This window comes from Motacilla alba, chromosome 15 (assembly GCF_015832195.1).
Source record: "Motacilla alba alba isolate MOTALB_02 chromosome 15, Motacilla_alba_V1.0_pri, whole genome shotgun sequence".
NCBI classification, from domain to species: domain Eukaryota; kingdom Metazoa; phylum Chordata; class Aves; order Passeriformes; family Motacillidae; genus Motacilla; species Motacilla alba.
In genome coordinates this window covers 2,311,886-2,445,748 of record NC_052030.1, presented here as the reverse complement: position 1 = coordinate 2,445,748, position 133,863 = coordinate 2,311,886, and the positions used below count along the sequence as shown (strand labels likewise).

Here is a 133,863-nt window from a genome sequence, read left to right as displayed (position 1 = left end):
CCATGCCTCCACCACAGGGACAATTCCTTTCTTTCAGCAGCTCTGCCCAGCATCTATCACCTCCTGGAAACCTCATCCTTCAAATTGGGCAGCCATCACCAAGGCCCAAAGAAACAATTCTTCCAGGCTCAACCCTCAGCAGGCCCTTTGCTCCTGCTAAAGGGTAACCAGCACTTCCTCCTCCCTTTGCCTGTTCCCATTTCCCTGCCTGGGACAAGTGAAACCCAGCTCCTGAATGTCAGTCTCTATTTCACGTCCCGTGCTAAAATGGTGCCACGTCTCAGTCTTGGAGCCAACTTGGACTTTCCCTCTTCTGCTTCCTCCCAAGGTCTGACACTTGCTGCAGAATCAAGGGCAGATCTGTGCTGGATTCCAGAAAGCTGCCAAGCCTGGACTCTCAGCAGACTGTACAGGTTTTATATTGCCTTGCCTGACAGGAAATTCAGTCAGTCTGAACAGAGTTGGACACACGCACAAACACACTCATCACACACACATTAGTGGCAAAGATTGCCCAACACCATATTTTGGAGACTTGTTTATTCGAGATTAACCAAATAGCTGTTTTGAAACATAAACACAGTAAAAACAAAAGTGTTTATATTGAAAAAATGTTTCTATTCTCCATACATTGTTTAGAAACAGGAAAAAAAATTCTAAAACCCCCTGAAACAGTTCAATGTTCAAGTGTAATATATGTCTATATAATGTCTGTGTGCATATATATATAAATAAAATGACTATATATGTATCTATATAATGTCTGTATATATATACATATATATATGTCTATATAATGTCTGTATATTTATAATATCTATACATACATGTGCCTGTTTGTATGTCTGTAATAATGCCTATACAGTACAAATCTGTCCTGGTTTCATGGTCACAGATATTGTTTCATCTACAGAAAATTTGTCTCGTTGGCTTACATTTCCATCCTTTCTAAACAATAGGCTTATATGTTGTCTATATAAATATTAGAACAAAAAACCAGGCAGGTGGGTGAAACTGAGAGCTCCACAGGTCCTGTCTCTGACAGCAGCCAGCACTGGATGCCCAGGGAAGACTACAGCAGGAAGAGTACAACCATAAATGTGTAGTGATTCTTCTCTAAATGATCTCTCAGCCTCCAAATACTTGGAATTCAGAAACTTCCTGAGCCACAAGCGCCTCTTTGTATCTGGTACCCCTTGATAATTTAGTTTAATGGATTTTTCCAATGTCATCCAGCTTCTGATTTATGGGATGATAAAAGTTTTCAGTGCAAAACACATACTCACTGTGCTGCTTCCCTTCAGGCTCATCACTCTTGATCCCCCAGACTGCTGTTACTCCAGCAATGCAGTAACAGTGCTGAGTCTCTGCTCTAGAAAAACAGGACTTGCCAGAGCAGCTCTGTCTGAGCCAAGGAAACACTGTCACTGCACCACTGGAGAGGGCTCAGTGCTGCCAGGCCTGTCACCTACTGCTGCCCCTCCACCGAGCCCAGAGCACTGAGGTGACCTGGAAAGAGCCACTCTCAAAGCAGCAGCTTCTGAAACCCAGTGCAAACTGTGTCCCCTTTGACACCCTCCTGACTGCAGCACCTCGAGCCACGAAGTTGCAGGGAGCAGCCCATGCTACAACCCAGAATAAAGGCTTTGGGAACGTTACCCTAAATGAGCAATCAGAGGGAAAGAAACCCACTGAGTGTGAGTGTGAGAGAGCTGCCTGTCCTCTGACCCTTTGGGCAACTGAGCCAACTTCTCAGGGCTTTTCTGAAAAACAGGCTGACGCACAGTCACAGCCCAGCAGGAGTCCTAGAATGTGAACTATAAAGGGATTTATAACAAGAAAGAAAAAGGGAGATTTAAGTAACTTCTTACCCTTTAAAAAAAACACAGGCTTTATCCATTCAGCCACAACCCTGCACCTACAGCCAATGTTTAGCTCATGCCTCATGGATGTGTTGGACAGTTAAATAGGATCTCGTGATGCAAATACGTTGTGACACTGTTCAAGATAAACCAAAAAACATCTCAAATTATAGCTTACAAATTATAAACTTCATTTCCCAAGACCCACTAGAAACCCAAAAGCAAGTTCCTATCTTGGTTGTATTTATGCTGACACATGAAGTCACCTGAGATTCAAGGTTTAACTGTCAAAGCAACAATCACAACACAGGCAGTAGCAGCTCACTGAGAACATGTGATAGACTGGAAATCATTTCCAACAGAGAACATGACAGAGAGTAATACATACATCAGACTACACTTCAGAGCTCTTCTCCATAATAGCCAGTTTCCACAAGAAATTAAAGATGGAACTTGCTTTTGGGTCCAAGCAGTTCCCCTGGTGGTTCCCCAGTAACTCAGCAAAGTGAGGATTAATTGTGACTACTTGCTGCAGAGGACAGGTGTCTACATTTCTGAAACTAATAGCACCCCACTGTCACTGTCACTGCCACTGCCACTGTCAATAAGAAGGCTGGATGTTGTAAGTAGCCCTCAGGCACCTCCTTGCTCCAAGCTGATGCCTGCTCCTTTGTGACAGCACAGCATGAATTCTCATCCTGCAAATATAGCTCATGTAAGAGAACCAAAGTTTTGTTCTTCTTGAGGTTGTGATTTGGCATTTCTGATCAGCCATAGAATGTCAGTAAAAATAAAATGATGTAAAAGTTGGTGTTTAGTCACTTCCTTTTACTAGAAGCAACAGGAATATCAAATCCAAACACTCAGAGAACAGCAAGAGACCAGCATGAAATGGTCAGCAATAGGCAAGGAGTTGCACAGCTGCAGCTCGATGGTAGTGGGGAAGCAATGTGAATGCCTAGAGGTTAAACTATCATGGACAGGAAGTAAGGAAGTATGGAGCTGGACTCTCTCAGCATGCTAGAAATATGAGATATGAATTCTAAGGGTCGAAAATCTGAACACATTTCTGGGAAATAGAGAAGAGTTTTAAAAAAAAAAAAAGACACAGGCTTGGAAACAAAGTTCATTAGTGAAACTTGGAACTCTGCCCCCTCCCCGGACCTCTGCACAATTCTAAACACAATTTGATAGTAGGTCCTCTAGAAGGATGCAATGAACTTAATCTCTATTTACATAAGAGAGTAGCTCTGTCCCAAGAAAAATAAGTGTGTGTTGAGGGTGATTGTGTTAACCCTGGCTGTGCTAAGGAAAAATTCATGGCATGGTCCTTTTCCTCTCTGGCAGTGGCAGCCCCAGTGCTTGCAGCATGGGTGGACGCCCTGCTGAGGGCTGCTGTGCAGAACCTCTGGTTCTGTTCCCTCCTGGTGACCTGCAGTGCCTGGATGGGGCTGCTGTGGGCAGCACCCACACTGAGCCCATCAAATACAGCTCAGAAGGAGGCCCAGGGGAACACAGCTCAGGCTGAGAAGGCAGTGCTGGGTTAATGGCTGGGCTTGATGATTATAAAAGCCTTTTCCAACTTACATGACTCTATGACCTCACTGTGTCTGCCTAAGAGCCACTAGACCCCATCCCTCACCTACTCCTAAGATGTCCCTCATCCATGGGGCACTCCAGTCCCCAGTCAAAGGATAAGTAAAAGCCCTCATTTTATTGTGGTATCACCTCTGAACTCCACTCCTGCCATATGGTTGAATTTCTCCTTGTCAGAGCCTTAACCTTGACTCTGAACCTTGACTGGGCTCTAAGCCAGGACAACAGCCACACTCCCAGGACACATGGTGAACGCCATCAACAGCCTTCCCACTGTTTTGACAACGCCTCTCGAGTGTCCCTGTCTCACTCCACGTCTAGATTTCTCTTTCTTTGGTTCCTAACTCTAACTCCATGTCTTGTACTGAGACTTACATGGTGGGATTCACTGCAAAACTTGGGAAAGTGTAGGTGGGAATAGACCCAACTGTGCCCAGTAGCAGAGCTACAGCTGTTCTCCAGTGATGTTTGATGACTACGCTGTCCTATCAGGTGGGCTGTGTTTTGAGGAACATCTGTGCCGAATCCATCAGTGCCTCAGGGCATTTAGAAACTAATACACAGTTTGGTGAATAGACTGGGAGATGAGGACACCTACAGGAAAAAGGATCTTCCCCAGGCTGTTCCTGAAGCATTGCTTCAATAACAGTCCTGACATGACATCATGTTTTGTGCTACACAAAACAGCTTATAGGGCTGGAGATGTTGACTGACAGGGCTCCAGATTCAGCAATAGCTCTGCTGGCATTGATAGTGGTGATTTTTTTAACCCCTGGAGCTGACCAACACTCAAAAATCTCTGGGTTTTTCTGCTTATGCATTTCAACAGCTTTCAGCTAACATCACCTTAGGTACCATAAGGTTGCCAATGTCTTTTTCTCCTCTGTTGTGGCTCGTTCAGCAACTCCTAAACTTCTGAACTTGAAGGATACAGGAACAGGACATGGAGGCATAAGGTACCTGCCACACAATCTGAACTCTGTCCTTGAATGACAGCCCAGTCCAGGCACATCTCCTACTCTCAGTCAGTCTCTGAGTTCCCTAGAACAGGAGCTCTTGATAGTTAAGCCATATACTTATGCAGCACAACAGAAATAACCCCACACATGCCACTTGTCTGAATCCCTTCCTCTTTATGCAATAAACTGTATTTCATTTTAACCAACAGCAATCCTACAAATCACATTCATTTCCCACCACAGCAGCAATAAAAATTTATATTTCCCCTCAGGCAATGTTTTACTTACTCTCCAAACTTGTGTGATTTACAGGCACCTATTGTGACATTTGCTATTCAATATTTCATATTTAGATGCAAGATTATGAAGTTTTAGTATTTTGGAGAATGGAACAATGTGATGTTCTGTTTTTTATGGTATTCCTGTAAGCCCTTATGTACTATCCAGCGCCAGATATGATCCCACCGTCCTCCCTACAGGCATTACAGGCTGACACACAATGAAGGACTGTAGGGTTCATTTTAAATCCAGTCTCATGATACAAAATAAACTTCAACCCAGGAAATCTGGCAACTGAGAATTTCACATGCATAGGATGAATTGTTGGTTGGTAATCTATCTGCTCTGGGTCCTGCTGTCACACACAGCAGGCGTGAGCCTGGGGCCCCTGCACACAGTTTGCTTTAGGTTGGCTCTAACACCCCGGGGAGAAGAGCAACAGGGCCTGTCCTAGTGGGTCCCAAATTTTAGTTCTGGGCCCATTTCTCAGTTCTGTTCAGTACTGCTGGAAATACACCAAGAAATCTTGTTCAGGATAAGAACAGGCTGTTCAAGACAGTTTCTCTCATTTCAACATTTCAAACACTCTCGAACGCTTGGCTTGGCATCCAAAGCAAAGACTCTTAATTCCACCCTTAATTCTGTCTCCTGTGTGACTGGGAGATTTATCCTGACAAGTCTGGTTACAGAATTGGGCACTTGGAATGAGAAATAAAATTAAAGAAGCAAATAATGGTTTATGATAAATCTGTTGCATTCCAAATGGTGTTACATTAGGAAAGCAACTTCAGGTCTTGTACTGCAAGAAAACAAATCCATTTTCCAACTTCAAGGAGCAGGAAAGTGTCAGCTTCTGAGAAGTTAAAAATTATATAAATCCAAACTATATTTAAAAATGTATTTGACTAAATTCAAATGTCAATACCATGTTTGTAAGCATCTTCATTAAAACCTGTGGCCTCCCACATTGTTGAGCCAAATTAAAAAAAGAAGGTGGACAATAAATGTGAGTAAATGATTTGAAAGGTGAATCTACACCAGAAGTTGTTCAGTATTCACAAAAGTTTCTTACATGAGTCTCTACTTTCTGCCTCAGGAGATCTTATGTATTTGTTCTTTTTTATAGTCTTTTCTGAGGTCCTGTGACTGATCCTCCTTCATGGCTCCGTGCAGTTCCCCATTCATGCACACTTCATTATGCTTGTCAGGCTGGAGCAGCCAATATTCAAGACTTTCAAGTTTCACCTCCTGGTCACTCACCCCAGCAATCTACATTGATTTCTCTCTTCTTGACTGCCAGGAGCTAAAAACAACATGCTCTGAGAGCAAATTACTCACATGGGTAGAAGGCTGCAGAATCAGAAAGGATAAAGATGAAAGCCAGTTGGCAGACAGCCATTAGTGGGAGAGACATTTCTGCTTCCAAAATACGGCTTTCAAAAGGAAAGCAAAGATTATTAAAGGTATCATTAAGTTGATCCTGTGCTCTTTAAGGATGGCAGTATCTGGTTTTAACCAGAAGGATAAAAATAACATGAAATACTGTATCAGTTACAAAACCAACCAGCTATGGCTTATTCCATTCCTGAACTACCTCCCTTCCTAAGGCTATTATTTCTTCTTTATTATATTTCATTTTATTAAGCAGCTTAGAGCTGTATTTACTCGTGATTTTTTGAGTACTGGGGTTGTAAAAGGACCTGGATGCCAAACTAAGGACAATCCAAGGACATCTTGCCATGGTGATAGGTCCTTGGGAATATTCACCCAACACAAATCTTGTAGCTAGAGAAGCTGCCTTTCAGGGACACAGAAAGAGTGAGCACACTCACAGGTACGCAGCACTGTGGAGCAAGGACTACCACTGTCCCTCTGCAGCAGGACAGATGCTTCCCCACCACACTGGTGGACATCCTGCAGTTGGGAAGACACTTGGAAATGTGTCAGAACACAAAGAGGTCTCTGCTTTAAGTGAGAGCAGTAATTACCTGACAAATAAAGATTCTCTCTGGAAGGCCTAGATTGCACAGCTGGAAATGCACAGGATTTAGAGGCTGATTCGGGGCTCTGTAGCAAATTCCACAGACAGAGGAGCATTTCACCAGGAGCCCACTCCTCCCCTCAGGCTGTGGAGCGCTGCGCACACCCAGGGCAGGAGGCAGGTGCAGCCAAAGGCAGCCCCCTCCTGCACAGTGCCCTGTTCTACAGCCCCACGGGCAGAACTGCAGCTCATCAGGAGAAGGTGACTTTGCTGTCAGGGGCACTCTGCAGAAACCTGGCGAACTGAGAAACAGGAACATTAATCTGGCAAAGTATAAATAGCAAGCAGAGCTCCTACTGCACGCTTCAAGTTAAAGCTGAGCAAATCATCCTTATCTTGCTGCAACAAGATCTTGTTTAAGAAACAGGAAAATTTCTGGAAATGAAAGCACAGTTATCAGCTTGAAGCACTATTTCCTTCAAAATCAACAGGAAAAGCTTCTCACATATAACACAAAGCGTTTTCTTGCCCAGGCTGATCTTACTTAAAATCAGATTATGGACCACCAGCAACTAGAATGGAAAATTGTACATTAAGTGTGGTTTGAATTTTCAAAGCCCAATCCCAGACCTCAACCACTATAATAAAAAAGTAAAACTCTGTAATGGTCACCATACGCAGCTTGCTCAGACTCTTGATCCAAGAGCTGCTTTATCCCCCTGCATAATGCATTCTGCTCACACACTCTGCCACCAGTACTCATATTTTATCCCGAGTGTTGAAATACTGAGATTACTTATGCCTCAAGCTCCTGGATTCATGTGATTATGCAAGAAATCTAATTTTAATTAAAACCAAATTTCTAGTGCTTCATATGGAGAAGAAAATCTTCAAAATGAGACTGCCAAAGTTGCAAAATTCCAAGTACCCATAAACATGCACAAAATACACTGCTTATTACATCAGACTATTCTTAAGGTACTCTCAAGCTGGAGCTGGAACTCCTGATACCATGCTGTCATGCAATATCTGAAGCAATCTCTGCCTGCAGAAACCAGGCAAAAATATAACAAATTTGTTGAAATCATTAGGAAAAATGACAATGGATACCCAAAGAGCTGCACACACTCAAACTGGGTAGAGATGGGGATGCCTCATGCTGCAATGGTTCAATGCAATGTTCACATTTCCTTCACTGGAGAAGCCATCACATGTACTGGGTGAGTTAATGTTTTCTCAGACTACACATGAAGTCTCATCTCCAGCCATGTGGAACTCTGACCGACAGCCTTAGCAGGCCTGTGCATGTCAGGAGCAGCATAAAGTTGGTGTCTGCATGAACTGAACAGCTTTGGAGACAGAAGTTACTTTGATTGGGCTAGAAACATGGTGACAGTTCTGAAAATTCCCCTTTTCTCCCCACCTGAATGAATCCAGGCCCCATTCCAGATGGTTTCTCATTAAGTGGTAGTCTGGTTTTGTTCCCATCACAGCTGAACCCACTGGATGTTTTCTAATCATTTCACCCATCCCTGACTTACCAACACCCAAACAATTCTCCAACCAAAAGAAAACATTTGACAGATCTCCACTATTAGAACACTCTAACCCATACTTACAGAGACAAAACCACTCCAGCAAAAGCAACAAGGTCTGACTATGTTATCAGATGCCTATGCTATTTCTGTAAATCAGATTATTTCTAATTTGTCTTTTCCTTTCATTAATCTACAAAATCTACAAAATCTACATTTCCTTTCATTAATCTACAATAAGGTTACAGTTACACTCACGTGTTCCCAGCTTGGACTTGTTTGCTGCATCTGAGTCAGACTTCAAGAGAAGCTGGAATGTCCCAAAGCTCCTGTTTCTCCCTCTGATGTCCACCAGCTCTATGAAAGATGGCATCTCTCACTAAAGGCATTTCATTTTAAAGGGGAAAAGCCACTTCCTAAAGCCTTGATACAACACTCCTGAGCCCAAACTTCCCATCAATGCCTGTGGATGGTGCAGTGGATGCCCCATATGAATTAATTAAAAGGTTTTTAGCACTGCTTTCAGGAAAAAAAAAAGGCTGTGTGAGCTCCAGAGCCAGCACTGTGAGCACCAGAACCACACAGTATGGTTCTTTACTTGTCCCAAATGTTTAACCTGAGCATCAGCAACAGTGCAAGCTGGCATTGCAGGATTTAGAGACTCTCTTTTCTTCATGGATTTTCTGGTAACTGAGTGTTGCATTAACTCAATATTCTATGCACAAATTGAGTTTTTCATCTTTATGACAATTACATTAACCTAATTACCTGTGTACAGTTTGATTGATGCTCTAGTGATTACACCAAGGTGACAAAATGTGATGCTACCCAGGAGAGCTCTTGGTATGGCTGGTTAGTCACTTCTTTGCCTGTCAGAAACCTCTGACACTGAATGATAAAAACATAAAACAAGCCCAAAACCACGGAATCCATACTTGCAGAAAACAGCTCAGCCTCCAACTCCCTCAGGAATACTTCTCTTAGGAAAAACACACCAATAACAGAAAAAAAGCCTTTCTTGTTGCTGCGGCTTCAAGGTAGCTAAAATTTGGGAGGAAGGGAAAAAGGAAACCTAGATAAGTGGCGTATCAGAGGAAACCTAGGTAAAGGGGCTTTTCTGGACTTTGGTCTTTGCGTCTTCAAAATGGGGAAAAAATACATCTACTGTCTTGATATATACATGTGAAAATGCTCTGTGTAAGGGAATAATGAACCCATACCATTGATTTCAGTAGGCTCCAGAGCACACCAAGCTGTCGTTCCACAGTTCTCCCCAGCAGTCCCATTAGTGCTTCAAGTGATTGGATACATTCCTTCCATGCAGCTGTCTGTTTGAACAGGCACCACTGACCCTTCCCCACTGAGCACCTCCAGCGCTGTGTTTCCACATTTTCACCCAACCCTTTATTTCCTCTTGCATTCCTTCTCCAGTCCTATCACCTGTGGCACTCACATTCTCTGAAATGAGAGAGATCTCTACCTGCTGCTCCTGTTGTTTTGCACATGCAGAATGTGTTCGGAAGATTGTTTACCTGAAGGGATTTGTCAATTAGATTCTGCTGAAGATTGTTTTGTTTCCTTAGCCAACTACTCAAAGCTGGGTCCTGGCTGTCTAGAGACAGTCACGAGCTTTCTTTAGTATCTTTTAGTATTCTTTAGCATTCTTTGTAGTATAACATCTCTTTAATATAGTATAGTATAATGTAATATAGTATAGTTTAATAAAGCAGTTGTTCAGCCTTCTGAATCAATAGAATCAATTGTTCAGCCTTCTGAATCAATAGAATGATACCAATCATTCCTCACATCGAAGATTCCCTATTTTACTACAATCACCCACTGAAAACGCACCAGCTCTACGTTTCCTTAATTCCTGACACTCACACATACAACTTTCACAGCCAAGTAAACACACTGCAGAATCCTCGCCATCAAGTCCCAGCAGCTTCTTCTGGAGCGAAAGCAGCTCGTTATCCCCACCTGGAGGAAAACAGACCAAGCCCTGGAGGAGCAGCGTTCACTCTGCAGCAGTCTCTGTCTACAAGGGCACGTGTAGGACACGGCAGGAATCCCACCCAGGACCCGCACACTTGTGTGCATCACACCCAGCCCAGGACACATGGGGAAAATGCATATTTCATGATTGGCTTTTCGCAAATATTAAAATGAATATTACATGTGCTATGTGTTAGAAAGTTATGCTGTATTAATTTTCTTAAGTAGTGTTTAAATATAGTTTTAGGTTATAACATAATGTTAAAATAGAAACTATGCTATGTGAGATACTTTTTTAAAGAGAGGACTCACACTGAGATAGCAGCCACAGGACACCTAAATCTTTCAGAGAAAAAGAATTTATTGCTCTCTTATCAAGCTCTTCCTGCCTCGCTCAGCCCTGAAGACGCCGTTAGGATTCAGAGGAAGAAGCTGACACTGCCCAGACAGAATCCTTTGTTTGAATGGAATTTATGCATCATGTATGAGGTGTATGAATATGCAACAGGCTATTGCTTTTAAGGGTTAATCCTCTGTTAACATGTTGTCCTTTTTTGGGCTTATTTTGCCCAGAAAGAGGTACCTGGGCCATCCATAACTCTTTGTTCTTATTGTCCTAAATCCTAATTGTCCAAATTTTTATTACTCTAATTATATTACTATTTTTATAACCATTTAATTACTATTAAACTTTTAAAATTCTAAAAACAAGTGATTGGCATTTTTCACACTATCTCACAACAAAAAGTAAGCACACTAGTAATTAACCAACACCAAACCCGCCACACTTGTTATTACATTAACCAAGAAATTTCAACATTAATAAGATCTCAAATTAACGAACCAAAACCGCTACACAAAATTAGTGTTTCTACCCAGTTTCAAAGCCACCACAGCCCTCACCGCTGTTAATTTGCTCACAGGACGCTGACCCCATGGCAGGATCAGCACACGGTGGCCTCGCCTGCCCCAGCAAGGAGCGGCTGCCTCGGGACACCGCGAGTGCTCAACACATCTCTGGGGAGAGAAACGGATCTCTGGCCGCGAAAGAAAGCCCCAGACACGGGCTGTGGGACACTCCCCGGAGGGCAGAGAGCCCTGCAGAGGGACCTCGGTAAATCGGAGGGCTGGGCAATCACCCACCCTGTGGAATTTAACAAGAGGGACGGATTCTGCACCTAGGACAGGGCAGTCCTGGCTGTGAGTATGGACTGGGGAATGAGAGGCTGGGGAGCGGCTGTGGGAAGTGTGATAGATGGATATGACTGATGCTAATTAAATTGTAACTGTATCAATATTTCAGAAAAAAACTGTTGTGAATTAAAAAGTGTATGTGATTAGTGTTACACAGCAGATGGGCCCCTTTGCAGATGTTATATGTGAAAAACAGGATACAGGATGTAGTATTGAGATAGGCAATGTTATAAATGAAATTGCCAATTAAGCCTGATCAATAATTTGCGAGAGCCAAATTATTATAATATTAAAAAGTATAAAATGTATTTTGTGTTCGAATTTACAATTTAAGCCAGCCACGGTTCAAACAGACAGAGCCAAGCCCAGGCCTTTGCCTCTGGGTGAAAACACACAGCTCTGACCTCCTTCCTTGCATCAGAGTGGTGAGTTCACGATTTGCTCGAGTTTGAGCCCAGTTCTTATACTCTTTTTCTTGCCCGGAGCTATGACTTTCTTTGTTCTTTTCTTGATCCCATGGTCTCTCCATGTTCCTCCGGTCCATGGATAATGCTATCAGATGTGTAAACAGTCCAGCCTCGTGCCTCCATCCATATTCATCTCCCCTTTCTGTTCCTCGCAGAACCTCGTCTCCCTTGGAAGAGTCTGGAACGCACACATGTTGAATAGTGGTTCCTGCATAGGCTTTCAAGTGTTCAGTAGGTTTCCCAGAACTGTCTATCCACGTTTAAGTTGGTTATCTTACGCTGTCTTTTAGACATCAGTGGCCAGGAGGGCAACTGATGTCCTGCACCCTGATCAAGATCTCCAGTTCCTGCAGCCTCTCCTTCTCCACATGTAAATTCTGCAAGACTACAGGTGGTACGTGTGAGACAACTGATTTCCCAATCCTGGCAGTTTCAGTGTAAGCCTCCCCTCTTGGCTTTGGCAGCTGGTCTGGGCGTGCTTCCTTTAGCAGTTTCTACCTTTGGTCAATGTAACTACATTTCCTTTATCAGTGAACTTTTAATATCCTTGTAATAAAACGACATTTAATATATTTATATCATAATAACGTTTATCCACCTATGAATTTTGATATACTTATAAAAGCAAGTTCCCAAAACAGAATGTGTGGTTGTGATATTTTGTGAAAATCCCTTTGCTAGGATTTTCTTCTCCTGAGAAGCTGAGAGGGCCTCAGCTTCCAGTGTAAACAATTTGTTATCTGCTGCTGTGGAATGCAGCAGGTGCTTCCTCCATTGCTCAGTGTGGGATGTTTCTACTTGGTGGCCAATCCAGGAGGCAGCAGCTCTCGGACTCTCTGGGAGTCACAGAACTTTGTTATTCATTCCTTTCTATTCCTGTCTCGCCTTGTGATGATTCTTTCTCTCTGTTCTTTGTAGTATAGTTATAGTGTAGTCTTTTAAATATAATATATATCATAATATAATAAACCAGCCTTCTGAAATAGAGTCAAGATCTCTCCTTCCCTTCACCAAGTCCTGACTGCCCTAAAGACCCACGGTAATAAGAATGGGCCTTGGGATGCACAAAGCTGGGAGGATTCCAGATATGGAGTCTAAAGTAGTGGTCTTATCTACGAAATAATAAGGGTTATTTGGAGCATAATGCTTACTTACATAACACAGAGCTTAATGCACATGTGCAACCTGTAAGGTTATTCGGGGGACAGTGAGGAAGACAGTGAGCCTTCCTCTGAAAAGACCACCAAAAAGCCAGGAGACCCCCTAGCAACAAATGGAGCATGCACTATGCAGTATAGTGACGTAGATTTCAAGAGTCAAAAATAGGAGGAGATTTATGGAAAAATACTGATGAATATGTATTAGTATACAGTATATAAGTGTAGCTTGGATTCCTTTGTTTGGTGTGTGAGGCAGGGTGAGGAGCCCTCTCCATACCCTGGTCGGTTCTGCTTATGCTTTATAAGAACCTTAATCATACTTAATTAATCACTGCCCAATCTTTGTATTGTATTCATTTATATAAAATTGCTGCTAAATTCAGTTTTGTTGTTTATTAATTAGACATGTAGAACTTCATTCATAACAGAAGGGACCTGGGGGTCCCGAGTCACCATTGCCCTGGCAGCCAGGATATTACTGTGGGTCTTCTGGGCAGTCAGGACTTGGTGAAGGGAAGGAGAGATCTTGACTCCATTTCAGAAGGCTGGTTTATTATATTATGATATATATTACATTAAAAAAGACCACACTATAACTATACTACAAAGAACAGAGAGAAAGATTCATCACAAGGTGAGACAGGAATAGAAAGGAATGAATAACAAAGTTCTGTGACTCCCAGAGAGTCCGAGAGCTGCTGCCTCCTGGATTGGCCACCAAGCAGAAACATCCCACACTGAGCAATGGAGGAAGCACCTGCTGCATCCCACAGCAGCAGATAACAAATTGTTTACACTGGAAGCTGAGGCCCTTCAGCTTCTCAGGAGAAGAAAATCCTAGCAAAGGGATTTTCATAAAATATCACAACGACACCAGGAGGGACCACGTGTCCTGGGGACATCAGAATTGCCAGCCGGGCAAGGGAGGGGATTGTCCCACTCTGCTCTGCACTGGGGTAGCCTCATCTTGAATGTTGTGTTCCATTTTGGGCAGCACAGTGTAAAAAAGACATGAAGCTATTAGAGAGCGTCCAAATGAGGGATCTGGAGGGGAAGCCCCACCAGGAGCAGCTGAGGGCCCTTTGCTCACCTTGGAGAACACTGAGGGGAAACCTCATTGTGGTCCTCAAAATCCGCACAGGAGACAGTGCTGGGGCAGGCACTGATCTCATCTCTGCTGCCCAGGAACAGAACTCGAGGAAATGGCACAAAACTGAGGCAGGGGAGGTTTAGGCTGGATATCGGGACAAGGCTCTTACCCAGAGGGTGGCTGAGCACTGGCAGAGGCTTCCCAGGGCAAGCCTGGCATGGTTCAAGGAGTGTTTGGGTAAGGCCCTCGGGAAGGCACGGGGCGGGATGGCTGGGTGGCCCGAGCGCTCCATGATCCATCCCCGCGGCTCGCTCCCAGCTCGGGACACTCCCGGCTCTGCCCCGAGCGCTCCATGATCCATCCCCGCGGGCCGCTCCCGGCTCCGGTCACTCCCGGCTCTGCCCCGAGCGCTCCATGATCCATCCCCGCGGGCCGCTCCCAGCTCGGGACACTCCCGGCTCTGCCCCGAGCGCTCCATGATCCATCCCCGCGGGCCGCTCCCAGCTCGGGACACTCCCGGCTCTGCCCCGAGCGCTCCATGATCCATCCCCGCGGGCCGCTCCCAGCTCGGGACACTCCCGGCTCTGCCCCGAGCGCTCCATGATCCATCCCCGCGGCTCGCTCCCAGCTCCGGTCACTCCCGGCTCTGCCCCGAGCGCTCCATGATCCATCCCCGCGGCTCGCTCCCAGCTCGGGACACTCCCGGCTCTGCCCCGAGCGCTCCATGATCCATCCCCGCGGGCCGCTCCCGGCTCGGGGCGCTCCCTCAGCAGCGTCTCCATGGCAACGCCGCGGTGACGTCATCCGCGCGGGCCGTGACGCTCAAAGGCCGCGCGGGCGCGGGGCGCGAGCGGGGCTGTGCCGAGGGCCCTGAGGGCCGGGCCGGGAGCGGCGGCATGGCCGCGCCGCACCTGCAGCAGCCCAGCTTCCTGCTGGTGGGTGCGGGGACACGGCCTCCTCCTGCCGCGGGAACGGGCCGGGCGGGCAGCGGAGCGGTGTCTCGGTACCCGGCGCTGTCGCGGCCCCTCAGGCTCGGGTGGGGCAGGAATGCTGCGCCCGGAGCGGCGCTAGGGGGGATTGTCGCGGTCGTGGCCGCGGTTAGTGCTGTCCTGCCCGGCAGGCGTGATCGGATTTCCCTTGTGGTTTGTCCCAGGCCACGCTGAAGGCGGATTGTGTCAACAAACCGTTTGCGCAGAGGTGCCGCGATCTGGAGACCCTCATCGAGGAGCTGCCTGCCAAGGTGAGCGGCCCCTGCTTCTCCAGAACCTCGCCGCTTGGCAAGCTGCGGGGGAATTGTTTTTTATATTCCTCTTTTCTTTGTTCCTCTCTGTCTTGTCCAGACAAGCTGTCTGGAACGGGCTGCCCGGGGAGGCGGTGGGGCACGGACGGGGCACTCCGTGCCGTGGTGTGCTTGATGCGGTGGTGTCTGGTCACAGCACGGACTCGATGGTCGCAGCTCTTTTCCAGCCTGATTCTGGGATTCTGGGTTTTGGGGGCCTCTAGTGAAACAATGGGAATGCAGTGTTGCCAAGAATTAAGCACCTTTTCTAGTCATTAAGGGATTGTTTCATTTCACTGCCCTTCGTTAATTCCTTTTAGCCTCTGTTTACAAAGAGAACTTGTTTTTAAAATACGGCAAATAACTGCAAGTGATCCTGATGAGCACTGTTGTAACTTCAATAGGATCAGAAATCGGGATAGGCCTCGCATGACTGCCCTGCTATAGTGCAATGTTTTGAGAGGATGATCTGCCCAGTGATAACACAGAAACAGTCATAAATAAATAGCTGACGTATCTTTGTGTGTTCTAGTACATGCAGTAGAGGTTGTCCAAGTGAGGAATTGTGCACACGAATTCTTTGTGTCTTTTTTTCCCTGAAGGAACTACATGGCATCTTCCCATGGCTGGTGGAGAGCATTTTTGGCAGCCTGGATGGCATCATCGTGGGCTGGAACCTTCGCTGCCTGCAAGGAAGAACAAACCCTAATGAATATTCTGTGGCTTTGGATTTCCTGGATCCCAGGTAAACTCATTCATTTCAGCACAGATTAAGAAATGGGTTGGTGAACAAATGACCAGTGTTTGGCCTTTTTCCCCTGTGCAAACCTGAGCTCACAGAAGTGAGGCAGCAGAGGCCATTCACCATGGCATTCACTTTCTGATGCTTGTTTGCAGTGGCCCAATGATGAAGCTGGTTTACAAACTCCAAGCAGAAGAGTACAGATATGATTTCCCAGTCTCTTATCTCCCGGTGAGTAACTGAATAGTGTGTAAGAAGGGAATGTAGTTGTCGTGGAAGCTGTTGGAACTTTGCATGCACTTTGTATCCACATTTCAGTGCAGGCCAAGGTGTAGCTCAGTGCTCCAGGTTTAGTGCAGACCCATTTCTTGAAGTGGCTCTTGAGTGGAGGAGAGTTCCCAGCCATAAAATCTCTCGGAGACTGTGGTTCTCAGCATCTGGATAAGTGTGCTCAGCCAAGAAAGCTGCACTGTGATTCTTGCTCTGTCCCCAGAGAGTTGTGTGGTTATTGGTAGTTGCAGGATTGAAAGTAGTTTTCTAAACTTACCCCAGTGCTTTCCCTGCCTGTGCTGTGTGCCTGTGTGTTTGAAGTCTGACTGCTCTCCTGGATGTGAAGTGTCACATTTCCATCAAAAGCGTTCATCTGCAGAGTTATTTTGCTGTGTTTCTTCTATTCACCTACGTGCTATCTAGAAATTGGTTCAGACTGTCCTACAGGCCTTGACAAAAGGAAATCTCATTTAAATAGATGGTAATTGCTGGTCCACAGCTCAGTTACCTGGACAAAACCAGCAGCCAAACACCAATACTCTGCTGCAACCCCACTCCAGTTGGGAAAGTTATTGTAAAGGCTTTTAAAAAAATGATACATTTAAATTTAAAAAATATCGAACATTAATTTTCAGAGAGCAAGTTGAGAGTTCTCTGAAGACCCTGCATTTGGACACAGAACTACTGCAATGCAATAAAATCACTGAGCTGAATGTAGAGATCACCCCGGCATGCTGGAATGCAGAATCTCACTATCTGAAAACATACTTTGCAGTATGCTGAGTGCCCAGTTTAATATTTCATTACTCTGTCTTTCAGGGCCCTGTGAAGGCTTCAATACAAGAGCAAGTTCTACCAGAATGCTCTTTATACCACAACAAAGTCCAGTTTCCTTCATCTGGTGGTTTAGGTTTGAATTTGGCTCTTAGTATCCTTTTAATTGTAGAGTATCTAATTTATTTTAAAATATCTAAAACTGAGAGGTCATGAGCATTTCTGTTAAATATTTCTTATCTATGTGGGGGAAATCCTGGTCATGCTAAAGAGTTTGGGCTGATCAGAAATGTTTAGATTACAATTTAAAATAAACGTGTCCCCCTGTAAACCCTTGTTGGAGGAATTTCTGGCCTTAATCAAGTCAACAACAAAATCCCCAATGTTTCTCGGCAGAGCCTGCGTTTCGCAATTGTTGTTTTTGTAACTGCTTTAGTTTATGCAGTATGGTAGGAAAAGGGCACGTTCACTTTGCAGCTAGAGTACTTTTGGAAGCAGTGTAGCTGTAGCTGTGCTGGTTTCAGTTTGAAATGGTCAGATGTGCCAAGAGTAGCAGGAACACGCTTTGTCACACAGAGAACAACTCAATACCAATGTTTCAGCCAGCTGGAGAGCGAGGAGCCAAGGCTGAATTTGCTCAAAAGCTCTAGCACGGTACATTAGCATTGACAGAGTACAAATGTAGTGTCTGTTCACATCTCCCAATATCTAACAGCTCTACCTGGTTTTTATTATGTGATCCTTAACTCTCTTCTTCCAGATCCATTTGAATATTACATGTTTTACTTTGCAATTAGTTTGATTACACAGAAGGTAAGTACCTTTCACATTTCTTCCCCTAAAATAGTGTTGGCCTTTCTCCATTATACTCTAAAGAGCCTGCTGGAGTGCTGTGTAGCTAAATTAACAACAATGTCATCTGTTCTGTTGGAATTTGTGTTTGCTTTGGTTCACTTGGTGATCCAAGACTGGATAATAAATGAAATGCCCACCTTGGATGTACCAGTGAGCAGTCCCATGCTTGCAGGGAGCAGGCAGTGGATTCCAAATGGTTTCTCTCCCCCTGTTCCCAGTAAGGGTTTCTCTACAGTCAGAAGCACAGCTTGGTGCTGTGGGCTGTGGTTATTTGGTTCCTCTGCCTGTTGTTGCCTCTCTTCTGCTTGGTACAGTCATTGCTGCAGCAGCCCTTCTCTCACAGCTCATTTTCCTTTGCTCCGAGGGGTCTTTGCTGCCAGTTTACCCTTTCTGACCACTGGGCTTCTGCTTTTTTATGCTGAGGGGGTCTGACATCACCCCCCAGACCCGGCTGAAAGCAGCAGTGTTTAACCCCAGGTACATCCTGTGTGTCTCTTGCAGAACTCACCTGTCACCCATCATGTCAGCCCTTCCAACAGTGCTTACTTCATCCTGGTGGACACGTACCTCAAGTGTTTCCTACCCACAGAAGGAAGTGTCCTTCCCCCACCTTCTTCAAATCCCGGGGGAGCCATCCCTTCCCCTACTCCCAGGTAATGGCTCCAGTGTCAGGGGCAAATTGTGGGAACAGTGCAGGCAAAATATGGCTTGTTGGAACAAAATCAAACAAGTAGAAAACACCTCTGCACTTCATCTGTATGTACTTACTGCATAGGAACAGTGGTGCAGTGTTTGGTTATAGTTAGAGTTGAAGTGATTAGTAATTACAGGAAGTTGCAGAAGTTTGAAATATGTAACCAATTGTGCACCTTGAAAGACTGTTTTAAAGTGTATAAAATACTGATTAAAAGTAATGATACATCCTTGCATCCCCTTGTACTGCACCAAGACCTCCTGACCTGTGTAATTCCATGCATTTGTCCTCCAAGGTCCCCAGCAGTGCCTTTCTCCTCCTATGGCATGCACCACACCAGCCTGCTGAAGAGGCACATTGCCCACCAGCCCTCTGTGAACGCTGACCCAGCCTCCCAGGAGATCTGGAGATCAGAAACACTGCTTCAGGTACCTGCCATTTAAGGAAGGAAACACCCTGCAGCGTTTTCTTCTGCTCACTGAGGGATCTCTTCTTTTTAAAGAGATTTGGCAGATAGGCCAGTTTGCTTTAGCTTGGTTTTGGAATTGAGCAGTGCAGCTGTTGCTTCCTGTTAATGCAACAAAGAACCACTGTGCAGCTGTTAAGTTGTAGCTTGGAAAGGCACTTAATATCTTTTCTTAGACTAAGGATCTAACAACTGATCTCAGGCATTTGAGTATTTTTTTTCTGGAAAAGTTTCTGCATCTGATTTCCTTTTTTAAATCTCACACCCATTCTATGCAGAGGCAAAGGTTAAATGGAGCCAAGGTGGTTTTGTTCATTGTCGAGGGAAGGAAAAGCTGGATTTAGCAGTTGTTCTGAAACAAGCTCCTATCATGTTGCTGAGCTGACTAATTGATGCCTGGCAGGTGCTAAGAGTTTGTCATCTCAGCATGATAACCTGAAACATCTTGAATAGGTGCTGTCTGTTTACCAGTGCAGCTTAGTTTTCGAGTTATATACTGTGGTCTTCCTTATAGTACCTTCTGACTGACAGTGTGGGATTACTTCTCTTTCCCTAGCTGAGAAAATATTTGTTTTGCAGATCTTTGTTGAAATGTGGCTTCATCATTATTCACTGGAAATGTATCAGAAAATGCAGTCCCCTCACGTCAAGGTAATAGTTTGTACTGCACTGTGAACATCACCTGCTGGTTGAGCTCTTACCTTGGGGTAAATCTCCTGTTCTGTGCAGAATCTATTTTTATTTTTGTGTATTGGTCCAAAGGAAAGAAATAACAGAGTGTCTACATAAGTGTGCCAGAGTTGATAATCCAGTTACAAAGAATGTTGTGAATAAGTGTGTCATCCAGATTTGCCTTCATTGCAGAAGTTGTGTTAGTTTTGTTCTGGTTTTTGTTTCTTTTTTTTTGTTCAAGATGAGTTTGTGGGATGGTCACAACAATCTGAACATCAATACACTAATCAAAGTGCTAATGATTGAGAAGATGCCACTATAAAACCATTGTGTCAAATCCCACCAGGGCAACATGACTGCTAAAAATAGCCAAAATTTATTTCCAGCAGAGATAGCAACTGTTACTGAAATACCAATTAGTAATTTCTAACATACATAACCATTTTTAGCCTAAATCCAAATTTTTAAAAATTTTTAAACTGCTATTTTTATTGTTTCGTGTTCCAAAATATGCTTTTCACCATAATGGTGTTCTGTAGCTACAGAATTTGTATTATCTGGTAAGCTCTTGCTCAGATAATACACTGTTGTAAGCAGCTTGTGGTGGCCTGTTCAGTAACAAACTACTGCATGTAAGAAGTAAGTAAGTGTTGGGGAGGCTAAGATTGAAGGCATTATAAATGTAAAGGGAATTTGAAGGAGAAAATATTGATCCTCTGAATTCCCTCTGGGTCACAGTGGGACTTTCATAGAAGGGCAGAGAAATAATAAAAGCTACTCAGGATTTATTCCTGTGTGGAAATGCAATATGGGAGTTGACTGAAAAATTCTAATCCTTCACTCCACAGGATATGAAATAAAACACATTTATATTTTGCTAGGGAAAAGCATTGGAGAGCTGAAATGTGATGGGTTTTGTCTTTTATTCTCAAAGTTGAGGTCAAAATGCAAACTCACTAATGTTGCAAAGTCTCCACTTGGGACTCCCAGCAGCATGGCTGTGCACCTGTGATGGAAAGGCTTTGCTTGAAGTACCTTTGGTCTGTCTGTCTGTCCAGTCTCTGTGCATCAAGCGCTGTGCTTAGGCCAGAAATGATGATTGCTTTAAACTTCTCTCCTCTGTTCACCCTCTGTATTTCAGATGCTTTCTTCTAGCACTAGGGAGCAGCAGTTGCAGACAATGACTCTGCACGTTATGGTGGAGTAGGGCCTAGGTAGAGCTTACAGTTCTCTGAAATCAGCACTTCAGGATCCTCCACAAGGTGTGTTGAGCCACAGCCTGAGGCCATAACTCCCTGATGGTATTTTAGTTTCATTTTTGATGGGAAGTAATCATGAACGTGTAAAATAGGAAGTCTTCCTCTTTGGGGGGTGGAACAGTGGTATGGGGGACTGGAATTCCCCATGAGATACATGAATGGATGAAGGATCTCTCCTGCAGGACTGAGGAAAGGTTCCAGATCAGTTGGGTCAGGACTGTTCATTAGTCTGTGATGCTTAAACTGAGCTTGGTAGCCTGGGTGGGCTGAGAGAGCAGTCTGCCTTTGTAGTTCCTCAGGTGAGGAAGTAGAACATCCAGAAGTGTAAGTTCTGTTTTAACACAAGCATTAAAGACCTTGACTGTAAACCCTAGATGGCCCTATACCTTATTCTTAAAATTATTGATAATTATGCAGGTTCACTTGATTGCATGTAGCCTTCTGTGTGCTTGGGAGGCAGGGTAATTAGTGACCATTCAGTGCTGGATCTAGAGCTGTTTGACCATCACCGATATGAAATGGCTGCAGATCTGGGATGAGGTTCTGTAGAATGTGCTCACTCTTTGTCCAGCAGCCAGATTTGTTTGCTTTCCTGGGCCAAGACAGATCTCAGATCAGTAACTTTCTTGAGAAGGAGAGTCATAGATTTTTCCTTAAGCCTTGGTAATGTCATCACAGACTTCCCTTTATAAGTAGAAGGCAGTGGAATGGGAATGAATAGTAAACAATTTCTTTTGAGAAGATACACGTTACAGCTTTGAATTCTTCTTGGGTGTGCTGTGAACCTGAGGTTGATGCTATTTGCTATGCTGTCATTGTTTTCCCTTTTAATTCAACTATTTTCCAATTCTTTTGTCTGTTTGTTTTTTCTCTCTCTGATGATCTAGAGTCCAAGTGTGCAGCAGCTTTTTTCCTATTCCCTTCTGCTGTTACCACCAGAAACACTTAAAAAGAAGTAGCTTGATAAAACTTTATGTAATGCTTCCTGACCTTCCAATGCCAGGTGTTCAGCCCCCAGCACTGCGTGTGGAACACCCATGAAAATCCAGGGGGTTGCAGGTTCCTGTGGCAGGGGAGTCATTTTGGAAGCAGACAATCTGCCCAAGCTCTTGGGGAGTCTGCAGTAGCAATCCTGCCACTCCAAGGGTGTGAAAGCAAAAGCTGCCAAACTGTCAGCAGAGGACATGGGGTAGAGGCTGTTTAAAGACAGCAGAGGTGTGATCTGGAGAGTTAGTTTAGATGCCTGACAACAGTCATTGGGGTCTGTGTAGTGTACATTTTTTGTTTTATGTTTTTTCATTAATTTCATACATGTGTGTCACTGTTGCTACAGTATCCTCTTCACTGTCATAGTCAGAAAACACTGCTCAGGTTGTTCCTTCCAGAAGGGATCTGGCTGAGGCTTGCAGAGTTTTATGGCAAGGCGCCTTTTGCATCAGCATATAGTACTGTGCTAGGTATGTCTTTGCTTTTTTAGATGTGTAATGTTTTCCTCACAGCAAAAGTAATTTTCCTCTTTTGAGGAAATTCACGAGACCTGCAGCCTTCCCAAATGGCCTTTAAGTAGAGAGAAGACACAGGATTTCTCTGGACAGGAAAGTCCAGTTTGAACTTCTTCCACATACAAACTGCTTCTGCAGCAGAACAGGAAGAAATTACAAACTTTTCAAAATAGATTTTAAAAAGCTTGCAGAATATTTCTCTCTTACTCCATTTTTAATGAACAGTGTGTAAATCCTTGTTGCTGCAGTTCAGTTCACTTCTGAAATGGGGAATTGATTTGGCAAAAGCTCCGTATCCCCCACCAGTCCTTGCTCTGAGCTCAGCAAAGAGAACAGTCAATTTTTGACACCTGCTTCCAGTTGTATTTCCAAATTGACAAAGGATAAGAAATACCATGGAATCAATCTACCGAGCGCCAGAAAAAAGAGGATACTGTGGCTGCAGTTGTTATTGTGATATGTTGTCCCTGACTGTATTTGTGATGTTCATTTTTCCCCCCACCCTTCTTCCTTGGGCTCATTCTCACTTTTTTTTTCTCTTGCTCTCTTCTCTCCTTTTTTCCCTCCCCCCTTCCTTTTTGTTTCTGTTGTCTCAGCTGGAGGTTCTCCACTACCGACTCAGTATCTCCAGTAAACACCACGGTAGTCCTGCCCAATCCAGCTACCAGGCCCTCCACGCATACCAAGTATTACCATCTTTTCATTTGGTTTCCTTTTTAAGAATCTTGTTCCATCATATAATCTGCGAAGTGTATTGGTGCTGGCTGTACATCAGCTCCTTCTGCCAAGGTGTGGTTTTGTCATTTGAGAACATTGCATTGAAATTCACCAAATTGTTCAGTGAAACAGATACTGAGAGATATTAGCAAAGGTCATGGAGAAAAGAGTTAAACTCTAGCGTGTTATAAGGACTGATTGGAAACTCTGTTTCTAGAGATGCATTCTTGCAATGTAAGACTTACCAGCTATGCTGTTTTTTGGCACCAAAGCTGTCTCCACCAATGGCAGTTTCTGCCTCTCACACAGTAGACATTTAAGCAAACCTTGCGTGGAAGAAAAGATCAGAATTTGCATGGCTGTCACCCAGATTAAGGTAGGTAACATCTGGGGGTTTTTAGCCCAGGAAATGTCATTGGAGAATACTAAATTTGTGGTGGCAATGTCAATTTGGCTGTCCACTTTTGCAAAAGCACAAGTGGTACATTTGCAGATTGTTCAGGAAATGTGCATGCAAAAACATTCCTGTTGGAACAGATTGCTGATTCCTCTTTTCCTACTTCAGCCCTTTATTCATTGGGTCTTCATTTTGGGAATGGGGAGGGCTGAGCTTATGTACTATAAAGCTCTTTAGCACTACATGGCATTTCCCTGCTCTTTAATCTTTTTTTTGTTTGGTTTTGTTTTGGTTTTGTTTTAATTAAGTGCTATGATATCTCAAGGTGCTGTTTAGAAAGGAACACAAAGTTCTACTTTAAATCTTTTTTACTGTTGTATTTATTTAATTACTGTATTAAGAATTAACAATGGCACACATCCTTCCTGTACAAAAAGGTTTGTCAGCAAAAACATTTGTGGGGAAAAGTAGTTTTTAAACCAGTGACATTCCTAATGGTGGTGATCCAGGCTAGGAGGAAATTGTAAGAACTGCTATATGGAGCAACTACTAACATCACCCAAAATGATGTATTGGAATAGGGTGGTTTTGTAAATTCCAAAGGTACCTTCAGAGGGGGCTTGGGATTTTTAAAATTACACCCTTTCAAGGCCTGTGGCAGAGTACTCAGCCTCTCTAATTGCTGTGGAGATCCTGGTCCAAACTCCAAGGACCACACAACTTCTTGGAGTTCTACCTTCTTGCATAAACTCATCAGGACTGTAGAAAATGTGCTGATACAAGTTGGAGCTGTCAAAAACAAGCCCAGCCTTCATTAGAGCTGGTAAAGGTTTAACCCTCTCTTAGAAGAGTCCCAGGCCTGGCTGCACTGCAGGACTGTGTCTGTCACGGAGCCTGGAGTGAATGTCACAGTGTACTCAGAATCTTAAAGAGTGTAAAAAGGCATCTGCTTTGCCTCAGGCATGGCTGAGAAAGGACATCAACACAGATGTAGACACACACTCCCTCCCTGCCTCAAGCTCTGGAAACTTCTTGCAGCTAATCCAATACACCTTTCCAGCACTTTCCATTATATTTGCAGCTGTAACTTACATTTCATGTACATTATTCTTCTCAACTTCTGTGAAACAGAATACAAACCTCAAAATCTGCCTTCAGTGGTGGATTGGTATTGGTTCACTACTCTTAGAGCAGATGACAGTAGCAGAGGAGTTTGTGCTTTGAACCAGCCCTTCTTTGCCTCGTTCACCTCTCTGCTGTGTCACACACTCACTTCTCATGAGTAACATCAGTGGGCTCACCATCTCACTCCCTGTGCTGCTCCCACCCAGGCTGTTCTCCCCCCAAGGGCGTTGGAACCAACAGGATCTCAAGGACTCAAAGCAGTTCCTGTTCTTACTGTAACTGTCTAGGATTGTTCTCTCCTGTAAGGCCGATGAGTACCAGCATAGGAAGGAGAGCTCAGTACAGCCAGCCATGAGTATAAGCAAAGGACCTGCTGTGCTTCTGCAGCAAGGAACTTATAGCCATAATGAAAGGCTGAATATTCTTTTTTCAGAAAAGGGTAAGTGAAAATCTACAAGTTATTCTGTTCCTTAAAGCTAGCCCAAATTTTTGTGCATTAGAGTACTGTAGATGGCTTTTCTTACAATCCAAATATGTTTCTTAGTGAACTGATGGCAGAAGATTGATGCAGCTTGTCCTGGGGAGCAAACCTGTCCAAAATCAGGTGGCACCAAACTATGGTGAAGAACCTAGAAGGAAAAGAACATTTCCTGTATTTTGATCTGAGCATATAATTTTCCTGAATTCCCTGGACATTTAGCAAATGACACTCATTGGGTGCCTCTCTTTTGCTTTGAATCTAGGAGTCGTTCAAGCCCACTGAAGAGCACGTGCTGGTGGTAAGACTGCTTGTGAAACATCTGCATGCTTTCAGCAACAGCCTGAAACCAGAGCCTCTCTCCCCTTCAGCCCACTCCCACACAGCCAGCCCACTGGAGGAGTTTAAAAGGTTGGTACATGAGCATGTCTCTGAAATGCACAGAGCTGAAAAGCTGAGCTTTCTCCATGAAAACCTCAGCTTTCTTTGAAAGGTTGAATTAGGCTGTTTTGATGAAATACAGAAGTACATTATTAAAACTACATGAGAGCTAATGGATTATGTTTCTCATATCCTCTGAGGGAGGGCAGCTTCAGCAGCAGCTATTGCACTAGTCTATAGAGAAAAGAATATGCTACCAGAGGATTCTGGCCAAAGTTAGCTTAGTATTTGGTGTTTACTACTAATTTGAGTTGAAATTCAATGGCTTGAAGTAGTTTCAGTTTAAAAAGAACAAATTTTGCTCAGTTCTTTCTCTGTTTGCATTTTTGCATTTGTGGAAGTGTGTTGGGTTGTTGGTCGGTAGGGTCGGGTGTTTTGTTTTTGAAATTTGCTGCCAGTTTATACACATGACCGTCTTTGGATCTTTTTGCAGGGTTGTGATTCCTCGGTTTGTCCAGGAGAAGCTTTATATCTTTTTGCAACACTGTTTTGGCCACTGGCCTCTGGATGCCTCTTTCAGAGCAGTATGTACCTGCTTTTCCACCTCAGTCTGCCCTCAACAGAACTGTTATCAGCTACAGGAACACGTTATTAGTTATTGCTGTTCAGCAGCTGTTTCTTGGTGTTTACATCTCTCTTTTCTAGACCAGTAGAATTTTTTATATAACAAGTAGAAAAATTAACAAAAAACCCTTCCTGCCTTCCTTTCCAAAAAAGTATTGGCACTCATGTGGGTTTATTGTGATTGTGCCTAGGTTCTTGAGATGTGGTTGAGTTACCTGCAGCCCTGGAGGTACGCGCCCGAAAAGCCCCCACAAAGCACAGAGCCTTTGCCTCGCAGCGTCTCGGACAAGTGGTGAGGAGGGGAGCAGCTGAGCCAACCCTCAGGGAGATCCTGAGTAAAACAGCAGGCTTTCAGGAGCTAGGCACCAACCTGACTTCAATTCCTGTATAAGACTGGAGAATGATGTCTTGGAACATTAGTTTTTGTTTTGAGAATATTCTTTTGTCTCAGTGTAAATTGACCATCTTTCCAGGGACAGTATAAAACATTCTCTAAGTGGCTTATTTGGTAAAAGACAAAATGACAGTTCTTTAAATAGCTGTACTCACAAATCCTGTTCTCACTTTGACAGGGCTGCCTTCATTCAAGAAAACCTGCTCATGTACACCAAGCTGTTTGTGGGATTTCTGAACAGAGCTCTTCGGACAGACTTGGTCAGTCCAAAAAATGCCCTCATGGTGTTCCGAGTAGCTAAGGTCTTTGCTCAGCCCAATCTAGCTGAAATGATCCTGAAAGGTAAAAGGATATTTTGACATCTTGTGTTGTCCTGTCTCAGTCTTTCTTTTCAGTAGTTACATCTCATCTCGGAAGCACTGAGGTGCTTCTCTCTCATTTTTCATGCTATTTTGCCATTCAAAAGTCTGTCTTCACTAATGTTTGTCAGTTGGTCTCTTCTACTCACCATAGGTTGCATATCACAATTTTTCTTTAAAGAATAAAGAACCCAATTGCAATTGTCAGTTTTTAATTGCAATTGTCAGTTTTTCTTACGCTTGTATTACTTCATTATATACTTCAGGATTTAAACTTCATATATCTCTGGAAGTCTCTGTACTTAGTAAAAGAGCATTTCAGGATAATTAGGATGTAGTGAATATTGGAGTGGTGAGATTTGACAAGTATCAATGTCTGAAGTATGTTTCTCCACTGCCTTTTGTTGAAAAATGTTACAAACTTAAAATGCTGCTTTGTGTGGTCTGCATTGGCACGTTGACATTTTTTGTCTGGACAGAGAGAAGTAAATAATGAACACTAATTAAGACCTCCTTCCCCTTTGAACTCTCTCTCTAAATAAAGTTGCCCAGCAGCCTTAAGGCAGCTGGACCTTCCCCAGCAAGACCAGTATTATGCAACCATCTTCAGTTCTTTTTTCAAATTCCAGGAGAGCAGTTATTCCTGGAGCCAGAACTTGTGATTCCCCACCGTCAACACCGGCTTTTTATGAGCCCCACTCTTGGTGGGAGTTTTTTGTCATCACGGTCTCCAGCTGTTACAGATGCCTCATTTAAGGTGAAGAGTCATGTTTACAGCCTGGAAGGACAGGATTTCCAGTATAAACAGATGTTTGGCACAGAAGTCAGGAATTTGGTAAGCAACAAACTCCTTTGCACCTGCCTTTTACTGTGACAGATGTCTCTCAGTGCTGAGCATCCATATCAGAAGTTAAAAGTGGAAAACTTCACACCCTGCACTACTGAATAATTGAGTTTGCTGACAACGACTTCTGGACTCTGAGGGGTCTCAGTCCAGCACAGCTGTAAACATCTGCTTCTCCTTGATAAATAATAAGTTAATGTAACAGCTTGCTGCCTTGGAGCAGTATATGGTGTTTCCTCTCAAACATGCTTACTGTGATCTTCTGGTTGATCAGTACCTACCAGCAACTCAGACAAAAGCAGCAGAAAAAAGAAAAAAAGCAGCTGAAGAAGCTAAGCAGCTCTGATGTTTCTTAAATGCTTCGACAGAGCTGCCTCTACTCTATTGGAAAGCCAGCTAACAGTCAGCACAAATCCATATGCACTAAGGGAGTGAGTTTGCTGGGATTGCTCTCACTTTCAGTTTTATTCATGTATTGATGCTTGGAAGTCCTTTATCTTTGTCCCACACAATTTTTGTTTTTTGTTTTAGGTGTTAAAACTGGCCCAGTTAATTTGTCAGGCACAGCAGACAGCAAAGTCCATATCAGACCATTCTGCAGAGACAATGGCCAGCCAGTCCTTCTTCTCGTGGTTTAGATTCACACCGTCTGAGGTGAATGGTTCCTACACAGGCAACGACCTTGATGAAATTGGGCAGGACAGCATCAAAAAAACAGATGAATATTTAGAGAAGGCACTGGAATATTTGTGCCAGATCTTTAAGGTAAGTAACATCTTTCTAAGAACTTGGCAGCAAGCACGTGAGTCAGGATTCAGTCAGCTGTACGTCTGTGTCTAGTGTAGTGTGTGGGATTACAAAGCTGTCCAGAAATCTTGCTAGTAAATTCTAACATCTTCTCAACTTTGCCTGCTTCAAAACCCATTTTCAATGTAGATGGAATTAGGTGTTATGAATTTTTAAGTATCAAACCCACTTAGTTTAAGTGACAACTCTTTTGGACTGTGTAATTTATACCAAACCTTGTTTATACCAAGCTGGTCCTCTGTTTCCAAACAGGCAGTTTTAAAAACTCTCCTGTATCTTCTAAATGTAGATCTGTAAAAATACAACTGCAGCTATGGACAAACTATTAAACCTGAAAATAACAGATTAATTTCTCTGCAGCCACACTCCCTTGTAGAGAATTGCCCTAGGAGACAGCTCTTTGATACTCCTTGGGAGCTAAGGGAGATACAAGCCAGAGCACTAATCTAGAATTAGACAAGCACAAACAAATCTGGAGAGGTTTATCTCTTTTTAATGTCTAACTGAGGTGCTGTTAAGCAGTTCTTGGTATCTGAGCTGGCTGTCAAAGACTTCCAAGGCTATTGAGTTTGTGAAGTGAGAAATAAATGAAAAAGGGGGTGGATCAACCACCTGCTTTAGAACTGTGTTATTCTTGCACAGCTGAGTGAAGCCCAGCTGACCCAGATGATGATGAAGTGTGGGACAGCTCAAGATGAGAATGGAAAAAAACAGCTTCCAGACTGCATTGCAAGTGAGAATGGCCTCATCCTTACACCCCTGGGCAGGTACCAGGTGAGAGAAAAACGATTCCATATCACTGCCTGGGCTGTTCTTGAAAAAACACCTTCTCCTTCTATGACAAAGAGAAATGCAGCTTACCTGGGGCTAAGAGGAGTGCCAGTAAAAAGGTCTTTCAGGTGGGAGCTGCAAGATCAGGTGTTTCTTTTCCCATTTCTAGATCATAAATGGCTTACGCAGGTTTGAGCTGCAGTACCAGGGGGACACTGAGCTCCAGCCCATCCGGAGCTACGAGAACGCGGCTCTGGTGCGGCTCCTGTTCCGCCTGTCCTCAGCGCTCAACGAGAGGGTGAGCACAGCACTGCCCCTCCTCCTGCCCTGCACCTTCCTGTTCCACCCACCTGTGCCTGTGGGACTGCCTCCTCCTCCTCCTGGGCTTCCCCCTGCCCATTCCTGTTCCACCCACCTGTGCCTGTGGAACTGCCTCCTGGGCTTCCCCCTGCACGTTCCTGTTCCACCCACCTGTACCTGTGGAACTGCCTCCTGGGCTTCCCCCTGCCCATTCCTGTTCCACCCACCTGTACCTGTGTGCTGCCTCCTCCTGGGCTTCCCCCTGCCCATTCCTGTTCCACCCACCTGTACCTGTGTGCTGCCTCCTCCTCCTCCTCCTGGGCTTCCCCCTGCCCATTCCTGTTCCACCCACCTGTACCTGTGGGACACTCGGTTTGTTCTTGCTCCATCTTCTTCATTGTGGTCTAGATGGGTATTTTCTAGTATGAGGCCTGCTTCTCTATCTGCAATTCTGCTTTTCCCACACAAAACATTGCAAATGTGATTTATTAATGGACTCATGGTTGATGAACAGGGGACTGACATTCAGAGTAAATGCTTCTAAACAGGAAAAGCAAATTCTTTTTTTAGGTATGAAAACACAAGGCAAGTCTGCATTAAAACAGTTCTGCTGTTTAAAAGTGCAGTTTGATCCATATAATCCTTATTCTCTATATTAAGAAAATCATAAAATAAGTTACTTTATGGCAGCATTTGTAGGACAACACTAACTTTTAAATGCATCTTCCCTCAGTTTGCTGATCAGATGGAAGTGCTCTGCTCCAGGGATGATTTTGTGGGCAGACTCTGTCGCTATCACCTGACCAACCCCCAGCTCATACAGAAAATCAGGTACAGCCCCGTGGTGAGGGACAGAACGAGCCACAACTGGGGACCCAGGATCAGTCTGAGGTTTCTGGCCAGCTACAGGACTCTGATCTCTCTGCTGATGATCTACTTCCTTGCATCCTGGTTTTATGTCGGGCCAGTTGGCTGCACATTCATTATCCTAATTGGGTATTTTCTTTATGCTGTAATAATGACTTTTTTCTTCGAAGGATGGAAACCACATGAACACTAGTATCCTCTTCCTGGCTTGTAGAAATAAATGTTTTAAGGATGAGCCTGAGATTCCATGACTAAAATGTTTTAATTATATCAGCTCTTCCTAAAATATTTTTAATACTAAAGTTAATGGAGTTTTATAAACATGGATGTGGCCTTGTAGAGATAATCAATGTAAATTTTATTTTTATAAAAGTCTTCCTGTAGACTTGAGTGAATATGGTGTTTGTTTTGTTTTGTTTTGTTTTTTGAGGGGGGAAGAATGAGCCATGAGTATTTATAAACTGCATCATGCCCCAGGTGCATCCCCTCACTAACCTCTTGACAGTTCTTCCAGGTCACTGAGGACAGGAAGGATGTGGTGCATGAGACACAGAGCCATTTATGATTTTGTCCCCTAACCTTCAAAGCCTGTGAGTTTTCTCTTACCACAGAACACAGTACCCCTCATCCCATGGTATCCTAACAGGGGAAGAGCAGTACACTGTTAGCATCCAACACAGGAATAATAATAAATTTATTACAGTAGAAACAAACAGGTAATGCATTAGCTCATGTACAAAATACTGACAGCGTTCTGCTGCCTCAGTCAGTGCTTACTGAGTACCCACATTTAAAAACATCCTAAAACTGATGACACCACATGGATTTACAGAGGTCACAGCAATTTCTTGACACTACTGTAAGAGAGCCCAGCTCCTCAGCACAGAGGGATGGGGCAGGATATAACTGGAACATCTGATATTTGAAATTCTCCTGCACCTCACAAACTCAAGAAGGAGCAACTTTGACACATGGGGAAGTATGAAAAATGCATTAAATTAGAGTGACTGTGTAAATGTTTTCATTCACAGTGCCAACACTAAGGCAGCTGCTGACTGATCGGAGTGCCCGTCACTGTTGAAGGCACGATGGATTAGCTGTCAGTTCTACTCCTGAGCTGGTGTTTTTTGCCTTTTTTGTTTAAACAAACTGATGTAGTATAGAAACATTTTCAGTGCACTGCATTAACTCCCACTGGAAGCCAGGTGCCTTGGAAAGACTCTGAAAAGAAGAAATATAGCTACAAACCTGCTGGACTGATTTGTGTTACTTGGCCTTAATACTGTTGGTTTCCCCATCTTTATGTACACATTTACTGAATTTATAGAGGAAGTCAGTTTGCACATCAGGATCTCTTCTTTCTCATCAACCCTACTCAGCTGGAGTGAGAAACGTGGTCCATGCTAACCAAAAACCATTTATACAAAGTTGCATTTAAAATAAGCTATAAAAGGTTTTATAAAATGAAACCTCTCTTGCTCTGTTTGGTTCCACATTCCCACCCCTAAGTATAATCAAGCAGATTTATCTCACATATTTGAGGGATGCCTTCCTTAAAAGGATGTAATTTAGTCAAAAAATAGTCAAAAAGATTTCCTGCACCCACTGGCAAGGTTGCAAGCACATTTGAGTTGCAGCTCATTTATTTCTGGGACAGTATCAGGTCACAAAACATACAGTGTGGAAGAAATACTGGCACTGAGCAAATTTTGAAGCAAATTAGGACATTTTTTCCCTACCCCCTCTTATACCAGACTCCCTGATGGAAGTCCACAAATAATTTCTTCTCTAAGAAGACAATAAAAACTCATCCTAAATACAGTCTTGAGAACCATATATACACATTTTGTATATCTGAGAACGCTGGCAAAAGTCCACAGAGGCAGAAGACCGAAAGCATGAGAGCTAAGTCTAACATCAGGTTCTCTACTGAACCCGACAACCTAGAAACAAAACAACGTAAGGCTTCTTTCTTCTGAAGTAACTCCCCCCACTGTGGTTTTCCAGTGGCATGAGGAAGAGGCCAGCTGTTGAGAGTTTCTGCCTGGCTCCGTGCTGCAGGAGGCGAGCTGTTATGCAGCAGAGAGACAGGCCTGGCGGATGCTTTGTGCCCAGGTGTTCAGGAGAGCTGTGACTGAATGCTTGTCTGGCAGCTGCAATAGTTTTGAAGTCATGTATCTATACACCGACTGCAAAAAGGGATTGGCTGCTGGAGAAAAAAGAGGTAACAGATAAAGGAAGCTGTAATAAAAATCATATTAAAACACTCAAATAAAAGAAGTGTTCACACTTCCCCACTTGTGCCACATACACACGCCCAACAAATGTCATACCATACTGTCTGGGGTTCTTTATCCACAGAGGGCTCTGATCTGGATAGTCTGCTGGAACACTGAGCTGGAGTGGTGGGACATTGGGAAGATTCTTGTCATCTGAAAGGCAAACACACTTCCATCAGAGCAGAGCGTTTCTTGCCAGACAGGAGGCTTTGAGTGCATAACTGAGCTTGATTTGCAGCCTGTGAACCCCAAGGAGGAACCAGGCTGCACATCTCCCTCCTTTCTTACCTAGCTTGCATATGAGATGAACTGTGCCGTTATTACTGCAGTGTGAAGGGTCCAGGTTCACCAGGAATTTGGGATTTAATCTTGCAACTTCTCCTTGTAGGACATTCGGGATGGTCTGTCTTTCATCCTCTTCGTATTTCCGCTTCCGAGGGGAAGCAATGGGGGCCCTGTGTACAACACAGCCCACGAAAGGACACGTTAAACACGCCACACGTGGAAAAGAAAAGGTGCAGGTCACCCCCACCCATAAAGCCATCAGTTCTTGGAATGATTGCTGCAGAGGGGCTCCTCCTCCCGCAGGAGCAGCCCGCGGTACGTACGCGATGGGCTGCCCGTGGATCGCCGTCATGGCCGGCATGAAGGTGCGGTACAGGGAATGGTTGAAGACTGGGGAGCGGATGTTGGCCAGAACAGCGTCCAGGAGGGGCTGGCACAAGTACTGCTGCTTGGTGGGGGGCACCGGGGGAGGTGGCGGAGTAGGCTGAAACACAACAGAAGCCCCTTGTCCTTTAATCGTCACCAGAAATAGAAATATTTATTGTCGAGTCTGAAAAATTTTATAGCAGTAAACTTCCAATGCAAATGATTCTCAAAACTGTACATAGTAACATTAAGGGAGGAAGTAAAGCCAAGAAAAAAAAAAAAACAAAAACACAAGCAGTTTTGGTTTAGGAAGGCTGTCCTGAAATTAGCCCCAGTCGAAAGAAAGAATTATTCAAGTCTTGGCACAGAGCACAAGAAATGGGAAGTTCGGTTAAAAGATACATACACGTGACTTACATAAAGTAAATGCTTGCCCATTTTTTCCTGTTTTCTTATTTTGTCCAACTTTACTTGAAGTTTTAAAACTATGGGTAATAAGAACTGTAAAAATGATCCTGCCAGGTCTTAAGGCCTTTTGGAACGAGTTGCTTATCTCTGCTGGCACAAAGCATTACATACCACAGCCATGTCATTTTTCAGCTTCTCCAGAGCAATTTCACATTTCTGCAGCGTCTTCAGGGGGCACCTGTGGAAGAGGAGAAATTGCATCCACATCATCCACCAAACGGGCACCTCAGCTGGAGCGTCCCTGCTGTCTGAGCCCAGAGACAGCTCAGTGGCAACAGGGCTGGGGGCTAACAACAGATCTCTGGAATAGCTGGGAAAACGGACAGGAGAAGTTACCGTTTGGAAGGGTCAGTCAGGATATCCAAGAGACTCTTCATTTTACTCAGGTCCTTCTTCCGGTCTGAAACAGTGTGAGAAACAAACACTGACTACAAGAAAAGCTTCCCTTCTTGCAGACAGAGATACAGCCAAAAATGAAAGCACGAGCCAATACTGAAGAAAGTAGTGAGGATTAAAGACCTTTCATCTAATCCTAAGTATATCCAAAGCATGAGCCCTACATGTTTCAAAACCATCAGAAGTAAAAAAAAAACCTGATGAGAATTGAAGGATAAGGGTTTTGCCTATTCCTCACACCAAAGCCTTCAGTTAAAAGCAAGAAAAAATAGCTCTGACATTTTTAATCCCTGGAAAAGAAGTCACCACAGAAGGCAAAGTATTGCTTCTTCCAGCAGCTAAGAGCTGACACGGGTAAATGCATGGCCAAATACAGGAAACCTCACCTTCATTTTTATCTATTTTATTGATCATCCTCCGGAGTGGCTCAATGTATTTTGATAGTTGTTTGAGCTTTTCCAGATACTGTTGCTCCTCTGACTGACCAGAACTGGCTGGACTCATGACAGAATTTGGATTTCCTGGCAAAAAGGAAGACTGCAAGTCACAGGGTGATAAAAGATACTGCAGAACATTATTCTTAATTAATCTTGATCTGAAATGTGGCACTCTCAAAGTGTAGCTCGTGTCAAATATCCAAATCCACAACTGGATACCCTCCAGAGTTAAAGAGCTTGCTCAACCATCTAGTCTTTGTGTGGAAGTAACATGTTCCCACTTAATATACAAGTTTTTCTGCAAAGTTCCAAAGTCACACATACCCATTTTCTAGGTCTTTATTTTGCCTTCATTCTGATGCTTTAAACACAAAATAAACAAAATGAATTCACGGCAGTTTTTGTTAAGTGGGTCCTTTCCCATCTGCAAAGCACACAACAGTGGCAGGAGGAGGAGCCAGTATGTCACCTCCATTCACAGTATCACAAACTGCTCATTCTGCCTGGGAGGGAAGTGCAAAGTGCCAGAGTACTCCTGGGAAGGTGTTCTGGAGCACAGCAGCCTGCAGCTTGGGGTGAAGTGCTATGCCCTTTACAACTGCACAGTGTCACTAAGGGTTCCCTCCTGTTGGAACTAAGGAATCATTATGCCTTTATAAACTTGCTCCATTAAATTAAGTATCATTCTTTTTTTCAAAGACTGGGGAAGTTAGAAAAACCCATGAGATAGTTCAGTGATGACAAAAGAGGCTTCAGTTGGTTTTGATTTGGGAATCCTAGCAGTTGTGTTATGAGGTGTATGTGACCTGTTCACACCTGCAATGGCAGCTGCTACGCAGAGCTCTTGGAAACTTGGAAACACCGTGCCAAAAATAACAGGTTTCCCAGGAATTATCACAGTTATCAAAACACAGCCCAAGCCCTGGTGTGCAGTATAGCTCTCAGATCACTTACCTGGAGTGTTGAGAGGACCTGGGGATGGGACACTGAAGTTCTGAGGTGTTCGTGCAGCCGCTGGGCTCTGCGATGGCTGGGGAGATGGACTGGGGAGAAAGCTGCTGGGTGATGGAGCAGGGCCAGAGCTGAAAAATAAACATAAAATTAAACCTGCCAGAGCCTGACAAGGAAGGATCATCAGCCTGTAAGCACATATGATTTTAGTAAGCATCATTATGGCAGTCTGTAGTTCTGCCCTGGTGAGATTTCACACACGGATTCTTGATGTAAAATGTCAGTTTTCAGAGTGAATTCAGCACAGTCTCACCTGTGCTCCCAGTGGAGCTGGTATTAACATTCCTTCACTTCAGTGGAAACAGAGTAAGGTTACTGGATGTTTCTGAAAACCTCACACCTGTGGCGTTACCAGAAGCTCTCAGAAGTTGCAGTGGGGCTCACCTGACATTTGAGTTTGGCTGAGAAGTTGGCTGGCCTGGCTGAGGAGATGGCTGGGGCTGTGGTGGTGGAGGCATGGACTGGGGAGTCTGAGCCTGCTGGACAGGAGATGGGGATGACATCATGGTGATATTGTTCTGGCTGACCTGGAATGGGGGAAAAGACACCATCAATAACCACAAAAGGGAGCAGAGCATGGGAACCTAACTAAAAGGCTTTACCTGTGGAGAGAAGTGCATCCTCAGGCCTACAAGAAATGAAAGCATTAGTTTCCTTTCTCCCCCATAAGGACACTCCCACCTGTATCACTCTTGAAGCTCTCAGGGCAGTAAATCTTATCAAATTCAGTAGAAATGACCACTAAAGCTGCATGTAACTTGAATTAACTGCATAATTATTTTTCACTGCCCAAACCATCATTTTGCAATTAAAATGTCGGAAGTGCCATGTGAAAAACCTGTACTTTATTAGAACGAAAGAAGAGTAGGAAGAAAAGACATTTCCCACTTGATAATTAAGAGTTATAAACCCCTCCTTATTTAGACATTTTAATTACAGTCTTCAAAGATCTGTCAGACTCAGCTGCAGCTACTCAACTGGTTTTCTTTAGGAAGAAGGAAGAAAAAAAAATAAAGTAAGCCAAATCACCAACATCTTGTTTAAATATTGAGTTCTGACAATCTGGGTGGAGATAGAAACTCCAAACTGAACGGCTGGGTGGGAAAAAAAATGAAGCAGCTTTCTGACCTTTGGAGAATGATGAGTGTGCCTGAAGGACAAAAAGGCAAGTAAGAGCATTTCCAGAACAGCACCAAACTCTGGGTAACAACCAAGTTTATTCTGTACGCTCCACAGTGCCAGAGCCAGATGAACACTAAAATTCGAGCAACTTCTCACATTTGTTCCAATACACATTTTTCCCCTTGATCACTTAAAACCAAACAAGAAAACCTGTGCAATGGCAGAGGCATGGGACAGTAATGCAGATACTGAGTGATCACATTTGTTTAAGGAACATGCAGAGACTTCTTATGACTTGAGGCTATAAATAAGTACATACAAAGATAAATGGAATTAGCCTGCAGAGGCCATAGACTGTGGCTCATTAACCCACGTGTCCATTCTGTAAGTCACTGATTAACATCTTTGAATTAACAACTCTTTCCCTCAAGTCTAAACCATTTTTAAGTGAAGGTTCCAGTAAATCCACAAGTCCCAGGCACATCACAGGCACTGCAAATTGGTGCTGGCCTTCACTCTCTTGTTAAATACCCATCTAAATAACCCAACTGCAGGCAGAGGACATGAAATTGAGCACACTGCAAAGGACTGCATTGTCTACTTTTGCATGGACACACTGACTACAACAGGAACTGCTCTGCTTGGTACATCCCATTGCAGCCCAGCAAAAGGGCACATTCCCCCCCAAAAAGGCACAAACAATCCCCAGCTCAGTGCAAAACTACTAAGCTTGAAGGTACTAGTTTATCACCCATTTCAGAATAGTTCAAAACCAAATGCAGCCTGACACACTATGATTTTTTTTTAATCTTCAATAACCCCAGTACCTTTGCAACCTTTGCCACCTCTCCCACAAAGGTCATACAAAGTGAGGCTGAAATGATCCAATATCTTCCTTTTCACCATAATCAACAACTACAGAGCCTGGGCTGAGTGTTCTCCAAAGGAGGTAGATTCTTTAACAGCATGTCTCTCCTCAACAGCTGGAAAAGCATTTCTGAGGTTGAAAAGCACAGTTTGCCTCCTGCAGACACCATGTGTGGAAGGAAGCTAGGATGGACACTGCAAAGAGCATTCCCTGATCCTTCCCAAGGCTACTGAATGTGCTATTAGACAGCAAGTGATTTAGAACTTACCCAGATGGATACTGCACCCGTTTTTCATCAAGTCAGACTAGGACCACTTGGAGTGGTTCATCACGTCCTGAAAATCAGGCCCTGTTAAGTGTCTCAAGTTGGTTACAAAAAGGACTTACTTCTGAACACTCAAATCCTTGTGTTTTGGGAAGGAAGGAGAAACATCTCATTAGGTTTTCTGCCAGATTTAGGTTTCTGTGTAATTCATCACCAAGGACATTATTTACATTCATTTACAAATGCTGCAGAAAAGTGAAGAAAAGGATATGCAGCATTTACTGTGCACATAAGCACTGGATGATTGAATTTTTTTGCACTACCCCTCCTCATTCAAATACTTGCATAGGCAAACAGATTTCCTCCCTTCCAGCTTTGCTCTCTGTCACCTTCATTTCAGAACAGCAAAGGCCAATGCCTAACAGTAAGCAAAATAATGACATTTTCAAAAATATGCATTCAGAAGCGCGCAGTTCTGAATTTATTGCCTTGGTTTCCTTTGACAGCAGTTCATTTGCTACATCATTTCAGAACAGATTTAAAGATTATTTCAGATTTAGGTTTCTACATTGTTAGTAGGATAAAGATTAAGATTGTAACAATTTAATGAAACTTCAACTTCTAGGGAATGCTCTTTGCAGCTGACTCTGAGTAAAAAGAAGGCTTAAAAATAAAAACAAACACACTACAAAACCAGCTATGAACCCAAAAGAAAAACCACCCCTCCTCCAGAGCTTTAACTCCATTGGATCCATTCAGGTGCAGAGGTAGGCCATGGTTACTGATCATTTGTACACCCTGCATCTTCAGCAGACACAAGGAAATCCAAGTACACGTTTTTTCATGGAGGGATATGAATTTCTGCACATAAAAGCATGTCCATGGACAGCTACTGCAGCTCACTGAGCAGGAGCCTGCTCTGTGACTCTACAGTGACCTGATCACGACACCACACTCTTAATTTTCTGAAATCTTGCCCAAAAGGTACTTCGACCTGCATGACAAAAGTTTGCATTTACATCCACTAAACCAAAGCTTAGTGTTCAAAGCACACTGTCCTGGAAGATAAACCCAGCTATGAGTTCTAGCTCCAGGTTGCTGAGCCTCAGGCACGGAACAGCACTCAGGAGGATAAGGCTGGTAAGGGCTCTCAGTCCTAACTCTGTTGCAAATCAAAGCACCAGGTGATTGTGGAATAAAACCTCCTATCAGCAATTTTTTGTATTGTTTGAAAAGACTGTAAGAAGCAAAAAACCCCAACCAAACAAATAAACTCACTGGACAATCTAATGAGTATTGTGATAAAAAAAGGCCAGACTGTTTTGTCATATGGGGTAAAAACAAATAGCCACAAGGTATTGATTTCACATCTGGCCCTTCTGCTGAAAAGCATTCCTCAGTGCAACACCAAGATTCTTTTCTGAAGAGAAAATCCACCCTGAACTACCTATGACCACATCTAAATGGATTTCAGCACTACAGTCAGGGAGAGGACATGCTCTTGAATGAGTGATTATCAACCACATATCTGCTACAGCCCTTCACTCCTGTGGTCAACACCTGCAAGGGCTGATCACCAGCAAGTCATACCCAGCAGACAGTAGCAGTTTAGCATTTTATAAGATTAAGAGATGCAAAAGACAACATTTCTAATTTCTAATCTACCTAGAACCTGAACAAAGTGCTTTGGCAGACAATGCTAGAGATTCATGCTGGTCCAGAGCTGTCAAGTATATGGCAGGTCAGACTGCCTTCAAAAGATGTTTCCAGCCACCAGTAAAGCATGACTCACTCACTCATCCCAGCACCTGCTTCAGAGCCATTTTCACTACAGTCTTTGCTCATGAAAAATTCCTCTTCTTCTGCTTTGACCAGTTGTTCAGCTTCTACATCACTTTCCCACTCCCTGGCATGCTACTGAGAGCACTTCCCGATGAGCAGCTCAGTGGTGTCAGAGGCCAAAGCTCCTCAGGAACAATGGAGTGCTCAAAGATCACCCCATGGCACTGAATGCCTGAACCAAAAGTCTCTTGTTATCATAGTCATGTATTAAATAGAAGCAAAACTAATACTGAAATATCCACGAGAAAGCCTCCAATACCGTGGATATTTTAAATGGGAGATGATTATCCCAGTCAATATTAACTGCTACAGTGACCAAAGCACAAATTCCCCTCTGACTCCACAGCTGTGGCTGGGGTTTGTGTAAATTAACAAATACACCCTGTCCTGGATTGAAATGACCATCCGTCTTCAACCAGAAACGACAACAGATGTGTTTGCCTAGGACTGCAGAATCCTTCTGGTCACTGTCACTGCCTTTGCAAACTCCTGAGAAGAAATGAAGTGCTCTGACCTCATGCATTTTCCAGCAACAGCTGGACAGGAGCTGCCAGCCTGCCTACACAGGATCTCCTCTGACACAGGTACAAGTGGAATCCTTCAGGCAGTTTCTCCTACACAGCCATGAAAGAAAAGAACAGCTCAAATTTTTCTGGGTCCCTGATACCATGCCAAGAAGCTGCTCAAACTGGAATGAGCCAGGTTTACTAACAGCACAAGAAGCACCTGCACAGAGCATGAACATATGCCAAGCGAGGTCCTGGGCACAACTCAGCCAGGTACACTGCAGGGCTGACCTGCAACACTCCGAAATGCACACTCAAGGAGTTTAATTTGAGTCTTGAATCAATTCTGAACACAAAAGTTTTCAATGTTAAACTAAAGATCTATCCCACTTTAAAAATGCTTTATTTGACATCCCAAGAAAACCTAGTACTGAAAATGAAACAGGATCCATAAAAAATACAACCTAAACACACCAACACGCCGAGTACCAGCAGCGAGTTCATTGTTTGATGCACAAGTGAACAGTCCCCGTGGCTGCGAGGCAGCAGCCGGGCAGTGAAGCTCTGCAGCGGCTGACACAATGCTGTGACCCAGTAAATACCTGCGGCATTTGCTGTCCGCCCAAGGGCACGGAGCTTGCTGGTGTAGCCGGCACCGCGGGGGCAGGCGGGAACCGTGGTCTGATTTGCATCCCACCTCGGGCCATGGGTGCGGTGATCATCTTTGAGGACAGAGGGACAACAGACAAAAGTAATCGCAAAACAAGAAATGCAGTGCACTGGCAGGATGAGAAGCACATGCAACCTCCAGGAACTGGGGAGGGGGAGCATGAAGGGAAGGTTAGTGAGCTTTTCTCTAAAGGTTAACCTAACCTGCTGGCCTGGAAATCCAACTCCTTTTTATACTCCTCCTATCCGTTTTCAGAGAGCACCTCCTGAACTCCTGGTACCCTGACAGAGCCCATATACACCCTATACAGAGCCCATCCACAGCCTCAGATTCGTGGGTCAAGGGCTGACTATCCTGTCATTTCCATGAAGGGCCTTTCCTAAATTTGAAGTTCTCCAATTCTTGGAAGGAAGCGCTCTGCCGTCAGGAGCGCTCCATCTCAGAAGCCCTACAGTGCCACAGGTTTCTGATGTGCTTTCCCCACTGTGGGCTCAAGGGTTCAGCAGTGTTGGCTGTGCCCCCTGTTACAGGACATTTTGTCAGACAGTTCAGCAGCAGCCATCAGTGCACTGCCCCACAGTGAGCAAATGTCACACCAGCCCAACCTATGCCAGTATAACAATGCCAAAGACAATTAAAAGGACTTCCAGCTTTGAAAAATCTATGTCCTTCCTTTTATAACCCACACATACTTTTATAATTACCATCATTTTGACAAATACCTATTCCTCTACTACTAAGGTGTGCTTAATTTTTCTGAGTCCATGATCTTCCTCAAGCTTTTTGATTCTCCAGCTGTATAGAATCAGCACACCCTAAAGTGCAATCATTTAGGGTAAATGATAAAGGTGAGCATTAGAATCAATTTTTATTTTAAAATAGTATTAGGACTATGTTGCTCTGCGGTGTCTAAAAGTACCTTTCAGAACCACCAGCCTGCATGAGCCACAGAGATTTAATTTTTATATCTGTATAGCCCTCTGCTACTTAAAATTTCATATTACCCCACATACTGAGAATTTACAACAAATACAGCATACATTTGAGGTAGTATTCAGGTAGCTTTGGCAGATTCACTTATCAGTAAAAGAGCTTCTGTTTGGGACTTCAAAGATCTACAGTCAAGTTCTCTGGGCCACCTTTTTTTCCTGGCTTACATGTTACCAAGGAACCTACACAATCCTCACTAACCTAAGAGATAACTTCTTCCTGTAAATGGTTGGGGCACTCCTGCTGGGTGTTTATGTAAATGGACTGAAGCAGCCAGCAACACATCTCTAGAGAGTCAAAGAATGCATGTGCTTACAATTGTTAAAAATAAATAAAATTAAATACAACATAGCAAGACTGAAAAAAGAAAGCAATAACTGATAAAGAAAAAAATAGTGTCAAATTCAGCACAGCTGTTAGTTCACAACATCAGAGCAATGCAGTCCCTTTCCATCCAGGCAAAGAGGGATGGTCAGAGACAGGATTTCAAAAGGGGAACAGAGGGGAGTGCCTCAGACACACACACACATGCACACGTGCACACACAGCATGCAGCAGCTGCAGAGCAAACACAACGACCCAGCACTGCCACAGAGCACAGGGGATGCCACGGAGTGCAGTGAAGAGCTACAGTATCAACATGAGAGCTGGTGAAGCAACACAACCCTAACAAAACCAAAAAAAAAGGGGGAAATTGCTGGGGTGGGAGGGGAATATCCTTCCAGGCACAATCACCCCATCTTAGACCCTCGTGAATGCACACAGATCTCTGGAGCTGTGCAATCCCAGGCATGTCATGGTGACCCACATGTCCCATCCTGGCCATGTTTCTGAAGCCACACCACCAAAAAATGAAGATTTAGATTACTTCCACTGAGGCAAAGGAAATTAGAAGAATATTCAGAGGTTAAGTGTCTGGCAAACCACTGAACACCAGCATGGCAAACTCCAATTCAAAGGCTTTCAGCTGTTTGTAGTATTGTGGTTGCTCAAATGAGTGCACAAGCTCACAATTATGGGTTAGGATTTTTTGTATTTTTTTAAACGTGTGCTTTGGAAAGGAAATACATATATAAAATGACACCAACTCCACTCTCTTAACAAAAGCAATCTATTTCCCCCATTCTCCAGCCCACTTATATTTACAAAACCCTTTGATAAAGGAGTCAGGAAAGGGCTGTCCAAAGCAATATGTCCACAAAGGAGTTACTCTTCTCATAAAATAAGAACTCAACCAGAAATGTTTAAGTACTTTTGAGAAAGATTTTAACTGAACACATATCTTCCTCCACAAGTGAAATTGATTCTTACGAGGTAAAATTCCCGACCCTGTAAATTGAGATAAATCAAAGACCAAGAGGATCTCCCTCCAATGTAAACTACAAACCCCATTACTTGATAAAAATGAAGTGGAATAGAACAAACAGAATCCAGAACCTGCAGCTTTCTTTTATCTAACATCCAAACATTCAGCAGCCCATAGATACACGGCTTCTGGAGAGCACATGGATTACAGTGCCACTGCCACTGCACTAAAGGCAGCTCAGATTTTCAGTCAGCATCAGCCACTCTGCACTCTGAGCACCTGAAGGAATTGCACCAGAATAGTGATTTAAGTTTACTCATACTTAACTTGACCTTTACTCATACTTAACTGCAGCTGATTACAGACCTTTTTCCTTGGTGCTGCAAGCATTTAGTGCTGGTCTCTGGTTGCTAGGACACTACTGCTGTGAGCTTCCCTGAGTTACATGCTCACAAGGACTGGAGCAGGGTAACAGTGACCTGTGTGGTGTCTTTAGAACTTCAGAGAAGAATTTCTCACATTAATCCATGTTTAAACCCGGGACTGCTTTTACTTTTATGTAAGAAGCATTTACAGAAACTTTATGGAAAAGGAAAAATACAGACATAGCAAACAAAATTCCCAGTGTGAAAGCCCTTAAAGCCTAAGTTTAAATGTCACAAGCAAAGATTAGGACAGGGTTTGTTTCTTAAAAAAGCTTCCCTGAACCAAATAAAGAAATCAAGGCAGATTTATTAAAAATGCTGATGCTACTGAAAAATGTACTAAATAGAAAGCAAAAATCTAGCCTTAAAAGAGACTTCTTATAAAGTAAAGGAAATCCTTACACACTCTCAACACTGAAGCTGCATTGTAATATTATATACAGCCACAATCTTAAATCTATTATATACAGAAAATATTTAGACAAGTACAAGAAACCCATTTAGTTATTGGACTTCATAGTGGTAAGTGAATTTTAGGAGACTCATCTTGCACTGGCATGAACATCAGTGGAGTAAAGGCCAGGTGTGGAATATTCCAAACTCCACGTGTACTAGATAAAGAGCAATCCCCACACAGGACTGGATAAAGCTGCAATACACAACCAGCTGCCAACCATGTCATCACCCAAAGCTTTTCAAATGCACTGTGCTGTTAAGCCACTGGCACATGAAGTCACTAAAGGGGCAGCAATTCAGTTGACTCTACATGAACACAGTCCATCTGTTCAGAGTTGAAAAGAGCACCACTAAAGTTAGTAATAAGAAAAAAAAGTCAGTGTCTCCTTCCAGTCAGCCTAAGTCCCTGCAGCTCCCACCTGGAAATTATTTAAGAAACAAACAAGTTTTAATTCACATTTCAGCTGTAGGAAGAGAATTCTGCATTGCTGCCAGCACTGTCCCAACTGTACTTACCACTGCCCAGCTTTTACATCCTGTGTTACATTGACACAAGCCAAAGGAGCAATTCAGAAACAGAACTTGGCCACACCAACAAGGATGTGGCCAGCTGACAGTTACCATGGTACAAGACACTATCCCTGAAACAAGTCTGGGAGATGTCCACTGGAGAAGCAATGGCTATCACAGTCCACACAAAAAGCTTCTTACTGAATCTATAAAATTACATGTGCACTGAATGGAAAATGGTGCTTGAAAAACATGGAATGTCTGGGTGTACAGAAAGAATTCTGCCATTAGTCCTAGTCAGCCTCATTTCATCTGTCTGCCTCTCTCTTAATCTACAGAGTGGTGATATTTCTACTTACCCATGTCCGTAAAATGCCTCAATATAAAACACTACACAGGTAAGCCACAAAGACTTCCATATTCTTGTGGAAAATGGGATAAGAGGTTCAGCTCAAGCCATTCCCCATTTTTCCCCCATGTCTCCTTCGTACCAGACACACATCAAGAAACAACCACTGGGGCTGCAGGTGTATTACAGGATAAAAAACCAAGTTAGACAACAAGCTTTCACCCAGCACTTTTCTATTTTTAATGTAACTCTGCACTTGTGACACACGCCATTTGTTCTTCACAATTCACATCCAGAACAAGAGCATCTAGATCTACTGCCCATTTCACTCAGAAGAAGAATGAAAGATGAGAGGACTGAAAGGGGAATGCAGAGAGATTTCATCATCTATACTATTTTTTTAATAGTCAATACATGAAGATGGAAGGTAAATCACATGTGATTAAAGATGGCAGGCAAAGTTTCCACAGTACAGAAATCAGTTTACACAACAAAGCAGTCACCTAGGAGAGTTTAATGAAAGAAGAGGTGATACACTCCAGGTACCAACAGTCAGCTGGCAGTGTGCCCACAGGAGACCATCTTACTCATGTGCATTCCTGTGTCAGTACAGGCAACACTCGTACCTACTTGGGACAGAGAGCATGCACAGAGAGGTTGGCAATGAAATCCTGCCTCTGACTCCAGGCAAAGGAGAAACAGCAGAGAAGACCACATCCCCTTCATACAGGGGATGACCAGTGTCAGACCCCTCACCAGGAACCACCAGAAACCCAACTCCATGCTCATCTCTGGCATGCACTTGTCACAGGCCTGTGACCTGTGACACTGGCCCCTGGGCCCTTACCTGCCCTGCAGCTCCCATCTGAGCAGCCTGGGCCTGAGCTGCCTGCACTGCTGCTGCTGCTGCCTGCTGCTGCTGCTGCTGGACCAGCTGAGCTCTTACCTAGGGTATGAGAACAAAACCAAAGTAAAAATGCATACCTGAGCAGGGTATGACACTTCTGTTTCAACTGGATTGAGTATGCTCATTAAAAGGAGTATGGAGACAAGACCAGCCTCACAAACTAAAGTTTTTGATTTTTTTTTTTTTTGTGAAAACAAGTTCCCATGTTTAAAACATTTAGAATAGTTTTCCCACAGACTGCACGCCCAATTCAACAACTTCTTGCAACTTCTTACCTCTACTATCAGATCTTCTATATAAAAATAATAGGCACTTGAATTTTTGGCAAGCCTACCAATGACCAGCATTGCAAATGTTTATAAATTCATTACATCTGTCACTGTGACAATCATGACATTTAATTACTCTTAGCTCAGCTGCTAGGAGCACAAAGTGGAAGTATCAACTTATCCACTTCTGAAGTGTGGCTGACACTCCTCCCCAGTAAGGCCAAAGAAAAACAGGTCTGAGCTTTGGCTCAACAGTAACCTATGCAGCCCAGATAAAAATGACTCTAACATGTCAAAAAGCTGCACCATTAAGAGGATGACCCAGCAAGAGATCCAACAGAGTAGAACTATTGTCTTGCCCATCTTCTCTTCAAGGCAGGAACAACCAGCACATTAAACTGTGACCAAAACCTCCCAACATGGCAGCAGAAGCAAAGGCAGCAGGGTAGAGAGCTGACACTGGCTGCAGTCTAGATCACTTCAAAGGACTTGCACATGTGCTAGAAAAGCAAACTGCATGGAGGTAATTTTTCTTTAACCAGAGTATGTTTCTTTTTCTTTTTTTCACTTGTCCATTCAGGAGTGAGACAAGAGATTATTTTTAAAATATCAGCGGCATGAATGGTTTTCACAGATTTCCAGAACTCTTACTCTTGGGTACAAAACTGTTCTCTACTGGCAGGCCCAGATATAAACCTTTAAACACCCTGTACTCACAGCTCGCTAACTGCAGAGCTCTTAACAAGTAACGGTTTTCCTATTTCATTATTAGCAAAAGTCAGATATATGTTTTATTTCTCTAGATGGACATAACAATCAGCTGGTCAGCAGCCCTCACCTGCATAGCTTTTAACTGCTGTGGTGTGAGAGTGACAGGCATAACCTGGCCGGGGATTTGTCCTGAGATTGCCTGAGGCTGAGACACCATGGGCTGGGGCTGAGGCTGGGACTGTGGTGGAAGCTGGGACTGCTGTGCCTGAGCAACCTGTTGTTGCTGCTGTTGCTGCTGCTGCTGTTGCTGCTGTTGTTGCTGCTGCATCTGTTGCATCTGCTGTTGCATGACTTGTTGAGGTGGCTGCTGCTGTATCTGTTGCTGTGGTATCTGCTGCTGCTGTTGCTGCTGCTGCTGCTGCTGTGCCTGCATGACCTGTGCTGCCTGCAGCTGCTGCATTTGAGCAATCCGCTGCAGCTGCTGCTGCTGCTGTTGCTGCTGCATCTGAAAAGCAGGAAAAGCCAGGATGTTAAAGCTTCCAGATATGTGAGCATATTTAGTTTTACAGCATAAACCAAAAGTAAACAGAATACATCAGATTGATGTTTTAAGCCCACAGGAAAGCCTAACCTTTTTATCCACTCATCCCTCATATATCTCAGCCCTAAATGTTCAATAGCCTGTATTTCCACATGACAAGCTTTCCTGTAACTTTTAAAAGCAAAGGTGAAATCCATCAGCTTCTCCTGTACAAATGGGCTCAGATACAGTTTTTCAAATGTAACCACCCCTTACCAAAGACTGCACAAGAATATCACAGCTGAAGTTTCCTCTCCTGCTTTTGTACCTAAGGGGATGACATATATATATATATATATATATATATATATATATATATATATACACACACACATTTTTAAAGTGGCAACACATTAGTCACACGATGACAAAACAGCCACTATTTCTAGAGTAATTCAAGTGCTGCTCTTTCCCAACTTCTATCAGAATGAAAGACTATCTTGACACTTATAAAAAGAGACAAAGATTTTAATTCCCTGTTGCTATGACAAAAGAAAGCAACAAAACCTCTGTAAAGCCTTTCCTCTACCATGTAACATACTGCTGTCAATCAACTTGCCAAGCTAACCTGAAGCCCTACCCTAAAGTGGCAATGTGTTAGTAACAGGCAGAGCTGATACTTCCACACAAGCCAAGCCTCACCTGACAAGTCACTGATTGTCTTAGGTTACAATGCAAGATGTAACCAAATGTTTGTATTCTATTACCATCTGTTAAAACCAGGTAGAGCAGTGCTCGTTCTCTCTTCCATGACCCATCCTCCCTCCAGGAGATCTCTGCTGTCCATGGCCACTGTCCCTGCACAGCTGATCAAATTCCATCATCCCATGGGGAGATGCTCCACCCAGGGCAGCCTAGCATTCCTACCTGGATACAATCTGACATTTGGAACACTACAGGCAGCCTTTTCCCACAGCATTCCCAGAGGAAGAGCAGGCCCATCTACACCACCCTTGGACCTTCAGAGGAAAACTCCAGCCATGTCCAGGATCCCTGCTCCAGCAGAACCACAGCTGGCACTGCAGGAGGGCTGCAGCCACCTTGGAATGGCACTGCTGCCACCACCCTGACCCACAGCATGCCAGCTCCTGTTCTGACTCTGGCAGTGGTTTTGTACTACTGCATTTTATTTTAATTTTCCCATTAAATTGTAGTTCTGACTTGGGATCTCCCACTGGTTTGCTTTCAAACCAGCACACCGATCACATTAGCCATTGCAGCTGTTTGTCATCACCTGCTGTTGGTTCTGCTGCTGCTGCATCTGCAGTTTCAGCATGTGCTGCTGCTGCTGCTGGACAGCCTGCAACTGCTGCTGCTGCTGCTGCTGCTGCTGCGCCACCGCAGCGGCCGCCGCCTGCTGCTGCTGCACCTGGAACTGCTGCTGCATGGCTGACTGCTGGGCCTGGAACTGCTGCTGCTGCTGCAGGGCCACCTGCTGCTGCTGGAATTGCTGCTGCTGCTGCTGTTGCTGCTGAGCTATCTGCTGAAGCTGAAGCTGGGCTGAAGAGAAGACAGACTGTACTTAAAACACGATACCCAAATAATGTGAGATTAATTAACGTCCTTCCTTAGCAGTATACACTTTTGCTTCCTCAAATGGATGGGGCACGTTCACAGCAGAATTAATTACACTTTGTACTACCAACTTGTAATTCACTCTCCATCCATTGAAAGTAAGTAAAGAGAGTAAAAATGTGCAGGAAGAAACGTGCACTGAGGTGACCAGCAAGAAGCACCATACCATGGAAAACATGGGTGAGCTGTACAAAACAAATGTTTGAAGTTGACAAGATGAAAGAATTTGCTCATACAACAGCTACACTGTGTTGGCTATACTAAGGAAGAAATTTATCCAGTTAGGTAGCAGTACTTGAAATCAATTATTTCCCAGTTCACTTGGCTGATTTAGCCAGAAGTATGACACCTCTTCAGCACCTCTCCTCTGGGGAAAGGCCTTATTACTGAAAAGCTGAGCTAACAACGTCAGTGGCTGAAGCAAACTGAGCACTTACTCTGCTGAGTAGCTGTAGAGACACCAGGCATCCCATGAGGGGCCATCCCTGAGGTTCCAGGAGGCTGCTGCTGCCCTGGGAGACTCATCTGCTGTGCCATTGGACCAAGGCCAGTCATGCCACTCATGGGTGCCCCCTGAGCTCGGGAAGCCATGCCCATGCCAGGCGCCCCTGCTGCGGGACCCCCGGTGAGATTCTGCAGGGCATTCATTGGGTCTGCAAAGGAAACAGACACTGACATGCAGCCAGCCATGCCATTGCTTCTCCAGGATCCCCTGCTCTCCACCACCCCCTCTCTGATCTGCCAACGTCAGACCGTGACTAGATCCAGTGCCTGACAAACGCAGATGCACCGCCCTGCCTGTGAGGCTTCTGGCACACCTCTGCCTCTCTGTAAAGAGAGAGAGATGATTTAAAGTGCTCCAGTGTTCTGGAGTTCCACACAGATTTTAAATACATCAGAGAAAAGGAACTTGTTAGCCATCTCCAACTCGATACACAAGTCAAAACAAACTGCCAACAAAACTCCATGAGGATATAAAGCTTGTAACTTCAAAAACCAAGAGAGACTAACTGTGGGTCTCCCTCCTCAAGTCAGAGAAGCAATACTCAGAGCAGAGGATGTACTTTGCTATACACTTCCCCTTCTAACATCACTGTTATTATGCACTGAATAAATTCAATGCCTTTCAAGACAGTTTTCGTAATCTGAATCCTGGGCACACAGAGAAGTGAAATTAAAGAGAGAAAGACAATTCCAATTCAAGAGGCCAAAACACAACAAGGAGTGCAGAAGCAATATGAACCAGGTACAGAACACACACCACACCTTTCTTAAGAACACTTATAAAATAACATCCAGCAGGCCAGACCGGGTTGGACTCGATGACCTTAAAGGTCTCTTCCAACCTAAAAATTCTGTGATTCTGTGACTGCATGTTAATCAACCACAGACTGCATATTTGCCCTACAGAAGGATAAAACCACAGGACCACACTATGTCCCTAACATCCACTGCAGTGAGAATGAGCGCAGAGGCAGAAGCCAGGATCAGATCTAAGCTCACCAAATGGCCTCACAAATATTTCTGCCTCTGGTGCAACACCTGGGGAGCCAGAGCAGCCAAGAGGCAGGAACCTGGGCTGCTCAGCAGGAGATTATTTTCCATCACTCTGGGGCTCTCATGAACCTTATTGCTGTGAGCTACCAGAAGTACAAACAGGGGCACAAACAAGCTGCTGTGTTACATCCAAAGCACTGCCAAGCCTCTCACCCTCATCACTGAACAACTCCAAGACTGTCATGCTCCCCTTCCTTTACTCCAGCAGCATTTAATATCCCAGCTAGGGAATACACAGATGCTTTATTCTTAGTATCCACAGCCCTGATGTCTAAGCTGTTCTATTTAGAAATGGAGAGTATGGGGGAAGGAAGAAAACAAAAACAAAAAAGGAACTCTTACCACTGACTGAGGCTTGAGATTTCTTATTGTCTGCAAAGAAAAAATGATGAATCATCTTTGTTAATATTGTCACATTGACCTTCTGGATATACTCTCTACATAATCTTAAAAATAAATTTTAAAAACCCACTATCTACTGTAGCTCTAATAAAATACATTAACCTAAGCCAATTTGATAACCAGAATGCTATATAAAAAATGGAAGAAAAGCGAAGATACAGAAAAAATTAGGAAGGAGGAAAAGTAGCAAGTTTAAATAATTTCTCAAATACTTTCCAATTACAGATGATGTGTAAAAGAAACAGTATTTATAAATTAGGCATGCATACTACAGGAAGAATTTAAACCTTTTAAGAATCACATGTAGAATCACACATAGAAGCCCTAAAATTTACTTTTTTTTCTTTTATGATGATTTAGTGAGAAATCAGAATTGAGAAGAAAATAAAACCAAAACTAAAAAATTACTTACGAATATCTCGGAAATGGATAATGAGCCTGGCCACAAGAGAAAGGTACTCCTCCTAGAGGTGAAAAATGAGTATTTTAGCATAAGAAATGAAAACAGAATAACTGTTATTTTCTGGTTCTTCAGTACTCTTCCTCAGCATACTGGATTTTACTCTACAATGTGTGTGGGCTTTTCAGAGCAGTTCACTTGCAAGAACAGTCTGTTTATGAACTAGGAATATTTTCACTAACACGTCATTGTGGTTGATGGTACAAGAACACCAAGAAACCACAAAATTCACAGGAAAGAACCTCCCTGACAGCCACACCAACAGGATCACAATATGCAAACATTATAAACCAACATACATTTTCCACTTCTTATCCACTATAATTCCTTTTTTGTAAGGACAGAACCTGCTTCCTTTGCACACTGAAGTATTTAAGTCTTTGAATTACATCACATTTGTACTACAGTAACTCTTTTTAAAGCTAAATTCATATTGCAAATACAAGTAAAGTAACAACTTGGAAAACTAATGTGACAGAAGTGTCAGAAGAGAATATACAAATATTCTTTGAAATGTTTTCTTAGTGTGGTTCCTAATTTGTAGGAAGTTGCAGAGGCTGAGACAAGCCTTCCTGCCCATGAAAGAACTCATCAGGAGGATGCCAGCAGCAGGTGCCTATTTGTGACATCAACATTGTAATATTTTCACCGAGACAAATTCTATTTCAAACATGGCTCATTTGGAGACAGCAACAGTATCCAATTTCTCATGACACAGCTCCAGAGAAGGAGTTTATGATTTGATAAGAGTGCAGGATTGTACATTACAGCCAGACTTTCACAGAGACCACGGCTCTTCCCTCGGGGTTACTCCTGACAGAGCCTTCCCATTGATATCCTGGGTTTTCCTGACACCAAGCTGGAATGGTGCTACATTCCAGATAAAGGAAATTCCATGCAATTCACTACGCACAAACTTTCAGGTAAGAAAAGTGTGGTTCCACATGTGCATGAAACACTGCAGCATCAGCAAAGCTGTTTGCACTAAGGCCAGTGCATCTGTTGCATGCAGAACTCCTCACTTCCCCTCAAGGTAAAAGAAGCAGCACATATAAATCAAAATTTCACATAACTCTGCATTCTTAAGTGCACTGGCTTTGCTATTTCTGCAATTCATTACACATTTCCTTTGACACCCAATAACTTCTGGAAGCAAATAGAGATTTACCCTTGTTTTGGCCTTCATAAACACATGGCTCTCCATGTCTTTGCTAGATTTGTTATGGGCAACACCAGCTTTCCTCATGGCTTCGTCACTGAAAAAAAAAAGGAAAAAAACAAGGCTGGATTTTAATTGAGGGTATTACAAATATTTCCTGTAGTTAGAAAGGTCTGTGAAACAGCTTTTTACTCCTCTCTCATTTATAGATTAAAAACAAACAAAAAACCCGAATATCCACCACAAAAAAAACCAAAACCCAAACCAAATCACCACCACATATTATTTAAAACTGCCACCCTGTAAAGTTTTTTCAAATAAATAATGGAGAAAAAAGCCAACTAATTTCTAAAAGGCAACACAAATATCCTTTGCAGAAATTCCAGACCTAAAACTGCTAAACAAGTCATTATTTTACTGCCTGATGTATTATTTTCACAAAATACCAGGACTTGTTTATTTGAGGAAAACTGAATGACAGGATTAATGTAATCCATGTTTGGCAAACAATGAGATTGAGCTTCCTAGCGTCAGGATTTTCCTAAAGAATTCTCTAAACGTAAGGTGGAGGAATAAAACAAAAAAGGTTGTCTAAAGGCACAGAGGCTTAACCAGGGAGTGAGGAGAATGAGTGAGAGGAGGGCAGAGGTGCAGCATGGGCAGGGTGGGAGGGGACAGCAGCGGAAAAGAAGGGGCATTCTCAGGACATCAAAGAGCAGCAACCAATTCACTATGGAACATGCAGAGAAAGACATCCTAAACCAAGGAGTTCAGCCAGGTGAAGCCCTTTTCCAATCCTCTAGGCACTGTCATTCTCAGAAACTTCCCAGCAAAACCTGTTCTTTTCTAAAGCAGCCTGGCAGTTACAGTCTAAATTCCACAAACAGGTGATCAGGAAATACTTTCACTTCGTAATTAACATGTCAGAAAGTTATTTCTCGGTGGCTGCCTTGCATGAGCAGCTACCCTACATTAAATGCAGGTCAGGGCAGGGACCTCTGGAAGTTCCAGCCACTCTGAAGAGACACTACTGTTTTACTTCCCCTGAATTTCTATGACCTCCCATGCAGCAGGAATGGTGCTCGCACAGGAAGTAAATGGGTTAAACTTTCTGAATTAACTCAGTGACAGTCTCAGAGGAGAAAAGCAGATGCTACAGCCTCAAAATGCAGGAGCTTAGCTGCACAACTCACACCCTTACCTGCACACCAGCAGCTCACAGCTGCAGCCTTCACCACAGAACACACTGGAACACTGTACCTGCTGCAAGGCTCTCGTGGGAACCTGTTTGTGGGGCCTGGCAGCCACCAAAACGACGCTGCTGATACATGGAGCTTTCTTAAACTGCAGCAGAATCTGAACACAATGCAGAGCAACTATTCCTCCATGGGCAAACAAGCCTTGGAGTGAGCTGCTCATAAAGGAGCTCTGCTGTGGAGGGAGAAGCTATATCCAATTCTCCTTTTTTTCACACTATCCTTTTTGGAAAGGCTGCCTCTGAATCCACACTACTCTGAATCCTCCTTACCTTTCCAGTCCCAGTACAATGACAATGCCTTTCATGCTGAGAGCACTGAAAACTGAACAGACAAAAAGAGAAAACAAGGACTGCACAGAGGCAAGTAAAGAAAGGAACATGTAAGCAGCACTGAGTGGATGTGATAGAGACAGTGATCAATACGGTATCAGGAACCTGAAAAAAATCCACAGCAAAGAAATTATCTGCTTTTATACGAATCATTTCCTCTTGACATTATAGAACATGGAAGATGTATTACTGTGACTACACCTGCAATACTGAAAATGCCACTCCAAGCTCTCCATGTCCTACCTGTTAGCACTCCAATGTCGTAATACGACACGAAAAGACGACACGGACACTGCTGCTCTCCAGGTGAACAAAAAGAGGGACTTTTATTTTCTGACTCCAACATTTATAGTTTTCCAAAAGTGACAGTGGATTGGAGGGTGACAGTGCCACCTCTCCAATGACACTGGACAGACCAAGAGTCCATCAATTCTCTCCTCCTCCATGAAAGAATGCAAAACATAAGTTGTTTACAGAACTGTGTGTGAGAAAGTTTGTTACAAGAATACAAACATCAGAAGGCTTAGCAAAGTCTTAGAAAATCAGGGTAACACTACAATAAAGGTTTAGACTGGGAAGAAACAAAAACACACAACTTGTTCCTTGTTCACATATTTAACTGCAATCAACATAAAAACAGTTACATTAAAAAACTAGGGAAGTCAGCTAAAAAAGTCACAGCTTTAGCACAGAGCACATTCCTTGCAGAAGTCCCAACTCTACAAAACTTTGGGAACTAGATGGTACCAACCAACTGAACCTCCATCTGCTTTGTAAGCACTTAGAAAATGCAGCATTAGTAAATGTGTAGATGTGCACTAAAAATCTGCCTTTCTGATCTCATGCAGAACATTCAGAGCTGTGGTTTCTCAAGATGCAGCCTTCAGCACCAACACCAGCTTCAGGAATTCCCCCTCCACTCTCAAGAAGCTTCTTTCCAGCCCAAATATGTGCAACCTCTCACTCAGGCTAGCTGGTCTAACAGAAAAATCCTGCAGAACATGTTCTCCTTCAAAAGTGCCCCAGCTGCCTCCCCAGCCAGGGCACAGCATGTCTGTGGGAATCAGCTGTTGCAGTGGAACACCAGCACAAGGAGATGCAGGGCCAGCACCTCCCCAAGCCAGGGGCCATCACAGCAGCTGAGTTCCAGCAGAGCACAGCTCCCTGCTCACACAGCTCCAAGCAGCTCGGGGCAGGAACAGACACAGCCACAGAGTGAGTTTACAGCCCAGACCAGACCTGTCCTTCAGGCAATACCAACATCTCAAAACAGTTCAAGGAAAGGCCTTTAGAAGGGAGGCTCCCAAGGCACCAGGGTGTACTGGAGCTGTGTAAGGGCCAGAATAAAGTGGTGCCCTGCAAGCAAAAGTATTTATCCACACTCCTACATCACTGCTGACTCCTGCAACACCCTGGAAGAAGCCAAAGCTGCTCCTCACCTCAGTCACTGGAGCTCAGGCTTTCCCAATTTTGCTCCAGTATGGAAGTTCTGCTTAGCCCTGCAGCCCCACAGCACCCAGTACTGGACTCAGGACATCAAAAGCACAAGTCTCCCAAATGTCCACAACCAAATCATGCCCATGGAGCACTGAGACATTCCTCAGGACACCCACTGCCCACCCTGAAATGGTCACTCACAACATCACTCCTGACAGACAAAGCCAAAGCCCAGAAAACTTCAATTCAGTGTTGCAATGAGAACCCAAGTGTGGAATTGCAACAAATGGAGACACCCATAGCCAGCAGCTCTAAAGAGGCTGGCTCAAAACTCAAAAACTATTCAGGTAACTCAAAATGAGTTACGTGACTGCTTTCATGCTTTTAATGTTCAGGACCAAGTGTTAACACTGATCTTGACAAGTATCACCTCCTGGTTGCAGGATGAGCTGAAGATGCACACACATGCAAGGCTGTATTTCCCTAACTGCTCAGAACAACCTTCCCACAGATTATAAAAGCTTTCAGGTGATTCACCAGATATTTAACTACCTCCCTCTTCCAGCTACTACATCAGCCTCTAATGGCAAAGCTGGGAGCTGCTGGAAAGAAACAGGAACTTGCTGCATAGAGAGCTCCAATTTTTACCACGTGCATTGCTTTTTTTTGTCATTCAACAAGCTCAGCTTCTGCCCAGCTTCATCTTATCCCAAGTGCCACATGGAGCCAGGCCAGGCTGCTCTGGACACCTAACAAACAATAATTGCTTAAAAAAGGCTGCTGCAGTCATTGTAACAACTCATCCCAGGCATCCCAGTCGCAGTTTTGCTTGCTTTTTAAACAAGGCCATGAGTACAAATATCTGATCCATCCTGTAAAACTGGAAGTGACATAAAAAGGCTGTCACTACATCTAATAAAGAGCACGTGAATCATACAGAGACATCTGTGCACTTGTGTAAAAGAAAATAAATAGAGGGCATGTATTAAAAGTTTAGCATTACTGTCATCTCTTCATTTGGCATTAACCTGAGAGATGTTTTGGTCAGTAGCAGTAACTTTTTAATCCCTTGTTGTACACTTCCAGTGAAACGTTTTTGAGCATTGTTTGCTGCTTAGGGAAACCACATTACAGCTGGCAGGGCAAACACAAACCCCAAGTTTGATTGTGCTGGGTCTGCATGGGCTGACTCAGGTTTATTTCCTCAGAGCAGCACAGCATTCAGGGGCACTTCTGTTTGCTTGGTTCGACAAAGCAGCAGAAGAGGAGAGGGAGTAAGGGACTAATCTAACAAGATTCATGACTTTACAGAAAGTTTAGAAAGTGAAACATCCTTTGTGAGCACCAAGGAAGTCTGCCTGGGCTCTGACAAACACCATCCTACTCCTTCAATACTGCCACAGTTTAATTCTGGAACAGCACCCCAACGGTAGGAAACCCACAAACACCAGAACTACTCATATGTCATAAAAAACCAGCCCAGCTTTAGGTATTGATTGCTAAAACCAACAAGGGAATATCAAGCTTTCCAAAACACATGAATTAGCACTCCAACATTACTTTGGAAAGAATGAACAGTGCTTTCACTTCTGTGCTCACCACCTTGCTCAGGGTAGAAGAGCCTTCCAAAAACAGAAAAAGCCTGCAGAGCAGCAAAGTAATTCAAGGCAAGCAATTGTTTCACACAGGAAAACTGAAAAGGCAACAAGTTAAAATTCACATTAAATCACCAGCATTTTATTTCATATTTGTTCCCGAAAGCCAGGCACAAGCCCATAACAGTGCTTTTCATACGGCTGAATATGCCAAATCTCACAACACCGTGGATACCGGCAAAATCACAGCCCTACACCAGACGGTGTCAAGCAGGGTAGGAAATCGCTGTTGCTGGAGAAGAGGAAAGTCAAAGAGAAGGAGGATCGGAAAAATCGAGTCAAAGACCAGTCCCGGGTACCCCCGGCAGGGTCTGGGCAAAGCCTGGCAACGAGGCCGCCTCAGGAGAGGGCCACGCTTAGGAGAGGAAACACCGGGGCCCGGGCACGAACCCAGCCAGCCAGGGCAGGGCCGGAAAGCCCTGCAGGGGAGCGGACACGGGCGGGACACGGGCGGGCGGGACACGGGCGGGCGGGACAGGGCCCCGCCGGCGGCAGCAGCCGAGGCCCGCGCGCGGCCTACCCGGCACCGAGCCCGCGGCTGTCACTCACATCTGGCTGACGAGCTTCTGGCGGAAGTTGGTGCTGCGCCAGTCAGTCTCGGGCCCGGTCACGTCCATGGCGCCACCGGGAGCGCGTCCCGCCACCGCCGCCGCCGCCGCCGCTGCCCTGGGCCTCCGCCGCGGAACCGCCGCGCCGCCGCTTCCGGCGCGCGAGGGATCGCGGGAAATGGAGTCCAGGAACGAGCCCCGCCAACTCTCGCGGGATCTGCCTGCTCGGTGTGAGGCTCGCTGGGAAATGTAGTCCGGCCGGGGAGCGCTACTCGTCGGTGGCGGCCCGGGCGCGCCCCGCACTGGCCCCGAGGGTGGCGGCCGCGGCGGCCCCGGGTTCCCCGCGGCGGTGACCGGCCCGGCGCTCACCGGGCACGGCCGCGGCACCTGCCCGGGCGCTGCTGGGGCCGCCCACGCCGCCCGCCCCGGTTCCGGCCGCCGCCGCCCCTCCCTCGCCCGGTGGGTTCCGGGTCGCACATGAAGGCGGAGGCGCCGCCGCCGCTCTCGGTAGGTGCTGCGGCGGGGGCGAGGGGGAGCGGGCCCCGGCCGGGCCGCCCGGCGCTCCCCTGCCGGCACCGGCGCTGCCGTCGCCCGGGGGGGCCCCGGGGCCGCGCGTGGGAGCTGTCCCGGCCCGACCCCCGGCCGAGGCCGCGTCCCCGCAGGGCTGCCCGCCGCACCGGGAGGGAGGGAGCTGCCGCGGCCGGAGCCGCTGCCGGGGCGGTGGCTGCAGCCGGGGCAGCGGCTGCCGGCGGCGTGACCCGCCCGGGCCGGGCAGCCCCAGCCCCGGTAGGTGGAGGCCGGCCCCGCGTAGCCGGGCAGGGCTGCCCGCACCGAGGGGCGAGCACGGCGGGGGACAGCACCTGCGAGGGCGACGGCAGCCCGGCTACAGAAAGTAAAACCAGAACCGTGCTTGACCTGGCTTTGACCTCCTCCTCGCGGGGCTGTCTGGAGCCTCAGGGAGTGATGAGCAGTCCCAGGTCACCTTCCCCTGCAGAGAAAACTGCTCATTCTCTGCCGCTGCTGAGAATGCCTAAGCCATGGGTCAGAACCCCACAGACGCCTGCCAGGACAAAATGAATGTGGTCAATAATATGAAAAAATTCACGTTCATGAGAAACTGGAGCTGGAAAGTGCTGGAAGAGGCCCTTGCTGTCTTCCAGGTCATTTATGTGTTTGGCATAGAAATAATTACTTCCTAATTTTTTTCTTCCTTGTTTTTTAGAATAGTTAAAAAGTCATGATGTGATTTAAGTAATTCAGTAAATCAGGTTGAAGTCTTGGCAGCTACCTGAGTTTCTCAAAATTTTTTGAGAAGATTGGCTAATTTATAAATTACACAACTGAAAACATTACAGTTCTATGAATGTGGGTAAGTTGAAGATCTGCTACAGATAAGGTAAAACACTCAAATTAGAAAGCTCATATGCTTTAGGTTGTACTACAATCCACGGGAGGAAACAATATTTTAAAATATCCATTTATTTAAATATAGATATACTCCATGGTGCTGTTTTCATATACATTTTAAATGAGGTGCTTTATTCTGGATATGTCTTAGAAATAACTTGTAATGGGTTTGGAGGGGGGGAAAAAGCAAAACCCCCCAGGTGTTTGCTGAAAGGAATGAATGCCAGCATTTGTGAGACAGCATCATTTGCAAAAGCTGTTTCCCAAGCCACACCTTTGGGTTCCTCCCACTCTTCAAGTATGCTATTAATGCTAGAAACTGAAAATGGCTCAGAAAGTCAATCCAGAGTGTGTTCCTGCTTATTTCCATTAGTGATGTAAGGGAGGGCTGTGTGTACAGACCAGGCAAAGGCACGTCATCATTTGAATGCTCAAAAATAATGCTGAGATATGATACAATACCAAATATCCTCCTTCCTTTCTTTTTGTGGGGACCTCAGTCAAAGGGGGTTGTTTGGGTTGTTTCTTGTATTTGTAGAAGGTTCCTGAAATTGAGTATTTTAGAATATTTATTTTTGCACAGTTGTGAATGCATAGAAGGATTCTGAAAGAAGAATTACTGATAAAAGCTTCTGCCTTCCCTTTTCCTTGAAAAAGCATGAAACTGGCTTAAGTCTTATCTACACATAACCTGAACTCAGTTGGCTTCTGTGTAGCAATTGCCCATTACAAATGATCACACAGTTGGTGAATTATGCTGCTATTTGCACTCCCGTTAGAATGAACAATAGTTTTGCTTTTCATTTTACATTGTTTGTGGCATCACATTTGTTTTCCCAACTATTTTGGCAGGCACCCAGCTGCCTCCCTTCCTGCACGCTCCCTGACTTAGCTGATGAGTGTTTGTGTGTTCCCTGCCCCGATAAAGTTCTGCTCCACAGCCAGGTCCTGCCTGCAGATCTGCAGCCCCCAGGGCTCAGCACTTTGCTCCTGTAGCTTGTCTCGTCAGGCTTGCAGTGAAACCTGCTTTAAATCCTAATCCTTGTTGCTACCTAGGGAGAGATGAAGGTGTGGGCAGCCTTAGGGCACAGATTTTCAAATTCCTCCAATGCATTAAGACTTAAGGGCCAAATGTGTTTGGATCCCCACCAGCACAGCACACTTGTTGTGTTGTGTGTTGTTGGTTGTTCTGTGTCAGGGAAAAGCTCTGATGAATATGGCCTGCAAGAGGAGACCAAGAGGAACTACATCATTTTAGCAGCAAAAGCAAAGTCATGCTGGGTGAGAGTAACTCCAGATAGCACAGCAGGCAGGAGACAAGCCTGGCTGCAAGGCAGCTGTGCAAGGAGAGACCCTGGGGGTCCTGACGAGCAGCTGGTTGGATTTGATTCCTCCAGCGGGGTCCAGCTTCGTACTGGGCTGTGTTAGCAAGAGTACAGCCAGTAGGTCACGTGAATTATTATTTTCCACTCTGTTAAGCACTCATAATCCCCAAAAAATGGAATACTGTGCCCAGTTGTGAGCTCTCTACTGAAAGAAAAAGCTGAGAATTCAGTGGAGGAGCCATACAGGGCAGGAGCACTTACAAGAAGATACAAGCACGTGCAAGGCAGGAACACTGGATTTTGTTCAGTACAGGGCAAAAAGAATAAGGGCAGAGCCAGTTGACATTTTTTAAGCTACCTCATGGGCACAGGACAATGTAGAGCCAAACTCTCCTTTGTGGTACAGCGTGCCAGGGATGAGAAGCAAGTGTCACAAATTGCAGGGAAAAAAATTCCCACAGCTAAAGAAGAAAATAAATCAGGTGGTTAAACAATCAGTTTTCTGACTACTGACAAGGGTGGGGATTTTGCACTTGACTAGACAAGGCTCTCCACATCCTGACCTGATTTTGAAGGTTTCCCTGCTTTGAGCACAGCTTGGACTAGAGACCTCCCAAGTTTCTTTCCAGTCTAAATTATTCCACACTTCTAAGAAAGCAAGGGACCCCCACCAAGCTCGAGCCACCTGTCCATATGGCAGTAAGCTAAACAGCTTTGGATACCCGACACCAGCAAGCTCGAGTTTATTTTGGGCACAGCTGATGCACAAGAAAATATCACTATCTGCGTAAAACACCTCTTTGTAGTGATGTAACTGACAGCCACGAGCTCTTGAATACAAAAATGTCTGAGTTTCCATAGAAACTAACTTGGTTAATCCTTCCTGATCCAGCCATTTCTCTACAGCAGAGTCAAGGCTGTCAGCACTTTACAAAAAGACACCCCCAAACCCACACATGCACCTGACATTAGGGGCATCTCTCTGAGCTGGATGCTGGTCACACAAGGGGTGAATACTTGGCTAGGTGTGTATCATACCACACCACACCAACAACAGGCTTCAGCACTGTGAATGATCTCTACCATGTTAAAGCACAGCATCCCTCACCAGCAAAGAGGGGCTGAGTTAGCTGTAATGGTAGCACAGGAGCACCATGTGTGACAATTGATCTGTGTTGAAAAATACCATTAGGACAGACATTGCATTCTTCTCTACCCTATCTGTTTTGCCATGCCTTTAACTTTTCCCCTCTGCTTGTAGTTGAGTTACTCCATTCCTAGACCTGGTGTTCTTGAAAGAATAAGGATTTTTAGTGAGCACAAGAGCAACCAGCATACCGGTTTCTCACCATTTTGCCATTGATCAAACTACAGTGCATTCCCTAATTTCCTCCTGTCCCAGTGCCAACTTCCTCAGTCATAAGCCACCTTTATACCTTTATTATGAAAACAAGTATTCTGTGGTTGATCAGAGAGGGGATTTTATTTTTAAAAATCACCGTGACTCTTCTCATGGGTAGTTAATGAATTATTTCAGTTGAATAATCAGAAGCTAAGACCTCTGCTTTTCTTCATGCCAGTAATCTGCAGAAGCATGTTGTAGAATTTGAATACAAGACAACCACAGAGTTATCTGCAAGTCACTGAGACATTTAGCTTTCACTGTGTTCATAGCTTATTACCAGAGACCACTGGTGATACAGTGAACTTTGTGTGTAATACAGGAAAGAGAAGGGAGTACTCGAGTTCTTTGCTCCCTCCATTGCAAGGCACGGCTGCCTTCTCTTGGTTCCCAGATGAAATCCAGACACAGAATGTAGAAGATTTCAGTCTACTGAAAAAGAGCAGTCTTGTGTTTCTAGGTACCCCTGAGGGTTTTTCCATTTATGGGGGATTTTTTTGCCTGTTGTAATTTTTTTAACTCCTTGATTCAAAGTGATCAAATAGTCAACATCTTTCTACACTTGCCTGCAGACATGCACATACAATCCCTGATCCCATATGCTTTCTTTTTTATGTACTGGAAACTCAGTTGTAATACCTTAAAATTAATCACTACATCAACCCACATCCTCTAAAAGACAAAAACTAACATAACTGCAGGCTCAAATACATTGTGCAGCCAGCAAAGAAAATATCTAGCCTGATTTTCTCTGCAATTTCAAAGTGGTCAGAACAAGGACTTCCCTGTTTCTGCAGACAACATCCCACAGCACATGAGACAATACTTCTTATCTTTGCTACTGTTAAAGAAGCACAGTGAACTCAAAGAATTCCTCCTCTTTTCCACCTGCAGGGTTAGTTCTGCAGCACTCAGCCACTGAAGCCCACTGCTAACAGCTGACCACCAGTACTGAGAAACTTTCTCAAGAAGAGAAGGGAAAGAAAACATATTACTCAAATTTCTAACAGCTTGACTCAGTCACAGAGCTGTTCTCACAATAACAGAAATAAGAGAGCAGAGAAGCCTTAGGTACATCCTACGAGCAAGAAGCTGACAGTAGAGAGGCTTAGGATAGAGGAACAAACCTGTTCTGTCTCTCTATCCAGAACTGTCCTGCTTACATCACATTTAGGCAGCTTTGGGTTGTTTTTAGGTTTTTTAAATAAAGATTAGGCAAAATAGATCTTTAGACAGTAACAAAGGCACTAAGCACACGGGTCAGACCGCACAGTTTGAGAAGCAGGGTGCTGTGCTAACAGCAATATCCCTCCTCAGCAATTTTGTAATCAGCATTTGGAACAATACCCAAAAAAATACACAAAATGATCAATCAGCTCAGTGAACACACTGCATTTAGTCCAGAAACCTCAAATGCCAAATCCATCCCACTTCTCTTTCAAAGAAGCCCACAGCACAACCCCACTAACCCTGCCACAGCAGCTGCTCCTGTACCTTCCTGCCCTCCCGAGCCCAGCTGCTCCTGGTGCAGCTGTTGCAGAGCTGGGCACACTCAGCTGAGGGAATCCTGCTGGCCACATCCCCCACAGCCACCCCGTGGCCCCCTACCCTCCTTGGTCTTACACCTATTTTCTAACAGCTCCTAAAACTACCTAGGCAAGAGTTAAGAGGCTTTTGGCTCAAGGAAGACTTAACCACATATGTCAGTCAGACTTTATAGATTAATACCACAAATGTTCACCTTTAATTTTTTAGGCTGGGAGCAGTTCATTAGGATGATGTACAAGCATGAGTGACCACCCTGAGGGACAGTCCAGTGCACCAGTGACAGCTGAGGTACAGCCCAGGGGCAGGAGCTGGAAACAGGAGGTCAGGACTGCCAGAATTCAGAAAGCAAAGCATAGCAAAAAATCTGTAGGTTCAGCTGTTACCCAGCCAAAAATCAGCTGTGGAGGATGGTTCAGCTGCAGTCCCAGCATCTCTTCTTGGCCACACTGGGTGGTCACAGCAGAGCTGGTTTGTTCAGCTCTAGATAATGGTTGTGGCACAATTGAGGTCTGTATCTACTGAAACTAAGTGTGAGATAAACTCCCTGCAGATCTCCAAGACAGCCCCCACTTGTCCCTGAGAGCTATTCAGATACTAATGCTCATACTGGCTACAGAAGCACTAAATAATTTATCCTTTTAATGTATTTCTATTTTCTCTCTTTCATAATACCATTTAATCTTCCTGGTTCCAGTTACCACATTGATAAGATCAGATCTCTTCTGGGGCTTTACTTGCTGAAAGCCTCACCCCCTTTCTGTTACTTTTTCAGATTATTTGGATAGAGAATATATTCTGAACAGTAACTATCTACAGTCATATTAAATGAAATTAAATAAATAAAGGCTTGCATTATTATATGGGTTTCCCACTCTACCCTGCATGTATCTGTGTCTGTAACCTGCTTCTCCTACAATACATTTCTTTGCTAACACTTGTTACAGGGCTTCAGTGGCCTGTGTTGTTTTATTTCTCACTTATCTTGCCTTGGCCTCTCTCCCACCAATGACTGCAGTATATGATACATTATAAGGTTGTATCAAAGGTCATGGTGTTTGTCCTAATCCTGAAATGTCCTTGGATTCAGAAAATAGTTAACTTGTTGCATTTACTTCTGCTTTTTGATACAGTGATTTTACTTCCATAGGGACTTTTTTTGATACAGCTCTCTAAGAAGAAGAAAAGATGTAACCTGTTTTGGAGCTTTAACCACATTAAACCACATTAACAGAGTTAATCTTAATCAGTCCCTCATTTGGGCCATATGTCACCCTACTTTGGTTTTGCTGCGTTTATTTCCTTTTAGTGGAATGGGAAATTTCTGATCAACATCATGTAACACTCACTGTTTCACTTGCCTTTCTTGCTACATTATTTCCCTTGCCTCAATCCATCACTCTTAGTGTTTCCCAGGAGCAAATGCAATGATACACTAATGTTTTGTCTGCTTTCATTTGATTTCTAGGAAAAGCATCAACCTGTCATGAAAAATAAGCCATTACTCATCTCCTCAGCTGATGATGGATAGTTTTCCCTCTCTAATCGACCTGAGTGCTCCCCAGAAGGCTGTTTTGTCAGAGCTCCTCTTCTGAGCGGCTGTCTTGGTTTTGCTGGCAAAGAGCAGATAAACATAAATACACTTTCTCATCCCATTCACCACCAGCAGCACCTTCCTTTTGTTGAGGGCAGCGCAGGGTAGCTTCCTCAGGCAGAACAATAAACATTCTCCTATTTCTTGGTGTCATCTGGGTAGCACCTTCCTCGCTGCCCATTCCCAGCGTACCTGCAGTACTTGGAGATCTCCAGTGCTGCCCTCACTGTCTGTGGCTGGCACAATGAAACAATGGTTCCATTTCTTCACTCTTTGTTTGGATTTGCTGGGTTTGTTCTCTTTTGCTTCCCTGACTGCTGCTAACCCCTTGTGACTATCCCTTGTGGCACTAAGCTATTTCCCAGGCTGCTGAAGAGAGGATCTTCTGAATGTGTTAGCAGCCATATCAGCTCACTTACTTCCTTTTGCTAATGGGGGGTGTTGTTTTAATGTGTGCTGACAACTGGATAGAATCTATAAGCCCTGACTGCCACAACTTGTGACATTCTTCAAAGACAATGGACAGGGTAAATTACAGGATGGTAGAAGAGGACTCCTGAGATTTTGATTGCTTAACCATAGACATGAAACAATCACTTGCAGATAGCTTTTTACAGGTGTTTCCCAATGTGCCATAGGGGACCTTCCCAGTGTGTCAGTGGCAGCCCTAGAAAAAGGTACAGGATGGCCTTGGACAGTGCCCATTCTGGAGGAAATACCTCCTCTCTGCAGGGAGTCACGGGGAAGTGGAAAGTAGTTGTGCATGCTAGCTTGAAATTGCCAAAATAAAGAAACTCACTTTGAAACCTGCAGTTTTGTACAGTATTTTGTACAATTAAGGTTGGAAATGTGCTTAGCTACAGAAAATGCAAAAAGCAAACACAGGGAGAGAGAGGAGAGAGGAGATTCTGTGGTAAAATATTAAGAGAAAGATGGAAGGTGCAGTTTATATTGCAGAAATGTTACCTGAGAATACCAGGCAGTTTGGAATTTGGCAAAATTTTGGTCCATTTTTTGTTGCAGATGATGCAGAAATACAAAAGAAACAAGGGATTTTGGTAATGGATTGGGAAGTGAAATTCTTGCTAATTAAAAAGAAATATTCATCTGATGTATACTCTGGTATTGGTCCGAAAACCCAGGAGTCAGAATATCTGTTTTTGGAAAACCTTATTCTACCGCTTTGGTGTGCTGATGTCCATCTGTGTGTTTTCAGTATAATTTGGAATAATTTGTTCAGGACAGAACTGTCTCTCCATTGACTGAAGAGTTGCTTTATTTTCTGTGACAGGCAAGGCTCAGCAGACCGTGTGTAAAGCAAAAGGCACAAACCTTGCCGATTCTGTTGTCTCACAGATTTCATTCTGCTGCAGCTGGTGGCTGAGCACTTCTGCCTGGGATGGCGGAGGACCAGGAGCTGACTCAGGCACACGGAGCTGCACTGGAGCCCGCGGTGCAGCAGCGCAGCAGCAGCACTTACCGCAGCGCAGAGCACTCGCAGGCGCTGCTCAGCGGGCTGGTGTCGCTGCGGGACAGCAGCATCCTCTTCGATGTGGTCCTGGTGGTGGAGGACAAACCCATCGAGGCTCACCGCATCCTTCTGGCCGCCTCCTGTGACTACTTCAGGTACGCTGCAGCAACGGGCACTGTCTGGCTGTTAGTCACAACTGTGACAGCCAAAGCTTCTGGCTGGGCAGGCTCCTTCTGAATGGAAAACCAGACCCGTAAGATGGAGCTGAGGCTGTTGGAGCCACATTTCTCCTCACAGAGAAAAGCAAGGCAATCTTCCCAAGAATATTGCCGGGATTCACATTCTCTGAACTTCTAGAGAATGATCAAAACAATTCTCATCTCATTTGCTGTGCCTGTGTGTGTGCAAAAGCAGAATGCAATATGGAGATTGTTTACCCAGAGTGATGGTGTTTTGTTTCCTTGGCCTGTGTGTGTGTGTGTGTCGGGACTGTCGGCTGACAGCCACGAGATTCTGTGCTGTGGAGTGCAGTGCAGTGCTTGGCAGATTCAGCTCAGATGTAATGTAACATAGTGTAATATAGTATAATAAAGTAATTAATTAGCCTTCTTTTGCTGTTCCTACAGTACTGCCTCCTGCCTGTTCCTGTGTCATTCTTGGCACAAGAGTGACAGGCTGTTTCAAAATACTAACTAGGGCTTTATTCATCTCTCTGTTATTTCTCTGCAGAAATAAAGCTCTTGTTCCTGCATACTGAGCTTACCTCCACTAAATTCTCTGTGGTACTTGGAGGTTTATAAAGAGGAGAGACTGTCTGAACTGGTGTCTTCTGTATAAGTGCACTCTAAGTGGCTTTTAATATATCCTTAGCATTGTAAGACTTTGCCCATGGTGGTGATCATTTCATAATACACAAGAACTCGCTGGAGCTGGGTCACTGTTGTTTGTCTATAGGGTGACTCACTGGCCATTAACCAGGCAGTCCCCAGGCAACTTGATGAGCAGTTCCTTTGTTTTCATAGAGCCAACGCCCAAGTCAATCCAGACAAACTTCTAACTGAAGAAAGAACTGCTGTACCTTGGAAAAAAATCCCACTGTCCCAAGTTCCTCTGTGTTTCCTCTTCCCCCACACCCCGAGTATCTGCCTTTGACCATTGACTACCCATATATACTGGGTGTGCATTGAAGTCCTTCACCTGTGAACTCTACCTTCTAGGTTGCCCCTACTGTTTTCCTGCACAATGAAGTGTTACTTTCTTAGGACCTAAAGGCCTGTATTCTTAACTGAGAGAAGAGGAAATCACATTAAAGTGTCTAGCTAGGTTTTGTATTTCCAAATATTTTTTTTTATGTTCCCAGGACAACATAGGATGAGCAAACTGGAAATAGCTTCAATGCAAATCTGCCATAGCCCATGCCATTGTCTGTTTTGCAGAGGAATGTTTGCAGGAGGATTGAGAGAGATGGAACAAGAAGAAGTTCATATTCATGGCATCTCCTACAATGCAATGTGTAAAATCTTGAACTTCATTTACACTTCTGAGCTGGAACTCAGTGTGAACAGTGTACAGGAAACCTTAGCTGCAGCCTGTCAGCTTCAGGTGAGATACTTGGAGATGTGACAAAAAAAAACCAAGAAACAAAAGCAATGATGAAAGAAAACAGGGATATCTGGCTAGAGGGAGGGTTAAGAGGTGAGCAGGAGCATGGGCATGATAAGAAGGATTTCTGGGATGCTGTATCCACTGGAACTAACTGTGGAAGGGTAGGAACAATGAGTGGGTACTTGCTCATCTCATTTGTGCCAATGGTTTCATTAGTTAAAACATAACCCATTTCATCTAGAGGAGTATTTTATATAGCATTCACTTTCACTGATGTGTTTGTGAAAGCTTCCCTGAATCAGAATATCCTTGGCCTATGGTAAGGAATAGGGTTTGCTGCTCAGAAATTGTGCTGCTCAAGGTGAGTCCACAGGCACATGACCTCTCCTGACCCCATCACTACAGGAAATCCTGCCACTATGGTTTGCACTAAGTGCAGGGTTCATGTGCTTTTAAGACAAGGTTTTTTTCCTCTAATTTCCCCTGCAGCTAACTGCTGCACAAGGCTTTGGTACTAAATCTTAAACTTTGTGAGTGCTTGCTGTGGTTGGTTTTTACACACTTTGTTAGCAGGGGAGCTCTTGGACAGCAGTTAGTTTTGTTTGCCAGTAGTTCCTCCTGTCAGATATAATCAAATTGTGTTCAGAAGACAATACTAAATATTCATTTTACTTTCCGATGGCTTCCTATGCTCTTGGGTGATCTATTTGTTACAGATACAGTCTTTGATATAGCATGTCTATAGTGCTCTGGGAAAACAAGCACAGAGTGTCTGAATCACCATGTCCTGTGTCTGTTTTCCTGGCTGCTCCCAGGCAGGCTGCAGAGCAGGCAGTGCCCAGGGTCCCACATGGCTTGGATTGCTGCTACACCTGAAGCCAAACTTAGTCTTGCAGTACAGCATGGCTAGAAGAGCTGTATTATATTCATCCCCATGCCCGTGCTGAGTTCTCTTTCTCTGGGGAAAGGTGAATAGGGCACAAGTGACCATGGTGGTCAGACTGTGAGGAGAGCAGCCATTTCATGGATAATTTCCTTACTATCATCCCAGGCTTCAGTCTCTCAAGTGTGGGGCAGGTGGTGTCTGAAATGAAAAAACCTCTGTCTCTTGCAGATTCCAGAAGTCATTAAGTTCTGCTGTGATTTCCTCATGTCCTGGGTAGATGAAGAGAACATCCTTGATGTGTACAGACTAGCTGACCACTATGACTTAAAGCATTTGAGTGAGCAGCTGGACTCCTACATTCTGAAGAACTTCACAGCTTTCTCAAGGACACAAGTGTACCGACAGCTGCCCCTGCAGAAGGTCTACTCCCTTCTCAGCAGCAACCGTTTGGAGGTTAACTATGAGTTTGAAGTTTATGATGGAGCACTTTTTTATCATTATTCTCCAGAGGAACTGGAGACAGATCAGGTCTCCCTGATGGAGCCCCTTAAGCTACTTGAGACAGTTCGTTTTCCTCTGATGGAACCCCAGATCCTGCAAAGGCTTCATGACAAATTAAGTCCATGTCCTTTAAAAGATACAGTTGCAGATGCATTAATGTACCACAAGAATGAATGTCTTCAGCCAATGCTCCAGAGCTCCCAGACACAGCTGAGATCAGAGTTCCAGTGTGTAGTGGGATTTGGAGGGATGCATTCTACTCCATCCATTGTCCTCAGTGATCAAGCCAAGTATCTGAACCCCTTGTTGGGGGAGTGGAGGCACTTTACAGCTGCACTAGCCCCCAGAATGTCCAACCAAGGGATTGCTGTTCTCAATAATTTTGTATATTTAATTGGTGGAGACAACAATGTAAGTGGTTTTCGAGCAGAGTCAAGGTGTTGGAGGTAAGATAAAGATAATCCTGCTATTAATTTTATTGCCACCCTGTTGCCCATTTCTGCGTCAGTAAGCCAGTAGACAGTCAGTACACTTGCCAGCCAAAAGATTAGGAACTGAGCAGGAGCCTCACTGAAAGAAAACACAAGAAATGAGCTTCATAGTAACAGGAAGCTCCCAGCAGTGAGCTTATGAGACAAAGCTGAGCCTGACAGTGCAAAAACAGCTACTCTTTCAAGAGTATTACTTGTGCTTCTTTCTGCCTTGTTGGAGGAGGGAAGTAGTAAAGGTGTGGGAAGCAGTAATGAGCCTGAACTCTAGGCTGTCTAGATGTTCTCTAACTAGCATTTTCTGAAAGTCTTCTATGTGTAGTTTTTGTCCCAATACAAAAGGATTTAAAATAAAATGCTATTACCAACAGATTTTCACAAATCTGTGTGCACAAGAGCAGCATTCCAGAGTGATTTTATATTACTGCGTGACAGGGAAGAGCAGGAGGGAGGACCAGGTTTAGACCTTCATGCCCATTACATTGCAAAAACAGATAAATACCCCTCTGTCTTTATATTGTACTCAGTTTTACAGGTCTTAGCTGAGTTGCTCTTATTTTATGGCATGCATAGTTTCAATTCTCAACCAGTTTTCTCTGTAACTAAAATTTCCAGATGAGAGAGATAGTTTGACATGAAAGTGAATAATGAGATTCACTTTGAGCAGCAGATATTTGGGGGAAAGAATCAAAGAACCCACCACATATTTATGTCCTTCTTGTTTTCTTGAAGATCCAGATTGAGTCTTTGTGCTATTTTTAGACTGTGCCACCTTGTAGAACGGCTTTGTGCAAACAGAGATTGTGATATGTAACCCGACAGCAGTGTACAAGATAATGGAAAACCTAGGCTTTGATAGCATGATTATGTCAGCTAAAGTACATCTTCTATAAATAGATTAAAACAACTTTGCTAATAATAAAATGCTGACAAGGCCAAATTTCACATCACTTAGAGATGAGCTCAATTTCAGCCGAAGACAGTGCAGTAACCCACATCCACGGAGCTGTCTGGTATTCCTGCAGTGATTCTGCAGCTGCAGGAATAACTTTCTTTGATCCCATTCTTTTACAAGGTATGACCCACGACACAACAGATGGTTCCAGATCCAGTCCCTGCAGCAAGAGCACGCTGACCTCAGTGTTTGTGTCGTGGACAACTATATTTATGCCGTCGCAGGCCGAGATTACCATGAAGACCTGAGGGAAGTGGAGAGGTATGACCCTAAAACCAACACTTGGGAATATGTGACACCTCTGAAGAAGGAGGTAAGGAGTGCATTAGCCACACATGCTACCACAGTCCCCCAATTCCTGAATTAATCTTGCTAGATGTTTTTCTCATGTGTAACTTTTAATTTGCTGATATTCAGATGGAAAGCAGTAAACTCTGTATGTGGAGTAAATGGATGACAAGACAATGAAATAATAGCACATGTGAATTACATTTTCCAGTTAAATGTTAATTTTTCCTGTTTCTTGTTGATTTTGCCTGCACCTTTATTGTGTTAATCCTTAAAGCTATTAATAAAACAAATAAGAAATGTGTGTCACTGCTGAAAATATAAAAAGCCTGAATTGAGTGCTACTAAGTAAAATAACTTGCAGTCTTGATAACACTGCTTGCATAAGAAAAATCACCAATAAAAAGGCTTCCAAGTAGATTAGGGAGTAAAGTTATAGTACGAAGGAACAATAAAGACAGAGAATGCTGCAGTTCTGGAAGTTTTATAAATTCTAGTGTGTTTTGTTCAGAAATTCACAATTAAAATATCTTAGAAAGAACTGTCCGTAAGGAAATGCTTTCTGCTTTTGATCTCTGCATAACTCATGAACAAGGTCACTCCCTTCATGTCTATTCCCCGCTTCAAAACCGGGAGAAATACAGAAATGCAGACGTGAAGCTCTTGCTTTGCCATTGCTGTGGTGTGCAGGTGTACGCCCACGCGGGAGCAGCGCTGGACGGGAAGATGTACATCACCTGTGGGAGGAGAGGAGAGGACTACCTGAAGGAGCTGCAGTGCTATGACCCAAGGACTGACCGCTGGGACGTCCTGGCCGACGGCCCCGTCCGGCGCGCGTGGCACGGCATGGCTGCACTGCTGGGAAAGCTCTACGTCATCGGGGGCAGCAACAACGACTCTGGCTACAGGAGGGACGTTCACCAGGTGAGACCTGGTCACACTGTGTCTTTTCTTGGCTTCTTGTGGATGCTGGCACTTAGATGTAATGTCCTTCTCCTACTAAGTATCCTAATAAAACTGCCTGCTCAGCTAGATGAGCTCTCCCCCACTCACCTGCAGAACTGGCAATGATTTATTTACTGTTGTCTGCCTTGAATACTTTGTCTCACCCACAAAGCATTAAAGCTCTAGCATTTGGAATTCTTATCAATTTTAAAACATCTCTGATGGATAACTTCACTGGCATTCATAATGCCCAGTAAGTAGCACATCAGTTAAATTTACTTTATGCTGTCTTTACATGCATTTTTTATAAGTGGAGTACTTTTGAATTACCAATGTGTAATTGCAGGGCAGAGCTGTTAAGGATATGTTGGGTGGCAGTTGCATAATGCAATTAAAATGTACAGTATCTGATGGTAAGGGACATCTGGAGAGAATTCTCTTGAACTTTATTCCAGCTTCTAGAACTGCTAGAGACTTGAAAAGAAGACACAAAAAGTAACTGTTTTTATAGAGCCAGTGGAGATGGCAGTATTAAATCTAGCTGAAGAGTGTGTCTGAATGATAAGAAGGTGCCTACAAATGAAAGCAGTTAGCCAAGTAGGTACCCATGAAATCTGAAACTCTCCAACATATGGCGCAGAGGCAGCTTAGCAGATTTGTCATATTTGTATGTTCCAGCACTACTTCTCTAGTGCAAACAGGTGAATTATGTCTGGGCTTATATTAGCACATGTCCCTATCTCTTTCACTTTTGTATACATTTTTGGAATGACATACAGCTGTTACTCCAGCAGCAGGGTCAGAACTTGTGATTTCAAAGCTATGTGGCAACGATGCAGAATTTTCTGCTGAGCACTGTACTTGTATTAGATAGCCACATGCTGTCTCCATTATCAACACACTGTCAGAAGACTGATGATATTCCTTCCTAATAGTTTACCTTATGGCCAGGCTCTGTCACTAGGATACAAGTCCAGTTTTGCCTCCTCTCTTTTCTTTTTTGTTTTACAGGTTGCCTGCTATAAGCCAAGCACTGATCAGTGGACAAATGTATGTCCACTTCCTGCAGGACACGGAGAGCCAGGCATTGCAGTCTTAGACAACAGGATTTATGTCTTGGGGGGCAGATCCCACAACAGGGGAATCCGCATGGACTATGTGCACATTTATGATGCAGAGAGAGACTGTTGGGAGGAAGGCCCCCAGCTGGAGGATGACATTTCTGGGATGGCTGCCTGTGTCCTCACGTTGCCCAGGGCTATTTTAATGGAAACAGAGAAGTGGCTCTCAGAATGGCACGCGGACCGAATGAAGCATCACCTTGACTTTCCACCAGAAGTTATGAGTGTATCAGACTGGGAGGAATTTGACAACTCAAGTGAAGATTAGAAAATTTTAATTTTTAATGTTTTTTTGGTTTTTTGCCAGTGGATGAGGAAATTAAGGTTTGGGGAAAGTACTTGAGAGATTTTATATGTCTTTCTTATATCATAAAAGTATCTAAAGGTTTTAAAAATAAGTGTTCTGCACAAAATGCCATTCACAGTCAATATCTACCCATCTGCAAGTGTCCTGCACAAAATGCACTTACAGTCAGTACCTGCCCACCTGCCAGAAAGCAGCGTTTTTAAAGTAACCACACAACTGCCATTTTCCCCCAGTTGTATAGAGGTTCTTGTACTCTGAAGGAGGCTTTTCTCAGCCTTCAGCATGGACAGAAAAAAAAAGCACAGAAGGCTCAGCTTGACTAGCTTCTTTCCTTCCAGCTTTTAGCTCAAAATAGCTTCTTGAGATTTTTTTTTTTCCTTTTCTTTTGGGTAATAAAACTTCCTAGCCAGCTTAATACAGGAAGGTAACACCTAGTGCTGCCCTCCTGTGCCAGGTGTCAGACAGCTTGATTAGTTTTTCAGCAAGAGTGAACATACAGAAACAGGAAGAGTAGCAGGAAAGTCTGAACCTTCATCTCATCTGGGCATGCAGCCATCCTTGTAACTGGCTGAGAGTCTGTGAACTGACACCCACTCCTGAACTTCTATACTGCAAGTTCTGTCAACACAGTGGAAAGAAGATTTCTAGAAAAATCTCTCTGTACAGAATATGGCAATCTCATCATTCCACTGTCAGACACATTTGTTCTCAACCATAAATTAATAAATTCTTGTCAGAACTTTTTTAACTGCTGTCTCTGTTTTATTAACAGTGATGTGGTGGCTGAAAGTTTCATTATATCCTACAGCAGGATTGGTGAAGTTACTCCAGCCATTGGAGATGGGCAATTTTTTCATTCTTTTATTATATGCTTTACAAGAGAATAAAGAGAACAGAGATTAGTTTGCCACAGCAAATGAAAAAAATAAGGAGATAACAAGAAGTATGGAAGATTACACTGGTCCAAGACTCTGCAGTAGCTGAACTAATGCCAGGAACTACAGCTGAGAAAGATAAGGCACAGTAAATCCTTCCTTCATGGGACCTTAAAATAATTGGTTCCTGACTCCCATCTTGCTTAACATTAAGTCAGAAGCTGATTTAAAGTCTGAACCAGTGTCATACTGAACACTATGAGATCCTTCCTCTTGGAGGGGTGGAGTAATCAGTGCACCAGAAAATCCTGAAAAACTCCCAAAAGCTTTTAAATCTTATAGCAATAATGGGCTTGCAGAAAGGCAAAACCAGTGACAATCAGAATGATGTGGGACTAGGCAAGTGTCATCACTTGTGACAAATACTGCAGATGCATGTGCTGCTTCAGAGAAATGCAGTAAGTTCCTGCATATTCCCCCTACCTGGGGGAATTGGTTATGGAAGTAAAGATGATTTCAAAACAGACCTAAATTACTCTGCTTTAGTAGACTGGGCTTCTGGAAAAAGACTCAAGAGTATTTGCACATTTGCTTAAATAAGTTCAATAGCTTTTTCTTGGTAAGAGGGGTATTTATTTGTTGGACTCCATTCTTCAGCACTGTCAGTTTTCGTGTCCATCTCTGAACCTTTGCCAATTGGCAAATAAAACAAAAGCTCTGGTAACTGCAGGAAGCCCTGATTATGAGCTTTTTCAGAAAATACTTTTTTGATAGTGAACTCTGGCCTGCACACAGGGTCTGGAAATGCAGACTTTATTACAGTGCAATATTGGAGTCTGATAAATATCCCTTTTTTGCCTACAGAGTTACTTGTAATGTGTAGGAATTAAATGTAGCCTTCAGATGTTACCCTCTGCCCTGGGTGTCACTAGAGCCACTCCTTCCAGACTGCAGGTGGCAATTCATTTCCTCTGCAAACAAGTGATTAAAGTGATTGTTTCTGACATCTAACTCAATGCAGTGCATTTTCCATTTTAACCAGCACCTCTAGACAGACCAGTGATGCCCTGTGTTACACAAAGATATGGGGTTCTTTTTGTTATTTAGATGAAAACTTACTTAGCTTCTTTAACAATGAAAAAAGAATTAATCATTCTTTGTCTAGCTCCTTTTCCTCTGGGTACCACTAGAGGGTATTACTCACTGTTACAAATAACCAACCTGAGAGGCTAATTCTTAGATTACATAGGAGAATAGAAGACATTCATGAGTAATTAATGAGCCAAAGAAACATCTTGAGAAAACTTTGGGGGGCGAGGGGGTTTCCACCTTCTACCCTGTCACTCCTTCCGTGTGTGAATACTGATTTCTGGAGAGCCCATCCATTATTCCATTTAGCAGCTATGCTATTTTGTGATTGCATTATTCACTAAATGTTGCAGTTGGATGCTCTGCAAAGCTAATGAATATAAGGCTCAGAATGCAGTCGCAAGGAAATTACTTAAAGCAGATGATCATCTACCTTAGTACTACATTATTTTTCTCTTGGTTTTACTTATTGGTATAATAACCCTAAGCTACATGAACTAACCCTAAGGGCAGGTAATATTTGATAAAAATATAACTTTTTGCTTTCAGCCCCAGAATTTCTTTACATCTGAGCATAATGTGACTGTTGAAAGTATTACATGCATTACTTGCATGTATTTCATTTAGGTAAAAAACCATGGAGTTTAGCTCAAACCATCCTAATAATTTTTTAGCAGCAGCTCATTTTAGGCCAGCATGTCCTTTTTTCAAACTCGCACACAGGCTAAATAATAATAAAATTGCTTTGCTTTAAAAATGTCAATTTTCTCTTACTCAGCAGACATAAAGCACTTCTTGTTTACTACCATTACCTATATAAACAAAATAGGAAATATTTCAGGTTTGATAGCAGGATTTTTCAGGTTTCTGCAGGAAAGATTACAGGTTGATACACAGAGCTGTAATTGTTATTGACTGGTTTTCATATCAAGAATGATGCTTCAGGAACTGAACTTTCATGAGCCCACTTAAGCTTTCTGTTACCTCAAGAAAAACATTTACTCATAGGGATTTCCAACTGATTCTGTATTTTTTTATTTATAAATTCTCTGGTGTCCTAAATATGTCAATTTTGTATCTGACAGTAAAAGGCTTTTTTTTTTTTTCTTTTTTTACAGTAAGCTCTCTGAGCCAGTATAAAACAAGACACTGTGGACAGATGGACAATGAACTAAGAAAGCTTTAAGTTATTTCTGGTCTGTGAGAGAACAATCAAACAGCTCTTCCAGAACTGAGTGATCAAAATACCAACACTTAAACTGCTGATACATTAGGAAGTCCAGAAGAATAGTAATTAGCTTCCTTGATGATCTATTTTCCTATTTCCTGCCAGCACAGAGGTAAAGCTGTACAGGCATATTTGCCAGATTTGTAATTAGTGGACTTGTATCCTGAAGCATTTCAGGCTTTCCCATTTGCAGAAGTGATTGTGATTGCTTCAGTTTTGTTTCATAACTGCTTTCACTACTGTATTTCTTCTCCAGCTGTCTATTTCTAAATCCAACATATCCTTTCCCATTTTCCTCCTAGTTTAAATTAGGGTTGTTAATTTTGCATTGGAAGCATACCCAGTACTTGATTTGAAACAAAATAAGGATTCTTACTCTGTACCCCTGACAGAAATTTACTTCTCCTTACTTAGGGATGAGCCACATGTACAATTTATTTGGCACTCAGCCCAAGTGATGGGATCAAATGCTTCTGGTGAAAGGAAGAAGGAACAGCTGGGCACAGGGAAAGAGGTACAGGGCCTTCTCAAGGGAATATCCTGCCAGCTGAGGTTTATTTCATGGGCAGCTGATGCACTTTGGAGCTCCCCACCTCCTCCATTGCATTAAAACTGGCCATGCTCAGCTGCCAACAGGTAAAGTCAAAGAGCATAAAGGTATTTATATATACTAAAAAGGTAAAGTGGTACCAGACATGCATCCATTCCTCCTAAACCAAATGCATTTGTAGGGATGTAATACACCTGAGATGACTGGCTGTAGTCTAGAAAGTTGAAGCCCAGTCTTACCAGAAAACATTAATGATGAACAAGTCACCTTTTTCTCATATGGAGGCAGAATGTGGGATCTTTTACCTAAAATATCTGGTTTAGTTTAACCACAGTTGCTAGAACTGAGGAGGGAATTACTTGAAGAATGCACACAACCTGCATAACATAAAAGTTCAGAACATCTAATCTGAAAGTTCATTCAATCTGAAAACCTCTCCATACCTTAGAATCCTCTCTGGATGGGAAGGTGGAAGTGTTGGTTCTTCAGCAGCAGTCCAGCCCCGCGCAGTACTGCACAAAAACTGGTTTATAATTAAAACTACTTATTTCTGACATGTTCCAACTATTTTGAGATTCTAGTATTATCTGTACAAAATGGAGGCAAAATCACTATGCATATTTGATTTTTATTTTAACAAAAATTGTAATTCAACAAAATGAAGCAGCAGGAGTTTTTATTTACTTCGTTTACTTTTTACAGTTACTTTTTTGAGTTACTAAATCTGCTGCTAACTTACAGCTTTTGTAATTATTTTTAAATGTTATTGAGTATATAATTGCAAGTCCAAGTGCTATCATTTAATCTGTATTTTGGCCGTGGTCAAACAGAAAGCAAGCCAGATCTGTTCAAATGACACAAGAAAACATTATAACCTTCATATTCTATTGCAGCCTGTCTACGGGTGCTTAAAACTGACTCTTACTGGCAGATACAAGCACTTAAACCAGTAGGAATCAGAGGTATAGCTACTAAGTAAGATTTCCTAGTAATGGATGAAATTTTTTTGCATAGATGTGACTTTTAAGATGCCGTTATTCATCTCTAGGTCACTGTTTTGCTGTACATGACTAACAGCTGTTGTTTTCCACCCAGGAGATGGCTGCATGTCAGCGCTGGTAAAATGATACCTGCACATGGATTCAGGGGCTGCTTTAAGATCCTTTCATCTTAATGATGAGACTTTTCCTGGATGGTTTTGTCTAAGACATGACACTGGAGAAGTCTTCCATTTTAGATGGTTTGAACCCTGCTAAATGTCTGCAGAGACAGAGCCCATATGTTCCAATCCAGACACCTCAGCTGGCACTGCTTGCCAACGCAGGATGAGGAACAAAGAGGAAACAAATGACTGTGTAATGACTGAACTTTTGGAAAAGGCCGAGCATGAAAGAAAGACAGCAAAGCTAGAATAACACTGCACAACAGTCCAGTTAAGCGCTTCAAGACAGATATCTTAAATCTATTTCTCATTTGAACTGGCTTTTTCTTTCAAGTGCTACTTCATTTCACGTTGCCAGCCCCGAAGCAAAACGAATACCAAAAGCACAAATGAAACGAAGTCACAAGGCTGAGCTAAAATCACACCGTTTGCAGAGGTTTCTACACCTCCGGGGAGCAGCGCAGTCGTTCTGTCGCGCCCTTGCCCGCTGCGGCTGGACAGGCCGAGCGGCGCTGCCGGCCCCGGGCCGTGAGTCACAGCTCGGTGCCTGTCTGGGCTCACGGCGCCGGCCTCCCTCTCAAATTCAAACAGCTCATCCGCACCATGTGCCAAGCGCTGCCCCCGAGCCCTGCTGAGTCCTTTCCGGGGCTTCCTTCCTCTTCAGCGGCTGCGACACCATCTTCCCTCCCGCCTGGGCCACGCTGGGCTCTGACCCCGGTATCTGGGAACAAGGCTATGAAGAGTCAGGAAACGGCCCCTTAGAGCACGTAGGAAATTATCTCGAGATCAGAGATGATTATCGCAGCGGGCCGTTTTGTTCCTTAAAAGAAAATTAATTAACTAGTAAAAACCAGCAAAACCTCAGGGGAGGTGGTGTCTGTCTGCAAACCGCCTGGGGTCAGGGTGCTGGCACCGCTCAGATCCAGGAGCAGTGAGAGCGGCCCGAGGCAGCCCCGGGGCACCGAGGAGCAAAGCCTGCGGCTGGGCGGCACCGAGCAGGGAGAACGTGCCGAGAGGGAGGGGGAGAAGATGGAGGGTTCCCCTCAGACACCTCAAGGCCAAGGGCTGGGGGTTTTCTGGGGGTGACCGGTGTCAAAGCGCGCCTGCAGCACTGAGGGAGCCCTGCCCCGTGTGGGGATGCGGCAGGCGCCCGGACGCCCCCGCCTCACTCACCGCACCGACCGGGGGTGCGCCGCGGACGGCCTGAGTGACTCGCGCGGAGAAACGGGGAAGGGGCGGCTCTCCCGCGCCCCTGCACTCCAGGCCGGGGCGCCGGGGCACGAAGCCCCCGCCCGGCCCCGCCGCCTGCCTCCGCCCGGCCCCTGAGGCGGGCGCGGCCCCGCGCTGCCGCCGCCGCCATGGCGCGTGCGCGGGGCGGTGTCTCGGAGCGTTCGCGCGGCCCGGCGCCACCGCCATTTTGGAGCTCGGCTCGCGAGGGGAGGAACCCGCGGGAGGACGCGGCGCCCGGCGCTTCTGCCTGCTCGTCCCGCCCCGAGCCGAGCCGGCTCCGCTCGCCGCCTTCTCGGGCCGCCTGTCCGTGTCGGCCGCCGCTGCTCTTCGCCACCCGCCTGGCCGGGCCCGCCGCAGGCCTGAGAGAGGCGGGAAGGATGCCCTGCACACCCCGCCGCTGAGGGAGACTCGGGGGCCCTGCGCGCCGCGTCTGGCCAGCCCCACCCCAGCCGCTCCTCGGCCCTTCGCCTCCAGCGGCACGGAGCTTCCTTCTCCCTTCTCCCCCTTTCCCCGGGTTTCCTTTCTCCTGGACTAGGCACGAGCCGCTTCCCCCTCGCCCCCAGCCCGCTCCACCTCCCAGGCCTCTCTGCCCAGGCCTCCTCTTCTCCGGGTCTCTTCCTCCGCCTGGGCCTTCGGGCTCCTCACCTTCCTTCCTCCCTTTCCTTCCCCTTCCCCGCCCGGAGCCATGTCCTCCGCCGCTCGTTTCGATTCGTCGGACCGCTCCAGCTGGTACGTGGGCCCGGTGTCCCGGGCGGAGGCGCAGACTCGGCTGCAAGGGCAGCGGCACGGCATGTTCCTGGTGCGGGACTCGTCCACCTGCCCCGGGGACTACGTCCTCTCGGTGTCCGAGAACTCCCGCGTTTCCCACTACATCATCAACTCCCTGCCCAACCGCCGCTTTAAGATCGGCGACCAGGAGTTCGAGCACCTGCCCGCCCTGCTGGAGTTCTATAAGATCCACTACCTGGACACCACCACCCTCATCGAGCCCGCGCCCAGGTGAGTGTCCCCCGCCCCGCCACACCCACCGCCACCTTTGTCCCGGGTGGCGCGAGGGGGTGCGACCCGTGAAGGTGTCATAGTCCAGCCGAGTAGCTCCGGGAGCCTGGCACTGGATGTAGATGCTATGAATAAATACTAATAAATTCGTTTCTAACACTGGGCCTTCTTAACTCTCTGGACCTCGCCGACAATTGAAAGTGTTGCTCTTTCAGTCAAGTCATCTGCGGTCCCTGTGCTGACCTTGTGTGTGAAGGTACCATGTACCTCTGCCACGGGCTGTAATTGCCTTGAAAGAGGGTGTGGTCGCACGTCACCCTTTTTGTGTTACCCTTTTCTTCTAGCATTGTCTATCCGTTCCAAGGATGGTTGAGAAGCTGGTTCCCCAGTTCTCTCCGTGATGGAAGTACAGCCTCTGAGCTTAGTTTGCTGTCTACCCCTGCACCCACACTGATTACAATTGAGCTGGCTTTTATGTGATTAGACTGCTTCGTCCTGTTAAGTCAGCATTAATACATTCTAGGGCAGCATTTCCGAAATTTCTAGAGTGGCGTTTCTGTGCCAAAAAAAAAAAAAAGTTAAACACTTTTTTTCCCACAGTTTGCTTATGGCACTGTTCATCTATAACTGCGTATACCACACACTTCACTGAGAAATGCTGTTCTGGGAGGATGGGAAAATGTGACTTGGCTATGAGCTCCTTCTTTGTCCTGGTCCCAGCATGGGACATACCTGCAACATGCATCAGTGAACTGCTTATGAAGAACCCTAGAACATATTCCTTACTTTTAATTAATAAAACCTTTCTCAGTATCTTTTGTCAAAACTTTTGGGCTTCCTGGATAGAATTAAATTAAATAAAATAAGATAAAAGTGATGACATATTAAAAAAATAAATCCAAATTGGTTCGCTTCTGAATTCTGCATTTTAATATCTTATTATGTTTTGCAGATTAGCAAGTTCTTAGGAGGGAAGAATAACTTTGAGGTTTATAATCACAACTGAACCTTGGCATAGACCAGTACTCAATGACAGTCCCCTGTCAAAGATTGACAATAACTTGTCAAGTTGAAAAACTCAAGTGTTCAGAAGTCGTTCTGAAAGCTGTCAAGTGACGGGCAGGATGTGACAGAAAGCACAACCTTCAGGAACTCTTCCAGCTGCTGGCAGCCTTTTGGGTAGTGATTGTGGCTAGAGAGATGGGTAGATGAAAAAAAAATCATTTTCATCATTGCAGGAATGGAGCTGCCCAGTGTTACATACGTGCTTACACTTGTGGAGAGTTGGGAAGGAAAAAAGTCTTATGCTGAAGCAATCCTCGTGCTTATCTCTGTTCTCCAGCCTGGATACTCTTGAACCTTTCTGGATGCAATAATTTGTTCTTAATCATTTATGGCCATGACTGGCTTGGCTTTCTCAAAACACTTGAGAACTTCGAGCTGATTGCACTTGCACACTTGGTATTTGTGCGGAGTCCTGTGTGAAATGTTCTGTGAACATTTTAGTACCACCTTATTTTCAAGGTTTTGGTTGCATATTGTTCTCTCAGCACAGAGACAAATGGGATCTAACCTGCAGTGAATTTTCTTTTTTAGCTTTTGAATAGAGCTACAAATGGGATCGACTGGGTGTTTTTACTTAGCATGTCTTTGTTAAAATTCTTAGAAAAATCAGTTACGTGGTTGATGGTTTTAAATTCTGTGCAAAGGAGACTTCCTGCTGAAAGAGGGAGGATGAAAGGTAGCATTTCCAGATTTTTGGTTTTGAATTTTTAGTTTATGGACTAGATTTAGAATAGGGGTGGCCAGGTATGTGCTTCAGAACTGTTATGCTAATTCTTATTTCTCTGGCATTTTCCTGGGCACAGATGCTTGTGCTTTTGAAAGCTGTTCATTATTTTAATTTCATAAAGTACAGTCTGAAAGGTGGTTTCTGTATAGAGCTCTACAGTACTTCTAGATCTTGGAGATGACGTGTTCAACTTTTAAAACAGTTCTAAATGGACCATTTTAAACTTTCTGCTTGTTTTGTGTCTCTAGAAGTGAGCTCTGAGCATCCTTGCTGATGTTCCTGAGCTCTTCCTTATGCAGAGCAATTGCTCCTGAAGGGTTCCCTCTGTCCCCCTGCTTTGGCTGCAGCAGGGTGTCTGCAAGATGGAATATCTTTATTTTCAGGGCTTCTGGCATGTATTTCAAAAATCACAGGGATTTGACTCCATCGTATTTTGCAAGTAGCAGAAGAGAGTTGAAGTAGGCTAATGACATGCATTCTTGCTCTCATGGCTTAGATAATAAGTATCTGCTGTGGCCTATATCCACTGAGGTTTTTTGACAGCTGCTCTGAATAAAATGTATAACATTTATGATGAAAATAGTGAAAGCATTCTCATTTGATGAACAATCTTATGTATTAACACAGACAACAAAGTGGCTGTATTTGACAGATGATGGACATAGTAATAAACAATTATGTAAATAAATTACAGATAGTATGGTTAATAGGCAAAGGAATATTTATAGAAGGCTTGCTTTTTTTTGTCCTTAGTTCCTTCTTATCAGTGGATTTTGTCCTTTGTCCTTAGTTCCTTCTTATCAGTGGATTCAAGTATTTCATACAGTCTTTATGAAGATGTCATGCCATCTTACTTTTGTTCCCTTTTTCCTCTACGGTGCTTCAAGTCTAGCATTTACTTACTGAATTCTTTAGAAGTGGATGCTGAAGTTTAAAACAAAATGATTTGGATGACTTTGGAGGTGGTGGGGGACTCTTGGAGAGATTCACAGCTGCATTTTTATGTATTGCCCTTCACCCAAACAGTCTTAATTTGGTTTTCTGTATCATTACTCTCCTAACTTCAGCTATACAATTAATTTGACTCTAAGATCTTCATGACAATCCAGAACAGGTGGATAAAGATTTTGCATTATTTCTGCCAGTTTTCTTTATCTCATGATAGATTATATTGGGCTTCTGGGGAAGCTGCCTTGGGTATTTAAGTAATTATTTGAGAAGCATGAGTTATTCATGAAATGCCTCACAGTGCTACCAAGCCAATACTTTTGTCACAAATCCAAGTAAGTAACTCTTCTCTGATTGACGTTCCTATTGCAGACCTGGTACTTAGCTTTGTTACTGGAAATACAAACCAATAGCTGTTCCTTTTACCAAATCTTCAGGTATCCAAGCCCACCGATGGGATCTGGATCTGCCCCTGCCATGTCCACTGCAGAAGAAAACATGGAGTATGTTCGGACTCTCTATGACTTCCATGGCAACGACGCCGAGGATCTTCCATTTAAAAAGGGCGAGCTACTGGCAATTGTGGAGAAGCCAGAAGAACAGTGGTGGAGTGCCAGAAACAAGGAGGGTCGGATTGGGATGATTCCTGTTCCTTACGTAGAAAAGCTAGGCAGATCTTCTTCTGTTGGGAAGCACGGGAACAGGAATTCCAACAGTTACGGTATTCCAGAACCTGCCCACGCTTACGCTCAGCCTCAGACCGCAACTCCCCTTCCCTCAGTATCCAGCACGCCTGGAGCAGTGATCAATCCTCTGCCATCCACACAGAATGGACCAGTCTATGCCAAAGCTGTCCAAAAGAGAGTACCCTGTGCTTATGACAAGACTGCGCTGGCGTTAGAGGTAAGTTTTTCCTCCAGTCTCAAGAGTTTTCAATTGCCTTGTAAAAGAAGAAGCTAAAAATTGTTATGGTGAAGTTGGTGTGGATGACTTCATGTGGAGTCTGCTTATTTATGTCGAGGGACTGAGAAGTTAGGTTACATTCTGAAGAAACATCCACAAGAATTGCTTCATCTGTACCACTTCCTGTGAGAAGAGTGACCTAGTGAGTAGCTTCAGGACGTGTATTTTCCCTCCCTTCTTGCTTGTTCCACTATGCCAGTGTTACCAGGGTAACATGCCGGGGAGTGTGCACATGCTGAAGAAATGCTAGTGAGAGGATGGCTTTGCTTCTCCACCTAATGTTGGGGAAGGAAAGAGATGTTTCCTTAATCACTGTAGAGTTCCAGGTTAAGAACTGACAGTGGCATCCTCCAGAGAAAGGTAAAGATCGCTGGCTGATACCCTTGGTGGTTTTGATCCTCAGCTGTGAGGTGCACTTGAAGATCTTGTGCTGAGAGCTGAAATCTGGGCAGAATATATCAGACATGTTCTAGTCCCTTTTGCTTTGTTTTTCAAAAGTGGAGTTTAAGAAACCTTAACACCTAAACTGAGGGTGAGGAGTGTAGTGTAACCTCTAAAGTGCTGCAAGTTTTTGTGCTTGCTATTGCATTTTAAATTTTATTTTTATTAGAGATATCTTGTAAAACTTTAGAGTGGTATTCTGTAAATAGTAAAGAATTCATATAGTATTTCTAGTTTAACTGGAATAAATGATTGATTGGAAGAAGTTTTTCAAAGCTATATCCAGAATACTGTTACTTTTACATTTAGATGATACTGAAGGCTAATTAACCTGTAATTCAAAAATATCTCACCTGGAAAAAGTGAAACTTGAGCATGCTGCAATACTTCCAGGCACAAATACAAGCAAACAAGCATAGGAAGCAGCAGCATTTTAGCAAGTAAAATAATAATGGCTTTTAAAATACTTTTGAACTTTTCCTGTTGTTTTTGCTCAGTTACTTTGCAAGTTAAAGCTGTTACCTATGGCTGCTACTTTTGACTGAAATTTGGAAGGTTATATTTGTGACTTCAGAGTGCTCACCCTATTTGCTTTACTCCTGTATTTGTAAGACTTCTAAGGTTACTCTTGTGGGGTTAAAAGTTAAATATGAATCACTGGAATTTCTTTGTCTTGTGAAATCTAGCAGCTTGTTATTTGTGAACAGTGTGTGAAAATTATCATAGAACAAAGTGTAAATTCACTGCCAACTGCACTGTACAGAAGATTCCTGCCAAAACTACTCATGCTTCTGAAAGCAAAGCAAGGCAAGCAGTGGATTTTGTTATGCTATCAATGTGTCATGGAATTACTTCAGGGAACTTGCACTGCTGCAGGGTAGCAGAACCACTTGGAAGGCTGGTCCTTACCTATGGACTTTTCTGGCTTGCCCTTTAAGTGACCTAGTTAACCCCATCAGTTTAGCTCCTCTAGGATACCAGTCAGATTAATTCTCTGGCCAGCAAATAGGTTTGACTTGGTTTGAACCTTCAAATTACTGAAGTTTTGATTGAGAGATTCTTCTCATCCTCTAATCCCTTACTGCCTCGTGTTTTTGTGTCTCTCAACACTGGCATATTCTGTCTTCCCATGCAGTCTGTTTTCTTTGCAAGTGTACCTCATCCACACTGTGGCTTCTCAAGAGGCTTCAGAAGCAGAATTCTGGGAACTGCTCTGCATTTTCATTGAAATCAGTGATTGCAGCTTCTCCATATCTATCCATGCATAGGGAACTTTAGCAGCTTCATTATAACAGTATTTTTTTGTCACATGGGCTATGCTTAAAGAAAAAAGTAATTCAGTTTCTTTTCATTATTTTCCTTTAGTTTGCCAAACCCCTGCAGGACCCTGATAAAATATTTCACCCCAGCCTTGTGAGGGCTCTACACATTACTAAATAAACAGAACCATTTGAAACTTCTGTTTTGTAAGACCACTGAAAGTAGTGTTAGACAAAAAACAGGTTATGGGACTGTTTTGGGGAAGAAGTTAATGGTGTTCTTTCATAAAAGTATTATTTGAGAGTTCTCCACCTCAGTTAGCTGTACCCTAAGTGTTCAGCTGGCACAGGTAGAACACCTTGTGAGTGTAATTGCATGGTGACTGACTGTGCAACCTCATTTCAACTGATAAAGCAACGTGAAAGCAAAATATCTGCTGGCTGTAGCCTTGTGTGGTCAGCACACAGACAGTACTTAAAAGGAAGAGAATAGCATCTGGAGTAAATAAAGCCATGGCATAGTAATCTGCTCAACTTCCTTTTAAGTGGAGCCGTGTCATTCTGCTTGGTTCCGCTTGAAAATGGGACAAGCTCCCTGTCTGCAAGTCCAGTGTTTCCATTGTGCACTATTGTTTACAGAAGCTGACAGAATTTTTCTTTAAGAAAAGGTAAGAATTTATAGCCTGTCACAGAGAAGTTTGTTTTGTAAGCAAGGGTTTTTTTTTTTTTTTTTTGTTGTTGTTTTTTTTCTTTAATTTCTTACATGAGAAATGTAAGTGACCAAGTGACTATTGTACAGAAAATCTGGAATGAGATCTGATGGATTGGATAAAGATGAATTCACCTGGTGACTTTAGAAGTGGGACAATTTAGGAGCAACTACAGTTTTAATTCTAGGAATTAAGTAGTAGGATCGTAGTAGTAGGATTCTAGGAATTAATTTAATAGGATCGTCGTTAGGGCATTTATTTTTGCTGGGCTAAGTGTATTTACCATTATATAGAATCACAGAGTGGTTTGGGTTGGAAGGGACCTTAGAGCTCATTTCATCCCACCCCCTGCCATGGGGAGGGACACTTTCCACTATCCCAAGTGGATCCAAGCCCCATCCAATGAGGCCTTGGACACTTCCAGGGATGATGTTTTCACAGCCTCTCTGGGTAACAGTGTTGGTGTTATTGAAGTTACTCATGCATAAGTGTTGACTCGATCCTATTGTGCTACATACTCCGCTGTTATTCTCCAAAATGAAAAATTAAATGATAATCTGTTTATAGGCTAAAATGGTAGTTGTCAGGATAGACACTATCTCAAAGCTTACAGCTGGTGGTACATGGAATTTTGTGCCTCTCCCTGCACCAGGGAACAGTTAGTAAAGCCTACAATAAACTGCATGTGTTTCTGAGATTTACATATGCTTTTGTCTGTTAATTAACTTTGGCAGTTCAGATTTAATGTTTTTAATGAACATTAAATTCTACAGATTGAAGTTTTTTGCTTCTCACTACAACTAACTTCATTACTAATATGTGTAGAATTTTTTGGATACTGCCCTAAAAACACCCAAACCACTAAACAAGCAAGCTACAAAATAAAAATAGAAACCACCAGACCCAACCCCTAACCGAAAAGCTCAACAGCAGAGGAGCCAGGTCTGTTTCTTTGCTTGTGTACTTCTAGCCAAGAAGCTATTTCCTTCCTTTCTGGTGCTGTAGAGGAAGGGGTATGGAGGACAGGGTGACAGTGTCCTGTGCTTATTGGCACCAAAACTCTGCACCACAGGGTTATGCACTGCTGTTCTTCCATCCTGCTGACCACTGTGGGAAAACCAGGAGGGCCATCCCACGTTCAAAGGACTTACACTTTGAGAAGGAGATGGACTTGACTCTTTGGCACTGTTGCTGTGACACAGACCAGCAAGGTCCACCTCAAAGTTCCCCAGCCTTTAAAAACTTGTAGTGATTCTATAGCCAGCCCGTTAGAAGCAGTGTGCTAATGAAGCCTTGTTGGACAAGCTCTAACCAGGACACGAACAACAAATTCTGTATTCACTTGTAAAATGGAATTAAATAGGGTAAGGGGCCAGACAGTGGGAGACCAGCAGCAGCCACCAGATTTATGCCTGTTGTGCTTAGAAAATGATTCTTAAATGCTCTAATCAGTGTCATAGTTAATTTTGAAGGCAGCAGTGGTTCTAGAGTTCATCCACACTTAACAGTGTTACAGAATCAAAGAGTTATTTTTTTCTTTTTAAACAAGAGTTGCACTATATTTTTTAAAGTTTTTATACTTATGTTGGCTTTTTATAGACTCGTGCCATCATTATAGTGTTAAGTAGTTAACCTTTTTGTTGTGTAGCAATCATACATGTGTATGTTTGCTAGTCCAGAGTTAACCTCTCACTGAAATGTTTTGGTGAAATAAATATCCATCCACCATAATTATATAACTGACTTACAATATTTCTCTTGAGCTTGGTACAATTAGGTTACAGTTAACTTTTTCCCTCTTCAAAGGAAAGTTGAGACAAGTAGGCCAAAATGTGCTAGCAGTGGAACTTTCTTAATTAGGAAATTAGGCTACTTCTTTCAGTAGACAACAAGCATTGTGTTTTTCTTAAGCCAAGGAAACTTAGCCTTGCTGTGTTACACATTAAAATGCATCTAACCCACAAAGTCTGGATTTTAAGCAAAGTATTGATCCTGTATTTGGGTAGTGTGAATTGTTGATCAGGGAGCTTTACTTGCTCTAACTGTTGAACTGAAAGTGAACTCTCCAAATTCTGTACAGTCACAACAGTGGCTTCATCTGAAGGAGACAGGCTACCACCTGGAATGAAAAGCAGTGCTTTTTGATGCAGCCCCTACTCTGACAATTTTCCTGGCTCTTGGTGAAATGCAAAGTTCCTTTGTTTTAATCTGTTCCTAGGTGAGGCCAGAATAATTGCATCTGGCACTTGCACATTTCTGTGTTGCCCTTGAACCTCCTTTCATGCCTCAAGAACGGATGAAGCTTTTCTTCTGAACTGTTTGATTCCCCAGTTTGGGCATCAGCTGTGTTCTGGCCCAGAGCATCAGAAGTGGAGGATAATTAAGTAATTAAGCTGTGCTTTTAGCCTGGTGCTTTCTTGGATCTTCCAGTAGAGCACCAGCTCCTTCAGTGTCCTTCTGTCTGTCTGCAGAGTGGCTGAACTCTGCCTCTCTTGTGTAGCTCCTCCCTTTGGGGCAGGGGGGTATCAGGTATTTTCTGTGCTGGACCTTGTCTGTTCTTCTCCAGACAGGCAGCTGGCCTGAAGAACTGGTTTTGTATTAATGTTGGTGTTACCAGAGAAGGTGAGCTGTGACACTAATTAGGATAATGACTGAGATTTAACACCCTGTAGATTCCAAAGAGCAGTGTTTTCTATAGCACTGACCCAGTGGGCTAAAATGATGATTTAGAATTTTAATGCGTTTTTATCACCTTAAACTTACATTACAGAACTTTATCAGCCATAGAATTGTTGGAATATCTGTAAAACTCATTGAATTGGTTGACTAAAATGGCTTGCAGGAACCCTTTTGCAGAGTATGAATCAGCTTCAAATGGAAGGCAGGTATGGAAGAGTCTAGAGTGAATGAAGTAACCTTTCTGACTGGCATGTTCCACAGCTTGTGTTTCCCCAGGGCTTTGAATTCATGCTCTAACAAGGACATAGTGAAAGATGCTATCTAAAATACATTTTGATTTTTATCACTTGGGTGTAACCAAATGGCTGCATTTCAGAAGCATTACTCATTTCAGCAGTGATACTTCATTCCAGTGATGCTGGTGTGCTTCACAACTGAATTAACTTATCTGGGAGATGCTGAGCCTAAGGAAGTGTTCTCCTCAGCTGTAGATAAGGGCTATTAGCTGTCCAGAGTCATACAGGAAGTTTGTGGCAGAGATGAGAATAGAACCAGGTCTCCTGACTCTGTCCTGTGCCTAATCATAAGACAATTCTTCTGACTGGCTTAAAACATTCTCTGAAAAAACCAGTGTGTTAAATAATTCTGGTGAGAGACTGCACCTCAGCTGACCATGTTATAGATGCTTTAAAAGGCATTTACTAAATAATGCTTTTACTTGGGGGAAAAATTCATAGAAGGACTAATTGACCAGATTTTTCTAGACATTTCTGAAATTAAGGTCTTTAAAGTAAGATCCGTGAGTAAGTCTAGCATGAAATCAAGGTTCCTGCACCAAAAATCTTATTTCAACATGCTGTTTAATTTAGTCTTCTCAGGGAAACTACATTTTTAAAATAATATAACACAAGAGGATATTCAGCAGCTTTCATTTTTTAAAAAAAAGCCCTCTCAGAAATAGTAGAAAGTTATTGCAAATGAATTTGCTATTCCAGTGGCTCTCAGCACATGGGAGTATGTTTTGAGTAGCTTTTGTCAGCCAGCTCTCTTTAGTGGCAGATGCTGGTGTGCAGCAGCTTTGCCCACCCAGCAGCATAAAGGACATTTTACATCATTCATCTGCAGGGCAGTTTGTTGTCATGCAACAGGAGACATATTTAAATATTCTTTTCACTCAGCTGAAGCAAAGATTTCCAAACCTGTTCACACTGGGAAGTCTTTCAGAACCAAGCTGAAGAGTGTCTGTTCTAGAGCTTCAGATTGAGAAAGGGATTGATCTCTACAGCACATGAACAGAATTACATTGTCAGACTCTCAGAAAATGCAGGTCCACGTTTTTGTTTCAAAGGATTATTTTAAGATTAAAAGGTTTGAGAGTGGGTTTGGTTTATGGTGTAGTGAAAACACAACTCATTAGCTTTAAACTGTTGTGATGTCAGCTGCATCTTCCTCAGGTTGGGTCTAGAATTTGGGACTTAGATCTGTCTTCAAGGGTTATTTAAATGTAGCAAATGTAACACTGAGTATTTATAGATCTTATCAGCATTTTCCTAAAGAACCATTTGCTAGGTTCCTGTTTAGGTCATCTCGTTACTATTTAAAGCTTTCGTGAGTGAGGAGTCTGACAAATTGTGCTTTTTAGCAAATGTGCAATCAGAGCATGCTGCAGCAGGCCCTGGAGAGATGAAAAGCAGTTGGGTGAATTCTGTGTGTACATGCAGTGTTTAACTGCTTCATTCTGTATGCTGGCTTCGTGTTTGAGTTTAGGAGCAGCATATATTAAAATGTCCATTTAAGAAAGTAATATCACCTCAGTTATACCCTAAGAACTTAAGGGAGTTCAAAGGTTTTTCTCCTCTCTCAAAAGCACAAGGTTACAATTGTTCCAAGTGAGACAGTCTCAAATATGGGAAGCAGGCAGGACTCAGACAACCAAAGTAGTGGAGAAAAAGTAGGGAAGGCAGAGCAACACATGAGGCTGAAATCTCTGAGAACAGTTTCCAAGTTCAACGAATTTTATTTTAAGAGACATAACATTGAGTGACTGACTGCCAATGACTTTATTATAGTATCTTACATTTCAATTAAGGGTTCTTGCTTCTGTGTGATCTTCAAAAATACCTGCTATGGTAATGGTAACTGGGTTAAATGGGCTTCAGATCATCTAGTGACATGCACGTTGTTTTGTAAACTCAGGGCTTTTTCTTTAACATAAAATATACAGGTCTCACCTGAAAAGTTTAAGATGTTGCCAAGGGCCTATCTGCATCTGCTCTGAATTCCAGTACTATTTAGAAAATGTAGACAAATTGCTTTACATATAGTTATGATATTTTATGAAAATCTCTTTGCTAGGATTTTCTTCTCTTGAGAAGTTGAGAGGGCCTCAACTTCAAGTGTAAACAACTTGTTATCTGCTACTGTGGAATGCAGCAGGTGCTTTCTTGATTGATCAATGTAGGATATTTCTATTTACTGATATTTTTTATTTACTGTAGGATATTTCTATTTACTAATCAAGGGGGCAGCAGCTCTCGGACTCTCTGGGAGTCACAGAACTTTATTACTGATTCCTTTTTATTTCTGTTTCACCTTCTGATGAATCTTTATTCTTTGTAGTATAGTTATAGTGTGGTCTTTTTTAATGTAATATATATCATAATATAATAAACCAGCCTTCTAAAATAGAGTCAAAGTCTTTCCTTCCCTTCACCCTTGTCCTGACTGCCCTGAAAACCACCACATCACTTTACATACTGTATCAATGTCTGTGTTTTCCCTAAATAAGATTAAAGTTTGTTTTCTTTGAATTTCACAGCAGTAGCTTGATAACTGAGGCTCAGTTACAAAGAGCTTGGACCTAGGTTGGGAAAGAAACAAACTGTTGGGCATTAGTCATAGGCTGGTTCTACTTTTTGTGAAATTAGTTTCTAGCTGCTAATGTCACTTTTCTAATGTTTACTGTAGTTACCACATAGAGTCAAATAAGTAAACAGGAAGGGAGGGGGAAAGTTAGAGAGCTGCTGTAACAGACCACGTGTTCAGCTCTCCAGAAGCATCTCAGAAGAGTGAGTATTTAGCTTGTCTTAAATGCTTCTTGTCAATTTGGATATTTCACTTTTTAAATTGTCTGATCCAGATTAAATACAGCTGTTGAACAGTGAGAGTGTAATTTATCATCATTTGCACTGTTGTTTCTTGCTTGGTCATAGCTTAGACTTCTCTCATTTTCCACTGCCAGATAGGAAGAGCATAGTTATGGTAGGAAAGGCCTGACATGTCATCATTCCTGCTTCAAATGCTCTGACAGGAAGTAGATGTGAAAACCACAAAGTTAGAATCTACACCTACTACTACTAAAAAAAAAATAAAAGTTTGAGATTGCTTTTCCCCACTTTGCAAGTGTACCATTATTTTAGAAATTTCAGAAGATTCTTAGACTGTGATCATCAGAATTAGAGCTTCAAGTAATGGTTTCTTTGCCTTAGGAATCTTTCTTTGAAAAACTACATTTCTTTTAGGTCAGCTGCTGCTAAAACCAGTCCCAGTACTGTGCTCTTTTGAAAGGATGTTGTGACTCATCACTGATGGTAGCTTTACTGATGTGAATTTATATCTAAGCTAAAGATACTTGCATGAAGCTGTAAGCTCTCCTATAAAAAGAGGAGTAGTTCAGTAATCTTTATAAATATACATGTAATTAAGAGTCTCAGAGCACAGACAACATTATTATGTTTAGCAACGAAGTGCTGGTATTGTAGTTCAGTAAAAGTGACTCTTCAGTTGGTCCTTCTGCCAAGAAGAGGGCAAGATTTCTTTCCCTATGATGGGCTTGTTTGTGCTCTTCCTTTGATTTGTATCGGATGTGAGAATCCCGCGTATGGTAAGGGTGTTTGTGTTTCTCATTCCGCAGGTCGGAGACATTGTGAAGGTGACGAGGATGAACATAAACGGTCAGTGGGAAGGAGAAGTCAACGGGCGCAAAGGGCTCTTCCCTTTCACGCATGTGCAGCTATTTGACCCTCAAAACCCCGATGAGAACGAGTGACTCCCTCTGCCCCATTCACACTGCTGCTTCATTTTCCTGGCTACCATTAGCATTGTTTGAGGTGGGATGATGACTTAATGGCACATTGCTAGCATTGCCCATTTTCCAGCTTGCTGCAGTCTGACAGTTCTTTTAATATACATTTGGAATACATACAACTGAAGTCACTGCCTGACCTTCAGACCATAGTTACATCATCCAGAATTTAGTTTCACTTTTAAAACTTTTTTGGGCCTTAAGCTGGAGAAGACTGAACCGGAATATAGCAGAGAGGTATGGGAAAAAAACCTTTCCTGTTGAGACCTCCATGGACTTTTTCTGGTTTGCTCAGTAGGAAGAGCCCTTATCTTAGATCAAACGTGCAACTTTGTGCATTACTGTCCAACAAAAAGCAACAACAAAAATGCAATTTTAGAACTGAAGAAGATTTAGTTTTGAAACGACCTGTCCTAAGGTAGTACACTTAAAATGATGGTTTCTTTAAAGGACAATAATTGGAGCTTATGTATTCTAAGCAGTTGTATTAGACACTGCTCTTTTCTGTTAACTCTTAAGCTTGTTGTTGACCTTCCTGAAACAGTGTGTGTTAAATGCAAATAACCATTGATTGAGCTGCATTGAAGCTGAGGCATTTATTTATAAGGAAACCTAGGAGGGGGTTGATACTTGTAACTTGGTTTTGACATATTTAATGCATTTCTGTTGATTTTTGCAAGCACTAACTGTAGAAAGTGAGCTTTAAGGGGAAACACTTCGGCCTGGTCTACATACAGCTCTTCTGCAGTGTTGAAAGTGTAGTTTTACTAGTACAGAAGTGCTTGTCATCAAGCTGTTACTTGGTAGACAGATCAGATTGCCATGAGGAGAGGTAGGAGTGGGACAGAAGATCTTGGAAAATACCCATAAAATCTTCTTATTTAAACATTTAAAGACCTTTTATTTCCGTTTCTCTGCAGGCTCCCTGCTCTCTCCGAAGTTTCCTAGCTATACCAGCCCCAGCTCATCAAAATCTCCTTTTCAAACACAGTACCTTTTTACCAGGGTGGCTGTGTTGCTGTGCTTCTCTTCCAGAGCCGCTTTCATCTTCTTTTTCCCCTTGCTTCTTTTTCCTTGCTTGTATCCCAACTGCTCTGCATGCTGACGTCTTTCTTTTACCCTTCCTAAGGCATTGGCTCCGTTTTATATATGACCCAGGTGCCTCCCCCTCCCAGCATCCTCTAGAAAATGGTTAATTGGGGTCCCCATGTGATAATGCTCGGGCTGGAGGAGGCCACAGAGGTGTCTGTTACTAGTGTAGCTCGTTCCCTCTTGGTGTAGCTTTTTCCCTCCTAAGCTCTCCTGCTGTGCTTGTTCTGCAGCTGGGCGCTCAGCCTGAGCCTGGGTGCAGGATATGAAAGCGTAGGCACAGGGGGATCCTGTGCCACCTTCTTCAAATGCGCGTTGTAGGTGAACTGGAATGCTCTTTTCAAAATGATGGAACACTGAATTAACAGAATACATGTCTGCAAAGATACAGCTACAAAACCTCCCTTTTCAGACAGCCTGGCTAAGGCAGATGTCCAGTGTGGAAACTGGCAGGAAAACAGCAGCTCCCGTTTTTCAGCTTTGGTAGGCTGTTGTTTGTAGCAAAATGAGAAACTTCAAACACCTGCAGAATGTCATCAGATCGTACAAATGTCTAATGATATAAACATTGTCTTAAGTTCCAGCATGTTTTCTTGTTGATTTGTGTTGCTTGATCCTAATAAAAGCATGTTGTTGGTAGTTCATGTGGGAGTGCCATGAGCTCCTCAGTTGGAAGGCACTGAAGAACTGCAGAAATGGCATTCACAAGCAGACATTCAGAATGCCAGGTTTTAAAGAAGTCTCTCCATTCATCCATTAACTGTTTTCTGTAGTATTGATCAAGTGGCTGACAGTCTGGAAGTTCTTGTAGAGCATTTTACTACCAAATTAACTGTGAAGTAGAGTAGCATTGACTGAAGTGTTTGGTGCTGTAATTCTTGACAATAGGCATTGACATTTTGTCTTGCAAAGAAAAGCTATGCAGTTCTCTTAACTAAAGAAGGTCGTGTTTTTCCTGTGCCCCAACAATACCTGCACGTTTACTACAGAGATTGTACTACTGAAAGTCATCTTCTGAATACAAACTGCACTAAACTCAGTCTGCTGCAGAGAAATCTTATTTCAGGCCTGACCTAGTTACAGGCAGCTCTTCAGAAGACTGATTGTAGAATTCTTCCTTTGCGTGGTAAATAAATACTGTGAGATTTGAGATCTTGAACATAACTTTTAACCTGATTTTTTTTCACTGAAATAAACGTCTTGACTCATCCCCTCATTGAATAAGGTGTACGCTTTGAACGCAAACATTGTTTTAAGTTTAATTATGTTCCAATACTGCAGAAAAGCAAAGTACTTCACCTTCAGAACTATGCAAAATTTGTGTGTAGTGGTATCTGATGCAAAGACAAGAATTCTTGAATTTCTGTGAACCTGGTTTTAGGTCATGAATGAACAGTGTTTCTCCAAGTAGCAGCGGTGTGGTTCAGGTATGTAAAATGTGGTTTCAATGTAGCATACTGACCAGCCTAAGCTGATTGTAACCTCGCTTCAAAATGTGTCTTGGCTATTTTACTATGAGACAAGTATTTTCATATAAAGACTGCATTGGATCAGTGTGTGTTTCTCTTTGAAGGACTCTGGATTCTCAATTGCTTGTCGCTTGCTTACACATGTGCTGTCGTTTTATGAAACCTCTTAAATCTGAGTGATAATCTTATCAGTGTAAGTGTTCTTGGGCATGTAAGGTAACCTTGATATGAAGCATGAGAGCCTACAAGTGATGGCTTCAATCTATGCACCACTGAAGGTGTCCTTGCTTTGGAACTAGGAGCTGGTGTGATGACCTGGTGCCACAGTAGTCAACTATCACGAAAGGCTTGGCTTCCTCCTGCTGTGTACATGTGTATATAGACATTGAAGCCTCTGAGCAGTCTGAAAGTTTAAATGAAAACTGTTTTAATCAGTGTCCGTCACTGGATAAGCGCTTATTTAATTCATGATTGTTTACAAATTGGGAAAGAATAAACAAAAGGGAATATCCTGTTTGGGTTGAGGCTCTGAAGAGCCTGAGCATTATTTTTGTAAAGGGAAAAACAGCATTCTTTGTGCCATTTCATGTGCCTGTAAAGTAATTTTTTATATTGTATTAACATCCTGGGAATGAGTGGGCTGCCTTTGTTTTCTAGTCCAGTTTTAAAGCATTTTCCTCAATACCTGCATTTGAAAGTGAGACCTGCCTAAAAGACTGCCTTTTGGGACCAGTGAAAGCGTTCCTGTATAGTTGTCATTTTCTGTTTATTTGTGTTAAAGTGTATTTTGGGACAAGGATACAGTTATTGCAGTGGGAAAGGTGGCCTTGTATTTGAGACAGTCTTCACTGTGTAAACTTTTAAACACAATATGTAATTTAAAGACCATGATCTTCAGGCAATAATATTAAGTGTAAGCTTTCAAATTTTATTTTGGGGATCATAGCTTGTTTTATTTTTTGTGCTATAAGATTAACAGTATTAAATGAATTATATTCTTAGAATATACGGAGTGTCTTTTCTTAAGATTAGTGCCTTTTTAATTTCTTACTCCACTTAATTCATAGAACTGGTCCCAACATCAAGCCACTGTGTTTTTCCCCAACGCCCTGTTTGTACAGTCTAAATAAAACTTGCCTCAACTTACAGTATTATTTGTCGTCTTTAGTCTGAGACCCGTGACAGTAACAGCAGAGTGCTGAAGCCCTTACTCTGTCCTTACACTGCCCTGTTCTGTGGGTGAACAGAGCGTGCCAACTGAAGCTTTCCAGAATCAAAGGAAGAATTAAGCAGGAGAAAATGCTGTTGCCAGGCTGAATGATACTCTCCTGTTCCATCCTCGTGCCTCTTCTCAGACTCTTCTGCTGGGCTCTGGAGGTTCAGATGACAAAGGTGCATCTCTGGTGATACAGAGGACCGCTGCCTCCTCCACCCCGACGCCCGACACGTCCGTGCTCTTCCTGCTCTTCCACCACTGTATTTATTGTGCTCTTTGGCCCAGGCTTTTAGGGGTCTCTGGAAACCATAACCTTTGTTTACTGTGATGCCCTTGACTGTGCTTGTAAGAATGACTGGTTTATGCAATGGTTTGAATTTTGCTTATTACTGGTTGAGTAACTAAGGTGTAACCTGTGCAGGCACTGGAGAGCAGGGATGCAGCTCTGGCCCCTGCCATGAGGGGCTGGTGCAGAACGTCAGAACCGTCTGTGTTTGGAAGTCAGAACCCACATCCTGGTCATCCTCTGCCTTTTCAGTCACTCCAGATCAATAGTAACTTAACTAAACTTAAAAGGTTTTTTTCAGTTAAATCATTAACAAGGTGTTGATACTTGAGCTGATCCTCTGTAGGAGGAAAACTTAAGAAGAACATCAACCATGCAACTGCTGCAAAGGAGAAGCCTACAAAGCTTGTATCAGTTCCGTGGACTCTGTAGGTATGGTGACAGCCTCGTGTTTGTCTTCTCTGGAGTACAGATTTCCATGTGATGTTAATAAACATTCATAGCCAACTCTGCATAGTGTCTTATCATCAAATAGTGACATTTGCCAAGTTATGTTTTGGAGAAAATCACTTGTGTTTTAAAGGTGAGAATAGGTCAGGTACATTCAGTGGGCTTGGTAATCCTGTTTCTGGCTAAAAGGCAAAAAGTAAAAGGTAACAGGAAGCAAGCAGTGACTCGAGGTGGGTTTGTCTTACCTGCATTTAGGCTTCCACGGGTGCAAATCTGAACTAGTTCAGTTACTTCAGTCCAACAACAGGCAGCACAAGCCTCCATTTTTCAGTGCAAGCTGGGATCAGCTGGGTTGATCAGTTTGTCACTGATTTATTTAACAGGTTTTATTTCTAAACCAGTGTGATGTTAAACACCCTTTTAGACATACCCAGAGGTGTCTGTCGGAGCTTACACCAGTAGTAAATACACCTAAATACACCAAATAAACTGCAGCCACAGCCAGAGCACAGTTCCATTTCTACGTGATTCTCCAGAGTGTGGACTGTGCACAGATGAAAAGCTCCTGAGGTCCACACTCGCCTTGGAGCAGCCGTACTGATTTTTGTCCTCTGTATCATCCCCTCTGCCTTGTTTTCTAGAGGACAGGTCAGCTGCTCCTGTAGCAGCTGTTGAACCACCAGTCACACTCAGCAGGGAAAGGTAAAGCAATTCTGGTTTCAGGAACCCTCCATCCCCCGAGCTGCAAACCGGAGGTCGCTGTGCGAACAGCTGAGCCCCGCTGCAGCAGCGCCGTGTGTCCAGCGGGGACAGGCCGGCGGCAGGGAGAGAAACCATCACAGCTGTCCCGGAGTGAGCCTCCTGCTCTGAAATGCAAGCCCTGAGAGCTTGCCGAGAGCCACAGCGGCACCGATTGTTGTGACTCACTGACACCGAGTGTGGTGTACCCACCCTGAGTCAGGCTGTCCACGCACTGCTCCAGCTGCCCGCCCTCCCCGGAGCAGCCTGGGAACCCAGCGCCCACCACCGTGACTCAGCCCGTCTGCCTCCCGGGGCTCCTGCTCCAGACTGCCACAAGCTTGGCAGCTCCGAGCTGAGCTACCCCTGCTCTGGGCAGTGACGGTGCTCACCGGCGATGGCGGCCCCTCGCTGCAGCCTCACCTGCGGAAGATCCATCCCGCTGCTCCCGCGGCAGGCGGGGCAGGAGAGGCGATGGGGAACTAACGCAGAGCTCCCCTCAGTTAACCTTCCCAGCACCTGCTTGCTTCATTCCAGGCATTTTGTAACCAGAACCCTCCCTGCACGAGTTATTAGTCTAACCCGCCGCTGGCACACCAGACAATTGGGATCAGAGCTAAATCTGGGCTATCCACAGGGAACTGGCTCCTGCTTTGTACGTCCTGGCTGGTCCAACAAGGGCGGCTGAAAGTCAGCACTGAGAAATCCGTTACCAGCGTTTGGTCTAGAAATGTGTCACTAAAGCTGAAGTGAAAGTGTGGATCCAAGGGACTGTTAATCCCCCTCCACTGCACTGATTCCCAGCCTGTGCAATCCAGTGAATCCTCTCCAGACCCTCAGGCAGGAGCAGCTCTCCCTGGGCTGTCAGAGGGCAGCAGGGGCAGAAGGGCAGCGCTGAACATGCTGCTTTGCCTTCCCCCAGCTGCCCCTGCACCCAAAATCCAACTGATTTGGGGGGAGTAGCAAGTCCAAGGAGAGGATGCTGTTTTGAACAGACAGAAGGGACTGACATAAGTGAACAGGAGTTGGTTTGAAACTCTTGGCACTTGACTCCTGTTCAGCCACCACCAGTCAGCAGCCAAGCTGAAGACCCCAGGGATGCTCCTGACAGAAGTGACAAACCCAGCCAGGCCTTAGAGTGCACTGTTGCTACCCTTGTCATAAAAAATACAAAAATCAAACTCGCCCATTTTTCATTACTGGGAAGTGATGACCCCCTGTATTTCTAGACTAGATTTCCACAGTTTTTAATGTATTCTGTTACTTTACTACTTTGATCTGGATTACGTGGTTCAGGGGCTCTCATGGGGACTTCTACCTGCTGAATCCATTTCTGTTGTTAGACCATCTCTTCTTTCCCCCTCTTCTTGTGACCAGTGATACAATTAATTGACTGACCTTGAAGAGAAAGAGCTTTTCTCTTTCCAGGTATCGCAGCTGGTGCTCTGGCTCCGAGTCTGCAGTGAGGACGGATGCACAGCTCCGGGCTGGATTCCTGCTGAGCACCAGCCTCATGCTCTGCAGGGCACAAAGGAAATGTAATTCATCAGGCTTGGCCTCGGTTGTGTGAGGAAGAACCATATCCCACAAAGACCGAACACCCCCCACCGTGCCCGACTACCTGGAACAGCTGTGCCTACTCGGCACTTTGGAGAACTAGATCTAAAATTAACAAAGATCATTTCCCTGCAAGAAATAGCACCTTGGCCTGGACACGAGACACAGCAGCGGGAGTCTGAAACAGAAAGGCTAAAATTAACTCAGGTATGGGATTCTGCTGAATGCGCTTACACAGGTCTGACCACCACATGCAGGATAAGCAGCACCGCTGGAAATCTCTGGCCAAAATCATCCCAAACTGCGGGATGTACCCCAGCAGTGACAAAAAGGTTACTCCAAGTACTCAGTAGCAGCTCCTGCCTGTATGAGGCTCAGTGACCCACCCTCACCATCACTAGTGACCATCCGATCGAGGCAGAGGTGGGTGATGGGATGGGAACAGCTCTCTCATGGTGCTGGATTTCTGGCAAGGCTTTGTGCTTTTACAGCAGCGGAAGCTCACAGACCTCCACAGGGTGTTTGTGAGATCCACACCGGCAAATTTAAACAGACAAAAAATAAAGACACATTGGAGAGCAGCCTAGGAACAGAAAATGTGCACTGTCCTTGACAAGGCAGTAAAGATGTGGGACTTGCATCCATCAGCCGTGCAGAGCTCAAGCCTCCCTCACTGCAGTGCCCTGATTTCAGCCCACGCTGCAGCCCTGCAGCCCCATGGCAGCGCTGCATTGGAACAGCTGTGGAAAATGGAGGGGGGTGGAGATGATGTACCTGGAGAAGGACAGGCTGATTTAACACCCCTCCCTGCTGCCAAATGCTCTGTGGGCTCTGCAGTCATCACCCAAAATAGAGTCACAGTCTGTGCCTCCTCCAAGCGACAGTTCCTGCTGGAAATATATCAGGGCATTGCCTGGGGCAGTGATTTCCTGCAGGAGCCACCTCGGGAGATGCCAGCACCATGCCCCGCTGTACCTGGCTCCTTTCCCTCTCCCCCACCATTCAAGCTGCCTGTTGATGCTTGTTACAGCCTGGGAACACAAAACACAGGGCTTGACCTAGCAAGGAACATCGGCAGGGTTTGGGCAGAAGGGAGGAAAGGTCCTGCATTAACCTCACAAATCCACCACGTGTGGCTGTCACCTACTGTTCAAGACACAAGGGGTCCCTTCCTGGCAGAGGCGAGGGGCTCCCTGCGGCAGCCTTGTCTCTCTGGGACCAGACACAGTGCCCCAGAGCACTTCTCAAGCAGAGACACATCCTCCCCATGGAGAGCAGCTCGTCCCAGGTAACCACCTTCTCCTCCCCTGGTTTTACTGCCAGGTCCCTCCTAAAACATGAGCTGCTTCAGCCCCAACTTGCCCAACACTTGGCTCCTGTCAGCACCTGAACGAATCCTGCAAAACCCTGGCTCCAGACACGGCACAACAGCCCCAGAGCTTTGCCCCTTGTGCACTGTAACCACAAAGCAAGAACATAGACGGTTTCTTGGTTTTCTGTTCTCCACACTGCCCTGGGATACCCTTGCCGCAGCTTCCAGGCCTCAGCGCCTTTGCAGCAACCCCCCTGCAGGCTGCCCCAGCTGTCCCCTCGCAGGTCACATGCAGTCACTGGGTGGCACTGTGCCCCTGCCTGTGCATGCCCGGCTCCAGCCTCCTTCTCTGCTCGGGGGTGCCCGGAGGAACCCCCAGCTGGGCCAAGGGGCAAAGGCTCTCCTTGCCGAAGCGTGCCCACGGTGGCACCGACAGGTACCCGGGGACCCCAGGAGCCCACAGGGCTGTGACCCCAACTCCCAAACACAGGCTTCCTGCTGCCTCCCTGCCAGGGTCTCTCTCTCCCCACCGTGGTTACATTTTCATTACTGTGGCAAAAGGAGACCAACTGCACCCTTACAATAGGCCCCTCCATAAAACTAATAGGCCAGGCAATTGGGACAGGCCTGTGAAGTACTTTATAGTCTGGATGGAGGAGCTCGTGCCACAGCTCACAAGCTGTCCCAGCCCTGCATCCCAGGAATCCCAGAGTTATTTCTCCCTATCATCCCCACTTTGCAGCCTGGGAGCAGCATGAGCATGAGCACGGTGCCCCCACACCTCCTTGTCTCCTGCCACCTAGAGCTTCACCTGATTCCAGCAGCACAAGGCTCTTAGGAGCATCCGTAAGAATCACTTTTCTTTTTCCAGGGCACCATGACACAGTTCTGCCCTGATTCCAGGAGATTTGACACCACCAGCACGTGTCCAGGGTCGGGAGGCTGGACCCAGCACTGGGCCAGGGCAGAGACCAGGGAGGTCCTTTGTCAAGGCTTTGCCATTTGCTTCATTTGCAGTTGAAAGCCAGAGGAGCAGAGAGCTCTCCTGACACTGAGATGGCAAAACCTACTCAGGTCTGCAGAAGATCCTTCCCTCTACACTGACTGACAGCCCATGTTCGTTTGGGAAGCTGGGGTGACACATTTGGTGTAACCCAGAGCCCCATTTCAGAGGCTCCCTGGTGATGTTTGAGGGACTGCTTTGCCCTGCTGGGACCTGGCCAGTCTCATTCCTGGAGCAGGGAGCTGGGCTCTGGCTCCAGCAGGGGCTGGCTGGATGACCCTGGGGACAGCAATAACCAAACAGAGCAGCCACTGCCACCTTCCCTCTTCCTGCTGTGTAAAAACTGCCTCCTTTAATCGCTCCCCCTATTAGACCTTCCAGGGGAAATTAGCACAAATGCAACACCAGTGGCACCGAGGGAACAGACCCTGAATGACTTGGAGGGAGGTTAATTAGTTTGTTAAAATCCTTCTCTCTCTTTAGTTGCCACCTAAAGCTCCAAGCCTTGACAAACAGTTGGGAAAAAGGGTCTCTGCAGAAAATCAATACTCTTTAGAGGTAAGTTAAAGATCCTCCAAGGCGCATACAGTTGGGAAATAAAGTGGGGAAGAATGTTTCTCCACCATTAGGGTAGAAGATGAATGTTAAATGGGAAAGCAAAATGTTTCCAGGTCTCCATAAAAGTCAGAAGGGAAACAAAGAGCCCCTTTCTCCCCCTGTGGTTTACTGTCTTCAATCTCTTTGCCACAGTGTCCCCACCTACTCTGCAACAGAGATGCTGAAAAGCTTCCACAGACTTTTGCAGAACTGATTCAGGATCCCAGATCCTGAGTGCCAGAGATGTGCCAGGTGTCACTGCCTGTCCCTTTGGAGGACAATGCCCTCAGTGCCAGAGCTGCTGGCAGAGTGCTCCCTGCTCCCGGGCACACCAGCCAGGGAACACGAGTGCTGGGGTCAGGAAGAAAGCCCCACAGCCCTTTACAGACAGTTGCCCCCTTAGATTAATTTAATAGATGACTGCATTGACCCCAGAGAATTTTGTACAGCTCCCAGCCCGCTGTAACTGCCCCGAGCATGGTGGCACCAGGAACCTGTCACAGAGCTGGTGTGGGCCCATGGCAAGACGTGGCCCTGCCAGTGCTTCTGCTACTTCCACTGCCACTGTAGGGCTGTGGTGGGACGGCTAAAGCACAGTGCTGCAGCTCAGTGACTGCCACAGGCAGCACTTTGGGACTAAAATTTCCTTGAATATCTGGTTTAAAGTTGGGACTAACTTCATTCAGTCTCCACACCAGAGCTCTGTGTTGCCCTGTGGAGGATAGAAGGGTAGACAGTTCCAGCTCCAGAACCAAGTGTTCTTTAATCTAAGGACATGATTTCTTTGCTAGACGTGATAAGCTGCGTGCCCTGCCTTCTATTCTGTCCACTGATGTTTGTATTTCAAAAGCCACTACATAATCTAATTCTGCCCAGCTGTCTAAAAAAAAAACCAAAACAGACAACATCCTGTATACCACTGGGACCTCTTTGTCAAAGGCTGTGAACTCATCTGCATCCAGCACCAGGATGGATTGAACAAACTGAAGCAGTATTTTATTGCTGAAGCATAAAACACGGGAATAAACAAGCACCAAAGTGCTACTGATCATTAAAACCAGATGGGAGCCCATTTACTGCCTCCAGCAGCGAGGTGCCACGGCTGCTCCGCTGGGGCCCCCTTGAAATAGGAAACCCAGCACACCATCTGGGAGGTGCTGGATGGCAGTGGCTACAGGCAGCCCCTGCAATTCCAGCCTGGAGTTATCTGCACTGTGCTCCCACCACCACCCCAGGGGTGACCAAGGAGTGTCAGAGCTCTGAGTCCTAGCTCCAGGAATACAGTCACCCCTGTAAGGTTGTGCTGACAGGAAAATGCCCTGGCAGGGACAAGCAGCGCGTCCAGGGCCAGGGCCGGTCCCATTGTCCAGGGGAGGTGGGATGGGGAGAATCACAGGCTGAATTCACATACACCAGGGACTGGCAACATTTCAGTAGCATTTGTTCAGATGCACATCAGAGAACCATCAAGGGTTCTGGTCATTCCTGTGCAATTCAGCTCCTACATGGTTGACTGTCCAAGGCAGTCTGACCCTCTTCCTTACTAACCAGCGCTGTCTGGCATGGGAACTGAAGCGCTACGGCTGGGAGAAGCCAGAGGCTATTTCCTCTCCTTCCTAATTAACACACCAATCACAGATAAGTACTCAACAAGAACACTCCCAGTCTGTCTACTGGAAACTGGCCTCCAGGAACAGCTCCATCCTGAGCACCCCCAGCTGCAAGCCGAGATCAACCCCCTCCCTAGACTGAAGCTTTGCACCTTTGTCTCCAAGTCCCATCTTTCCGTGGCAGGGAGCCCTCTCAGCAGCCAAAACCGGAGCACGGCATGGGGCCAGGGATGGATTCCTGGGCAGCCCGAGAGGAGATGCAAATGGAGCGGGAGACTGCTCGAGAAGCAGAGACAGACAGATGCTTTTACACTTCAAAGGGAACAGGGCCCTGTGAGGCTCTCAGGAATACGCACAAATCGATAGACTCCTTTCAAACACCGAGCACATTTGCTCAAGTGTGAGGCAATTATTCCCTGAGGATGCAGGCAGGACAAGGCCATTAACAGCCATACGGGCAGGACGAGGAACATGCGGCGGCTCCAGGAGGAGCGCCAGCCCAGCCTGGGGGGCAGAACACCGCTCTCCTGGCCGAGCTTTCTCATCCAGGATTTACAAAATGCCCTCATGTCCCCAGGGGCTCTACAGGGAGCACATTAGTGTCATTCAGCCTATGTCAGCGCAATGCTCAGCACATCCTTTGGGTGAACAGCGGGTTTGATCACATCCCCTCCGCTGCTCTAGTTCACTGCCTTTATCCCTGGTGGGCTGACTGAAGCAATTCCCATTTCCCCCTCACCGAATGCTGCTGGGCAGAGCCTGAGTTGCTCTGGAGAGCTCTGTCTTCACTGAGCTCCTTCTAGATGGCGAAGCAGAGCCCAAACCAGATTGTGGGCGAGCAGAGGGCTGGCTGCTCAGCATGGGGACAGACCCCGCGGTGTGACAGGAATCACGCCTGACTCATCCCTGTCTACTCCGCACCAGCACTTCCACGCAGATCACCCTTAATGCACCATCTCCCGGCAGGGACCTTACAGTTACAGAGACCATAGGCGCCCCTGCTTCGCGACCCCACAGATGGGAGCTGGAGTGACAGTGCCAGCACACAGGAAGTCTCTCCTGTGAACAGCTGCTGTTTTACATGTACAGTCATACTTGTACAAGGAGAGGCAGAGATACTGAAAGTGAGCAGTGCTTTATGCCTGGTGCATGACTGATGGGAGTGCCCATCCTGTATCACTGGCTGCCCACTGCTTTATGGAGTCACATAATTTACCCTTTTCAGTAAAAATAGAGGAGGAGGAAATAAAAATCTCAGCATGTCCCCAAAGAACTCTAGGAGATTAAAATTAAATCTATCCATTACACTCACCAAGCAGAGCGCTGCCTGGGCAGGAACACTGTAGTTGTACACCTGCATGTTCAAAGAAAAGAAATTGAGTATTAGAGAAGTGTCAGAGGCAATCCAGTACCCCACAGCAAAGTGCTTCAGGTCATAAAACAAACTCACAGGACTTGGAAAAACAAAAAAGGAATAACACTAAACTAAGCTGAACAGCAACACTACTCAGCACAGCTGCAGCACCGCTTCTTAACCCAGCATCAAAGGTTCGCTTCACCCTCGGTTAAAATTTTGTCTGACACTTCTGCTCAGGCCCAGGTTTCAAGAATGCTTCTGGGTTTGTTCTGGGATGTGTGTGTTGTGTGCTGTGGGGGAGAAACACTTTTCCTACTCCCTTCACTGTGTCCTGTAAGCCTCTCCCTGTGTTCCTCCTGTTGTAATGTCCAGAAAGCACATTTAGCTCTCACTCACTACAGCTCTGCAAGCCAGGACAGTAAAAAGCAGCTTACCTGGAGGAGCAGGGGGCCAGGCCAGCAGCAGAGGGCTGGGAGCAGAGCCCCATGGGCAGGAACAGGCCGCCCTCACAGCCACTGACACTGCAGCAAGGCCGTGGCTCTGAGAGCAGCTGTGCCCAGAGTGGCTGAGAGACACAGAAGAGCGCACCCCACCAGGATCCGGAGAAGCACCTCCATTCCCCAGCCGGCCGTGCACAGTTTTATCCCTCTGTCTTTGCTCTTGGCACTCAGTGAGTACCTGGAGGCCAAGGGCAGGCAGGTACATGAAGCTGCATCGTGGGCAGCTCTGGCAGCAGGGATGAGGCTTGGAGCTGCCTCACGGCAGGTGACCAGCACTGCTCGCTGCTCCGGCCAAATGCTGCCTCCCCCCTGCTAAGAGGCTCCGCATGGATCCCACCCTAGGGCTTGGGAATGAAGTGGATTTTAAGCTCTGCAATAAAAACCCATTTGACTTGAAAGAATGTTGTTATTCCTGGGAGGGGGTTTGCGCTGCTTGCTTGGATCGCCTTGAAGTGAGCCGGTACTTGTGCCGACCAAGGAAATGCACGGCGCGGTCTCCCGGGAGGCTCAGGGAGCACCCCGACAGCCAGCCCACCGCGGACAGTGGGGTCAGCCCAAAGCATCAGGTGCTCCAAGAGCCCCAGCCCAGCACGGAAATGCTCCCCAGGATCTCCTCGGGTCTCTCGGCAGACCAGGAGCCTCCTGGGCCCGCTCGGAGCCCCGCGGGCCGGGCAGGCCCTGCCCTGCCCCACACGCGTGAGGGCTCGCCCCGCTCCGGGTGCCGGCCCCGGGGTGGAGCTCGGCCAGTGGCACCGTCCCAGAGCCTGGCTTGCGCCAGCCCCGCACATCCTTGTTCCTGCAGCACCTGGAAATTAGAAAAGCTCTTCGTGAAAGCAGCTGGAAGTTGCTTCCGCAGAGCCAGGGCAGGTGCAAGTGCAGAGGCCCCAGCGTGCGGGCCTGGGCGGGCTCGCCGCGTCCCCACAGGGCTGCGGGCAGAGCTGGGAGCTTGCTGCGCCGCGGGGACACTGCCGAGCCTGCAGCTGCCCGGGGAAGAACCGCAGCAGCGGCAAGAAAGCATTTTTCTGCCATTCCCATCTGCATTGAAGCAGTATCAGACAAGGCTTAAGGCTGCAAAAACCACTAGGAGAAACCAAAATAAATCAAGATCTTGATTTTCCCATAGGAAATTTACCTAGATCCCATTTATAGTCCATTTGCCCTCCTCCTTATGTAACTTCTCTGCAGGAGAGGAGCAGAAAACACAGAGAAAATAAACAATTTGCTGCACAGAATTGGTGCGAGAGCCTGACTCACATCTAGCAGTGTGAGCAGATAACCTGAGGCTTACTGAACACACTGTGGAGAACAATGAATGCTGAAATCAACAGCGTGTCATGCATGCACAAACTGGCCCCAGGTAACATGACTAAAGCACAGCACGTTGTGCTTGAGAAAGATGCACAAAACCTACACTTTTGAGTTTATTTTATTAGTCTTAATGGCCTGACTTCCACATGTCTCATTTCCTTTTATTGAAGCTGTCAGAGGCATTACATTGTGTCACATGCGTGCAAAAGCAGCATTTCAGTCGAGCTCATACAGACTTGAAATGCCACAGTGAAGAAAACAAGCCAGTGGGAACTGCACAGGGAGGGGGCGGGAGCAGAGTCCAGAGCACACCTACAGGCAGAATCTCCCAAGGCTTCCCGAACAAGCCGAGCGCAGTCTCTAATCAGAGAGAAAGGATAGGTACTTCTGCAAGCTGGATGATTCACTGGAGAAGGGCGAGCAGTCCTGGTGCAACAGAAGGCTGATGAGTAATTGATGGCTCGTCCTAGGCACAAAGCCGAGTCTTTTACCCCAGTGCAGAGCCGTCTGCCAAACCAGCTCTACCGACAGGCCCAGGGGGCAGCAGCACCTGCACTGCTACCGCAAAGGTTTGAAAGAAACAGCATTGCACTCGTATTTTCACAGGAATTCCCCAGTGCTGCCCAGCTGTCCTCAGTTACTCATGCTCACTGCAGCTTTTCATCCTCATTAGCGCTCTGTGACAGGGAAACACATCCCAGCTACAAAGATAAAGAAACAGATCCAACCAGGTAGCCTGTGGGGGATGCATTCTCTCTTTCTCGTGGGCATGCTGCTGGCAGCTATCCCGTGCACAAAGTACCCCCTTCGGGTCCCTGCACATGGTGCTCAAGGCACTCACTCACTTCCCGGGCTGTCTGCCCCTATCATTTCCAAGATGTGAAGGACAGTGGTGGCAAAATTAACCACTAATGGCCAGTGACAGCCTTTTACAGCTGACCTGGCTTCACGCAGCTGGCATTTGGACAGCAGGAAATCATGATATTTTGGCATTAACAAAAGCCTGCTCCACACTTTGTTTCCCCAGCCAGATTTCTTTTAAAGTGAGTTGCTCACATCCACATGTGTGTCATGCACAGCAGGCACAAATCACTACTGGCCAGGGTGCCATCAGAGGGGAGGCTCACAGGGCATTATGTACATGTACTGTGGCAAAGTCTGACCATTATTTCAATGCTGCACATCCTCAAATCCTGGGAAGCCCAGGGGAAGTACTCAGCTGCTCTCTATATATCATAATTGTGGTACAAAAGCAGTTCACAATATACAATTTAAATAAGAAAACAGTCATTGTATCTGAGGCCACAAATTTACAGGGCTACTTTTCACAGTAATTTTAACAATAACAACATGGCTCAGCATCCCTAAACTATGCAGATGCACAGTGAGGAGCTGCTGCCCCAAAAACCTGGTGCACAGCCTTTCCCAGTGTCCCTGCACAGAGGTCCTGAGGCACTAGGCACAAACCTGCTCAGAGACAACACCTTGCTACACTCTTACACACACACACTCACACACACACACTCACACACTCTCACATGTGTGTGCACACAGAAAACCATCTGGCACACAGGCTAAATGACACACCTCAGTGCCTACTGATGGCTGCAGGCCACACGGCAGCTATTAGTGTGACACGAAAACATTCCCTAAATAACACCTAGGAGCATGTCTATCCTCCCTGAGAAACAATAAGTCTGCGTCACCAAGTCCCCAGTGCCAGGGCCATCTGCACTTGGACAAACAGGGAGGCCTCCCCCTTCTAACAGGAAGATGAAAAGAATCCCTGCTTGCATGGCAGTGCACAGGCTGCTCCTGCCCAGGATGGGACCACAGAGGAGGGAGGTGGAACCACTCTGATAACTAAACATGGACAGATCCCTGCAGGCTCCCAAACAGCAGTGAGGTAACTTCACACACTCGCAGAGCAGTGCAGGAACCACAGCTATAAATTATATTCTCCAGGGGTGGCAGGGAGCAGGAGAAGGAGTAAGTTCGCAGTGGAAAATTTCCTTTCCTTCTAAAAGAAGAAGCTGGAGTGACACAGAGCACTGCTGTTCATGGCCCTGCTTCTGACAACCCTGGAAAGCCCCAGAGGAGCCCCCCACATTCCATGAACAACGTCCCTCCACCTCCACTGAATGAAGAGCGTTTCACTGCCCTCGAATCTAGGGCTGGCAGAGGAGGCATGGGCACGGGGACAGGAAGACACCACACACAGCCTTGCTGCTACTTCTCCTGCATGGAACAAACTCTCCTCTGCCTGCAGACTCTGCAAACTGCCCCTGCCGTGCTCCAGACACACCTTGCGGTGCATTTTACTCTCATCTGCTGCTGGAAGAAAGGCAAGACTCTAGCTTTACTTTGACTACACTAACTGAGGAAGCTGCTCAAAGTTCACCAGGACTGCTTGCTTTGCTCGCCTTTGCAATATTTTCTACAGCTTTCTGGCCATGTGGATGGCTTACTGGAAGTCCTCAGCCCCTATCCCCAGTCCCAGGAGGAAGGGGTGTTGGAAACCGCCAAATGCGAGGTGCCAGCACTGACTGCGAGTTCAGCAGCTCTTTAAATACTGTTCTTGCAGACCTGTGGTTTCCTGCTCCTGCTGGGAAAAAAACCACTGCAGAACACATTGAGCCTGATCCACAGTGACATGGCTGGGGCAGCCACCGGTTTAAACACTGCTTGTGAAATATGGTGAGGGTTGTTGTGCAAGGACACAAGGAAGTGAAGGTGTCCCACGCTACTGCTTGCAGCAATACCTCTGCCTAGTGTAGGCAAAGCTTCACCAGTCCAACAGTAAATTCAATCTCATTTACAATTTTCTTTCAGTTTTTTCACTGGGAAGGGTCCTCCCCATTCACCAGCAGGCGTAGGGGAACAGAGGGTACTGGCTCCACTCTGCCACGGTGCCATGGGCATGTCCTGGAGTTCCTTGTGTGTTGTACTCCGTGGAGAAGGCCGAGTAGCTCATTGCCCTGTACTGGCTGTGGGAAGGCACCACCCACTGCCCCAGGCCCTGCTCGGTGCCATAGGGACTGTACATGGGCGCCCGGGCCCCGGCTTTCCCCACAGAGTCCAGAGCCATGTTCACCACTCCTGTGTAGTCCTGGGGAGGAGGCAGAGGTGGGGGCAGTGGGGGCAGGTTGGTGAAGCCCTCTGGGAGCTGTTTGGAGTCGTGCTCAGGCACCATGGCAAGATCCAAGGCGTGGCACCTTGCCCGGAAATCGTTCAAGGTCGCGGTGTCACGGCTGGGAAGCTGCTGGCTGTCCCCAGCTTCGTGGAACCTGGGCCCAAGGGCAGAGAGAAGAGCAAGTCAGACCTACCAGAGTGGAAAACCATGGAAAACCCACAAAGATCCCCCGGAGAAAAGCAGGGCAAGCTCTTCCCCTTGCCTACTGCTTCAAATTACTGTTACTGTGGAATTTAGCCCAGGCCTCACTGTCACATTCACAGAAAAATGAAATGCCAGAGAAGGTGAGTCCAGACTAACTTCGTTCAGGCTAAGTTCTAGTCTGGACTCACTCACACCCAATTTTGCAATGAGGAAGGAAAAATGACTGGAGTCTTGTCACTCCTCCAACACTTCCTCCAAAGCTCTGTAGTACACAGCTCTGGCTAGGAGAGCAGTCTGGGACAGAGAAATAAAGAAGATTACAAAGGCATGAGCATGCCCAGAACCAGTGGTTTTGAACTAGAAGAGAAAGGCTATCTTTGGACCTATGTCCATGCTAATCTACCATCTCTCAACCACACGTGCTCTCCAACAGAAAGGCATCCTCCCCCTACTCCCAGCTGGCTGTTTTTGTGAGAGAATGCCCAGCAGAAGAGGAATCCCATCAATTGCAGTGTGGCTTTGGAGCAGAAGGCAGGACTCACCGGTACGTGTGGTAGGACGGCGTTGGCACCTGCTGCTCTCTGGCCAGAGCCTCCCTCTGGTCAGCAGGCCCTGGCGAGGCCGCAGGGAAGGCCTGGCTGCTGTTCTGCTCCGAGCCCCAGAAGGGATAGCCACTGCTCACCACCACAGGGTTACTCTCTTCCTTCACGTCTACATTCTCATCCTTCTCAAAATCTGACTCAAAGCAGGGAAAAGAAAGAATGGGAAAGAATGAGAAAGGGAAAGAGAGAGGCAAAGCTCACAATGGTCTGTTGGCAGTTGCAGTAATCACAGGATGGTGGAAGGAAACACACAACCACCTCCTGCAGACCTTCTGCCTTAAGGGAATAGCCACTTCCAGCTCCTTTCTGCCCAGATACTGTGGTGGTCAGGCCTGCCTGCCCTCTGTCCTTAGCTGTGCTACTGCAAGCAGCATCATGAGCTGGAGCAAGGAATGATTTAGCTTAAAAAACTTTCTGAATATCATTCTCTGGGTTTGTTGTGATCAATATTACCACGTTCCTCAGCAGCAGGCTCCTTTTCCTCAGGCAGTTTCCTCTTCTGGCTCTTGGCTGGACTGGGCTTCTGGCATTTGGCTCGTCCTTCCCTGGAAAGAAACAAGACGTGGAGGTAGCTTGGATGTAAGCTTTTTGCCTAGATATATAGGCAGGGATGCTGTTAGGAGGAGAAAGAAAATCTATACCATTTTTAAAGTTTAAGTGAAAAAGAGTCAGTTTTGGCCTTTTTTCATCAGGAAATTTTTTTGGAGAAAATTTTTTTTCAGCCATAAAATAACACAAAAAACAAAATCTCCTATATTTTGGTAACATTTTCTGCTTGGAAAAAACCTCCATTTTTTTCCTTCTCTATTGCCAGTCTGGGGTTGCAATTTAAGCTTTTTTTTTTTTCAATTAATCCACTGGCTGCCCTCAGACCAAGCAGAAGATCTCACTGGTATTGGATCCATCTTCCCTCTTGCAGACAAAATCTCCCCCTGAAAGAGACACTTTTCCACCCACAGGAAAAGGAGACAAGGGAGCCTCCAAATGTCAGAATCAAGCTGATCTCCAAGAGACCAAATGGTCTGCTGCGGACTCCTGTTATCACTGCTATTCACATGTCAGACTCCAGTCTAGCTCCAATGTGCAAGGGAGTGCAGGTCTCAAATTTGTCACACCTCCCACATTTCTGTAGGAATTGTCACCTCCCACTCCCCAAGTCTCTTGAGAGGAGGCTGCACAGAGGGACATCACTCCCAGATACAGGGAAATGCAGTGTGCACAATGCAGCAGGCTCAGCAGAGCTGGCTGGTAGAGTTTTGTTCAAAGACCTTGGGTAAAATTCACAAGTGAACTCCAGCTAGAAACAAATTGAAATGAAAAAACAGTTTACCTTCGAGTGTTCTTCCCATGTTCACGGAAACCTTTAGCAAATGGATTGTTGTCAATCTTGAGCTTTGTAATCTTTAAATGAAAGGAACAAGACTCAGCATCACAGTGACTGTTCACCTTTATCACAAGATATTTATCACAAGAGATAAACTGTATTTATCACAAGAGATAAACTGTATTTATCACAAGAGATAAATTGTCTGAGGGTTTTGGACATGGCTTTGCCACAGTATCTCAGTTCTTCCAGCAGCTCCCATAATGGATCAGGAACTGACCCACAGAGAGAAGTGACCCTGCCAGGGTCAGCAGGGATTTGGGTGGGATTCATCTGACTAGAGAAACATACAGGGTGAGAATCTGTATCCGGACCTGCAGCCATACTTTTTACTGCATGTGGAGTTCTGTGTCACTGACAGTGCACTCAGGACCATCAAGGTGCATGACTCATCACCGAGGAGATGTTTTCCACAGGAACCACAATGTGCCTATTTCCTCCCACTGTTCACCACAGGTGCCCAGGATGAGCAGACAGGAAGGAGCCACCCTCCTCTACAGGAATTTTACAGACAGCATTTCACAGCGTGCCCAGAAGCAGAGCCTGCACGCCGTACCTGCTCGTTCTGGTAGGCAGTGACAGAGGTGAAGACAGTCTCAGGGAAGCTGAACACCTGGAAGATGCTCCAGCGGACACTGAAGAGGTCATCGGCCTGCACGATGTGGAAGCGTGGCTTGTAACGGTGCATGGAGTGCAGGATGATCTGGGACACACAAAGGACAAGGTTTCCACGTGCCACCACTGCCAGCACACTGCAGATGCCCTGTGCAGACTCCCAGGACACCCATTTCTAAGCTGGGACTGGTGTCTCCAGCAAGCCCCTGTAGTGACAGCACAGACATGTGCCTTCCCTGGCAGAGAGCTAAGGGGGCACAAGGGCTGAGCTGAGGGAGGAAGAAAGGGGACTTGGATGTTTTAACTTCTACATCATCTAATTTCTCACAAATCCTGCTTATTTCCCGCAAAGTTCATCGGCAATGAATTCCAAGAGAGCACAGCACAACCTACGTGCCCATGTTGATCCAGAGTGTTGTTAGTGAGCTTCAGTTTTTGGAAGGAGACGGGTTCTTTCATCCAGTGGCTGCCAGGAGCTGGGGAATCTGGGTGGACATAGGTGCGACAAGGGAGCTGGGGTTCTGCTTTTCCAGCAACTTCCCACTGATCTTTATTCCACTGTGAAGGAAAAGACAGAAATCTGAAGCTTAAAAAAATGCTTTCAGTACAGAAAAGGCTCAGCAAGTTTGCTTCACTGTCAGTTCAGGGCACTCCTCTGAAGCACAAGTAGCCGATTCTCTCTTATGAGCCTTGATCATGTTACCAAATCAGCTCCAAGTTTAGGCCTCATTTTTCCTCCCTTTCTCCCTATGGCTGCCAGAAAAGTCTGACATTAATCATGATTAAAACTGTACTGCTTACAATGAAAATTAGTTACCTTTCCAGCTGCTCCCCAAGCAAAACTGACAAATAACTCCAGAGAGACATAAAATCCATCAACTACTTCTGAACTTTGTCCAAAGAGAATTTATTTATCAGTGTGACAAGTGAAGCATAAAGATTAATCTATTTCAAACAAAGATGAAAGGACAGCATAAATTCTGTTATTTAAAGTACTTACCTTGTACCTGAAGTTATCTATTGGCACAAAATCTACCAGCATGAGGTACTTGGCATACGGGATTAAGCCAGAGACTTTGATTTTGCATTGAGGAAACATTCGTCTGAGGGAGAAATGAAAAATAGAGTATAATGGTTTCTCTGTACAGTGGCTGTTAATGATCAAGCAGCATGTCACATTTACTCACTACAGTGCAAAGCCCTGGGAGCAGTATTTCTCCAGCCAGCCACTGACCATTTGTTCATCTCATTGATGGACTGTTTCGTCCTGTGGGTTTAGATGGGATAGACACTAACAGGGCAGCAGTCACTGTTACTGCTTTTGTGCTTCCAATTCCTCTAATACACCAGTGGGAAACTTGAAAGGAACTATTTGGAGGCTGTACGTAGTTCCTGGCCTGCTGCAGCTCTCACAGCCCTGGAGGATGGATTAAATCTGAGCGTGGGCAGAAGACGTGCTCTCATCTAAGAGCACACCCAGCTTTCTGTTCCCGTACTCCCTGCCACTGCTTTTAACTTCTGACTCTGCAAAAAAGCTTTGACAGCTACCTCCCTACCCAAAGGGATTATTCCAGCTCACAGCAGCTTTGACACAATACTTTACAGCTTCACAATTCCATCTTCTTTCACTGCAAGCTCCACGATACATGACTCATTTATACTTCAGTGGAGTCTGCACACACAGATCTTTAAGAGTCTGGGCCATATTCTTGTCTGCAAACACAGACTCAAACCCAAACATTTACTGCTCAACTGCTGCTGCCTGTGACCCAGGCAAAGGGAGCCCAGGGCACTTCCAGAGCAACTGCGAAGTGACAGGAAGAACACCAGTGTTAAGTGGTGAGATAAGGATACAGAAGATTTCTCAGCACATCAGCCCCACAAGTGACCTTTTGCACCTCACAGTTTGGACTCCTCTGACACCCTGAAAGTGCAATTCTCCTGCCAGGACCAGGAAGATCTGTATAACTGGCTACAAAACCAGTTTAAGGGTCACCATTCAAAAACTGATCACCTGGATTCTTTGCCCACAGCTCGGAAGGGGTGTGGCATGTGTAGTCAGCTGTCCTGTGCCCCTTACCTGCCAGATTTGGTGATGATCATCTCAGTTCCTATCTGGTGAAACTTCATCCAGAGCCCCATGTCCTCGAGGGTGACCACGATGGAGCTCTGTGGGAAGGGCTCCAGGCTGGGGGAAGGAAGGGCCTCACAGGGCGCTTTCACGTCTGGAGGGAGAAATGAGACAGTGACTGCAGACAGACAGGAGGGGAACTGACCCTGGTCTGAGCAGTCTGTGCCACTACAAACCTCCTAAAAACTGTTCCTTTTCTTCAAAGGATTTTTGTTACTTAGTAGGCTCAGAGGTAGGGAGCCTTTTCCAACAGGTCTGGTTTTAGCTGGTAGGTCCTTCTGTAAGATCTGTGTGTTGTACCAACTCAAGCTAAATTCCACTGTTACAGAACCCAGCTGGCAGAGCCACAATCCACTGTGCTGGTATGATCAGGGTTACACAAAACACTTTATCGAGAGAATACAGCGAAAGCTGAAAGGACTGGAAAGATTTTAAATGCACCAGTGGGTAATAGGGGAAAACGACAAGTAGGTGGTAGCAGAGGTGAAAAATGCCCCCAGAAGACAAAGATGAGACAGACAGGAGCCCTAAATGTAAGTGAAGACAAGAAAAGGAGGTGACAGAGACAGAGTATGGACACACTATATTCTGAGAAGAGAATGGCTGGTCTGAACTGGAAGTGGAGCTGAGCACCACTGAGGAGCCTGTGAGAGGGGTAGAAGGTGTCTCTTCAGTGACACACCATGGCAGTGCTGCAGTCTGCCTGCTCTTTCTCTTAGAGGCACAGGACCAACTGTGGGCCTGGGGGAGAGGAAAGGGAAAGCATTCTGGAGGAACTGCCTCTGCTGTCGATGGTACCAATCATCTCTGCACAGCTATTTGGATTAAAAACCTCCTTAAAACCTCCAGCAGGTGCTCTCAGCAATATTGCAGGCACGATTGCTGCTGCCCTGCTGAAAAGCCCAGTTCTATTTTAGGTCAGAATGCGACCCAGTACAGTTCTGGGGGGCTGAGCCCAGACCCAGCAGGGTTTAGAACACTGTCCTGAGGAGGGGTGAGGAGCCTGCTCAGCAGGGCACCACAGGAGCTGGGCCGTCCCCTCTGGGTGGTGCATTAGCAGCGAGGCACAGCTATTTGTTTACAAGGTAGATTTTTCTGCCTCTCAGCCTGATCAGATCTTATTCAGAGCATAGTAGAGAAAAGGGAATTTTCACCATGCTACAGCTTTCCTGAGTAATGCCTTCAAAAGAATATTCACAAAAAGTAGACAACTCTTTTCAGAGAAATTAGCTTTTTTCACAAAGGGACATCTTTCCACCAAAACAACCCAATACAACTCTAAGTGGCTCTTCCCTCAGGATTAAGAAGTAGAAAACATTAAAATGTAATTTTGTCTGTTTGTAGAGGTCTTTAGGCATTTAAAAAAAATCCTCTACCCTTTTTTTTCTGCTTTGATCCAACATTAATGAACTGGCCAAGAAGTGACACCTAGTTTGCTCACCAAGATTAGCCTGTTAACATCTTCTTACGAAAGCTTCCCCCATATCCTCTTGCAAAGACATGAAAGCTGCCACGAGACGATGCATTTGGTAGCTCAGTGCAGCACATGTATCAAAAGGAGTTACAATAAAATTGGGCTGATTTCCCACAGGAGCCATCCAGTCACAAATAAATGCAAACAGGTTTTGATTAGCTAGACAGATGCTCACTCCTTCCCCAAATGAATTTTCGAATTAACATTTCTTTGAGCAAATTCCAATGCCATTAAAAGAGACTACAAGAAGGCAGATCTCAGGAGTCTTTAGTGAGGGGAGATTTCCAATGAAGTCGAGAGGAACTGAAGTGAAAGGAGTTCAACACTGAATTAAAAATCAAAGGCAGATGCTGTAATCTGGTTTTTACCACAATGAGTCCACAACGCACCTGCGGGAGCACAATGCTGCAGGAGACAGGGACAATAAATGCTGCAGCTAAGGTTTGAAAATGCAGTTAATGCCTTTCACCATGCAGGTTTGTGTGCACAGGCTGAAGCTGAAAAGCAGGACACGATCAGTCTGCATGAGGACTGGAGTCCATCAATGGTGTGAGCTGGGGAATGGATCCACTCAGCTGCTGTCAGCTTCAGCAGGACCCTGCAGTGATGGATCTGTTTGTAGGATTCTGTTTGCTAATTTTGTTTGGATTTTTGTTTCTCTCCTAGTTTGTGCCAGTGTAACTGGTGGCAAGGCTCATGCACTCACCCTCCCACAAAGATGCCTGAGTGTTGGAACTGTGGCACGGAGAGGTTTGGGCAGAGTGTCAGAGCACTGAGTGGGACTTGTGTGAGCTGTACTTCTATGGTTTTCTCTTCTGTGCAACTTGGTTTACAAACCATTATTATCTGAAAGAGATTTAAACCTTTTCCAGCAGTTCTAGTTTTACTTTTTAAAAAATATTCCTATTATCATTGTCTTGGTAACACCATATGTTGCCTGTCCAAAAACATGTTCTTTATGTCCAGATGAGGCTGCAAGGGAAGAAGCTGCTGTGGTAAAGGCACTGAAAATTAAGAGATCTTCAATCTTTTCTGTGCTTGATTTCAAGGTCCTTATACCCATAGGAGTAGCTTGTGCTGCAGTTTCTGTACTAGAATGAGCAGTACATGTCTTTTTGTCATCTTGGGGACAGAAAGGAAAGAAGGAGAAATGTGAGACAATTTAGTAGTTTTAGGAGGAAGATCTCTGGATAGAAGATGCTGGAGTTACAATTGCCTCACCTAAAGCAGTTCCTCAATTAATTTACTGTTACTGAGACAATGTTAAAATATCAGAAAATTTGTTGCAGCCTTCTCAAAAAGTGTAGGACAGGATTTGCAATAGTGGGAAAAGTCTAGTGAGGAAAAAGCTACACTAAAATCAGTTATTATTACATTTGTTGTTGTTATCTTCCAAGTGAAGCCCAACACTCACAGCTATCCACTCTCCACCGGGGAGGAACACACATCAATATACAAAGCTTTCTAATAAATTCATCTTGCAAACAAGAAAAAAAACCCTCCCATGCTCTCTGATCTTCTCGATGTCAGCAGAAACACCCCGACCCTCTGGAGGGAGCCTCATTTCTCAGACCCAGAGAGTTTTTTGGCAATAACAAAAGGATGATGTTTCTACAAATGCAACAGCTTCATCTCTCAGATGCATGCAGTCATCACCTGGAACATTTCTGCTGCAGGGGGTCATACACCAGAAGCAGCCCAGTAAGAAAATGAGCTGAATACTACAATATTTGGAATCTTTGACAGGAAAAAAATCCATAACATGGTCTACTTTTTTTTTTTTTTTCATTGCTGCTCTTTTGTTTTTCAACTTAAAATTCAAGTGGCAGAAATCAGTATGAATCAGATCAACACAGCAGGGACTGAAAAAACCCAAAACAGCAGCAAAGGTGGAAATCATCTAAATCACTGCACATGTATTTTGCTCATGAATGAGACAACATCTTGCAGAGGAAGAGACTGCACAGTCACTTCTGATGTGCCTATAAACTGGGCCAGGTTTTTTTCTGGTGTAGAGTAAACCCCAGAGTAAATTTAGGGTTCAGTTGCACTGACAAATACAGCAGCTCTGGGCAGGCCCTGAGTGTCCCAAGGCATCTCTGAACTTGTGCCCAATCCAATCATGCTCCATACAGGAGAGATTAACAGCATGCTATGAGATGGATTCAAGGAAAACATAATGAAACCCTAAGGAAATCACAAAAATCCTGTGCTGGGCGTGAACCTGGAAGGAGTCAGCTGTGCCTCACTGGGGTTCATGCTTTCAAAGGACATAGGAAAAAGGAAAAAGATCCTGAAACCAGAGAGTTTTTATCAGAACTGTTATTAAAAATATAGCAAGTATTTTCAAACTTTCTGTGGCCTTCAACCTGAAGAACCCAGTGCCTTGCAGACAATACACAAACAACACCTCCAGCCTTCAGCTGAAGGGTCACACTGCGCAAGGTGATGTAGGTAAGGGATTTTGGGCACAATTATGAGCAAACCTTTACAAAAGAACTTCTAAGGCTCTCAAAAAAACACTCAAATGCACAATTTTTCATCTAGTCCCATGAAAAACCCCAGTGTTTAAATCCTCTCCAGCCCCATGCACTCTTCTAAAATTCTGGTAAGCCCTTCAGGAGCACTTGCTCCCTTTCTGACACGGGTCTAGGATCTTTCCATGCAGTGAGAAAGGGAAGGAGTCCTTCACTTACCTGGTAAAACTTGCATTTTTCCATGTACTGTGACGTCGAGGAGCTTGCAGGGCCAAGAGAGCCACCAGGGTTCTTACAAGGGGAGCCAAAATAGTCCAGTTCAAAAGCAGGTCTGATTTCCTGAAGCAAGCACAAGCCCTTCCTTCCGAGATCCAGTGTCAAGAGTGAGCGGGATGAGGATGGGACCCCAAGCACAGCTAGCCAAGGTGAGTTCCTGTTTTATGGAGGCTAATGAGCAGGGAGGAGCTTCCCGCCAGGGTTGTCCCCTTGCGAGCCTTTGATGTCCAAAGGGACAAAGAGAGGAAGGATCTGCAGCAATGGCTGGGGCTAAGGGAAGAAAATCAAAGAGAATTAACATGGCTTTGACATACAGGAAACCCTACAGGGGAAATGCACCTTGATTTACTGCTAACGCACTTTTAAACAAATAGAGACAAGACCGAAAACATCAGCTGAGGACTTGGCTACAAAATAAAAACAAATCCCTTAAACAGCAAGCAGGGATAATTGCTCTTCGGCTATTCCATGCCTTTGTGATGATTCTCGTCTTCAGCACACAGAATCATTCTGCTCTTGACTTCTGGGATCAGAATCAGGACGGCATCCAGCTCCTTCCTTCCCAAGTGGGTGATTAACAGTCTGGGTAAAGCTTGCTCTCCCCACTGCAATGCTGCAGCAACACATCCCTTCAGCCACAGGTGCCTTCTCCAACAACATGACTGTGAAGAACAACGAGCACATTTGATGGTATAACGTCACTCATCTGCCCAATTTCTGCACTCCCAGCCCTGACCTGCACTTCCTTTCCGGGAGGATCAGGCACTGAGGTTATGCTGTGCCCAAGGCACTGCTCCTACCCAGGGAAGGCTGAGCAGAGATCCAAGGGCTTGAGCATTTTCCCTTAATTAGTTTATTCTGCAAGTGTGACCATTAGCTTTTGTGCTTATAAGTGCTTACAAGTGCTAAGAGACAGCAATCAAGGCTCAAGCTCCAGGGCCCAAGACAGCCACTGGCCTCCCGAGGAAGGGGGTTCTGTGCATTCACACACACAAATGGCTGCACTAACATTTACAGGACCAAGACGGTCAAGAAGTGGAGGTCAAAAGCAGAATATCACTCTGAACAGGCCAGGGCTGGGTCCTGCACAGCAATTTAGGAGCTCTGTTCATTACAAAGAACTTGCTATAAGGCTGTGTCTCTTTCACTGTCTAGATGTATGCCAGATAAAATAAACGGTTTTTCCTATTTTGTCAGTGATGTTACTGGGACATTTGATCTTCAGTCTGACGTACTAAACAAATTTTGAATTTATTTACTGAGTTTCTACACCCAAACAACAAGCCTTCAGTTCTGTTTTTACTGCCTTTTGGAGCAGGCAATGCAAGGACATGCAGAGAGGACAAAGGAGCTTAATCAGAGCAGGGATTGACTCTCTTCCAGTGGTACATTGAATTTTAGCCATCCCAGTGCTAGCCACGGAAAGAAAAGCCATTGCGTAGTGTGGCAAGGAAGAATGTTTTAAAGTAAAGGATTGGAGAATATGGGAAGTCCTGAGGAGGATTTAGAGCAGGAGATGGTTCACTGGCTCCTGGCACATCTGCAGAACCACATCCAGCCTTGCTGGCATCCCTTTTAAACCGCTGGCTAACACAGAAGCCTACAGGCCTTTCTCCCTCAGGTGACTTGGAGACACCCAGAGCTGTGGAGTCTCAGCATGGTGAGGAGAAGAATATCATGTGGTGGAGAAATGTCAACTCGTAGCTCAAATGGAAGTTATTTCTTAAATATGGGGAGAAATAAATCAGAAGGGAAAAGGTCAGCTGAAATGGTATCAAGGTCAGATCTCTGCTTGGGCTTGCACAGCCACTACCAGACACAAACAAAATGGGATGCAGAAATGCCTTTTTGCTCTGCTACAGAAAGAAAGCCAGCATTGCATCTGCTCCCCCCTCCATGTCCTGCTTTCCCAATGCTAGTATTTTAATTGTAGAAAGCGGAAAAAGACAACCATAATCAGAATCTGAAAAGGAAAAATAGAACAAAAATTGGGTTAGATTCAAGCTACCAGCGAGATGAATCAACATCCCACACAGTCAGAAACTGCACAACAGCAGCAGCAGCTCTGGGAATTTCAGACTTCACCTGACAGGAGCGTGGGATGTGTATCATGACTTACTGCTGCTTCCACAAAGGCTAGGAGATGGTCTCCTGCTGCCGCTTCATTTGCACACTGTGTATCAGCATGTCTGGGGAACAGCACATTTGCTGCAAGTACTCAAATCCTTTTGGCTTCTCCCAGCTGATTGATGGGGAAGGTGGAGCCATTAATTACCCATGACTAGTTAACAATCAGCTTTCTCCCAGGCATTCTAGTTGCATTCTGGAAATGTTTTAAAAGTGAAAAAAAAAGTGAACTTGTTACTACTGCTGGAAAGTGTGGCTAATAGGAGCAATCCCCAGGAAATTCATCCCTAGCAAAGGGGGAATTTAGCACATTACCCTCATCTGTCCATCCATGGAGAGCCCTCAGGCAGATTGATGGGAAGTCAGAGGTGAATGCGCTGGTGTCTAACAATTCACTGGCAAATTGGAGGCTGAGGGTATGGAAAGGGATGGGAGAGAGAGTGGATCTGACACGTGTAAGTCAGTGACATACAGGGCTCTGCCCGTTTCAGCAGCTGAGCCCAGCTCTAACAGCAGGCTCTGCCCTAGGCTGAGGGGATGAGGTAGGGCAGGAGGAAGGGCGTGTGTGATGACAAAAGCACAGGCCAAGAGCTTTTGCTTTGCATCTCTTTGAGAAGCTGATTAGAAAGAAACATTCCCCTCTGGGTTCTGTAGTAAGGCAAATGTTTTCTGGCATTTCTCCCACCTTCAGTGAAGGTTTAACCCTTACTGTTCGGCAGGACCCTGCAGGGAGCTGGTTTGTACACAAGCTCTCCAGCACACTGATATCCTGCCATCGCCGGCTGCTGCCTGGGGCTCCCAGGCTGCTGGAGAACTGAAAAGGTGTCAGGCTTTGGCTAATGGGGCTGGAGTGGCACTGCCACCTCTGCCCAGGCAGACTTCCCAGAGGAGCATTCTGCCCAGAGAGCAAGCTCCAGTGTGGGGCACCAAGTTACTGCCTGGGAGACAGCTGAAATGTAAAAGCCATCTTTCAAAAAAACCTGCCTTGGATTACTGCTCGTGGGTGCAGCAGGCAGTACCCAACCCCCAGGTTTCCCTCTGTGAGGAAGTGTTGCCATGTCAGCTTTAACAAACTGGGCTGGAGCAAGGCTGCCTTGTCTGCCTGGACCTGCACAAGCAGGGAAGGAAAACATGCAGCAGTACAGACTGCATCTAAGGGATCCTCCCCTCTGAAAGGTGAGGAAAGCCTTCCTGCCATTTAAATGGGACTCACTTAGCCCGTTCCCACCTGGCACACAGAGGCCACAGCCCCAGAGCATCTTGGCAACTCTTTGTGAAGGAGCCTGTGCCATCTGCACAGAACCAGTACTGGAAAGTGAAAAGACAGCATGTCATCAACAGGGCCCAAAATAAAACAGATAGCTCTACACTGATACCTACTTACTTTCATGCTTCATTAAAAACATGAAGTGGTCTCAGATTCTCCAGAATCCACAAACTCCCTCCTTAAATCCAGGCTCAGCTCACTGTGAAGTAAATGCAGCCTGATTTATGCGCACGGGGCCATGGGGAAAAGCTGAGTTTTTCCAGAGAAAAGGCCTGATGAAACTCTTGCTCCTACAGCTGTGCCAGCATGTGACTCCTCGTCCCTGTTAGTGCCTGACACCTCACCCAGAAAACAGGAAATACAAGAGCAAGGCTGGCCAGGACAGAGCTGCTGAGCTCTGGCAGCACAGGCACAGCCTGAACTTGGGCAGCTTTCTGAGCAAGTCTCTGTGGGCGGCTGCAGGAATGGTAAAAGCCTGCAGTGTTTGGAGAGCCTCTGAAGAAGTGGTACGCATCTCCTATCATGCTGCAGCACAAGAAACAGATCCTACCCAGCTCCTTACAGCAGCTCACATAACACAGCATTTTCTTCTGATGCAGGGAAATGGCACTTTTCCCCCTCCTTTTTAAGGTTTTGATTAATTTTTTTCCTGAGAAAAATCTATCTGGTGTTTTTGGGTGTATTACAAGTGTCACGCAGACCTTCCTACCCTGGGACCCATGCAAGGGACCCACAGAAGGCAGATCTCTGTAGGGCTGCAAGCCCCATAATGAGCCCCAAATTGCACCACCCCCAGATTTTCCCCGTGCTCTCAAGGGTGCAAAAATGACATTTGGCAAAGCAGAGCAGCTGTTTGCAGAGGGCCTGTTGGTGACATCTCCACGCTAACTCACCACAGGCTCCCAGGACAGCGGCGCAGAGAGCTGTGGGGACGGGTCACAGGCCGCAGGGCAGCTGTGACACGATCTGCTCTGCAGGGGAACCTGGGCAAGCAGCTCAGGTAGACAAAAAGTTGTATATTGTAATCTCAAGAGAAGACTTTTCCTTTTGCAGCTTGTGGGTTGAGGTTATCAGGCCGCAGAGTGAGGAGGGCACTCCCCTGGCTCCCTCCCTCACATGCCCTCCTCCCCGGCCCGCTCCCAGCGCTCGGCACAAGGAGGGAAACACTTAGCGGCCACTTAACACCGCGGCCCGAGTTTGGCCTCAAAGGCTGCAGTCCAGAGTCAAATGCAAAATATGTCTGTCTAGAGCCCTTTCAAGTCCTCACAGACCCCTGATGTCGGGTGCGCTGTTTTCCTGTCAGCCCATTGTGTGTCCCAGACGGAGCTCAGCGCTGTCCCGCTCAAATCCACAAAAAGAACCCGCCGAAAGGAGCTGCAGCACCAGGAGAGCTCTGCGGGCAGCTCAGCAAAGGAACGAGCACACGGGGCACGCACTGCCCTCCCAGCCCCGCATCCTTCCTTCTGCACCCTCACTCCCAGCCCCGCATCCTTCCTTCTGCACCCTCACTCCCAGCCCCGCATCCTTCCTTCTGCACCCTCACTCCCAGCCCCGCATCCTTCCTTCTGCACCCTCACTCCCAGCCCCGCATCCTTCCTTCTGCACCCTCACTCCCAGCCCCGCATCCTTCCTTCTGCACCCTCACTCCCAGCCCCGCATCCTTTTAAACAAATAGAGACAAGACCGAAAACATCAGCTGAGGACTTGGCTACAAAATAAAAACAAATCCCTTAAACAGCAAGCAGGGATAATTGCTCTTTGGCTATTCCATGCCTTTGTGATGATTCTCGTCTTCAGCACACAGAATCATTCTGCTCTTGACTTCTGGGATCAGAATCAGGACGGCATCCAGCGCCTTCCTTCCCAAGTGGGTGATTAACAGTCTGGGTAAAGCTTGCTCTCCCCACTGCAATGCTGCAGCAACACATCCCTTCAGCCACAGGTGCCTTCTCCAACAACATGACTGTGAAGAACAACGAGCACATTTGATGGTATAACGTCACTCATCTGCCCAATTTCTGCACTCCCAGCCCTGACCTGCACTTCCTTTCCGGGAGGATCAGGCACTGAGGTTATGCCGTGCCCAAGGCACTGCTCCTACCCAGGGAAGGCTGAGCAGAGATCCAAGGGCTTGAGCATTTCCCCTTAATTAGTTTATTCTAATAATGCACTGCATGCACTGCCCTCCCAGCCCTGCATCCTTGCCCCCACACCTCCCTCCCAGCCCTGCCCGAACCCACTGCTCTCAGCCACAAGGAGCAGCCTGACTAAACAGGCAGCAAGAAACTCCGGCTTAACATCCATCTATAAACACTTCTATGCTTGTACACATGTGCACACACTCACATGCAAAGAGAAGCATCATGCAGACCTTAAAAACTGCCGGCACTTTACTTAACCATGAATTGAGACCAGACAAAAGCCCTGAGCAGAATGGACTCTGCCGAGCAGAAGCCCAGCAGGCAACACTGCAGCACCCCCTGATAAAAAGCTGATGTTTCCAGAAAAAAAGCAGCTCACACCCAGAAGATTTTATCTAAACTTCGTGGATTTTCAAGATTGCTGATACACTGTCATGGTACCTTGGTTTCCACAAAAGATTATTTCTGTTGGTCATCAGGCATTTGTAAAGCCATGAAACCAACAGGTGAAAAACCAGACTTCAATCCTGCAAGTTAGGGTGCAAGTTACTTTGTTTGGCAAAGACAGGTCTCTTGTGTCATATGGAAGTTTCCATGAACTGTTCATCACAGTAAGGTTCTAATCAAACCAGGAAATCAATAAACATATATAATTCCTTATCAGAGGATCTACCTTCAAAGAGCAAATTAAAATTGTTAAGATTTAAAGTGTTTGGAATTTAAAAATAAAAATAAAAACTGCTGTGAGCTCTGTAGAGCTGTGTAGAGCTCAGTTCCTGCAACATCACTATTGACTCTAAAGAACTTTCAGAGGAAGTTAATTATCATTACCAGAAATCATTACAAGAGAACAATTAAACCAAACACAGCAGATTTGGATTCAGAGCACTTACAATAAATCACATTTCATTTTAATAAGATTATATTACTGTGTATTTATTTTCCTTTTATAGTATTATTTATAATTTCTTTGAAAAATAACTATAAAAATTTATACAGCCATAGGATACATACAACTGCACATCCATCTCCCAGCAGCAAGGGAACTAACAGGATGTCTAACTGACCTGTAGAGTCTGAGCTGAGCTTTACAGGACCTCCCAAAAATAAAATGAACACCAGGACAGATTCATGCAGCACATGCTGCAAGATGCTTTCTGAAAACTGACAGAGGGCATTATGATGGGACATACATCATCTGCAGCCAAGCCTGAAGTCAGCAGCAAAGAGCTGAAAATCCACACGGATTTTAAACAGAAAGGCCTTGGAAAAACTCTGAGCTGTACTTTTTCTCACCCAACTTGTTCATCACCTCGGAGAAAAATGATATTTGGGTCCATAATAACAATGCTCAGGTAAGAATCCTTCAACACCACTGATAATAGAAAAAAGCACCTGTCAGATTTCATTTCCTCAAATCAGCACTGGGATGAGGCTGCCATAAGTGGACATGAACTGACACAATCAAACACAGCTGCCACCTCCCTTTGCACTCCCTCCTCTCCAGATTTTTTTCCTTCATTCTTCCCATGGTGAAATTTCTCATGCTCACTCTTTGTGGCAGGCAGGGGCGGGTACAGGCTGCGGGCAGATCACAGCCCAGCTCCCTCCCCCTCCCCAGCAGATTGTGAAGTGTTTATGGCCTGGCTCTTATGGCTCTAGAGGTGCTGAATGGCCTTTTCCCCCCTCGAGTTTCAGCTCCTGATGGGCAGCTACAGACCAACTTTTAGCGGGTTTGGTCCGTAGTTGTGGATTTTATTGCCCAGTTTGTCTCTGCAGCTCACATTTGTAAGCTCCAGAGTCGATTTTTCCCTGGGTAACACTCTGCAGCTCAAAGAACTCCTCTTGTTTTTATTACATCCTTAGTGATTAAAGGGATATTTAAACCTCACAATGTTCCCTGCTGTGAATATAAAAGCCTAGCATCATTTCGGATAGATGTGCTTAGAAAAATAAATTAAAAATTAGCCTTACTATATGGAACAAATGCTTCTAAGTGGTTAAGAACATCAGACACCTGAATGATTTAAATATATGGGATGCAATTCCTTGAGAATCCAAGGGATGACACATGGCTTTGTCCTGTTGGAACAGTTACACAGAGAGGCTTTCCTTGGAAGGGGGATAACAGAGGTGTGCAATGAGTGCATTAGACTGAAAATATTGGATTTTATCTACTTAGGCATAAATGACTTAGATTTCTTCTCCTTTCTAACCCTGCAAACATCAATACACCTAATAGATGCCGCTCTTAAAAACATAAACTTTGCATTTGTGAGGCAAAACTGTTTTTAAATGACTGCAACTTCACAGCCTGACCTGTGCCTGCCAACCAAGCACAGATACAAACAATGCAATGCAAATTCAACAGAAACATTTATAAATTCTGCTCAGAAAAGTGCTGGGGAGTGTGCAGGAGGAAATCAAATCATGTTTGGGAGCAAGCACTCCTGTGAGCACAGATCAGATGGTTATCAATAATGAGGTCACTGCTTCTGCCACCCTCCAATACTGCAGTTACTGCTTTAAGTTTTAAGCTACTGCTGGGTCCAGGCTTGGTGAGCTGAGCCTGCCTGAGATGGAGATTTAGGCTCACCACCAAGAGCTTTCATTTCCAAATAACTGCTGACAGTGCAGAGAGAAGCTACCAAACTTGGAGGGTTTGTGCTCTGCAGGATAGGAGTGGACAAGTTACAGCAGCAGCCAGGGAAGGCTGCTTTAGATTATCAGAAACCTGAAGCAAAAATTGAAATCTAAGTCCATACATGCCCCCCCAGTATATCTTTCTGACTTTTTTGCCTTGTATTTCCTCTCCAAGATGGAACTACTCCTTCTCTTCCCTTTGCACCATACTCTGAAGAAGCTGTTCAAAGGAGGAATTGGTGCATTCTGGAATTCTTCTCCCCAGTTCCAGATTTTCCCTAAAGAGAAGATCACTTAAACTGTTGTTTTGAACGGTGATGATCAGCCACACCCACCAATAAAGATATGGTAATATTCAGGAGGTTCCATTACAGAGGTAATTTCTGGGGTTTTCTGTACTAGGTGTGATTTCATTTCCTCGCTGAAAATAAAACCACAAATATAACCAGAGGATACATATGTGATAATAGCACATAGCTGAGCAGGAAAGTGGCAGGGCCTCTTTCTGTGAGCCTGCTGTAAAACAAACTGGCAAAACCACATGTAACTCTTATCACCTCATTATCAAAGCTGCTGGGGAACTGGAGGGAGACTGAATGAGGTGAACACCAGAAAAGATACAAGAGCTGGTGAAGGAAAGCTTCCATGATTGATGGCCCTGTTCACAAAGAAGAAATGAACACGTCTGCAGGGTGTAAACATACGGATGACAGAGGAATTAATATTCTCCAAAGGGATATAATTATCTTCATTAGTTGGGATGAAAATGAGAGAGAAGCAATTTAACTATGCAGGGAAAAGCACTGTGGCTGTGCAAGGGCAGCCTGTTTGCAGAGGAACAGACAAAGTCCTTCCTGTACCAGGCTTTTAATGGCTTTTTGCACACACCAGTGGCATTGCAGAGAGCAATCCTGCCTTGGTGTGAGCAGCAAAGGAGGCTCTGATGGATCTGCTCCTCTCTTATTCCTATGATTCCTCAAATGAATCCAGGGGCCACATGGATGTTCTGCTGGCACATGACCAGGCTGCTTCCCAGTGGGAGGGAACCTGGCTCACTGCCACACTGTGGTCACAGCACTGCACACGTCCTGTGCTTCTGCACACCATAATTCACAACAGGCCAGCTATGAACTCCTAGGGAGGTGAGACTGCAACAGAAGCACCACTGCCCTGAGAGAGCACTCTTCTTTGCACTGCAGGGCTTGGGGCAGAATGAGGGGACAGGTGACAGGTTATTGAGCCACTGGGATACATTTCCCACAAAGTGCCTTTGAAGGACAGTGGAGATACACTAAAGCCACCAGCCATTGTGTTAGAGCTGACAAGAGATTGACCCACGGATGAGAGAAGCATTTTCTCTGCAATTCTGAAGCACAAAGTTTATGAGCTCTTCTCTGGGCTTTCAGAGGGTTTCAAAGGGCCTCAGGAGAGAGGAAAGAGCTTCAGGTTACACAACCATGCCCACTCTGTGCATTTAACTCCTGCACAGTGTTCATGGTTCACCAAGTCATTTTATGTGTGCTAATAAACTCCTGCCACAGGCAGCTCCCCCCTTTTTCCATCACAACTTTCTTTTCTATCCCTTGAAAACCAAGAGCAGGCCAGAAACAGAACATTCCCTGTGCTGAGAAGTCCTTTCCTTTGAGGAATCCAACCTAGGGCTGTTCCTGCAACAAACTGGGATGGACAATGCCTTCCTCTGCTCTGTCTCAGCCCTGATGCAGCTCTGCAAGCTGAAGTCCTTTTTACCAGAACTGCTACAGCTCTGGTTGAGGCAGAGGGTATTTCTCATGATTCTGGAGAGGAACATGCCCATCTTTGTCCAGTAAGGTCAGCCTTGAGACAGACTTCCCACCCTTCAAAACCTGGGTTATGGTCTCTGATTAGTAGAAATGCAGCAAACCCATCAAGTCATTGTTTGAAGATGGCTTTAACCTTGCAGAGAAGTAAAACTCACATGACAACAGTAATTTAGGAACAGAACTTGTCAGGTTCTGGTTTAGCACTTATTGCCTGAATTTTGTCTTGCCTGAAGACAAATGAAAATATTCCTGCAGAAACACAGGTCTTGTTCAATTTGCACCAGGATCAGAAAAAAGGAAATCATCAGTGTTACCTGCATGACCAGCTCTGCCTTCTGCAGTGCAGCCATCTTCACCGATTTTGTGACCCAGGGAGCTCCAAACTGCTTCTGTGCCACATCCTCATTAGTTAGTCCTGTCTTGCATTAGGTGAGACAGTGCCAACAAACCTGCAGTGGGATTAGCACCATTCAAAGGTTTTCTGACAAGCCTGGCCTTACAATTTGTTTGCCATCCCCAAAGTTAAAACTGAAGCCTGCATCTTATTCAGCAACATACCAAGGGCATTCAAGCCTCAGTCTGCTACTGTTTGCAGAGATAAAAATTATGTTAATGGATGGAGATAGTGTGGGAGACAGTTATTCTTGAGCAAACTCTGCCCAAGCTGAAGGATCCTGGGTTTCCTGACAGCATTCTGCCCCAGCTTTTCCAGAAGGTTTCCTTCAGAAATGGAATTAGGCCCTTAAGAGAGCCTAAATGCTCTCTTAATTTAAATGCATTTACCAATCAGAGGTCATCTGGAATACACCTCAGTGTACTTATGCTCTCATTCCATGTTTAGCCAAACACTGTAAGAGATTTTCTTCAGCAAATAAACCAGAATTCAGCAAAAATAAAATCAGCAGAATCAACCCTCCCCACTCCAGCATCATTCTCCTCATAGCAGGCAAAATGCTAAATCTACTTCAGTGTGTTGGCAGTGAGGAAATATTCTCCAAACAACAGTATCACAGCAGTAATGTCTTCTGCTTTGGAAATGTGTTACCTTGATGTTTATACAGCCGCAGGAGCCCATTCAACAATGGCAATGTGTTAATTCCATTGACATTATCGCTCAAATTCAGTCACAGGGGCTGGCGAATTCTTTTTTTTACATGGCTCTTTCATCTAAAAGAGAATAAAGCAGGACATAATGGATGGTTAGTAACATATTGTTAAATGGTTACAAGACACAGGAAATTTCAGCCAGGGAATGGGAAAAACTAAAAAATCCAAGTAGGTCTTAATTAGAACAGAGCCCTAGTTCTGCTACACTGCACTATGCCAAGTTCTCAGCATTCAGAGCTAAGGATTCTCCAAAAAAACGGAGCATGTTCTACTCTTACATGAGCAGACACTTTTCAGTCCTTTCCAGAACTCTGCTCATGGGAAGCTCTGAGTTATTTGGAGTTATTCACCATCACAAAAACCCAGTGACTTTGTGTTGCTCTCATTTAACTTATTTATGGGAGTGGTTCCTACTGGATACTCATATTCAATCACTCAAGATGAAAAACTCTGTAGTTTTACCCTAAATTGGCTAGAAGATAAAATTATAAACTATTTATGACATATGAAAATGACCCAGCTGCAAATTCAGTGGCCATTTAGGGGAGGAGGGACAGTTTTGGACAGGTAGCTTCTATTGATGGAGACAGAAAATGGAAGATAAACTGAAAATGTCACCAGCTAGTGGGAAAGCTCTGAGACATAACTGAGTTCTTTTGACTTATGATTTAACCAGTAAATCCATGGTGTTACCATGAAATAGATGCAGAAAGTGAGTATTGGAAAAGCCCAGATTCAGAGCCCAGGAAGGATGAGGCAGCTTCAAGTCCATCTTATTGCAAACCTATCTCCAGTTCTGCTGCTGCTGTTCTGAAAGCCACCAGGATTTCCTTGCTGGAGCAGTATCAGCCACTGGGGGATGAGGGGGCAGAAAAGCTGTAAAAGAAAATTCTATTCCTAATAAACACTGCCTCAGGGATCACATGAAGACAGGTGTCACTGAACAGAACTTACACTAGCTGTTCTGCAGAGTTCCTCTATTTGCCACAGCCACCCTCATTTCAGGCAGAAGTGATTAGGGCTGAATTTTTTACCAGCAGAGATATTTCCACCTTTCCTTGGCCTTTTGCATTTTTCAGTGGTTAACTGTGAACTTTTGAGTTTGCATGAATTAAGGAAGTTAAGTCTGTTTATTTTAAAGCAGCTATTTTCCACAGAAATTTTAGTTGTAGAAATACTTTATGTCACTGAAGAAAGTGTACACATCACAGGCCTGGGGTGCCACACCCTGAGGCTGCCCTTTGCTGTCTTCACTGAAATCAAGAGGAGCTGTTTATGTTTTGGTACCTTGTTGAATCAGGCACATCTTTAAGAATAAACATTGTCCTCCTCCTCTCTCTCTCTTCCCAGGGGACACTCTGCACTTGGAAATTACATTTCCATATTTTCATATTCTATCCAGATACCTTTCCACATGTGTTGATAGTACCAGATAAGAGCCACTGTTGTGTCTGTGCCTGAGCTGTAAGTGAAACATGACCACACACCCAGCCTGGCCATTACCACACCCTGGGTATTTCTGAGTTTCACTGACATTGCACCGAGTTCCCCTTAACCCAAAATAAAATGCAGCAGGAGTGCATTTAAGCACAGACTATTTACTCTGACACTTTGATGGAATTCTCAGTTACCTGGAGGTGAGCTCCCCAGTTTGAGGGTGACACCTGCAGAGCAGCAGCTGAGTTGTGCCCAGGGGCTGAGGCCCTGGTGTCTGGCTCTCAGCAGCTGCCAGCGCACATCCAGGGGCCAGGCCAGGCAGCTGCACAGGGACACCTCTGTGCCAAGGTGGGGGCAGTGCAGGACATCCAGGGTTCCAACAACTCCCAGGCATTCCAGCAATCCTGCACTGCTTTCTCATCTTCCTTACACTGAGAAAACCAGCTCTATTAGCGACTTCCAAGGCAAAGTACAGGCCTGGTAGAATGTGCCCTTGTGGGAGGCTCCTTGTGCTGGAATACCCATTTTGAGGCAGGGCAAAGCCTCCCGTGCATGCAGGCGTGCAGCAGGAAATGCACCTGGCTTGTCTGGCTCCTGCAGATCTCCAC

The 133,863-nt window shown here is 45.0% G+C and overlaps 5 protein-coding genes across 8 annotated transcripts; 3 read left to right on the top strand and 2 right to left on the bottom strand.

Annotated features, from left to right (window-relative positions):
• Window positions 1-14,951: 14,951 nt before the first annotated feature.
• SMPD4 (sphingomyelin phosphodiesterase 4) lies at window positions 14,952-31,078 on the top strand. Of its 2 annotated transcripts, XM_038151883.1 has the most exons (19): window positions 15,015-15,053; window positions 15,272-15,358; window positions 16,000-16,142; window positions 16,295-16,370; window positions 17,229-17,337; window positions 17,944-17,996; window positions 18,540-18,691; window positions 19,028-19,160; window positions 19,778-19,849; window positions 23,228-23,317; window positions 25,614-25,759; window positions 26,223-26,313; window positions 26,545-26,645; window positions 26,926-27,089; window positions 27,736-27,941; window positions 28,482-28,715; window positions 29,400-29,531; window positions 29,698-29,826; window positions 30,562-31,078. In XM_038151883.1, the coding sequence occupies exons 1-19, from the start codon at window positions 15,015-15,017 to the stop codon at window positions 30,886-30,888; spliced, it is 2,484 nt and encodes an 827-aa protein (XP_038007811.1). In that variant the 3' UTR covers window positions 30,889-31,078. The 2 variants fall into 2 exon arrangements, with proteins under 2 accessions (XP_038007812.1, XP_038007811.1); XM_038151884.1 differs by lacking the exon at window positions 23,228-23,317 and having other exon boundaries at window positions 14,952-15,053.
• A 281-nt stretch (window positions 31,079-31,359) lies between these two features.
• Window positions 31,360-58,233, bottom strand: MED15 (mediator complex subunit 15). Its single transcript, XM_038151890.1, has 18 exons — window positions 58,096-58,233; window positions 52,876-52,963; window positions 51,660-51,711; window positions 51,188-51,217; window positions 49,726-49,941; window positions 48,948-49,213; window positions 47,261-47,632; window positions 46,094-46,192; window positions 41,143-41,262; window positions 36,322-36,464; window positions 35,881-36,008; window positions 34,876-35,010; window positions 34,430-34,493; window positions 34,205-34,271; window positions 33,583-33,743; window positions 33,263-33,429; window positions 33,029-33,127; window positions 31,360-32,904 (listed from the first exon to the last, which is right to left on the bottom strand). Exons 1-18 carry the CDS (start codon window positions 58,161-58,163, stop codon window positions 32,768-32,770), a joined length of 2,412 nt encoding a protein of 803 aa, XP_038007818.1. The 5' UTR covers window positions 58,164-58,233; the 3' UTR covers window positions 31,360-32,767.
• Window positions 58,234-58,468: 235 nt separating this feature from the next.
• On the top strand, window positions 58,469-74,682 carry KLHL22 (kelch like family member 22). Of its 3 annotated transcripts, none has more exons than XM_038151886.1 (7): window positions 58,469-58,601; window positions 66,724-66,993; window positions 68,275-68,440; window positions 69,558-70,276; window positions 71,394-71,586; window positions 72,252-72,485; window positions 73,518-74,682. In XM_038151886.1, the coding sequence occupies exons 2-7, from the start codon at window positions 66,767-66,769 to the stop codon at window positions 73,893-73,895; spliced, it is 1,917 nt and encodes a 638-aa protein (XP_038007814.1). In that variant the 5' UTR covers window positions 58,469-58,601; window positions 66,724-66,766; the 3' UTR covers window positions 73,896-74,682. The 3 variants fall into 3 exon arrangements, with proteins under 3 accessions (XP_038007814.1, XP_038007813.1, XP_038007815.1); XM_038151885.1 differs by having other exon boundaries at window positions 58,473-58,601; window positions 66,741-66,993; XM_038151887.1 differs by having other exon boundaries at window positions 58,480-58,601; window positions 66,659-66,993.
• A 5,732-nt stretch (window positions 74,683-80,414) lies between these two features.
• Window positions 80,415-97,643, top strand: CRKL (CRK like proto-oncogene, adaptor protein). Its single transcript, XM_038151889.1, has 3 exons — window positions 80,415-81,067; window positions 84,245-84,710; window positions 93,773-97,643. The coding sequence occupies exons 1-3, from the start codon at window positions 80,754-80,756 to the stop codon at window positions 93,905-93,907; spliced, it is 915 nt and encodes a 304-aa protein (XP_038007817.1). The 5' UTR covers window positions 80,415-80,753; the 3' UTR covers window positions 93,908-97,643.
• A 13,279-nt stretch (window positions 97,644-110,922) lies between these two features.
• LOC119707260 (T-box-containing protein TBX6L) lies at window positions 110,923-131,359 on the bottom strand. The gene is made up of 10 exons (XM_038151938.1): window positions 131,026-131,359; window positions 120,675-126,088; window positions 116,454-116,598; window positions 115,374-115,476; window positions 114,767-114,931; window positions 114,315-114,461; window positions 113,705-113,775; window positions 112,828-112,919; window positions 112,315-112,507; window positions 110,923-111,722 (listed from the first exon to the last, which is right to left on the bottom strand). Exons 2-10 carry the CDS (start codon window positions 120,688-120,690, stop codon window positions 111,296-111,298), a joined length of 1,359 nt encoding a protein of 452 aa, XP_038007866.1. The 5' UTR covers window positions 120,691-126,088; window positions 131,026-131,359; the 3' UTR covers window positions 110,923-111,295.
• Window positions 131,360-133,863: the final 2,504 nt, after the last annotated feature.

Bases quoted from the DNA above. Each gene is read 5' to 3' on its own strand.
- SMPD4 (XM_038151883.1), top strand. From the start codon at position 15,015: ATGGCCGCGCCGCACCTGCAGCAGCCCAGCTTCCTGCTG. The intron at 15,054-15,271 runs GTGGGTGCGGGG...GGTTTGTCCCAG, and splicing joins AGCAGCCCAGCTTCCTGCTG to GCCACGCTGAAGGCGGATTG. The intron at 26,646-26,925 runs GTGAGGAGGGGA...TCACTTTGACAG, and splicing joins CGCAGCGTCTCGGACAAGTG to GGCTGCCTTCATTCAAGAAA.
- MED15 (XM_038151890.1), bottom strand. From the start codon at position 58,163: ATGGACGTGACCGGGCCCGAGACTGACTGGCGCAGCACCAACTTCCGC. The intron at 51,712-52,875 runs GTAAATCTCTAT...TTTCACCTCTAG, and splicing joins TTATGAAGGCCAAAACAAGG to GAGGAGTACCTTTCTCTTGT. The intron at 49,942-51,187 runs GTAAGAGTTCCT...TTTCCTTTGCAG, and splicing joins ATCTCAAGCCTCAGTCAGTG to ACCCAATGAATGCCCTGCAG.
- KLHL22 (XM_038151886.1), top strand. From the start codon at position 66,767: ATGGCGGAGGACCAGGAGCTGACTCAGGCACACGGAGCTGCACTGGAG. The intron at 66,994-68,274 runs GTACGCTGCAGC...TCTGTTTTGCAG, and splicing joins GCCTCCTGTGACTACTTCAG to AGGAATGTTTGCAGGAGGAT. The intron at 71,587-72,251 runs GTAAGGAGTGCA...TGTGGTGTGCAG, and splicing joins TGACACCTCTGAAGAAGGAG to GTGTACGCCCACGCGGGAGC.
- CRKL (XM_038151889.1), top strand. From the start codon at position 80,754: ATGTCCTCCGCCGCTCGTTTCGATTCGTCGGACCGCTCCAGCTGGTAC. The intron at 81,068-84,244 runs GTGAGTGTCCCC...CCAAATCTTCAG, and splicing joins CTCATCGAGCCCGCGCCCAG to GTATCCAAGCCCACCGATGG. The intron at 84,711-93,772 runs GTAAGTTTTTCC...CTCATTCCGCAG, and splicing joins AGACTGCGCTGGCGTTAGAG to GTCGGAGACATTGTGAAGGT.
- LOC119707260 (XM_038151938.1), bottom strand. The intron at 114,932-115,373 runs GTAAGTACTTTA...TTTCCTTCACAG, and splicing joins TAGATAACTTCAGGTACAAG to TGGAATAAAGATCAGTGGGA. The intron at 114,462-114,766 runs GTAGGTTGTGCT...TGTGTGTCCCAG, and splicing joins CTCTGGATCAACATGGGCAC to ATCATCCTGCACTCCATGCA.